General features: G+C 42.7%; 1 protein-coding gene, 1 non-coding gene and 1 pseudogene across 5 annotated transcripts; 1 reads left to right on the top strand and 2 right to left on the bottom strand.

The window, feature by feature from the left end:
- Positions 1-3,586: 3,586 nt before the first annotated feature.
- Positions 3,587-105,356, bottom strand: LOC136114589 (ubiquitin-associated protein 2-like). 4 transcript variants are annotated; one of them, XM_065859967.2, is made up of 27 exons: positions 105,222-105,356; positions 101,127-101,204; positions 98,829-98,939; positions 91,970-92,123; positions 90,124-90,201; positions 77,394-77,448; positions 76,097-76,200; positions 65,990-66,045; positions 57,694-57,761; positions 56,412-56,601; positions 55,524-55,737; positions 52,917-53,191; positions 51,663-51,835; positions 50,370-50,580; positions 49,160-49,199; positions 44,678-44,861; positions 41,700-41,766; positions 39,794-39,989; positions 38,455-38,546; positions 33,646-33,696; positions 19,406-19,484; positions 13,392-13,603; positions 7,454-7,553; positions 7,261-7,368; positions 5,727-5,794; positions 4,818-5,009; positions 3,587-3,767 (listed from the first exon to the last, which is right to left on the bottom strand). In XM_065859967.2, exons 1-27 carry the CDS (start codon positions 105,315-105,317, stop codon positions 3,672-3,674), a joined length of 3,348 nt encoding a protein of 1,115 aa, XP_065716039.1. In that variant the 5' UTR covers positions 105,318-105,356; the 3' UTR covers positions 3,587-3,671. The 4 variants fall into 4 exon arrangements, with proteins under 4 accessions (XP_065716039.1, XP_065716041.1, XP_065716042.1 ...); XM_065859969.2 differs by having other exon boundaries at positions 33,646-33,693; XM_065859970.2 differs by lacking the exons at positions 76,097-76,200; positions 77,394-77,448.
- On the top strand, positions 28,122-28,687 carry LOC136114636 (interferon-like; annotated as a pseudogene).
- LOC136114688 (small nucleolar RNA SNORD121A) lies at positions 52,154-52,240 on the bottom strand. The gene has a single exon (XR_010653133.1). It is a non-coding gene; the product is annotated as a small nucleolar RNA SNORD121A (small nucleolar RNA).
- Positions 105,357-124,719: the final 19,363 nt, after the last annotated feature.

Raw genomic sequence — 124,719 nt, 5'->3', positions numbered from 1 at the left:
ATGGGGAAGAGAGGATGGATGTGTGCTGGGATCTCCCCTGCCTGGCTAAGACAGGGTGAGTGCATGCAGCCCCACAGATTAGGGGTACATAGTGCTTTCAGACTGTGGTAGGCCAGTGGTAGTGTTTGACAGGCACTGTGCTTCAGCTGGTGCACCAAGCTCAGCCTCTTGTGGGTTTTTGGGAGCTCTTGGCAGAGCTTAGGAACCTCCCTTGTGGGCAGGGGGAGATCCTGCATGCTCGTGTCTGTAGAGCCCTCTGCCTCAGCACCCTCACCCTGTTGCAGTGTGCTGCTCTTCTTTGGCTGTGGTGCAATGGCCTCAAGTCACCTTTTGCATGATCCCTTGATCAGCTACCAGCCTTGCCCTCTTATGCTGAGCCCTGGTACCTCCAGGAGCAGTTCTGGTATCCTAGCCCTGCTTGGGTGAGACCCTCCATTCCCACAGGTACAGAGGCAGATAACCAATAAGAGCTGCAGGCTCAGGCATTCCTTTATAACTCCCCTTTGTATTTGTCAGAGTTTTCAATAGTACATCACCAGCTGTGGTCCCTCGAAGGGTGTTTTGGTGGGTGTAAACTTTGTTCCATTATCAGCTCAGGGGCTCTGTCCTGGGGTAAGGAGCGGGATGAGTGAGAAAGCTCAAAGTGTGCTGCCTGGGGGTAGAAGAGGGGAAGGCAGTCATTGGGGAGGGGAGGAAGGTTGGTGGGGCTCTTTTTTGAAGTGAATAAGGCAGATGTGTTTTCACAATGTTGCTTGGCTGGGACTGTTGCAGCAAGATCAGTGCCTGCTTCTCTGTCCCAGGGTGTGCTGGTGGTTCATCCCTCTGCAGAGTAAAGGCAGCCTAAGTAGTGATACCTTTTCCCCCAGTGCTCCCTGTGATGGTCTGCCCTCCTGCGTGCATGTTAGCTGGGGAGGCAGCTGGACATTCCCCAACCCCGAAAGTATCCCACATGAGCTCCTTCAGCTCATCCTTCCAGCAAAAAGACGGACTCAGCCCCTGGTGCTTTTTGGAGTTGACAGTGGGGCTCCCCTGCATCCAATGATAGTGTGGGGCACCCTCCAGCTTTGCAGCAACCCTATGAGAGCAGTGACAGTGTTGGCAAATGGGCCCTGGCACTCCTGGCTGCAGGGCTGGTCTTAGGGTCACACTGGGACAAGGACACCAACCTCCAGCTTCTGGGGTTGGGCTGTTGGGGCGTGAAGGAGCAGAGCTGTGCTGATGGTTTGAATTGCTATTGCATCTGTCAGGATTTCCCTTGTACTTTTCACAGTCTTTATTGTATACTCTGCAATAACTTTTTTCAAGCTTGTTGCTGTAAAACAAACACTTTATGATGACTGTTCTGTTACTCTTTTTTTTTTTTTTAAAAAAAAAAAAAAGTAGAAAAGCACTCTATTTTGAGAGCTCCTACATTAACCAGGCCCCATGACTTTTTTGAGATACAAACTGAAATATGAAAGTTTTTTTTTTTTTTTTTTTTTTGGGGGTGATGTTTGTTTTGTTTTTTTAAACTATTTGAGAAATTGAGGCAAACTAGTTACCTGAGCTGTGTATTCTGTGTTTTTTGTTTGTGTGTTTTTTTTTTTTTTTTTTTTTTTTTCTCTTAACCTTTTTCTCCTGTCTCAGCCAATACTGGTATCTATATTTGCAACTACATGACCCTCCAAATGCAGTTGTCAACCATTCAGAAACCAGGAGGGTGCACTAGATTTCTTAGTAGTTTTATTAGCTGAAATCCTGTTTTCTTTTTTTTTTCCTTCAGCATAATTTACCAGAAAGAATTAACTGGGTGTTGTGTTTTTTTTTGTTTGTTTGTTTTTGTTGTTGTTGTTGTTATCTTCCCTTTCAGTAGTTACATTGTCTTTTTTGCACATCTGTCTACCACTAAAAATGTGAAATGAAAGTATCTCTATACTGTTACATTCCCTGTTAGTTGAGCTGGTTTATTTGCATGGGTTATTTAAAGCTTCAAATAACAGCTATTCAAGAGTTCAGTGCTGCTCCAGTATCATTGCCTATATATAAATATCTATTGGTTAACTGGAAAAATAAAGCTGTTGGTTGATAGTTCCCTGCTTGAACCAGTTTAGAGAACTACTTGGCACAAAGGCCATGGGATTTGCTGCTATATTTAGTTTTCCTGTCAGCAAAGGGGAGATAGTTCATGGTGTCATATAATTGCAACAGGGATACAGGACTTGGGGTAAAGTTGCTGCTGCCAGAGGGCTGAGAGGGATGGTGCTGTCTAGGCCTTCTGACTGGGATCAGTCTTGCTTTTATTGCTTGCCTATCTATCTCCTATAGCACCGGGCTGCCCAGAACCACCAGTACCTTTGTCATCCAGCAGAAGGTGTGGTATGTGGTACCAAATTCTCCAGTCTGCCCTCCACTGTATAAGCCCAGCTGCCACTTGTGCAGGTGTGGGGGGGGTTTGTTTGTGGTGTGATTTTGTTTGCTTGTTTGTGGTTTTTTTGGTGGTGTGTGTGGGTTTTTTTTTTTTTTGTGCTTGTGTATGGGTGTGGTGTGTGTTTTTGTTTTTTTTTTTTTTCTTCCTTTTCTCCTTGATGACCCATCTGGTGCTCTTACCCTCCCAGAAGGAGCAGGGGGAAAGGGACAGGTTGTAAAAACAAAACTGCTCCTGGAGCCTTTGAAAATGCAGACAAACACCAGTAACATGTTTAGCTCTTTATTAGGTGGAGGAAGGACTAAAAGTAAACTTTTAAAACATTCACCACAGTGGTGCAGGCACAAGGACCAGGAGTTGCCTCTAGGGTCTTGTTTTAAACTAAGTGGGAAGGGACAGGTAAAGTTGCCATCCAGCAACTCTGGCTTTCCTGGGCAGGTTGGCTCAGAGAAAAAAAAAAAAAAAAAAGAGAGAGAGAGGAAAAAGATACAGCTTATATTTTCATTTAAGAAACTGCTACACAGTTTTTGCCTCTAGTGATGAAAAGGAGGTTCCAGGACACACCGAGCCACCCAAAGTCTTTTGCTAGAGAAGCAAACAAAAAAACCCAAAACAACCAAACAAAAAAGAAAAGCCTTTCTGTTTTATTACTATTCAAAAACTGAAAAGTAAAACGGTGAGGCTGCAGCTCAGGGCCACAGTGACCAAACTGCCCCTGGGAGTTCATATTCCACAGCAGGAGGGAGGAGACAAAAGAAAGGGGAAGGGCCATAAAAGATTTTTTTTTTCCTCCTCTTTAAAATAACAGCTATATTGGGGGTAGGGGGCAGGCTTCCTTATTTGTCTGAATTTATAACTGCATTAAATAAATGGGCTCCAGCTTGAAAAAAGGGCGCAGTTTGTCTTTGACAGAGTTATAAAGCTTAAAAAACAAGAAAGGATGCCCTGTTGCAGATGGGAAATGAATAATTTGTTTTCCTACAAAGAAAAAAAAGCGGCTGCAAGATGCAGAAAACCACATTTAGGCTCTATTACATTTACAAATACATACATAAATATATTACATACAACAGCAACTCAAAGAGGAAGCAGGTGAGTCACACAGAGGATGGCTGACTGGCCGCAGTTTTCCCCGCATAGACATTTGGCTGAGCAGTTACTTCTAATAATTCCAGTAATGGGCTTCAGCTTTTTTTTTTTTCCCTGTTCTCTTTTCTTTTGTTGTTTTCTCTTCCTCTCATTCTCTCCCTCCTCCCTTGTTTTGGATTTAGTTTGTCCAATATGGAGAAGTGCCATAGGTGGTTTTGGTAGCCTGAGACTTTTGCTGCATGGTGCTGGGTTGGTTGCGTTGGCCAGATCCACCCTAGAAATTGGAAAGAAAGGAGACACAAGCATCAGCTGCCATAGCACCAGCACTCCCAGGAAGACAAACCTGTCCATATATCAGCAGAAGAGCTGCCACACCCAGGGACAGCCCTGATACCTCCCAATGCAGTGATGCTGCCCCCTGAGTGGATCAATTTCTGCTTTGCAACTTCTCCACATCTCGCAATCCAGGACAAGTGGCCACAGAGAGGGAGGAGTGCAGGATGCACCATCCCACCACTCCCCACCCAAGACAGGCTCAAGCACAGGAAAGGAGAGGAACAGGACTGGGGACAGCAAAGGAGCTCTCTCAAGGTAAACTGAGGTGGTGCACCAGCCAAGGATGTCACACATTCAGAGAGAGAAGTCATTTCCTATTTCTGGACTCCAAGCTTCCTCTGTTTCAGTCTGTGCCCATTGTCTCTGGTCCTGACACTGGGCACCACTGACAAGAGCCTGGTTCCATCCCCTTTACACTCTCCCTTCAGGTATTCACATTAAGATTCCCTCCTGAGCCTTCTCCAGGCTGAACAGTCCCATCTCTCTCAGCCTTTCCTCATATGAGAGATGATCTATTCCCTTCATCTTCCTTGGGGCTGAACTCTCCAATACATCAATGTCTCTCTTGTACTAGGGAGCCCAGAACTGGACACAGTACTTCATGTGTGGCCTCACCAGTGCTGAGCAGAGGGGAAGAATCATCTCCCTTGACCTATTGGCAGTACTTTGCCTAATGCAGCCCAGAAGATTGCCGCCTTTGCAGCAGGGGCACATTGTTGGCTCATGGTCAACTTGGTGTCTACCAGGATGCCCAGGGCCTTTTCTGCCAAGCTGCTTTGGCCCCCAGCATATACTGGAACATAGGGTTGTTTCTCCCCAGGTGCAGGACTTCGCACTTGCTTGTCACTCTGCAATCATTGTCAAGGCCCTTTCCCAATGAGCAAAGCAAAAAAACAGAAGGAAACAAAAATCCCCAAGACCCTGCTGGGATGTGGATGTGAGCAATCTCCCCTCAGGCATTCTGTAGATGTGGAAGGGGACAACTCACCTGCCCATCTTGCTGAAGATGGTGATGCAGCATCTGAGAATGAGGCTGCTGATGCGCTGGCAGGATATGAAGAAATGGGGCTGGAGCATAACCCGGGGCAGCACCAGGGTTCAGGGGCCCAGTCGATCCAAGAGCAGAGGGCAGGCTGAAAGGAGGCGGTGTGCCAGCATGGAATCCCTGCTTGTCAAATGTCTGCACGGGAGGTGAGGCAGACAGCATAAGAGACTGGTATCAGTAGCCCCACGGTGACCAGACAAGAACAAAAGTGGCCCAAACACACATAACCTGAACCTTTTACCAACCCCATGAGCGAGCCAAGTCACACTTGAGAGCATTTCAACAGGTGAGTTTCAGCTCCTGTTCTCATCCATACTTCTGCACAAATGCCTCCAACATTTTATTTCCACAGCTACTGTGCTCCTTTTTACCCTGACCTTTTTACTCAGTGGGACATGGGATGGCAGCAGCTACCTGAAATCAGTCCATCACACATTGTGAGGGCTCAGGCTAGAATTACTCAACCTACCCACTGAGGCCCAACAAGAACACAATAAGAACTTGCAATAAGATTTTCCTCCCCCTGGCCAAAGCTTGACTGGGCCTCTTGACTCACCTGCTTTGGGGGCTATTTTGACTGTGCTGTCAACACTTCATTTGCACCCAGGACACAGCATGAGTGGGTCAGTGGCATAGAGTGTGATGCCTATGCCAGCAGCTGCTGTTCAGGAGCTGACATGGCAGAAGTGGTGGGACAGTGGACAAGGCTCTTCTCAAACAAAGCCAGCATAAGAAATGCCACAGCCTGCTGAGACTGACTGGCCTGGGAATGGCCCTAGCAGCCAGCACTCCGCAGGGGGAGCCATCAGCCTGGCCTCAGGACATGGATGAGGAGAGTCCAGCATTGCTTACCTGAGTCTTGTTATAGACTGAGCCACTGATATCAGGCACACCTGTGTTACTTGAGGTCACAGAAATACCTGGAAAACAAAAAAAAGCCATTGACAATGAGAAAGTAAGTCAACCACTACCCAGCATGAGCCTTGTGCTTTGCTGCCAGCACCTCTGGCAGCCTTGGTGGATGTACCTTTGTCCTCAGTCACTGTACCACATGCCCTGCTGCTGCTGCCAGCCAGCCTGGTGGGGTTCTCTGTGCTGTCAGACCCTCACATGGGAACAGAAGAAAGGGCTCAGTTCCTCACTCCTGCTGCAAAGCGGGAAACCAGCCCACTGGGATAAATCACTCACATCCATGACCTAGCAGTTATTGCTTGGATTCAAATACACTTCACCAGGCAGCATCTGGCTGCACCATCTCACGAAAAGCCAGCTTTGCCCTAAGCTTAGGGATGCATTTGGCTCTACTGCAGCATTCAAGTGCTTTCCAGTAATGAACTGAGCAATGAGACTCAGCATCTGCTACACATTTGAGCCCTTGTCCTTTTACATCCAGGTCTGCAGTGTTACTCTGTCCTGAGAGAATTAATATCACTGAATCAGCCTGGCTTTCACCTGGACCAGCTCGTGCCACAACAGGCTCAGAAACACTCACCAGCGAGGTGACTCTCAAACCAGCTAATTATTCAGTTTTATAAGGACTGGCTCTAATAATTTCACTTGGATCAGAATAAAACCAGCAGTTCCTTTGGCCAGTGAATCAGAGGACTGGACTCAAGAGGGTGTGCACTGCTCTGAGGTTGTACCCTTCCTAGGACATTGCTTTTTTTTTTGGATTGCGCCTCCACAGAGGAAAGCATGACCAGCTCTTGGCTGAAGACAGTCCAGTTGGAGTTTCAAATGCATGGCAAAGACTTGGTATTTGCTTAAGTTCAAGGATGAACTATAATAGTGCTAAGCAATTCAGTATACGTTTCTCAGGTCTAATCAGCATGTGCAGAATTAGGCTTTTATATAAGCTGTATAAATTCTTCAGCCTTTACAGTCACAAAGGAAACATTTCCAGGCATGAAACAATGTGATGAGTTACAAGGTATACGGACAGCAGCTGAAACAACAGCCCAGAGATGTGCCAACTACCCTGCTTGCTTCTAACACAGGTCTATCTCAGGTGCCTACCGAGAAACTCAAAATCTAGTCTTCATTTGGCAGAGGACCATTTCAGCAGCAGCATACAACTGCTTAGGCTTCAAAAACATGGCACTGCTGCAGGACCACCATACACTTCAGCAAAGAAAACTTTGGCAGAGGAAACAGCTCATAATTTCTCCCATGTATAATTGTGAACAAAGCAGTGTATCAGCCATGCAAATCCTTATTCAAAGGAACATGTGGGCCATTAAAAAATGCATTTTGTATACAGGAGATGGAGAAACAACTTGGATCTTGACCCTATTTAGAACTAGCTGCTGTGTTGACTGCGCAGCACTGGGAGTTTGCCCTACTAAATCCTACTCACTCAAGAGCAACCTCAAGTCTCATGTGTTACCTTTCCCAGGTCCAGTGCCAGCAGATTTGCTTTGTACTTGAGATGACCCACTGTAGCCTCCTTTGCTGTAATCTCCAGCTGCTGTTCCCTGCATTAAGTCATCATAGCCTGCCGGTGTGGTACAAGACAAGGTGTTAACAGTATGCAAGCAGCTCTGCAGATGCTCACATGAAAAGCGCAGTGGTAAGCATACCTGCTCCGTAGCTGTGCTGCCCATAGCCACTAGCTTGCTGGAAAGGAGCCGAGGCAGTGTTCAGGTTGACTCCATGCTGTTTAGCAGATGCTGGAGGTACCTGGACAAAGGAACAAAAGGTGCTGTAACTGGGGAATAGCACGCAAAACACAAGCTCCCTCTGGGGAAGGCACCTCCACCTCACATGGGAAATTTAATCTGGAGTTGGGAGAACCAAGATGACATGGGACATGGCATTCACACTTCCAGCAGTAACTTGCTGCAGTGGCTTTGTGCAAGGCTCAAATTTTCTGCTAGAACCACCCCTCTGATTGCAGTGCAACCTTGTCTCAGAACAGGCTGTGTATTTCTTTCATACACTGACTATAAACGGCAAATTCTCACCCACAAAACCAAGAAGGAGCAACCATAGTGCTCTCCCTCCAGAATCAAAAGAAACACCAACTGCTGCCTGAGGCTGTTTCAAAAAACACAGTTGTACAGGGCCTTAAAATACTCATCTACCCTTCTACCTGGAGCATGTCTTCTTCCCAAATTACAGTCTCCCTCATGAAACTAACAGCCTTGCTCTCTGACTTAATGGGGTCTCCTCCATTCTTGAAATGATTGCTGACTCAGCTTTGGGTTTCCCTTTGACTCTCCAGAGGATGCTATGGGCTTTCAGGAACAAAGTCCATGAGCTGTAGCTGTCTGTTCTTTACAATAACCTGTGCAGGAGTCCATGACTTGGGACATTTTAAATTTCACATTTTCCTGGGGAAGAGAGAGCAGTTATTTTCTCATGCTTGCATGTGTTTGGAGATCCCTTGCAGACTGGGGAAGATGACTCTGCTGTCATGAGACTCCACCTGGAGCACCATATTCAGTTCTGGGGCCCTCAGCACAAAAAAAAAAAAAAAAAAAAAAAAACATGGACCTGTTAGAGCAAGGCCACAAAAATGATCAGAGGGAAGGAACACCTCTGCTATGAAGAAAGGCTGAGAGAATAGGGGTTATTCAGCCTGGAGAAAGCTCTGGGGAGATCTTATTGCAGCCTTTCAGTACTTAAAGGGGGCTTATAAGAAGGACAGAGAGATGTTTTAGTAGGGCCTGTAGTGACAGGACAAGGGGCAATGGTTTTAAACTGAAAGAGGGTAGATTTAGATGGAACATAAGGAAGAAATGCCCTCTACATCAAGAGATCGATAGAGTGTGAAGAGCTGTCTCTGAAGAACAGCCACAAGCAGGTTGAAAGCTTATGGGTAAGAATCAGAGACCAGGGCAACAAAGGAAACCTCATGGTTGGTGTCTACTACAGGCCATCCAATCAGGGGAAACTACTGATGAAGCCTTCTTACTCCAGCTACAGGAGGCATTGTGCTTGCAGGCTCTTCTGCTGGGGGACTTCAACCACCCTGACATCTGCTGGAAAAGTGGCACGGTGAGTTGTAGGCAACCCGGGAGACTCCCGGAGTGCATTGAGGATAACTTCCTCAGCCAGGTAACAGACAGCCCTACCAAGGGGATGCAATACTTGACCTCATGGTCACCCATGCAAGTGAGCTAATTGGTGACATCAAGATTGGAGGCAGCCTGGGCTGCAGTGATCACATGCTCATGGAGTTTGCAGTCCTGAGGGATGTGGGTCAGGCGAAAAGTCAGGACCCTGAATTTTAGGAAAGCCAACTTCCAGCTCTTCAAGGAGTTAGTCGACAGGACCCCTGGGAAACTGCCCTCAGGGACAAGGGAGCAGAACAGAGCTGGCAGATTTTAAGGATGCTTTCCATAGAATACAAGAGGTCATGATCCCTAGGTGTAAGAAATCAGGTAAGGAAGGACAGAGCCTGGCATGGCTGAGTCGAGACCTGCTGGTCAAACTAAAGGTCAAGAAGGGAATGCCCAGGCAGTGGAAGCAGGGACGGGTATCCTGGGAAGAGCATAGGGACGCTGCCCAGTTGTGCAGAGATGGGGTCAGGAAGGCTAAGGTGCAGCTGGAGCTGAACTTGGCAAGGGACACAAAGAATAACAAGAAGGGATTCTACAGGTATGTCAACCAGAAAAGGAAGGTCAGAGGAAGCATGCCCCCCGATGAGGAAGACTGGTAAACTGGTAACAAGGGACAAGGAGAAGGCTGAGGTTCTCAACAACTTCTTTTCCTCAGGCTTCACTGGCAAACTCTCTTCTCACACCTCTCGAGTGGATGAACTACAAGATGGGGACTGGGAAAGCAAAGTCTCTCACACTGTAAGAGAAGATCAGGTTTGTGATCACTTGAGGAACCTGAACATATATAAATCTATGGGCCCTGAAAAGATGCATCCCAGAGTCCTGAGAGAATTGGCTGCTGTAGGTGCCAAGCCACTCTCCATGATATTTGAGATGTCATGGCAGTCAGATGAAGTCCCTGGTCACTGGAAAAAGGGAAACATCACACCCATTTTTAAAAAGGGTAGAAAGGAGGACCCTGGGAACTACCGACCTGTCAGTCCTCACCTCTATGTCTGGGAAGATCATGGAACAGATCCTCCTAGAAGTTATACTAAGGCACATGGAGGACAGGGACTTGATTCCAGGGAGCCAGCATGTCTTCACCAAGGGCAAGGCCTGCTTGATCAACCTAGTGGCCTTCTATGATGGAGTAATTACATCAGTGGGCAAAGGCAGGGCTATGGATGTCATCTATCCGGACTTGTGCAAAGCCTTTGACACAATCCTGCACAACACCCTTATCACTAAAATAGAGAGATGTAGGAAGGCAGCTAGGGTAGCCAAGGCCTCCTTAGAATTACAGCTGGCAAGAGGGGTCAAGGACAGCAAAAAGAACTTTTTCAAATACATAGCAGATAAAACTAATACCAGAAGCAATGTAGGCCCACTGATGAATGCGGTGGGTGCCCTGGTGGCAGAAGACACAGAGAAGGCAGAATTGCTGAATGCCTTCTTTGTCTCTGTCTACTCTCCTGGGGAACCCTGTACCCCTGAGACCCCGGATGAAGCCAGGTCAATGGAGGAGTTTGCTTTAGTCGATGAGGACTGGGTTAGGGAGCAATTAAATAGTCTGGACATACATAAGTCCATGGGTCCAGATGGGATGCATCCACGGGTGCTGAGGGAGCTGGCTGAAGTCATTGCTGGACCGCTATCCATCATTTTTGCCAAGTCTTGGGAAACGGGAAAGATGCCCGAGGACTGGAGGAAAGCAAATGTCACTCCAGTCTTCAAAAAGCGCAAGAAGGAGGACCCGGGTAATTATAGACCGGTCAGCCTCACCTCTGTCCCTGGGAAAGTAATGGAACAGCTTATCCTTGGTGTCATCTCAAGGCACATCAGGGATAAGAGGGTCATTAGGGGCAGTCAGCATGGCTTCACCAAGGGGAAGTCATGCTTGACCAACCTCATAGCCTTTTATGAGAATGTAACAAGGTGGATGGATGATGGCAGAGTGGTGGATGTGGTCTACCTAGACTTCAGTAAAGCCTTTGACACAGTCTCTCACAGCATCCTCACAGCTAAATTGAGAAGGTGTGGTCTAGACAATAGAGTAGTGAGGTGGGTTGCAAACTGGCTTAAAGAGAGAAGCCAGAGAGTGGTGGTCAATGGTGCGGAGTCCAGTTGGAGGCCAGTATCTAGTGGAGTGCCTCAGGGGTCAGTACTGGGGCCAATATTACTCAATATATTCATTAACTATTTGGACGAGGGAATTGAGTGTACTATCAGCAAGTTTGCTGATGACACTAAGCTGGGAGGAGTGGCTGACACGCCAGAAGGCTGTGCTGCCATCCAGCGGGACCTGGACAGGCTGGAGAGTTGGGCGGGAAATAACCTGATGAAATTTAACAGGGGCAAGTGTAGAGTCCTGCATCTGGGCAGGAACAACCCCAGGTTCCAGTATAGGTTGGGAAATTACATATTAGAGAGCAGTGTAGGGGAAAGGGACCTGGGGGTCCTGGTGGACAACAGGATGACCATGAGCCAGCACTGTGCCCTTGTGGCCAGGAAGGCCAATGGCATCCTTGGGTGTATTACAAAGGGGGTGGTCAGTAGATCGAGAGAGGTCCTCCTTCCCCTCTACTCCGCCCTGGTGAGACCCCATCTGAAATATTGTGTCCAGTTCTGGGCCCCTCAGTTCAAGAAGGACAGGGAACTGCTGGAGAGGGTCCAGCGTAGGGCAACAAAGATGATTAAGGGAGTGGAGCACCTCCCTTATGAAGAAAGGCTGAGGGAGCTGGGGCTCTTTAGTTTGGAGAAGAGGAGACTGAGGGGTGACCTTATTAATGTTTATAAATATATAAAGGGTGAGTGCCATGAGAATGGAGCCAAGCTCTTCTCAGTGGCAAACAATGATAGGACAAGGGGCAATGGGATCAAGCTGGAACACAAGAAGTTCCACTTAAATTTGAGAAAGAACTTCTTCTCAGTGAGGGTGACAGAGCACTGGAACAGGCTGCCCAGGGAGGTTGTGGAGTCTCCTTCCCTGGAGACATTCAAAGCCTGCCTGTACACATTCCTGTGCAACCTCTCCTAGGCGTTCCTGCTCCAGCAGGGGGATTGGATTGGATGATCTTCTGAGGTCCCTTCCAATCCCAAACATACTGTGATACTGTGTGATACTGTGATATGGATTTGATGAGTGGACTGTTGTGTGGAAGTGGAACTGGCTGGATGGTCACACCCAGAGAGTAGTGGTCAATGACTCAATGTCTGGATGGACACCAGTGACAAGTGGTGTCCCTCAGGGATCTGTACTCAGACAAATACTGTTCATTATATTCAGCAATTACATAGACCATGGGATCGAGTGCACCCTCAGCAGGTTTGTGGATACCACCAAGCTGAGTGGTGCAGTTGACACACCTAAGGGACAGGATGCCATCCAGAGGGACCTGGACGAGCTCAAGAAGTGGGCCCATGTGAACCTCATGAGGTTTAACAAGGCCAAGTGCAAGGTCCTGCACCTGTGTTGGGGCAATCCCTGGTATCAATACAGGCTGGGGGATGAAGGGATTGAGAGCAGCCCTGCAGAGAAGGACTTGGGGGTACTGGTGGATGAAAGATTGGACATGAGCCAGCAATGTATGACTGCAGCCCAGAAGGTAAATCTTATCTTGGGATGCATCAAAAGAAGCATGGCCAGCAGGTCAAGGTAGGTGATTCTGCCCCTCTACTCTGCTCTGGTGAGACCCCACTTGGAGTACTGTGTCCACCCCTGGAGCCCTTAGTACAGGACAGACATGGACCTGTTGGAGAGGGCCCAGAGGAGGGCCACCAAAATGATCAGAGGGCTGGAACTCCTCTCCTCTCCAGGCTGAGAGAGTTGGGGTTGTTCAGCCTGGAGAAAGAACACTCTGGGGAGACCTTATTGCGGCCTTTCAGTACTTAAAAAGGGGCGCAGACTTTTTTAGCAGGGCCTGTTATGATAGGACAAGGGGTGATGGTTTTAAACTAAAGGAGGGGAGAGTCAGGCTAGACGTGAGGAAGAAATTTTTTACGAGTGGCGAAACACTGGCACAGGTTGCCCAGAGAGGTGATAGATACCCCATCCCTGGAAACATTCAAGGCCAGGCTGTATGGGGCTCTGAGGAACCTGATCTAGCTGAAGATGTCCCTGCTCATTACAGGGGGGGTTGGACTAGATGACCTTTGAAGGTCCCTTCCAACCCAAACTATTCTATGATTCTATTAATTTTTTTTTACGATGAAGGTGGTGAGATACTGGCTGCCTAGAGAAGTTGTGGATGCCCTGTCATTGGAAGTGTTCAAAGTCAGTTTGGATGGGGCTCTGAGCAGCCTGATTTAGTGAAAGATGTCCTTGCTCATCACAGGGGGTTGGACTAGGTGATCTTTAAAGGTCTCTTCCAACCCAAACCATCCTATAATTCCAAGATGTAGAAGGTTTGGGCTGGAGAAGAAAACTAGAGAGGCAAGAAGGAAGTGTTACGGATTAGGCTGTCGCACTTACAAACATGGTTGGCCCATACTGGAATGCACTGGGTACACCAGGCACACCAGTATAATAAGGTAACCCAGTGTAGCTGTACCCTGGGGGCAGGGTGGGGTTAAGGAAGGGCTGCTGAGTTGTATGGTGAGTCTGCGTCTGGTTCTGCTGTGGCTGGGCGAGCGTGGTAGCAGGAGTAGGAGAGGCAGAATCCCCACGGCCAAATTTTATGTCACCTGTGAAAGAAAAAAAAATGATCAGAAAAGCTATCAAAGCTACTCCAAAAGTAGGGGATTCAAAGCATTCAAATCCTCTGAATACAAGTAGACAACTACAGAAGAGAGGACATCCTGCACTTGAAAGGCTGCAGTTGTTCACAGGAAGAACTCTCCCAGTCTCTGTTCCTGATAGCCATGGGGACATTGCTTGTGCATGGCACGGAACTCTGAGCCATGGCTAAATCCACTGATAAAATGGAGATACCAATACTTCCCTATCTCACATGGTCTGACCAGATTAATTACTATCAGATCATTGCAATCAAACTTGCTAAAAGCAGAAGTATGGTAAATAGCCAAAGAGCAAATGGTTTTTGGGTTAAAGTGTGACTCTCCTAGAGGTTAAACTGATTAGCTAAGCTTCATGGGCTGAAAGCAAGTTAGGATTTATAGGCGGTGATAGGCATATTTTTGGCAATGTCTGTTTATTTGTCAAGCATGACTAGTTAGATGTCCATTTCCTCACATCACCAAAGTTCTGGAGACAGTAACTGAAGGCCAGGAAAGCAAGGCTTGCATCGCAGGCCCCGAGAGAAGCGGTTATGTAGCAGGAAACTCCCAAACACTTGCATTTTCTGGCAGCCTACAGAGCAGCTTTTTCACGTGTTTTTGGGAGGTGAAATATATCAGTCTCATTCCCAACTAGTATTCCTTTATGTTGGTTACCAAAAAGTATGACAACACTTAATAACAGTTTTATAGGAATTATAACACCTACGGCTACAGTTTTAAGCTGTAATCAGATGTCAGTGAAATAAAACCAGTGGCTAAAAATCCATTAATGTAATGTTTATAGGCTGATAAAAAAAAGAGCAAGAGAAGGAATGAGGAAGGGCTTCTTAGATGACACGCTTCTGGGAATGAAGTCCATTAGATTTGGGGACGGTGAGGGAGAGCCTGCCAGATGCAGCTCCTGCTGGGAACACAGAATAATCAAATCATTTTGGTTGGAAGAGACCCTCAAGATCATCAAGTCCAACCATTAACCTAACACTGGCTCTAAACCATATCTCTAAAAATATAATCTATGCATCTTTTAAACACCTCCAGGGATGGTGACACAACCATTTCCCTGGGCAGCCTGTTCCAATGCCTGACAACCCTGTCTGTGAACAAATTTTTGCTAATATCCAATCTAAACCTCCCCTGGCGCACCTTGAGGCCATTTCCTCTTGTCCCATCACTTGCTACTTGGGAAAAGAGACCAACATCCTCCATGCTCCAACCTCCTTTCAGGTAGTTGAACTTGCAGGTAGAAAACTGAACCTCCTCTTCTCCAGACTAAATGAACCCACTACTCATAAAACTTGTTCTCCAGAGCCTTAGCCAGCTTCATTGCCTTTCTCTGAACTCCCTCCAGCACGTCAAGGTCTTTCTTGTAGTAAGGGGCCCAAAATGGAACACAGTATTCGAGGGGCGGCCTCACCAGTGCCAAGTACACAGTGATGATCACTTCCCTTAGTCCTGTTGGCCACCTGGGCACACTGCTGGCTCATATTCAGCTGGATGTCAACCAACACACCCAGGCCCTTTTCTGCCAGGCAGCTTTCCAGCCACTCTTCCCCAACCCTGTAGCATTGCATGGGGTTGTTGTGACCCAAGTGCAGGACATGGCACTTGGCCTTGTTAAACCTCATACAATTGGCCTCAGCCCAACAATCCAGCCGGTCCAGATCCCTCTGTATAGCCTTCCTACTCTCCAGCAGATCAACATTCCCACCCAATTTGGTGTCATCTGCAAACTTACTGAGTGTGAACTCAATCCCCTCATCCGGATCATTGATAAAGAGATTAAACAGAACTGGCCCCAATACTGAGTCCTGGGGAACATCACTCATGGCCGGCCACCAACTGGATTTGACTCCATTCACCACAAGTCTTTGGGCCCAGCCATCCAGCCAGTTCTTTATCCATCACAGAGTACACCCATCCTGGCCATGAGCTGCCAGCTTCTCCAGGACAATGCTGTGGGAAAGTGTCAAAGGTTTTACTGAAATGCAAGTATACAACATTGACACCCTTTCCATCATCCACTAAGTGGGTCACTTTTTCATAGAAGGAGATCAGGTTGGTCAAGCAGGACCTGCCTTTCATAACCCATGATGACTGGGCCTGATCACTTGGTTGTCCTGTATGTGCCGCATGATGGCACTCAGGATGATCTGTTCCATGACTTTGCCTGGCACCAAGGTCAGACCAACAGGCCTGTTATTCCCTGGATCCTCCTTCCTTGTTTGTAGACGGGTGTCACATCTGCGTACTTCCAGTCAACTAGGACCTCTCTGCTTATCCAGGACTGCTGATAAATAATTGAAAGTGGCTTGGTGAGCACCTCCGCCAGCTCCCTCAGAATGCTTGGAAGTATTCCATCTGGCCCCATAGACTTGTGCGTGCCTAAGTGGTGTAGCAGGTCACTAACTATTTCCCTTATTGGGGCTTCATTTTGCTCTCCATGTCTGTGTTCTGGCTCATGGGGCTGTGTACCTGGAGCACAACTGGCCTTAGTATTAGAGACTGAGGCAAACAAGGCATTTAGTAACTCAGCCTTTCCCTCATCTTCTGTCACAATGTTTCCCCCCGCATCCACCAGAGAGTGAAGATTCTCCTTTTGTTGCCAATGTATTTATATAATCATTTTTTGTTCCCTTTTACAGCAGTAGCCAGGCCCAACTCTAGTTGGGCTTTGACCCTTCTAATTTTCTCCCTGCATAACTTCACGGCATCCTTGTTGTTCTCCTGAGTTGCCTGCCCCTTCTTCCAAAAGTTATAAATTCTCCTTTTATTCCTGAGTTCCAGACGAAGCTCTCTGTCCAGCCAGGCTGGTCTTCTTCCCTGCCGGCTCATCTTTCAGCATATGTGGACAGCCTGCTCCTATGCCTCTAAGATTTCCTTCTTAAAGAATATCCAGCCTTCCTGAACTCCTTTGTCCTTCAGGACTGCCTCCCAAGGAACTCTTTCATCCAGCCTCCTAATCAGGTCAAAGTGTGCCCTTCAGAAGTCCAAGGTAGCAGTTCTGCTGATCCCCCTCCTTCTCCAAAAATAGAAAACTTGATCATTTCATGATCGCTATGCGTAAGGTGACTTCTGACCGTCACATCACCCACAAGTTTTCCTCTGTTTGCAAACAACAGGTGCAATGGGGCACCTTCCCTAGTAGGCTCACTAACCAGCTGTGTCAGGAAGTTGTCTTCCATACACTCCAGGAGCCTCCTAGACTGCTGTGTTGTATTTCCAGCAGACATCTAGTAAGTTGAAGCCCTCCACAAGAACAAGGGCTAGCAATTGTGAGACTTCTCCCAGGTGCCTGCAGAATATTTCATCTGTTTCTTCATCCTGGTTGGATGGTCTGTAACAGACTCCCACTAGGATACCTGCCTTGTTGGCCTTCCCCCCCTTCTTACTCATAAACACTCAACCTCACCCTCATCAAGCTCCAGACAATCAAAACATTCCCTAACACACAAGGCTACCCCACCTCCTCTCCATCCTTGCCTATCCCTTCTGAAGAGTTTATAGCCATCCATTGCAGCACTCCAGTTGTGTGATGTTCCTGTGATGTCAACTATATAATAGGTTTTCTGCTGCACAATGGCTTCCAGCTCCTCCTTTTTGTTGCTCATGCTGCATACATTGTTATAGGTACACTTCCACTGAGCTATTGATCCCTTCACCTTTTTGTGGGGAGAAGCCCTAATTCCTTCGTGGCCATTCTCAGATGCTTCCCTGGTTTCTAACACATCAATAACCCTTGTGTCTTTGCTGCCATATGGTTCTTCATCCCCTACCTCCACTGAGACAGCAGACCAAAGGGCCTTGCTAGCACCCCATCCTTCTACCATTGGCACACCACGCTTGGGTTTGTCTCTGCTGTGCTTGGTTTTCTCCCCTTCCCCCTTCAAATCTAGTTTAAAGCTCTTTCAGTGAGCTCTGCTAACTCCTGTCCAAGGATCCTTTTCCCCCTTTCAGACAGGTGTATCCCATTTGTCGCCAGCAGGCCAGATGTCATGTAAACTGACCCATGATCAAAAAACCTGAAATTCTGCCAGTGACACCAGTCCTGTAGCCAAGTATTGATCTGGTGGGTCTTCCTGTATCTTCTCTCATCATACCCTGCAACTGGAAGGACAGAGGAGAACACTACTTGTGCTCCTAATCTTTTAACTAGTCATCCCAAGGCCCTGAAGTCCCTCTTGATTGCCTTCGGATTTCCCACTGCAACCTCATCACTTCCTACTTGAAAATCCATAATGGATAATAATCTGAGGGCCTTACCAGGGCAGGAAGTTCTCTCTTCACATCTTTAACCTGGCCCCAAAGAGGCAGCAGTCTTCCCTAGGAAGTGGGTTCAGTCTGCATATAGAACCTTCTGTTCCCTTCAGAAGGCAGTCTCCTATGATAACAATCTGTCTTTTTTTCTTTATAGCAGGAGTTTTGATGGCAGGTGCAGACCAACTTAACCTCTGCAGCACCTCCAACTTAGTTGTACCATCTTCCTTAATAATGTCGTTTGGTTCCACTTGCAGAGCCTCATACCTGTTGTGCAAGGGAACCTGGGTAGGTGGGGTAGCCACAGCAGAGACTTTTCTGTGCAGAGCAGGAACATAGTGCCATTACCCCCTATCCCTTGAGTCACTATGTTCTGCCATGCAGAGAGGGTGTCCTTGGTACCGTGCACCCTGCCTACCTGCTGGGCCTGCCTCAGGGAAAGTAGGGTGTGACTCCAGTGGTCTATCTCCCTCCTGTGCTCCCTGATACTCCTCAACCTATTCACCACCTCCAGCAGCTCTGTCACTAAGCAGAGGAGTTCCTCTCCCTGGGCACACCTTCCACAGCTGTGCTCACTGCTGCTATCCAGTATTGGTTTAAGAGCAAGGCACACCCTGCAGCCTGACACCTGAGTGGCAGCATCTTCCCACCAGGTCTCAGTTTGAGTAGTTGCATCATTAGTCACAGGTGCTGATCTTACAGATGCAATGGCTTTCTGCCAGGTGGATACCATTACTCCCTGGTTGAGCTGGCAGACCTTCTCCACCCTCTCTGCGTGCCCTTCTGTGTAAACTGCCATGCCATGCTCTGCCCGCTCTGTTCGTAGCACTCCTGGTCGCTAGCACTCCCTAGGCAGCCCTTTATAGGTATGGTGTTTCCCTGGCAATGCCCAGGTCTCATCAGTGACTCCCATGATAGAACTGCAGTCTCCTGGCGGGTCTTGCTGCTGCCCTGGCATTCCCCTGCCTCAGGAAAACCCTCCCTGCACAGAGAGCTGCTGCTTCACTGCAGACTGGGTCAGCTCCAGAGCAGCTCCCCTCAGCGACTGATGAGTCGCTAAAGTACTACAAGTGCTAAAATAGCAGTAACAAAGTATGAGGAGCTGCTGGGGGGGGGGGTCTATTCCAGAGCCAAAAAAAGGAAAGCAAGCCAGCTGAATTTCAAGAAGAATGACTAAGCTACGGAATATTTTTCAAGGACCTGTATGTGCTTGGGAAGGGCACTAGATGACACTGCCATTTACATTCGTAACAATTTTGCACTTATTCTCAAAGGCTATCCAACTTACTCCCAGAAGAAATCACATCTGAATTACTGACCAAAACCATGAAGTTAAAAAAAAAAAAAAGCATCAGGGTTGAAAGGGAATTGCTTGCTTTTGTTTAGTTTGGACTGATGGGTTTAACTGCTTACGGAAGGGAAAAATGACTCTTCTTTCAGCAATGGCAGGATAACCAGTACATCTTACCATCCTCATCTTTAAAAAACACTCACCTGAGTATGGATTGTTAGCAAGGCTCCCATCTCTGCCTGTCAAGGCTGCAGGAGCAGGGAATGTAATTCCATAGTAATCCTTAGAAAGAGAAAAAATCGTTTATTAATAGTTGAAACTATAACAGAGCTGGACAACTCTTATGAACCCTGTATTATATACATGAGAAAATTTAAAAAGTGAGAACTAAAGGAAGCTTGGGCAGAAGCTGACCCTATAGCTTACAGCAGAACTAAAGATTTACTTAGATCCTCAACTTCAAAATAAACCTATTTTATAGACATTTTAAATATCATATGCAAATACTTAAATCTCTTAATAGACGTTAAAGTTGACTAAATGCTTTGCCGTCCCAACTCTCAGCTCTAAGCTGTCATATTCCAGCGAGACTGTGCCTGGAAGAGCAACAGACCATCAGGGGCCAAAGACCTGGGGTCAGGCTAGGACCATAATCACAATGTGGATGTAGTCTAAAGGTACCCTTGTACCATGCCCTGTTTTCTAAAAGTAAAAATGCCAGCTAGGAAAATAGCACAAACATTAAAAAAATACTGGAGAAAGAGAGTTACCACCTGATGACTGTAAAACTTATTTAAACTGCATTAAAGGAGACCTCAAATCAGTAGTCTCTGAAGTGGGGTGCGCAAGACAATCCACTAGGGTGCATGAAGAAAATGGTTTTGGTACCATTAATAAATATATATATTTTTTAAATAGTGTTTGTTTAACCTCTCATCCTTTAAAATTTATTTTTGTGTATTTTTTGTAACATACATATTAGTACAATAGTATAGGTATATAAATTATAAATAAAAATATATTTGGAGTGCTCACAAACATTACTGATGGGGTGTGTGACCAAAAAAGGTGGAGACCACCGCCTTAGATCATTCTTCTAGGTCATCTACAGGAAGGCAAGACAATCCTCACCCTAGAAAGCTTGCACTCAGAGATGACAGGACATGCAACCAAAACTAAAGCAGCATTTTGTCTTCAGTTTGGGAGAAAAATAGAAAAGTTTGCCTTTCCCTCTCTGGGTGAACTCCACATGTGGGGCTGGTACTCTAATAAGCGGTTTTCCTCCTAATTCTCATGGTTTACTCCTCACCACTTCCAATCCATTAAGACTTAATGCTTTAACTATTAACATGTCCATTTCCACAGAGTCTTCAAGACTGGAAAAGCATCCTTCTTCATACCTGCCTCTGTGAACTCCCCTGCATCTCAAATGCTTTCTCAGAGTTGACAGTACCTTCCACTTCGTTGCATTTCTGAGCATCACCACTCTGTGTCCTACACCCAGTCCTTCATCACTGAACATGAAATAATCCAGCAAAGATTTAGTATTGCAGGTGTTTTCTGTGACTTGAAATGGTGACATACTTCATCACCCTATCCTTCCCAGGTAATCCCACCTCACCAACTCTGGCATGAATCACTTAAAAAAACACAATGAAATTCCTATTAAAAGTTTTTGCAGGTTACTCAAAAGCAGCGCTTCCATCTTCTTCCAAGGAAAATGACACAAAAAGCAGATTTGGAGAAGAGATCTGAACAGGATTTGGTGCGATGGTTTAGCTGGGATTGAGTTAATTTCCTTCATAGTAGTTAGAATAATTTATTTTTAGTAGCTAGCACAGTCTTTTGTTTTGGATTTAGTGTGAGAATAATGTGATAACACTCTGCTGGGATAGAGTTAATGTTTTCTTTCCAGTAGCTGGACTGTGTTTTGGAATTGGTATGAAAAGAGTGTGAGAACTCACTGATGTTTTGGCTGTTGCCAAGGAGACCAAGGTGTTTCTCAACTTTTCAGCTGTAGGTGCATAGCAGCTGGGAGGGGGCACAGACAGGACAACACCTGGATTGACATCCAGGCAGGTCAATGAACTTTCCCTACCATTAGCATCAAGTTCCATATATATCTGGAGCTGACTTTGCTGGCTCAGTAATTGTGTCCAGATTTCCACCTTTCTAGGATGAGCTGCATGGGACCAGTATTCGTGAGCAATTGCATCACTTATTTTTATATATATATTTGCTATTATTAGGAGTATATATATTTTTTTTTTTTTTTTTTTTGTGCGGGTGTGTTATCTTATTAAATTGCTCTTATCTCAACCCATGAGTTTCTCCCTTCCCTTTTGATTCTCTCTCCCATCCCACTTGGATGGGTGAGTGAGTGGCTACCACAGTCATAGTTGCCAGCTGGGGTTAAACCATGACAGTTGGTGGATATAAACTGGAACTGACACACCAGTGTTTTCCTCTATATAAACCAGACAAAACATAACCAAATCCACATGAAATCAGGGTGTAAGGATTGCAATTATTCCCACTGCCCCTCAGGTGGGGGAAAACCACATCAGCACTGCATATCCCTATCCCACACACCTGTGCATACACACATTCAAAACAAAAATCATTAAAAAATATGAGTGCAAGCCAGTTATCTTCATACTTCATGTCCACCCATAGTAAAACATCAAGAGATACTCTGCTCTTCAAACTACACAGGTATTTCCTGACCTACAGAAGGCATACAGTAGAAAGTGCCTAAAGTCAAAACTGAAATATCAAGAATAGACTCAAAAGGTGAGACAGAAAAGGACTGAAAAATGATAAGTGATCTGATGTAACATATTTAAGTTCCACCAAGCAGCTTTCTAGATACCACACTGTACTGTTTCTGTTGGGATTGAATTAATTTTCTTCATGGTCCTTAGAATCTTTTCTTTTTAGTAGCTAGCATGGACTTTTGTTTTGGATTTAGTATGAGAAAAATGGGATAACACACTGAACTTCCCATGCTCTTCTTTCCAGTAGCTAGACTGTGTTTTGGAGTTAGTATGACAAGAATGTGAGAACTCACTGATGTTTTGGCTGTTGCCATACTTGGGGAGCCCTCCAGTGGAAATGAAAGAAAATCACACCTTTTGTGTTTCGTGGATAATTTTTTTTGTTTTTAATTCAGAAGAGCCAACCTATAGAAGAGCTAAGTACACCTTCCTTTTTTTTTTTTTTTTTTTAGGGCAAATTACAGCTGTTTTTGAGAATTTTGAATATCCTTGGGATGTTGAACGTAACATGTTGGCATTGCTAGGTCTTCTTAATGTGTGTCAGGTTTTGTTCAGGGTGATAAAACTATTTAGGAGGACTGCAGCTACTCCAAATCCCACAACAGGCTTTGAGGCTACTCGAACTCAGCAACACACACTTCAGCTACTGCAACCCCCGCAACAGCCACTGTGGCCACTCAAACCCCTGCAGCACACACTGTGGCTACTCAGACTCCGGTTATGCAGACTACCAACCCGTGTCGGTATCAGTCACCCCCGTACAGAAGAAATACACAAAAAAAATCAGCTTGCATGGGGGAGGAGGAAGGAGAAACTGGGGCCTCATCATGACAAGAGGTGGAGCAAGAGCTAATCACCCAATCCATTTCCCAGAGTGAGCTGCAAGATATATGAACAGATTTTGGCCATCTTGAAGGCAAGAACATCGTCACATGGCTGCTCCAATGATGGGATAATGGAGCTAGTGGCCCAAAACAAGAGGGTAGAGAAGCCAGGCAGCTGGGATCTCTGTCTAGGGAAGCGGTCCTTGACAGGGCAATTGCAAGAGAGGCACAATCCCATAACTTCTGGAGGTGACTACTGTGAGCCATGAGGGCAAGGTACCCCTTCTTCAAGGACAATGTTGTAGGTCACCCAGACAAGTGGACCACCATGGAGAGAGGTATCCAGTACCTGAGGGAATTAGCTGTGTGGGAAATTATTTATTCTGACCTGGAAGACCTGCAGGCATCCACAGATCCAGACGAAGTCAAATGTAGACGACCCACGTGGAGGAAATTTGCACAGAGCGCACCACTGTCATATGCCAGATCATGACCCAACAGTGAATTGTGTGGCTGGCCAACTCCAGAACTACGAGGACAATCTCACTTCCTACCTATGGGCCTGCATCTTGGATGTGGAGAGATTGTCAAAGAAATCCAAAGACCGTTTCAAAAAACTGTTACAGGAAATCAAGCAACTCAAAGAGGACAGAGCCTACTCTCCACCTATATGAATCAATATCTCAGCAATTAGGAACAGACTTCCCCTGCTCAAGAGAGGATGTAAAAGGTACACAAAATGGGACACCCTGTGTTTTTTCCTGTTTGGCCATGCAGAAGACATGAGGAAGTGGGATGGAAAATCTACCTCAGTACTAGAGGAAGGAGTATGTGAGTTGCAAGGAAAAACTGGGGGTTCTCCCAGAATTGCTGCTCTAGTCTCCAGTGGGCATTTACCCAGAGGGGGTAGGAGGGCTTCTGATCCTCTTGTAGGAACTTCTAATCTATACTCACAAGAAGTAAATACCACGAACCCATTCATTGATGCCTATTAGAGAGGCCCTGCCTCCAGCCAGGCAGAGGGAAAGGGACAACTGAGTTTACTGGACTGTATGGATTCGATGGCCTGGCACATCACACCCCCAGAAGTATAAAGATCTAGTAGACACCGGTGCACAGTGTACCTGTCCTGGTTTTGTTAAAAAAAAAAACAACAAACAACAGTTTCTCTTTTAGTGAATTTTCCTTTCAGCTAAGTTCTTCTAAGTAACTACACTTTTCTGAATTTGGCTGCATGTTTTTGCAGACACTCTTTGCTCCAGAGCTGATAATGGTAGCAATGGTATGCAGAAGAGGCCCAGGTTTAGACTTATTGCTATGACAGCCAAGGTTACTGATAAATTTTGCACGTCCCATAAGTGAGAGAGGTGTATTTGCAAGGAGGGGCAAACAGAACAGGTGACTAAAATTGACCAAGTATTCCATCCCATCCACGTCATACACCCTATAAAAGTGGGAAATCATGAGGGTCTTGCTCTCTTTGACCATGGCTGGCATCTGAAGAGGACTCTGCCTGTCATGCCTGTGATCCAAGGCCTGATTACAGACCCTGCATCCCTGAATCCAGTTCTGGTTTACTGCGGAGTCCAGCCCAGGACTTCCGGGTGCCTGCCCTGAAGCCGCCAGAGCAGCACCTGCTCCGCCAGGCAGCGCTGCCCCGGGAAATTCAAGATTGTTTTTGTATATTTTGTATTATTTTCTCTATTTATTAGTAGCATTAGTAAAGCATTTTTAACTTTTTCCAACTTGCAAGTCTTTCTCCCTTTTCCTCCTATTGCCTTTCCTTGGTGGGGAGGGCAGGGGGTTAACAGAGAGCATCTGCCATGGTTTATTGTCACCCTGCAGTAAACGGTGACAGAACCCTAATCCCATCAAACTATAAAGGGGCAGAACCCATGAGTATTTCTGGAGTGACTGGGGGATCCCAACAGTTGTTTGTATTGGAAGCCTAAGTGGAAAAGAATGTCAAAAGCAACCCCAGTGTGACTGGCCCAGATGCTCCGTGCATCCATGGCATAGACTATCTCAGGAGATACCCAAAAGGGTATCGGTGGGCATTTGGCATTGCAGCTATGGAGACAGAGGACATTTAACAGCTATCATCCACCTTGCCTGGTCTCTTGGAGAATCCTTCTGTTGTAGGATTGCTGAGAGTCAAAGAAAAGCAGATGCAGATTCCTACCACTATGGTGCACTGGAGGCAATATCACACTGAGACTCTCTGATTCCCTCCCATAAATTGATTTGTCAACTGGAGAGCCAAGGAGTGATTAGTAAGACTCATTCACCCTTTAACAGTCCCATATGGCCAGTGTGGAAGTCCAGTGGAGGGTGCAGGCTAACAGTAGACTATCATGGCCTGAATGGAGTCATGCCAGCACTAAGTGTTGCCATGCTGGACATGCTAGAACTGCAATATGAACTGGAATTCAAGGCAGCCACGTGGTATCCCACAACTGGCATTGCTAATGCATTTTTTTTCACTGTCTTTGGCAGTAGAGTGCAGGCCACAGTTTGCTTTCACTTGGAGGGGCATCCAGTACACCTGGAATCAAGTGTCACAGGGGTGGAAACACAGCTCCACCTCCAGATGATGATGACAGGAAAGCCGTGGTACCACATAAAGCCACCCACCCAGCAGCACCCCAGGCATAGTGCCTACCCACACCACCACCAAGCCTGACCAGGCTCCTGCTCAGCACCACCCACACAGAACCCACAGACCCACCATGGTAGCACCTGCAACCCTACAGTTCCACCTGTGGTAAGGTACTCTGGTGCTCCTCCTACCAGCTCTCACCGTTGCCCTGTCCTCTCTTCTCTTTGGCACCTCTCCAAGGATGAACTTTCCTCAACTTATTTGGAAAACCTCTGCCAGGTTTTAGCCATCATAATCAGAATAATCTCTTCGGTCCTTATCTCCTCAACATTTTCTACCTTCCATCCTGGTTCAGACCAACTGATGATCAGCACTGGAGCCCTCAGTACAAGGAAGATATGGACCTGTTGGGGCAGGTCTAGAGGAGGGCCACAAAAATGATCAGAGGGATGGAACACCTCTCCTATGAGGAAAGGCTGAGAGAGTTAGGGTACTTTAGCCTGGAGAAGAGAAGGCTCCAGGATAGACCTTATTGCAGCCTTTCAATACTTAAAGGGAGCTTATAAGAAAGAGACAGACTTTTAAATAGAGCCTGTAGCAATAGGATAAGGGGTGATGGTTTTAAACTAAAAGAGGGTAGATATAAGGAAGAAATTTTTTTCTATGAGGGTGGTGAAACACTGGAACAAGTTTCCCAGAGAGGTGTATGGGAATTGCGCAAGAATGGCAAGGAGGTTAAATGTAAATACACTCAAGTGATTTGCAGCTGTGGTGTAGAAAAAGCACATACATCACACTAATTGTTTTACTGACCTTGTGTGCTTGACAAATAGAACCTCTCTGTTAGATAACATAGGCCTGTGAGAAACTCTAGGCACCTTTATCACTATGTTTGAGATTCCTGCTTTGTTGTGAGAAAGAGCGGGCGGCTGCATCTGCTTGAAGCCTTGAAATACAGGCAAACGCAGCAAGCCCAGTGATCTTCTACCAGGGCTGAATTCTGCAGCGCCTGCATCCCCGCTTGTGTCACCTCTGCCTGGGAGCTTAGGTGTGGCTTCAGAGATTCCCCAGTAGAGAGGTAACTAAAATAAAACTTGCTCTTTGCAAATGCATTTGTGGCCTCTGGCTCTTGTGACGTGCCTGTGTTGGTTTACACAAGAGGTGGTAGATGCCCCATCCCTGGAGACATTCAAGGCCAGGCTGGATGGGGCTCTGAACAACCTGATCTAGTTGAAGATGTTCCTGCTCATTGCAGAGGGGTTGAACTAGATGACCTTTAAAAGGTCCCTTCCAACCCAAACCATTCTATGAAGGAAAAGCACAGCAGAGATTGCTTTGATTGGGCTGAATCTGGCTACTCTTTCCACTTCAGGCATTTGCCATGACAACTGCCTCATTGCACTGCTTGAAAACACCTTGCAGCACAAACTATTCTAGGGCAACACAAACAAGGTCCAGCCATGGACCTCCAACATGAGCCTACCTCCTGCAGCGATGGCACCTAGGTATGGGAAACATCATGCATGTGCCAGCACCCCAAACACAGCATCTCTCAATACAATGCTGTCTGACAAGGCCATGGCTCCCAGCTTGTCACTGCCTTGCCATTACCCCCACAAACACATTTCCCCTGCTCCAAAAGCTCTGATAAAACATGTGGCAGTGGCTCTCATACAAGCAGAACATGATATCCTTGCTGTTGGAGGGGACCTTAAAGCCTTAACAAGTGCAACCTCTACCTCCTCTTCCCACTAGAGCTCTATAACCAGATTAGCTGGCTCAGCTTCACCTCCAGAGGACTCTTGAACACCCCTCCTCTAGAGGCACAGACCATCCCAAACACAAGACTCTTCACTTAAAAATAGCCGCATGGGGGGCATTTTCTTGTTTGCTCTCAGGCAAGGAGGTAGAGAAAACACAAGACTCCTGCTACAGGGGCACACACATGGGACTGCCACCAGGGACCCAATGCAGCAGGAGGAGGAGCAAAATGCTTCCTTTTTCCTGAAGGAAAAGTCCTTTTTTGTCAGTCTCAGGAGTTTCAAACAAAGGAGCTTGGAAAACTCCATCCAGGAACACATCCAACCATCAAGTACCTACAACCAGAGCCACCTCCTCAGAAGCTGCCACCACCACCCCAAGGTCCTCACTCCAGGAGGGATCTTCTCCAGGTTCTTTCAAGCAACATAATTTCACAATCCTTCCAAATGTGAAAAGACTAGATAATATGAAAACAAAGGTGACACACAAGTGAAAGGAAAACAGATCACAACCAACACCAAGGCATTACAAATGGAAAAGAGACTTGGGCAGGAAGGGAAAATCCAGTTGCAGAAAAGCGATACCACGGCTTGCCCTGCAGGCAACAAGGAAACCCTAATACACCTCCCCAGCACAGCTGTCCCCAAGGGCTCTCTGCCCTAGTGCTTTCGCATCCCCCACTAAACCACTACAGCCAAGCTCCCTCCAACACGCCATCACCACCGCCCTCTCCAAGCACGGCCACCCCACCAACGCACTTCCCCAAGACCACCACAGACACCAGCCAAAACTGAAAAACACAGCTGGAAACTTGCTGCAATCAGAAAGTGAGGAAGGGAAAGCCATGGCACCACATAAAGCTGCCCACCCGCGAGGACCCCAAGCACAGCACCCACCTGCGCCACAACCAAGCCTGACCAGGCTTCTGCCCAGCACCACCCATGCAGCACCCACAACCATGGCTACACCTGCAACCCCACAGCCCTGCCTGCAGCATGGTGCCCTGGTGCTCCTGCTTCTCCTGCTGGCTCTCGCCACTGCCCTGGCCTGCCACGACCTGCGTCCCCACCACACCTCCAGCTTCTCCAGACCATGAATCCCAGCCCACCACAACCCTGCCACCACCAGCACACGCCCTTGCCCTTCCCCTTCCCTGACACCCTCCTCCACACCAACCACTCACAGCAAGCTGCTGCTACCACCCTCTGTATCCTCCAGCACCTCTTTGCCACCCTCAGCAGCCCAAGAACCCTCCACCACTGGGACACCCAGGCGCAACATCAACTCCTCAATCAGCTCCGGCATCACATCCAGCAGCTTGAGCAATGCGTGCCAGCCAACAGCATGCTCTTCAAAGGCCAAGGGGCCTGCAACCTGCTGCTCAGCATCAAGAAATACTTGGGGCACATCCAGGACTTCCTCTGCACCCACCATCACAGGCCCTGCACCTGAGACCACGACCACCTAGAAGCTTGCACGTGCTTCCAATGCCTCCACGACCTCACTTGCATCATGCACAATTAGCTCAATAACACCAAATAACCTGCATGGTCCCACCCACGTCACCACCACCACTTCTGGAGCACCGCTCTATCCCCACCTCTGTCCTCCCATCTCCCCTGATCTGCAAGAGCTGCTGCAAGAATAGCCACGGACCCTTAGCCTCCACTGACTACTCATCTATTTATATTACTTATCTATTTAATTTAGCCATGTTTTTTATCTATTCATTCACCTATTTATTGAACGGAAAATAAAGACCTGTTGCAAGAAGCTTGCCAGTGCCTCTTGTCTTAGAAGCACAGGAATGAGTCTTTGGGGTGGTGGGAACTGACCTCCACTCAACACCTACTCCAAGCCCTGCTCCAAACTTGGCTCTGCAGAGCCCATGCCCCACAGCCCTGTCCTCTCTTCTCTTTGGCTTCTCCCCAAGGATGCACTTTTCTCAACCTCTTTGGAAAATCTCTGTCAGGTTTTAGCCACTGTCATCAGAATAATCTCTATGGTTCTTATCTCCTCAACATTTTCCAACTTCCATCACAATTGTGCTGGTTTGACTGAAAATGAGTTAATTTTCTTCATGCAGTTAAAAACCTGTCTTTTCCATAGCTGGCCTGCTCATTATTTGTACTTAGTTTGAGAAGAAGAAATAACACCCTGGGACAGAGTTAATGCTTTTTATTGCTCTGGTCTGAGAGCCAAGGACATTCTGAGTGCTCTGCCCACAGGTGTGAGGCATCAAGGAAGGGGGGAATAGATGGGGCAGAGCTTGACTGACATCCAGACTGATCAATAAGAGTATTCCATCTCATTAGTGTCATGTTTCATATTTAAGGAGAGTCGGGATCTTCTGCTCTCTCTCTCGGGTGCTCTCTCTCGTGTTCTTCGCTCTTCTTGTCAGAGCCAGGGAGAGTTTGGTTCAGGATGTTTAGTTCAGCCTGTTGCCATTTTGTAGAGGCCTCTGGGCCTTTTTGCCTTTTTCCTCTCTTTGAAATCAGCTGTTCAGGACCAGGTGCTGCTTCCTGGGACTGGCTGCTCAGTGTGGAAGGAGTTTGTGAGGAATTGCCTTGAAAACCTTTTATTTTATATTCTATTTCTATTTTATATATATATTTACTAGGGGTGTATTAGTATTTTGTTATTTTATTAAACTGTGTTTATCTCAATCCAAGTTTCTCCCTTCCCATTTGATTCTCTCCCCTATTTGTGTGTGTGTGGGGAGGAGAATGAGCAGCTATGATGGTTTTATTGCTAGCTTGCGTTAAACCACAAAACTGGTTTAGACCAGCTGATGAAGGAGAGGCAAGGCAGAGATCACTTCGATTAGGCTGAGTTTGGCTACTCTTGCCACTTCAGACATTTTTCACATGTCATTATGCTGCTTGAAAACACCTTACAGCACAAACTATTCAAGGGCAACACAGACTAGGTATGCATCCTTACATTTTCTCTTCTTCAGCATTACTCTTGGACTGAATGGACAGGATAATAATCACAGAATCACAGAATATTAGGGACTGAAAAGGACCTCAAAAGATCATCTAGTCCAACCCCCCTGCCAGAGCAGGAACACCTAGATGAGGCTACACAGGAATGTGTCCAGGAGGGTTTTAAATGTCTCCAGAGTAGGAGACTCCACAACCTCCCTGGGCAGCCTGTTCCAGTGTTCTGTTACCCTCACCGAGAAGAAGTTTCTTCTCAAATTTAAGTGGAACCTCTTGTGTTCCAGTTTGCATCCATTACCCCTTGTCTTACCATTGCTTGTCACCGAGAAGAGCCTGGCTCCATCCTCGTGACACTCACCCTTTATATATTCATAAACATTAATGAGGTCACCCCTCAGTCTCCTCCAAGCTAAAGAGACCCAGCTCCCTCAGCCTTTCCTCACATGGGAGATGCTCCACTCCCTTAATCATCTTTGTTGCCCTGCGCTGGACTCTCTCCAGCAGTTCCCTGTCCTTCTTGAACTGAGGGGCCCAGAACTGGGCACAATATTCCAGGTGTGGTCTCACCAGGGCAGAGCAGAGGGGAAGGAGAACCTCTCTTGACCGACTGACCACCCCCCTTCTAATATACCCCACGATGCCATTGGCCTTCCTGCCCAACTCTCCAGCCTGTCCAGGACTTGCTGAATGGCAGCACAGCCTTCTGGAGTGTCAGCTACTCCTCCCAGCTTCGTGTCATCAGCAAACTTGCTGACAGTGCACTCTATTCCCTCATCCAAATCACTGATGAATATACTGAATAATACTGGTCCCAGTACTGACCCTTGAGACACTCCACTAGATACAGGCCTCCAACTGGACCCTGCCCCATTGACCACAACTCTCTGGCTTCTTTCCTTCAGCCAGTTCCCAGTCCACCTCACTACCTGATCGTCCAGATCACATTTCCTCAGTTTAGCTGTGAGAGACTGTGTCAAATGCTTTACAGAAGTTAAGGTAGACCACATCCACCGCTCTGCCATCATCTATCCACATCGTTATGTCTTCATAAAAGGCGATGAGGTTGGTCAAGCACGACTTCCCCTTGGTGAAGCCATGCTGACTGCCCCTATTGACTCTCTTATCCCTGATATGCATTGAGATGGCACCAAGGAGAAGTTGTTCCATCACCTTCCCAGGGATGGAAGTGAGGCTGACCAGTCTATAGTCACCTGGGTGCTCCTTCTTGCCCTTTTTGAGGACTGGAGTGACATTTGCTTTCCTCCAGTCCTTAGGCAGCTCTCCTGTTTCCCAAGACTTGGCAAAGATGATAGAGACTGGCCTAGCAATGCCCTCAGCCAGCTCCCTCAGCACCCGTGGGTGCATCACATCTGGACCCATGGATTTACGGATGTCCAGATTGCTTAATTGCTCCCTAACCCAGTCCTTATCAACCAAGGCAAACTCCTCCATTTTCCTGACTTCCTCTGGGGCCTCAGGGGTATGGGGCTCCTCAAGACAGCCTCCAGCAGAGTAGACAGAGACAAAGAAGGCATTCAGTAACTCTGCCTTCTCTGTATCTTCTGCCACCAGGGCACCCACCTCATTCATCAGTGGGCCTACATTGCCTCCGGTGTTAGTTTTATTTGGCATGTATTTGAAGAAGTTCTTCCTGTTGTCCTTGACCCCTCTTGCAAGGTTTAATTCTAAGGAGGCCTTAGCTTTCCTAGTTGCCTCCCTGCATCCTCTGACAACAGCCTTATATTCTTCCCAAGTGGCCAGCCCCTCCTTCCATGATCTATAAACTCTACTCTTCCTCTTGAGCTTACCCAGCAGTTCCCTGTTTAACCACGCAGGTCTCCTGGCTCCCTTCCTTGACTTCCTACCTGTCAGGATGCTCTGATCTTGAGCCTGGTAGAAGCAATCCCTGAATGCTAACCAACTATCTTGGGCCCCTTTACCTTCAAGCAGCCTTGCCCATGGGATTTCCCCTAGCAATTGTTTGAAGAGGCCAAAGTTTACCCTGCTGAAGTCCAGGGTTACAATTCTGCTTGCTATTCTTTTTCTGCCACACAAGATCCTGAACTCCACCATCTCATGGTCCCTGCAACCAAGGCAGCCCTTTACTGCTTCAACCAGACCCTCCTTGTTAGTGAGGATGAGGTCCAGCAGTGTTCCTCTCCTAGTCAGCTCCTCCACCATTTGCATCAGGATGTTATCATCAATGCACTGGAGGAACCTCCTAGACTGTGGCTGGCTGGCTGAGTAAATATATTTTTTTTTCTCCATGTGCTTTACTGCATTTAATTTAGATTAAGTATTACCCACTCATTTTTTCTCTCCATTTGGTCTCGCTACATGTAAATAATGTCAATAATTCTCAGCTCCTGGACCCTCAGAACCAAACCTTCCCCACCAAGAGGCATGCTCTGCTCCAGCCCTTGCATGGCTCTGTGGTACAGGTACATGGAAGAAGCACTCCTGCCCAGAGAGCAACAAAAAACTGGGCAAACAGATGAGAAGCGCAGGCTGAGAAATGTTGAATAGCACTCCTAGGCAACATTTTGTCTCCTACCAATGTAACCATGTCTCTCCTGGTTCCAGAACTGCAAACAGTTTGCCATTTTGCTGCTCTGAAAATAATCCCATTCAATTCAGTTGACAGTTCTTCCAAGGATCATGCCTTCATTAATGCGCTCAACTTTATTTTTTAAATTCAGGACGTGCAGCTGAACAGGGTTTTGTCTGGGACACCCCTGTACTCACCTTTGACTATCTGACTCTGGCTGTCCCCAGACTCCACATAGAAGACCTGGTACTGGCTTGGACCTTTAACTATGGCATTTATCCAGTGATACTTCTTTTCCAGATCACTGCTCAGTACTCCATTTCTGCCTCTACAGATACACTTCATCACTTAATCCTGTGACTTTTCTCAGTTACATACTAGCAAACTTTCTCTCCAAGTTCTTTATCCTAGTTTTCTGAAAACAAAATTCTTTACCTTTCTACAATCTAGGCTAAGGCTCCTTGTGAATCTAACTCTCAGCTTCTCTCAAACACCATTTATGTTCTGGATCAAGGTAAGGAAGAAAACTTCATATAATTTCCCTCCTGCAGCTCACCTGCATTTGTTGCCATGATGCATATGCAAAGACCTCTGCCTCCAAAACCAGCACCTACTGGCTGCCAATTTGTATACTTGCTGTTCAACCCTACCTCTTGGTAAAAGAAAACATCATTCACGCTCAGATTTCAACTAGTTTTGACAAGATATCATACTGTTGCTACAAGAATTAAAAATTTTTCCACTCAAAAGCACAAAGTGCACTTGCTTCTATTTACAGAATTTGCAGATGGACAAATGCATGATGCAACAGTTGCTCTATATCAATTTATGCCACCTAGAGAAACTGTTTGTGGATATTTAAAAAAAACATAATATAGAACATAAGGATAAGCTCTTAATCACCATCAAATGAACTAATTTGTGTTGCATAAATGATCAACACTGAAGACAACTTGTTTAAAATTAAATAAACCAAGCCATTGACTTACCATTGGCAGCCTGGATTGAAGCATCTGGAGATCATCATAACCATAAATCTGCTTAAAGACAGATAAAAATAAAACATAATTATAACACTTTTCTCTCATACTGACCAATTTGGGGCTTTAAACAGAGTTTGACCTAGGCCCAGTCTATTTTAAATGTGTACAGCTATATGTTGCATTGTGATATCATGGCACACTGTAGCATTTCAAGGCTAGTAGATCTAAGCTTAAAATGGCTTGTCACTCTGATGTTATTTCTTCATGACAGCAGTCCTCTGAGAAGAGTATGACTGTCCAGTCTTCAATAATGTTTTCACAGATACATCATTCATCAACTTGTGAAAAATCTACAGGACATTCAGATTTGGGAGTAAGAGCAACAGCCTTCTTTGCTTCAATCATTACTTTTGAGAATAGCAGCATTTAAGATCTAATGACTACACCATAAAATGACCTATGGTATCCCCTTGCATTCAGTGTGATACAGAAAAATGATTAAAGTTTTTGATTCAAAAAACAGATAATCAAAAATACGTTGATCCTGGCCAGACATCAAAAAGCTATGTACAGTCTTTCAAAGTATGACAGACATGATGCATTTCAACCATTACTGTAGTACACTGGTTGGATCAATCTCTGACCAACTGGGGGCAGGTAGGACCAGCAACAAGAAATGAAGATCAAGGGATTCCTGTATCCCCCCCTTGTTTGACTGAAGAAGGAAGGTCAAGGGGAAAGGGATGAACAGAAGAAAGTCCACACACAGGGTGGCAGGAGAAACATCCCCCTACCCAGCCCACCTTCCCAGGTGCCTCTGTCCAACAAGCAAGAGGTTCAGGATGTGGAATGCAGCAACTTCAGGAATGAGGGGAAATGGCAGCAAGTTCCTGCCCGGTGCAGAAAGAGGAGGATTCCTACTCTGACCACCCCACCCTTCCAGGTTCCCTTGCAAAACAGGTATGAGGCCTTGTAAGTGGAAGCAAACAACAACATTGAGGGAGGCAGTTCCACTGAGTTGGAGGTGCTGCAGGGATAAGTCATCCTGCACCCTCCATCAAAACAGCTCTCACCAAGAAAAAAAAGTAGGCTGTGGTTGTAGGAGACTCCCTTCTAAAGGGAACAGGAGGCCCTAAATGCAGGCCAGACCCACTTCTTAGGGAAGTCTGCTGTCTCCCTGGGGCCAGGGTTAAAGATGTTAGAAGGAAACTTCCTGCCCTGGTTAGGCCCTCAGACTACTACCCACTAATAATTTTTCAGGTGGGCAGTGATGAAACTGAAAAGGGAAAACTGAAGATGATCAAGAGAGACTTCAGGGTCTTGGGATGACTGGTCAAGGGATCAGGAGCACAAGTAGTATTCTCCTCTATCCCCACAGTTGCAGGGTATGATGAGGAAAGATACAGGAAGACCCACCAGATCAATAACAGGCTGCGGGACTGGTGTCACTGGCAGAATTTCAGGTTTTTTGATCATGGGTCAGCTTACATGGCACCTGATCTGCTAGCAACAAATGGGATGGACCTGTCTCAAAAGGAGAAAAAGATCCTGGGGCAGGAGTTAGCAGGACTTATTGAGAGGGCTTTAAACTAGATTTGAAGGGGGAGGGGGAGGAAGCCAGATATGGCAGAGGAACACCCAAGGGTGACAGGCTGGCATCTGAGGGTAGTGCTAACGAGGCCCTTGGGTCTGCCAACCAGGTAGAATCATTGGCTCAGCTGAAGTGCATTTATACTAATGCAAGCAGCATGGGCAACAAACAGGAGGAGCTGGAAGCCCTTGTGAGGCAGAAAAACTACAATATAATTGCCATCATAGAAAATCAGTGGGATGACTCTCATAACTGGAGCACTGCAGTGGATGGCTATAAACTCTTCGGAAAGGATAGGTGAAGAAAAAGAGGAGGTGGGGCAGCCATGTATGTTAGGAAGGGTTTTGATTGTCTGGAACTTGAGGAGGGTGATGATAGGGTTGAGTGGCTATGGGTAAGAATCAAGGGGAAGGGCAACAAGGCAGATATCCTGGTGGGGGTCTGTTACAGACCACCCAACCAGGATGAAGAGCCAGTTGAAATATTTTGCAGGCAGCTGGGAGAAGTCTCATGATTGCTAGTCCTTGTTCTTGTGGGGGACTTCAACCTACCAGATGTCTGCTGGAAGTACAACACAGCAGAGAGGAAGCAGTCTAGGAAGCTCCTGCAGTGCATGGAAGACAACTTCCTGACACAGCTGGTTAGTGAGCCTACCAGGGAAGGAACCCCACTGGATCTGTTGTTTGTAAACAGAGAAGGGCTCGTGGGCAATGTGTCAGTTGGAGGTTGCCTTGGGTATAGCGTTCATGAAATGAATGAGTTTACTATCCTTGGAGAAGTTAGAAGGGTGGTCAGTAGAACTGTTACTTTGGACTTCTGAACAGGTCAAAGTCTGCCCTTTGAAGGCTGGTTGGCAGAGTCCCTTGGGAGACAGTCCTGAAGGACAAAGGAGTCCAGGAAGGCTGGTCTCTCTTAAATAAGGTAATCTTAGAGGCACAGGAGCAGGCTGTCCCTGTGTGCCGGAAGGTGAGCCGGTGGGGAAGAAGGCCGGCCTGGCTGAATAGAGCTGCGTCTGGAACTTAGGAATAAAAAGAGAATTTACAACCTTTGGAAGGAGGGGCAGGCCACTCAAGAGGAATACAAGAACTCTGTGAGGCTATGCAGGGAGAAAATCAGAAGGGCCAAAGCCCAACTAGAGCTGAGTCTGGCCACTGCTGTGAAAGGCAACAAGAAATGTTTCTATAAATATATTAGCAACAAGAGGAGGGCTAAGGAGAATCTCCATCCCCTGATGGATGCAGAGGGAAACAGTGACAGAGGATGAGTGAAAGGCTGAGGTACTAAATGCTGTGTTTGCCTCAGTCTTTAATAGTCAGAACAGTTGTGCTCCAGGTACCCAGCCCCCTGAGCCAGAAGACAGGGATGGGGAGCAGAATGAAGCTCCAATAATCCAAGGGGAAATAGTTAGCGACCTGCTACAACACTTGGACACCCACAAGTCTATGGGGCCAGATGGGATACACCCAAGGGTGCTGAGGGAGCTGGCAGAGGTGATCACTGAGCCACTTTGCATTATCTACAAGCAATCCTGGCTAACTAGGGAGGACCCAGTTGACTGGAAGTTGGCTAACATGACACCCATCTACAAGAAGGGCAGGAAGGATGATCTGGGGAACTACAGGCACTTACAAGAGAATCATATAATCAGGCCCAGTCAACATGGGTTATGAAAGGCAGGTCCTGCTTGACCAACCTGATCTCCTTCTGTGAGAACGTGACCCAACTAGTAGATGAGGGAAAGGCTGTGGATGTTGTGTACTTAGACTTCAGTAAGGCCTTTGACACCATATCCCACAGCATTCTCCTGGAGGAGCTGGCAGCTCATGGCCTGGATGGGTGTACTCTGTGATGGATAAAGAATTGGCTGGATGGCTGGGCCCAAGGAGTTGTGGTGAATGGAGCTAAATCCAGTTGGTGGCTGGTCACGAGTGGTGTTCCCCAGGGCTCAGTATTGGGGCCAGTCCTGTTTAATCTCCTTATCAGCGATCTGGATGAGGGGATTGAGTGCACCCTCAGTAAGTTTGGAGATGACACCAAATTGGGTGGGAGTCTTGATCTGTTGGAGGGTAGGAAGGCTCTACAGAGGGATCTGGACCAGCTGGATCATTGGGCTGAGGCCAATTGGATGAGGTTTAACAAGGCCAAGTACTGAGTCCTGCACTTGGGTCATAACAAGCCCATGAACGCCACAGGCTCGGGGAAGAGTGGCTGGAAAGCTGCCTGGCAGAGAGGGATCTGGGGGTGTTGAATGACAGCCAGCTGAGTATGAGCCAGCAGTGTGCCCAGGTGGCCAAAAAGGCCAACAGCATCCTGGCTTGTATCAGGAATAGTGTGGCCAGCAGGATTTGAGAAGTGAATGTGCTCCTGTACTCGGCACTGGTGAGGCCCCACCTTGAATACTGTGTTCAGTTTTGGGCCCCTCATCATAAGAAGGACATTGAAGTACTAGAGAGAGTTCAGAGAGGACAATGAAGCTGGTGAGGGGCCTGGAGCACAAGTCTTATGAGGAGCAGCTGAGGGAACTGGGGCTGTTTAGCCTGGAGAAAAGGAGGCTGAAGGGAGACCTTATCACTGTCTGCAACTACCTGAAAGGAGGTTGGAGCGTGGAGGGTGTTGGTCTCTTCTTCCAAGTAGCAAGTGATAAGACAAGAGGAAATGGCCTCAAGTTGTGCCAGGGGAGGTTTAGACTGGATATTAGGAAAAAAAATCTTCACGAAAAAGGTTGTCAGGCATTGGAAGAGGCTGCCCAGGGAAGTGGTGGAGTCACCATCCCTGGAGGTGTTTAAAAGGTATTTAGACGAGGTTCTTAGGGACATGGTTTAGTGCTAGAGTTGAGTTATGTTAGGTTATGGTTGGACTTGATCTTGTGAGTCTCTTCCCACCAAAATGATTCTATGATTCTATGAAATCTATTCCAGTAACACAAACCTGATGAATAATTTTGCTCAAAGAGCCTAAAACCTGATACCACTGAAAACCATAGCAGCACACATTTAGCTTCAGCAGCAGCCAAATCAGGTCTGTACCACACAGTTCTGCAGTTTACTATCAACATTAAACCCTCACTGAATACATTTTGCATATTCTTCAGCATTTGGAACAAGAATTCCAGGTGCAACATGTGCCAACAGAAATGCCTTGGCATAGACAGCAGCAACAGCACTAGAGGGCCCACTTGCACCAAGGATTAAGCAGTTAAGGACAGGAACAATTAAATTGCTTACTGGGTAGGCAGGCAGAAGTCCTCCAGGTCCCACAATATACTGGTTATGCAACAAGGGTGGTACACCTTGAGGCAGGTTTGGGGGAGCTTTGCCTGTAGAATCAAAATATAGACACTTTAACAAGCCTTTGGAAAAGGCTTCAGCATTGAGACAAGATAGCTCACAAGCCCTGGTGACTGCGCTGTCATAGCTTGTAAGGAGCAGAACTGCACAAAAGAATTTTGTGCTGGTTGATGAAAATACTCAAAATAGCCTGAAGAGTTTAACCATGCCTCAAGGAAGGGAAAGCACAGAGTATCCAAGACTGAAAACAGTCCCATCAGAGAACAGTCTGACTTTGTCATTTACTTTGTCCAAGAGGATTACAAGAATTACAGGAACTTCTCCTTTCCTCAGTCCTCTCCTGAAGGCAAAATTCAGGCATTGTTCTCAATCAAAGAGAGGAAATTCTCTCCTTTCATTTTTTGGTCTGTTAACACATTCTCCCTTATCATCAGCAATAGACTGGAAAACATGAAATGTTGCCAACATACTTTTTGTGGGTGACTTACTGCAGCTGGGAATAGCAAAGAGAAGAAGATTGAAAGTTTCAGTTGCCTCCATGAAGCAGTTCTAGGAAGCAGAAGAGTAAAAAAAAAAAATGCACTTTGGCCAGTCATCAGACACTTAATTTACAAGGTATTGGAATAAGAAAAGACAAATCCTTCTGTAACTAAGTTTGATCTTAATATTTAAATCATTCACTTCCCTTCATAGGATTTCCTTTTAATAGTTCAGGTTGATTAGAGAAGCAAGAGAGAATTTAGCATTGCTTCCACTTCAGTGCAAGAAGCCTTCCCACCTTCTCTCTTTGTGGGCCCTTTTTCTAAAGTGCTATTTGTTGTGGAATGACCCAGACATCTTTTTCTTTCTGTAGATGTGGCGGTAGGGACATGGCATATGATGATGAGGACACTGAAGTATATTTTGATACTGCCAAATGAATTCAAGTCACAGAGAAGACCGAAATTAAAGCTAATGTGAACTCACAGCCAAGAACTGATCACAACCTGGAATATAAACTGGGCGAATCTCCTAGCTCAAAACTTATCAAATGCTCTGGTGTCTGTCTATAAAGCTCTTTGGGGATGGAATGTGCTATATAAATGCCACATAACACCCTAACAAATATAACAAATATTTCAAATACACAAAACCAGGAAACTTTAGTTAGCAAATAAAGTACGATAGTCAAGAGTGTGGATTTCTTAGTGCAGTTAATGGCTAATGAGATGTTCAACTGACAGCCCTGCTGACTGAAGTTCTCTGTCTATCCATGTGATATGTTAATATTGCAAACCTGAAGACACTAAGGGAGCTGCCCGTGTGGTAGCAGCTGGTATAGACACACTGGTAACACTCAGGCCGAGGCTGTTTGTAGTGTTGATATTGCTTGCCATGTTGACAACTGAAGAAGTGGTGCTAGTGGCTGGGGTTGAAATAGTTGAAAAGGCTGTTGAAGGCTGGAGCGAAGTTGTGTTCTCGACACTAGTGTGCTAGAAAGGAGACAAAAAAAAATAGGATCACATAGCAAATAAACCGCAGTGGAAGATGCTGGGGAAAAAGAAAAAAACAACAACAACAAAAAAATCCACACCAAAACCAACCCCAAAAACAACAAAAAAAAACACACAAAAAACCACCACAAACAAAAAACAACAGCAGCAAAACAACACACACCACACCAAAACAAAACGACAAAACCACAACCAAAATCAAAAATCTTTTAACTAACAGTAGCACGTGGAAAAGAAAAAGATATGCATTATCTATGTACCAATCAAGTAACTAAGTTGCATGCTTGTGATTTTTAAGTACTCAAAGAAAATGATTACATGAGAGTTAAATTCAAACCACTATATCAGCACAAAATTATACCACAGTAACTCAAATATCACTCAATTGCATTATTTCATGCCCTTTGCTTGTATACTCCTTTAAGCTAGTACTTGTTATGTTAAATAAACTCCCATATTCTTCCAAAAGACAATATTTGTTTTCAAAACACAGTACACTGCTATTGTGATTTCCTCAAGGCACTTGTGAAATTTAAAAGATTACAACTGCAGTGCCTCACAACAGAGTCAATGTGGTAAACTGAAATGCAGATCAGATGTATTACAGGAACACATGAGGATAAAGGAGTCCCTGGTTCGAATCCAGCACAATACAGTGCCTTAGCTGTAAGCTGATCACACCTGCAAAACAGTGTCATCAACACACAGAAGCCAAAACAACTCTGACAACAGAAAAGAAAGACATTTGGTAAGTGCTAGAGTTAGGTTAGGTTATGGTTGGACTCGATGATCCTGAGAATTATCCTAGAACTATCTTATTCCAACTGAAATGATTCTATGACAAGATGGCCAGCATACAGCTGGGTAAACACACAGTGCACTGGGTGAGCAATTGGCTGATGGGCCAGGCTCAAAGGGTTCTAGTAAATGGGGTTATGTTGGGCTGGCGACCTCTCACTAGCGGGGTTCTACAGGGATCCATCCTAGGGCCAGTGCTCATTAACGTCTTAATAAATTACTTGGATGCAGTGACATTTGGTAAGTGTGAATTTTTAAGTTACATATTCAATAGGGATAGAACATTACAAACCAAAATACAGGCATAAAGAAAAGCAGTAACTGATCTGAACACCCCAACTGGGACTGTACACAGAACAAGGCAGCATCTCTCTGACTTTTGTTTGTGCAACCTCATCTAGAGCACTGGTTTCACTACCGTTTGCCTTATTACCTCGAATGCATTAAATACACAGGTGACAACAATGCCACATGGTAAACTCTAAAATCATCTGTCATGAGGCATCGCCTGTGTTTTGCCAGCTAACCTCTCCAGCAGAGACTGCTAACAGTCCACATTTTGGAGAAGTTTCAGACAGTTGCTTCTAAAGATCTTTTTTTTAATAAGTTTTTACAAGAATTTTTTTCTTTATTCCATTCCTCCTTGTTGGCACAAAAATTTCCTCTACAGTTGTGTGACTGGCAAGTCTCTGTAATAGCTATTCCTGATCTAGTACAAATCACAAGTGGTAAAGACTTTTTTTACTACTAGAGGGCTGGCAGTCCTTCCCTGAGAGAAGGTTCTTGTTTTGGTTCTTCGCATACTGGGACACAATGAACTTTAAGAGAGGGTCTTAATCATCAGATAAACTGACTATATGCCAAACGTGTTGAAATGCAAATAGAACTTACTGCATGTGATGTGTCTGAAGACAACACTGAGGCAGGGGAGAGGCCGCTCTGATGATTGGAAAGGGAGCTAGAAAGAAATTGCAAAGAATTAATAAAAATAATTTGTACTAGAACATTTTTAATACATATATGTATGTGTATATACACACATATATTTATACAAACACAGAGTAGGTAACAGGATATTAGTTTAAGAATAAAAATTGTAGATATGTGTATACACATATACACACAGTAGGATATTAAAGAAAGAATTGTCAGTAGGGGTGTGTATATATATATATACACATATATATGTGTGTATATACGCGCACCCCTACAGACATTTTTTCCTTTAACTAATATCCTACTATTTGATGAAAAAAAATGAAGTACAGAGACAACTATTACTAACAAGAAACATCTAAAACACCATTCATTCATATTTATCGATTTACTATATTTTTAGAAAAACAATAGCTGCTTCAGGAAGGAGGACAAGGAATTACTGGAGGGAGTCCAGTATAGAGCTACAAAGATTATGAGGGGTCTGGAGCATCTTTCTTATGAGGAAAGACTGAGAGAGCTGGGTCTGTTCAGCCTGGAGAAGAGAAGGCTGAGATGGAGATGGGCTCTTATCAATGTTTATAAATATCTCCAGGGTGGGTGTCAAGAGGATGGACCAGACTCCTTTCAGTGGTGCCCAATGACAGGATGAGGGGCAAAGGGCACAGACTGAAGCATAGGAGGTTCCATCTGAATATGAGGAGAAACTTCTTTACTTTGAGGGTACCAGAGCCCTGGAACAGGCTGCCCAGAGAGGATGTGGAGTCTCCTTCTCTGGAGGCATTCAAACCCGCCTGGACACATTCCTGTGTCATCTGCTCTGGTGAACCTGCTTTAGCAGGTGGTTTGGACTGGATGATCTCCAGAGGTCACTTCCAACCCCAACCAGTCTGTGATTCTATGAATTATGTAGCAACAACTCCAAAATATGCCAAGTCCAAAACCAGAAGAAGGTTCACACAACACATGGCTTCTTTCTCATTCTTTCCCTGAGCAACTACTGCTGCCTGCCACGGGGTACAGGTATCAATTAGATGAGACAGTACTTTGTTTTGACTTACTATGGTATTTCTCACATAACCTACATAACATTAGTTCAACAGATTAGAACTGCAAGGTATTTGCCCCATAACTCTGCCAAAAGCCCCACCACACTCTCAAAAGACAGGGGTCAAAAAAAAAAGTAAATGAAGAGCATCTGTGAAAACCCAAAAAAACAGCCATACTACTACAGAACTACAGAACCTGTCAATTTAATCAAGGCCAGTTCATACCACTACACCCCACCAAAAGCCATTTACTCTTTCTAAAGATGAATCAGAACTATCAGTTCAGTTTTATACATAAACTGCAAAATATGCAAATAAAGAAACCCCTGATGAAAAACATCTGCAGATAACTTCATTTTAGGAAGCAACTCTGCTTTAGCACCATCTTTTTTCCCTGGATAACCAGGCCTGTGAACTTTTGGCAGTAACAGCAGCACCAACATTCATCTGTAATCCAAAGATCTTTATATGTCTCCCTGAAAGGTGACTGAAACTGGTTCTTAAACATTTACACTGACGGAAGTTATACCTTACATTCGAAATCAAGAACATAACTTATAGTACCATATGAAATAAACAAAATGAACACTGAACAAAGGCAAACGAAACAAAAATATGTATGGTTTGTTGCTCAAAAAGCCCCTCCTCATGTGAAATCAGAAGCAAGAGAGATCCTAACCATAACAAACATTTTAGTGTTCTCTGGAAACAGTCACAAGAAAATACAGCAGTTTTCATAACAAAGCTGCAGGCTAAATTATATGCCCTAATTTAAGGGCAAACACTTACTGCAGCTCTTCAAGGTATGGGACCAGAATAAATCTTTGCAGTTTCACAGATTAATTTTACTTCAACTCATTAAAACTGTTTCCCATCTGCAGGAATTAGAATGATACCACTTCAGACAGCAAGGAAAGAAATGGTTCAGTCCAACATATGATTTTAAACCACTCCCTCACCCACTCTGCCTGGCTCTTATAATATACCTTAATTGACCATCTGGCCTACAGTAAAGATGCAGACAAGATCTGCCAGCACAACCAAGTCAGATATGCTTGGAATTCTGGAATCATCTTTTCATGGTGCTTGGTATCTGTCCAACAGCATCAATCCTCCAACTAAAATTTCTACCAATGTACACAGCTTTTCAACAAACAAATGTAGGGAGAAGATGTTTCTAATGGGAATGGAGTAATTCTTGTTATTTGACACATTTACCATTTCTTCCAACAGAAAACACTAATGTATTAAAAGAAAATCAACCACATCCTAAATGTGAAACAGAAAAAATCCTATGATAGCCCATCAAATTAGTTTCTTATATTAACAAATACAGTACAAAGGTGAGTATTAAAATATAACTCAACCAGTATAGCCTCAGATGTCACCTGCCTGAGGATGAAGCTCAAGTAACAGGCACTGAAAAATCAGACATTATTTCCGTGTTGTTTTTTTGTGGTGTTTTGTTTGTTTGTTTGTTTAAGAAATACAAATATAAATGAAACTATAATATTTCAAAAATAGCCAAGAAGTAAACTGTTATGGAATTATTTCAAACATATGACACTAAACAAACAGCAGGCACTGTGGACAAAGTAGGAAAAACAAAGTGGTGGAATCAATTTAACTGGCATGACTGAAGCAAGAGCCCCTTGAAATAAAGTTGTTTATATACCATGAAAACTTGAGGGCAGCAGCTGCTGTCATTAAGAGGCATCCCAGAGCTCATACTTTGCAACCAGAAACATCCTGGTCTCTCTCCTAACTCTAGTTAATGTTAGAAAAGGGGACCCTGGTGTCTGACAGTCCCATATGCAATAACCCTCATGTTTGCCCTTTCCCCAAAATTGAACTCCTTTCACTTTATCACAATTCCTACTGTACCTGCTTAACTGGGAAAGCGAGCTGCTGGCTGAATCACTGGACTGAGGCAAGCTGGGCAATGTTGCTGCATGCTGCGATGCTGAAGGCAGAAGTGAAGCAGTGGTGGATATAACACTAGGCAGAGAACCAACAGAAGGCAACGAAGGAGAAGGCTCTCTCTTGGGCACTAGAACTGATGAAGTAGCTGCAACGAGTTAAAAAGAGGCATTCAAAAAACAAATTCCAACGTACCTGACAGACCAGTCTGGATCCAGGAACATAACAGTATTCTCCCCTTGGTTTACAAAAACTTGACTATTAAGAACCAGTAACAATATCAAGCAATCTGGCTATTAAGGAAAATTCAAACAGCAACAGATAATTTTTTCCCTTTAAGCTCTTCACCTACAAGAGATTTATAATTTTCACTGCTACACATGTAATAAACTAGAGTCTTCTGCACTTCATCTCCCACTATCTGGATTACTAGCTTTTGCTCACAAGTCAATCCTCATTTTAAAATTCTTTGCATTGGGTTCTGCAAACAAAAGTCATTTGCACTTTTCAAGGCACTGTACAAATCCGCTTTTACCTACAGCTCTGATTCTTCAGTCCAACCTACTCAGCACCTTTGATTTTTGAGACTCAGATCACTGGAGTACAAGGCTACACACAACTTACCAGTTTGAAGAACTGCATCAAATGTGTAATGCAGTAGAATTAAAAAAAGCTACAATAAAAGGTCACAATTGAGCACAGCATTAAGCACTTTTAATGGCTAAAGAGTTGTCAAATATTGTCTTACTTTGTTTGACCTAGACAAAAAAAAAAAAAAGCATTTAGCATTAATATTACTTTTGAGTCTACACAGAGTAGAACTTGTTTACCACAGATGTGCCTTTCCAAAGCATTACTATACTGTAATAAACCACTGAACAACTCTACTGCCCAACATACCAAGCTGTTTCTACACTTTTTTTTTGTCAGTGACAAACAGAAACATAGTTATGAAGAAGGCAACTATATCACCTGATACCTCCTGGCAAGATACATATAAAAATAAGCAAATAACATTTACGACTCAATACATTTAGAGCAGGGTTTCCTTCGTGAAGTAGATGCCCTCAATACAAGGGACAGAATCACCATATTCAATAAGACCCCTTACAAGATGTCTGAACTCAGTGTGCAAAACAAAGAAAACCAGAAGACAAGTAGGATGGTCAGAATTATAACACACCAGTCACACTTTGAACTAAGGGGTGAGGAAGCATGAGATCTGGATATTAAAGGACAACAGCAGCAAAGATGAGAGATGAACAACTAAGAACATTATCAGCACATACAGAAGGGAAAAGGTCAGTACTTTCAAATGTTAAGAAGAGAGAATTTCAAAATAGTTTGGATGCATGAACTAGATACATGGAAGAAAACTGATTCCAGTTTCACAGTATCACAGTATGTTTGGGATTGGAAGGGACCTCAAAAGATCATCTAGTCCAATCCCCCTGCTAGGGCAGGAACGCCTAGGTGAGGTCGCACAGGAAGGTGTCCAGGCGGGCTTTGAATGTCTCCAGGGAAGGAGACTCCACAACCTCCCTGGGTAGCCTGTTCCAGTGCTCTGTTACCCTCACTGAGAAGAAGTTCTTTCTCAAATTTAAGTGGAACCTCTTGTGTTCCAGCTTGATCCCATTGCCCCTTGTCCTATCATTGTTTGCCACTGAGAAGAGCCTGGCTCCATCCTCGTGGCACTCACCCTTTATATATTTATAAACATTAATAAGGTCACCCCTCAGTCTCCTCTTCTCCAAACTAAAGAGCCCCAGCTCCCTCAGCCTTTCTTCATAAGGGAGGTGCTCCACTCCCTTAATCATCTTTGTTGCCCTACGCTGGACCCTCTCCAGCAGTTCCCTGTCCTTCTTGAACTGAGGGGCCCAGAACTGGACACAATATTCCAGATGGGGTCTCACCAGGGCGGAGTAGAGGGGAAGGAGGACCTCTCTCGATCTACTGACCACCCCCCTTGTAATACACCCAAGGATGCCATTAGCCTTCCTGGCCACAAGAGCACAGTGCTGGCTCATGGTCATCCTGTTGTCCACCAGGACCCCCAGGTCCCTTTCCCCTACACTGCTCTCTAATAGGTCATTCCCCAACCTATACTGGAACCTGGGGTTGTTCCTGCCCAGATGCAGGACTCTACACTTTCCCTTGTTAAATTCCATCAGGTTATCCCCCGCCCAACTCTCCAGCCTGTCCAGGTCCCGTTGGATGGCAGCACAGCCTTCTGGCGTGTCAGCCACTCCTCCCAGCTTAGTGTCATCAGCAAACTTGCTGATAGTACACTCAATTCCCTCGTCTAAATCCTTAATGAATATATTGAATAATATTGGCCCCAGTACTGACCCCTGAGGCACTCCACTAGATACTGGCCTCCAACTGGACTCCGCACCATTGACCACCACTCTCTGGCTTCTCTCTTTAAGCCAGTTTGCAACCCACCTCACTACTCTATTGTCTAGACCACACCTCCTCAATTTAGCTGTGAGGATGCTGTGAGGGACTGTGTCAAAGGCTTTACTGAAGTCAAGGTAGACCACATCCACCGCTCTGCCATCATCCATCCACCTTGTTACATTCTCATAAAAGGCTATGAGGTTGGTCAAGCATGACTTACCCTTGGTAAAGCCATGCTGACTGCCCCTAATGACCCTCTTATCCCTGATATGCCTTGAGATGACACCAAGGATAAGCTGTTCCATTACTTTCCCAGGGACAGAGGTGAGGCTGACCGGTCTATAATTACCCGGGTTCCTCCTTCTTGCCCTTTTTGAAGACTGGAGTGACATTTGCTTTCCTCCAACCCTCGGGCACCTCTCCCGTTTCCCAAGACTTGGCAAAAATGATGGAGAGCGGTCCAGCAATGACTTCAGCCAGCTCCCTCAGCACCCGCGGATGCATCCCATCTGGACCCATGGATTTATGGATGTCCAGACTATTTAATTGCTCCCTAACCCAGTCCTCATCGACTAAAGCAAACTCCTCCATTAACCTGGCTTCATCCGGGGTCTCAGGGGTACAGGGTTCCCCAGGAGAGTAGACAGAGACAAAGAAGGCATTCAGCAATTCTGCCTTCTCTGTGTCTTCTGCCACCAGGGCACCCACCTCATTCATCAGTGGGCCTACATTGCCTCTGCTATTAGTTTTATCTGCTATGTATTTCAAAAAGTTCTTCTTGCTGTCCTTGACCCCTCTCGCCAGCTGTAATTCTAAGGAGGCCTTGGCTACCCTAGCTGCCTTCCTACATCCTCTAGCAGCAGCCTTATATTCCTCCCAAGTGGCCAGCCCCTGCTTCCATGACCTGTAAACTCGCCTCTTCTGCTTGAGCATACCCAACAGATCCCTATTCAACCACGCAGGCCTTCTGGCTCCCTTCCTCAACTTCCTACGTGTGGGGATGCTCTGATCCTGAGCATGGAAGAAGCAATCTCTGAATGCAATCCAGTTCTCTTGGGCCCCTTTTCCTTCAAGCAGTCTTGCCCATGGGATTTCCCCCAGCAATGTGCTTGAGATACAGAAAAAAAACCAAAGTGTTCTCAAAAGAGAACTGGCATAGAAAAAAGACTAATAAAGCCGTTAAAGAATAATTACAGAAATATTAGGAATTCTCAGATCTTTGTTTTCTATAGCAAAAATACAAGTCCTGTAGTGAATTTTAGAAATTGTTTATTAATACTGTACATGAATAAGAAAGTTTTCCACTTGAAAAGTTGTTTTTATATATAACAGTCTTTTAAGTGGCAACTCTTTGGGCATATACACTCCTCCTGCTCATTTAAATTGAACTTGGCACTAACAAAACACTGTTTACAGGTCTGAATACTCTACTTCTTTCTACTTAGAAGTATAAAAAAAAGGCTGCCCCACTAATGACATTAGAAACAGGCCAAGATGAAGATAACAGTAATACCTGTATCAGAGCCAGTACTGTTAATGTTACTCCACTGTAAAGCAGCAAGCTACCCGGCAGAGGGAGCAGGTTAGTCACCCTTATTCCCCACGGGCTTGTAAACAGAGCATAAGTAGCATACCCAGTGAGAGGTGCATTCAAAGAATGTGACTTTGTTTCATTCCAGGTAAATGCTCCTCACAGCTTCCCAATTGAGAATTGGAAGAACTGCTAAGAAATTTTCTATAAATTTTTATTTTTATATTAATTTTTGGCAGATAAATTCAAAAGAAAAAGCAGTAGCAAAGCAGCTTCTCTAATTCTAAGACTGCTTAGGTTTATAGATTTAATAGGGCTGCTTTCATATTTGAGTTTTAGTCAAAAACAAGCAGTATATCCTATGCAAGTACAAAATAAACTCAAACAGGTCAGACAAAAATTAGCCAGTGAGAACAATATAAAACCTTAAACCAGATGTCACTGCTACAGTTGTGTGCACAGTAAGTAGAGAAAGACCAGAAAGTCCTATGCACAACCAAGCTTTGTAAACTTACTGTCAAGAGTTGCCTGTGTTCTAACACCACTGTGCCCGTTCTGTAAACAAAGGAGAAATGAATAAATCACTTTAGAGGTATATTAAATTTTCAGACTGAATCACACATTGAACATGCTTCATGCAAAATTCTATATTCATTCTAAACTGAAAGACAAGAAAAGGCAGAAAATTAACTTGTTACTGCCTTTAAAAACAACACATAAAATTCTCTCAAGTGCAAGATGTTCTGAACATACAGAATCCCATACACTGCCCATACTATACCCATCAACAGGAGACCTTACCATCTACTGTATATAACATTAACTTCAGGTTCACACCAATATGAAAGAAAGAATTGCATTAACATACAGAAAATGGTTCTGCTTTTGTTGTAATGCAACTCACAATTTTAACTAAGTTACAGAGACGCCATTTTATTTCCATTGTAAGATAAGACTTGAGAAGCACCAGTTGTTTTTTGGATAATGCTGGAGTACAGAAGTGGATAGTCTACACTTGATCCTCACCAGTACGTACGAGCTAGTGCAGAAGACAAGTGTGACTGAGCCATTACATAATAAAGGCCAGAAGTAAACAAACTTACTCTCACAAGTTCCTTAAACATTTAATAAATTATCTTAAAACAAACCTACGTTCCATATACAAAGAGAGTAGGTACTTTTGAATATCTCCCGAGAGAGATCCTCTCTGTCCTAGATTAGACTTCTCCCTATGCTTTTTAAAATAAAACACGAAACTAATTCCCACTGCTGTTTAAATCCAACAAAAGAGTAATGCTGGAGGGGCCACAAATAGTTTGGGATCCATTTGCTAGGTGCCATATATATTTAATAAATACTATACCTTTGGATAGAAACTGTCAAGTTATGGCAAAATACCATGATTAAAATTTACACACAGAGATAGTTCATTTTTTAAAAGCTAAGCTTCAGGAAAGGAAACTCAACTAGAATGTTAAGTGTTACTAAGAAAAAAGGTCAAACAGCAATTTAAGAAGTCAAAACCCATAAAATCAGAGGCTCTTATATCCCAAATACAAAATATGACTACACGATAGGAAAAGAAAAAACAAATAACAGAGTGGACTTGGGAATCAAAAATACCACTTGGCTTGGTTAAAATATTAACATAGCAGGGTAATACAAGTCTAACATGGATAAGAATATTTTACCTTTTCCAAGGTCTTAATTTTGAAATTCGCTCACCGTAACTGCAACAGGGGTTGATTCAGGTGGAGCCATGGAGCTTTGGTATGCTATCCTACTATGCACAGATGTCTGCTCATAGGAGGAAGTTGTTGTTACTGGGCTAGTGATCTGGGATGAGCAGGTCAAACTGGAAGAGGTGATGGCAGAGGTCGTATAAGTGGACTCCTGTACTGTATTGGATACTGGCAAAGAGGTATTCAAAGGATCACTGGAAAAAGTAAAAATTATTTATCAACTTGGCAAATGACATCTCAAACACCTTAATGAACATATTGGCTCCTGTACAGTCATCTAGAACTACCTTAAACTATAAAATCTAATCATGAAAAAATATATAATTTTGCTTTGGTCCCCAGTAATCACTGCTTCAAAACCATCAGCTACACTAAGCACCATTCACCTTCCTCCTGCCAGCCCAACCAAAACAAGAGTTTACACACAAGCACTTTTCAGTCATGTTACTTCCACCTTCTCAAAGGATAAATTAATTATCATAATCTCTCTTTTTTAAACAACTAGATACATAAAGCCTGGTATATGATGAGAAACAGTCTCTTTTTACAACAGAATTCTAACGTTACAGTAGTAGTCTAATGGAATGAACTATGCAAAGAGGAAAAAATACTTTAAAACATGCAGGAGTGTTTTACTTTCTAAACAGCTTAAATAATTTATAGAACTAGAAATGAATGAGAAAGTTAATTTTTACTAGTATTTCTAAATTAACTTCAGGAAGCTTTTTACTGAAGCCAATTTTTGAATTAATAAGGAAGAAAAAAAAAATGTGTTACTGGTACACTGGCATTTATCATTGACTATTTTAGCACTTCAGTAAGAGCTTCTGCATATCTAAAGCCTGGCTTGTTTTCTCATCCCATTGGAGTATCAGATCTGTGATCTGGTACCAATCTACTGACACACCTATATGGTACAAGGGTAATCTCTCCTGGATCAAAAGCAGAAAAAATTGGGTATGAGGAACAAACCCTCAAACAAATTTGAAAATCAGGACAATTAAACATGAGAAAGCAATTTGATAAAGGATAGTTTATTATAAGGTTATTTATATTCATGTAATCTCCAGCTTCTCATTGACCCATCCAGGGAGATTTTGACTGTCATTAGAAAATCAATTTCTCCTTTAATTTGCCATCCACAGAAAACACTTTGCCTTACAAGTCTTCCTGTTTCCCCCTCTCGTTACATGGTAACTGTGCCTTGATATTTTTGGCACAAACTTGAACCCTTAAAGAAGACATGTAAGAATGCACAAGGGGAACTCACACGTACTTTACAGATTTTGAGTACAAACTATTGTTGGTCACTTGGCTGGTATTCTCACTGCTTGAAGTTGATCCAAACTCTGGGAGCACAGGCTCTGATCCAAACTCCAGAGCTCCAAACTGAACATTTAACCCTGTCACATCTGCTGATCCAGGCATCTCCACCGCAGAGACAGGAATCTTAAAGGAGGAAAAAAAAGCCATAATTCCTTTGCATGCACTATCTGTATAAAGATATCAGTAACTGACACCCTCTCCTTCCTTAACTACAGGCTTCTTCAGTTACTACCTCAGCCTTTGCTGCTAACTAGATCTGTGACAACCCCCCTCTTTACATCACATAAATTAACTATATTCTTGTAACCTGAAATTAGTTCATTGATTCTGTGCCCTACTCTGGAGCAGAAAGAGTAAGCCATACTATTCTACAATATCAAAGTGTCATCCCTGTCCACCCCCCCCGCTTCAGCCAATATTCATCTTGTGGCTACTAAGTCAGTCCAAAAATTTCAGTCAGCAACCATAATTTTCCACACAGAGAAATCGGATATGTGCTTGAAAAAGACACATCACTGTATTTTGGACCTAAATCTATCCAGTTTACAATTTCCTGCTTTATAAAAAAAGAAATAGACAATGATCTTTGCTCTCCTTCTCCCTAGCAACTTATATATAGAATAGAGTCATAGAATCATTTAGATTGGAAAAGACATACTGTAAACCAAGACTATCTCTAAACCATGCCCCTAAGTGCCATGTCTACACCTCCAGGGATGGTGACTCAACCACTTTTCTGGGCAGTCTGTTTCAATGTCTGACAACCCTTCCAGTGAAGAATTTTTTCCTAATGTCCAATCTAAACCTACTCTGGTGCAACTTGAGGCCATTTCCTCACTTGCTACTTGGGAGAAGAGATGACACCCTCCTTGCTACAACCAGGCAGTTGTAGACAGTGATAAGTTCTCCCCTCAGCCTCCTTTTCTCCAGTCTAAACAGCCCCAGTTCCCTCAGCCGCTCCTCATAAGACTTGTGCTCCAAACCCTTCACCGGCTTCATTGCTCTTCTTTGGACATGCTCCAGCATCTCAATGTCTGTCTTGTAGTGAGGCCCAATACTGAACACAGTATTCAAGGTGGGGCCTCACCAGTGTCGAGTACAGGGGGATGATCACTGCCCTAGTCCTGCTGGCCACACTATTTCTGATACAAGCTTTTGTATGTCTATATGTTTACCAAGGACAGGCCACCACTCCATTACCCACCTTGGATGCTGAAGTTATCCTTCGTTTTGGTGGTTTTATTTGTTTCTGCTGGGTTTGATGGGCAGTCACTGTCTGGTTATCCATAGAGATAGCGGGGAGCTGTAACATTTTGCTAACAGCTGTAGACGTGTCTACTGGTGATGTCTCTCGGAGTTTAACCTGGGAGGAGGAGGACTCCAGCCCAGAAGGAGGAACAGGAACTGACTGCATTTGTTGTTGCTGTCGCTGGGTCAGCTGGCTCAGAACTGGGGATGGTTCAGGCTGGGATTTTAAGTCTGGTCAGCATTGAGAATAAGAAATACCAAAATTAAAGCATTAAACTCTGTCCTTCATGCTTCTACTCTTTATGAAAGAATCTGGGTGACATGACACACTCAACAGCTATGATTTTATAGAGTGTGCAAGTCTCTTTCAGACATTAGACAAGTTTCACATTGAACATTACCACTGCAATTATAAAGCAAACATTTTATATTCTCTACTTTAAATAAACAACTGTGAGCAAGCATTAATTAGCTTTCTTCAAAAATATGAAAACAAACCCATCTATACAGTCACATAATATTATCACACATTAGGCCTCAAAAACTGTTATGGATTATTTCAATCAAACACTGCAAGTTTCACTGCAGTTAACTCTACCAATAAATTGTGAATACTTCCAAGGGGTCTGGAGATGCAATGTAGAGGTATTCCTGCCCCTACAAAAAAGATTATTTTCAACACAAATAGGAAGTCATCTACAGAATCACAGAATGTTAGGGAGTGGAAGGGACCTCGAAAGATCATCTAGTCCAATCCCCCCGCCAGAGCAGGAACACCCAGATGAGGCTACACAGGAAGGTGTCCAGGCAGGTCTTGAATGTCTCCAGAGAAGGAGACTCCACAACCTCCCTGGGCAGCCTGGTCCAGTGCTCTGTCACCCTCACTGAGAAGAAGTTTCTTCTCAAATTTAAGTGGAACCTCTTGTGTTCCAGCTTGATCCCATTGCCCCTTGTCCTACCGCTGGTTGTCACCGAGAAGAGCCTGGCTCCATCCTCGTGACATTCACCCTTTACATCTTTATAAACATTAATGAGGTCACCCCTCCGTCTCCTCTTCTCCAAACTGAAGAGCCCCAGCTCCCTCAGCCTTTCCTCACACGGGAGATGCTCCACTCCCTTCATCATCTTTGTTGCCCTGCACTGGACTCTCTCCAGCAGTTCCCTGTCCTTCTTGAACTGAGGGGCCCAGAACTGGACACAATATTCCAGATGGGGTCTCACCAGGGCAGAGTAGAGGGGAAGGAGAACCTCTCTCGACCTACTAACCACCCCCCTTCTAATCCACCCCAGGATGCCATTGGCCTTCCTGGCCACAAGGGCACACTGCTGGCTCATGCTCATCCTGCTATCCACCAGGACCCCGCAGGTCCCTTTCCCCTACACTGATCTCTAATGGATCATTCCCCAACTTACACTGGAACCTGGAGTTGTTCTTGCACAGATGCAAGACTCTACACTTGCCCTTGTTATATTTCATTAAATTTTTCCCAGCCCAACTCTCCAGCCTGTCCAGGTCTCACTGGATGGCAGCACAGCCTTCTGGCGTGTCAGCCACTCCTCCCAGCCACTCCTACCATCTCAATGTGGCTGAAAGTCAAGAGACACTGGACACTAACAGGTTTTTTCCCCAAATCCTTTTTTCCCCCTTTCATATTTTTCAGATGCTGAAAGCCAAGCAGTGGATCAAAGCACTGGACAACAACCATAAGAGATCCACAGCATTTGCAATGTGAAGATATTTTTATTCAGTTGGTGAAGTGCATTAGATAGCAACTTAAAAGTGTACGCAAACATTTTTTTTCAGAATTGCTGTGTGTAAAAGATTATAACTGCTACCAAAGTGGCTGCTTATCTATCTGGAAACAGATACACATATGAGACAGATACAAGAGCTATCACTCTTCATGGTGAGAATACTGCTAGGAACTACACTGCAAAAAACAAGTTTGTGTCATTTTCATTGTTTTGACTAATTTTACTCAATTAAATGAAAAATCCATGCAATTATAAATAGACAAAATGGGTAACCTGCATCATTCTCAGCACACACAGACTTCACACTAGGGAAAGAACACTGAGATGTGATGCACATTATGAAGAAATTATATATTACTCATTCAAAATTAATGTAATGGTTAGAAGAGAAGAAATTGGGGAAAAAAGACAAAATACAGTACAATCCTATACCCAGGTAGAAGCAGCATAGGTACAATGAAAATAAGTATTTTCCAGGACCTTGTTGAGAAATGAAGTCACATCAAAGTTCCACTTAAATATTCAAGCACATTAAATCAAAGATGTCATTACATGAAGGCTCAACAACTTCTAAAGATGCAATGACATTTATAGATAGGCTTAAGCCTATCAAACCTTAGTTTTTGATATACTCATAACGTTTATTACCAGCAAGTAAGTGTAACACAATGCTGTAACTGGTTATATTATTAGGATTACATTTTTTAGAAAAAGCTTTTCGTTTAAGGCCATTTTAAATTGTCATTGGCATTAAGAAATCTTACAGAGTAACAGAGAGAGAGAGAGAAAACTATGTCAAAGCACTCACCAAACTGAGTCAGGACTGAGGACTGAGTAATGGGCAGTTTTAGATCCCAGGATGATGTGGTAGTTGTGGTAGTGGTGGTAGAGCTACTGTTGTTTTGTTGACAGGTAAACTGACCCAAACCTGGAGATTTCAATTGGTCCAAGATTTGGGATCCAGTAGAGTTTTCCAATTTAGAGGATCCAAGTTTTCCAAAGCCAGAACAAATAACTGCAGACTACAAAAAGACAAAAAGAAGAGGAGAAGGAGTGAAGTATTTAATAAATAATTTGAATATCACCTATGGCTGTTATTTGGCAGCAAGCAAAACCTCTTAAGTCCTAGATTACTAATAAATGACCAATAAAAAATTCAGCAGTTGTAGCATATGGCCAGATCATCTCTGGTTATCACTGATACAACTTCCACCACTGATCACAACAATACTGATTTACTTGAATCTGTGCATCTCATAATAGCATGTATTTACCAATAGCTGAACTGATTTTCAGAGAATAAATACAAGTGCCCAATTTAGAGCCCTCACAATTGACTCTCAAATAACCAGGTTTCCACAAAAAGCAGTCAGATGTGTGCTTGGAAATCATAGTTTTCTGGCATAGAACTCTTCACTATAAACAAGTGATTTAATCCTAAATCAGTATGCAGTAAACACTTCTGTTCTCTAGTAAAAAATTAACACAAGTACTTAATGTAAACTGAGAAACAGCTACTCAGCAAAACCAAGAAAAAAAAAAAAGTAATCCTTTTTATGTGTGTGAATGGAATTTTTAATTTCATTCCTTCAACATTTGCAACCTGAATTTTACAAATACTGAAACATCTCATGAAATTACAAGTACTGAAATATTTACTCGTGAAGAATATTTAGAAAGCATAAGATAATTTTACCAGACTTTGAGGAGAATAAGAGTTTACAGCACTGGAGCTGCCAGTTCCTGATGCCATCTGGGTGCTGTGCTGAGAATTTGTGAAGACTAGGGCTTGGCCAAAGGTCTGCTGCTGGGGAGCCTCAAATGAGTTGCCTTCTGTCTCTTGGGTAGAAGTGACAGGCTTTTGAAGCAGTGTTCCCAAATCAATGCTGTAAGAAAAAGCAAAGTTTGGCTGGAATAAACACAATGATTAGGCTGCATTGAAACTGAAGAAAGCACTAACAATACTAAAGCTGCCATACTGGCAACAGAAATATTATTGATTAACAGTCAAATATTGTTTGTCTGCCATACAAAAAGAGGTAGAATAGAGGTTTTTGCCAGAAAGTAAAATTCTGCTAGCTGAAACCTTCCACTACAGTTAGAATATAAATTATCTTTGCTCTCTTTTCAAACACTATCAAATTTATAACACCATGCATCACATAAGTATATAACCAAAAAACCCACAAAAAACCAAAACAAACAAAAACCCAAACCAAACAAACACAAAAACCCCAAAAATCAACAAACAACAACAAAAACCCCCACAAACCCAAAAAACAAAACACCAGAATTTGAGATGTTTAGGACCATTAGGCCATCTAGTTTTCAGATCTCATGCTATCGAACTAAAGTCTTCATCACACAACTTTAACCTGCTCTCCTGGGACCTGAGGTTTATGCAGGCAACTGGATTCTACAACATCATCGGCCAGGCATTTGATGAAGACAAATGCAAGCAAAGGAAGGCACTAACTACCATATTTTTAGTTCTCTATCTGAACTCTATACCATCAGTTAAAGTAAGTAATTGTGATGTTTACCAGAAAATTTACCTTGCCAATGCAAGCTTTTCTGTTAACATATTTGTCAAAGCACTACATTCTGAACACTTTCTGCATCTACAGGGCAGGCTTTCCATTTTCTGGACAGCAAAGTTAGAGCTTCCTTTTCAACAACAGAAAACCTTTCTTCCCAGATACTTTTGTTCCTGCCTGTAAGCGGTCTTTGTGCAGAAGACAGGGTCTTCTCAGTATTATGCTTGTGGATTTGTTAAATTTGGCTCCACTTCCACAGTCAATACAGAGGAACCCACAAAACTAACGATTTGCAAGCAAGACTTTCACAATTTTGAAATTAGCTTGACCAGTCTCTGATTAGGGCTGCCCTGTGTTTTAGTCAACATTTTATATGTGCAAGCTAATATTGCTTCACCAAGCAGAAAGTTTTTAAGGTATAGGGAAACTGTGGGAGCTTACCTTTGCCCAGGAGTCACATGATTCTCAGCTGGAACACAGGAAGCAGTGAAGACTTTTGTTTCAGAAAGCTGAAAAAGAAGGAGGGAAGAGAAGGTATTTTAACCATATACATGCTCACTCTTCAGCACTGTGAGATCTGCAGAAATTCCATCTTGGTCATGTACTTTCAGATAAAAGTGAAGTCAAGCTACCGTTACAATCAGTTATGCTGTAGCTCTGCTTACAAAGACAAAAACACATAGTCAAACTTCATCAAAGTCTTCTCCACAGAATCAAGTACCAATTTAACTAAAGTGTTAGGAAACTTGAGCCACTGAACACACACAATGGTATACCAATATAACCATCAGTCTGAGCAATAGTTTAACTGAAAAATATACCAGTAGAAAGCAATTAATGTGACAGCTGGTATATCATCAGTGTAAAGATACCTTGTGCAGACATAATTTAGAACTCCATAGAGCAGCTCTGATAAATCTTGTTGCAGAAGTCTAACACACTGCACCATTCCCACTCATTTCATGTATCCCTGTGTTTTACATTCCAGCTCACATCAGCAGTGGAGGCAGGTTTGCACTCAGGTATGTACAGCGAACTAGCATTCGTGGACCATCTTGGCATTTCTGCTAGGGGCAGCAATAACACCTTAAACCGATTGTTCTCTTCAAGTGAACCAACATGTAAAGCACAAGTCTCCAGCTACCAGCTTGGCTACACTGAAGTTTACACTACACCCTGTGGCAAACTCGCTGCCACAAGCTCAAATCAAAGCACCTAATTCAAAAGTCTGCTGGGATTATGGCATTTGTCAAAACACACACTTCATGCAGCAGCAGCTGAAAAGTTTTGTTATGCAGATGCATTTAGTATTTCTTAGAAGTAGTATTATTGGCTCCTAACAAAGTTACTTATGTTTCACATACACTAGACTTGCTAATCTTTCATTGAGGCTCTGGCATTTTCCCAGCACTCAATGAACAGTCATGAACCATTTGCAAGCATCAGCCTCACAAAGTTATTTCCTCCATCTGCAGTGAAATGCCTGTGTTTTTCAGCTCCTGTTCCTATGATGAAAATCATTCTCCAATCACCAAACAGACAATATATTAAACAACTAGCTACCAGCTCCTATGGCCAGTTGATAGGTGAGGAGAACAAGAAAATACACTCCAGCATTCTCATAAAAACTCAACATCAACAAATTGGACATAACAAAACCTTATTACTGTTTAGATATAATGCACTTAAGTTAAAGAAATTAAAACAAGTTATCATGCTGCTTCCTGGTAAAGAAAACACTCCCACTAAAATACTTTTTTTTTTTAATTAAAGCATTGCTGTTGTTTCAAATAAAAACTAAGACTACCAATATTGTACAGAAAATGTTTGCCTTCATCCACTTTCCAGCAATTTGTATGTATTCTACTTCTCCCATTTCGATAGTTTCTATAGTTAAACTTTATTTTCTTTAGTCAGGAGAATGATCACAGTTTTCAGAGGAAAACTCAGAGCCATCTACAGTACCTCAACGTTTGCCTGGTCCTTCATTGTTCATGCTCTGAATATCCCTTTAACAAAATACAACCTCCTATTTTCACTGCAAGTAGTTTCCACTCTACTTAAGAGCATGATAACAGCCTACTAACTCAATATTCACTAGTAAAGATAAATACCGGACAGGACTATTAGAACACAAAACTCTAATCCAGGGGTGTCAAACTAATTTTCACCTACTTTTTTACTCCTACATTTATACAGTCCTAAACTTATATTTGGCCCTTTGAAGGCAAATGTGAGGCTGATGTAGCCCCTGGTGAAAATGAGTTTGACACCCCTGCTCTAATCCTTCTCTGGTGAAACAACATCAAATTTCACCCACCTGCTCCCAACTTGTATGTGACTAGAGAACACCACATTTAAACAAAAATACTATTCAGAAAAATACCTGGTCTTTTTCTGCAGACAGCAAATACATCAGCTTCCTTGGTTGTGTTAATCATTAGTCATGCTACTAGATTTTTTTATTATAAATTTAAATGCATGTTGCCATTTTCCAGCTACAGGTTAAAATTATGTCTTTTTCTGCTAGACTAAAACCAGCACCCATTATATGCTAATAAAGTAACCTTTTCGGATTCAATAAAAATCTCACTCTCAAGCTCCAATTTCATCAGTAAATAATTTTCAGCAATTTTCCACAACTTTTGTTTTGTAAAAGAAATTAATAACTGGATGCAGTACTTCAGAATCGAGTTCAGGAGAGTCCACATACAAAAATATAAATCAAGAATGACTAAGAGACAGGGAAGAGTGCCTACATGCAAAAAGACTGCAATAGCTTTTTCTTGGCCACAGCATCAGCCCTTCAGGAGATTAAGCTGACCTGTTCTTTTTTCATCAGCCACTACAATCCTGAAAACTTTTCAGTTGCTGACACCCAGAAAACAGCCCCTTGTTCTAGAGATATGCCTTTAGTCCTAAAAAACAAATGGGCACTTGGCTATATTAAATCATTTGTCATTTGAACAGGTTAAGTCTAGCAGAGGTCCAGTTTTCTGTGCATGACTGGCTCCTGTGATTTAGACCCAGCTGTTCACTCACTCCTCCCTTCCCCTGCCACCAATGGGATGGGAAGGAGAACTGAGGCAAAAAAAGTAAAACTCAAAGGTTGGGATAAAAACAGTTTAACAGGAGAGCAAAGGAAGAAATAACAATAATAACAATAAAAGAATATACAAAGCCAGGGTTACACAATGCAATCGCTCACCACCCAGAAAACCAATGCCCAGCCCGCTCCCAAGCAGCGATTCCCTCCCCCAACCGGCTCCCTCAGTTTATATACTGAGCATGACTTCATATAATATCAAATATCCCTTTGGCTAGTTTGAGTCATCTGTCTTGGTTATGTCCCTTCCCAGCTTCCTGTGAAAATTAACCCTATCCCACCTGAACTCAGGACATTATTCACCCCTTATTCTACATCATCTATGTCAAGTCCAAATCCTACACTTTCCAATTGATCATCACCACTTTTCCCGTTATTTATATATACATATATATATATATACACACACATACATAAAATTCCCTTAGTCTATGGACCATTCCTCTAAAATGCCTGTTGAGTTCATTTAATCCATGACTTTGGGCTCCATTTAAAATTCTTCTTCATCTGGGTCACGTGATAGAGTGCTTACAATTAGACTGTAATTTGGTATATGCATCCTCCAAAAATTCACAATGCCTAAGAAAGCTTGTCTTTCCTTTTTGCTAGCCAGTGGACACAGCTGCTATTTTGTTGAACACATCCATTAGGATATGATGACTACCATCTTGCCATTTTATTCCTAAGAACTGGATCTGACACGCAGGTCCCCTGACCTTACTTTGTTTCATGGCAAAACTGGCTTTCAGGAGGTTTTAAACTATTTTCTTCCCTTTCTCAAAAACAACTTCTGCTGTGTTGACCCATATGATGATATTGTCAATGTAATGCAGGTGTTCCAGAGCTTTACCCTCTCTTCCGGTGCAGTCTGAATCCATGGGAACTGGTGGAGCTGTGCTTCCACCCCTGGGACACTTGATTCCAGGTGTACTGGATGCCCCTCCAAGTGAAAGCAAACTGTGGCCTGCACTCTACTGCCAAAGACAGTGAAAAAAAATGCATTAGCAATGCCAGTTGTGGGATACCACGTGGCTGCCTTGAATTCCAGTTCATATTGCAGTTCTAGCATGTCCAGCATGGCAACACTTAGTGCTGGCATGACTCCATTCAGGCCATGATAGTCTACTGTTAGCCTGCACCCTCCACTGGACTTCCACACTGGCCATATGGGACTGTTAAAGGGTGAATGAGTCTTACTAATCACTCCTTGGCTCTCCAGTTGACAAATCAATTTATGGGAGGGAATCAGAGAGTCTCAGTGTGATATTGCCTCCAGTGCACCATAGTGGTAGGAATCTGCATCTGCTTTTCTTTGACTCTCAGCAATCCTACAACAGAAGGGTCCTCCAGGAGACCAGGCAAGGTAGATGATAGCTGTTAAACGTCCTCTGTCTCCATAGCTGCAATGCCAAATGCCCACCGATACCCTTTTGGGTCCTTAAAATATCCTCTCCTGAGATAGTCTATGCCAAGGACGCACAGAACATCTGGGCCAGTCACAATGGGGTTCCTTTTGCCATTCTTTTCCACTTAGGCTTCCAATACAGTCAACTCTAGGTGAAAGCAAACTGTGGCCTGCACTCTACTGCCAAAGAAATTGAGAAAATGCATTAGTTATGTCAATTTTGGAATATAATTTGGCTGACTTTGACTCCAGTTCATATCAAGGTTCTATCATATCCAGCATGACAGGACTCAATAGCAGCGTGACCTAATTCAGACCACGATAGCCTACTGTTAGACTCCACTCTCCACTAGATTTTTGCACTAACCATATGTGAATGTTAAAGGGTGAGCGAGTCTTGCTGGTCACTCCTTGGTTCTCCAGTTGACAAATCAACTTATGGGTGGGAATCAGAGAGTCACAGTTGGTGCGATATTGCCACCAGAGCACTGTCGTGGTAGCAATTGGCACCTGTTGCTTTTTGACCTGCAGCAACCCCACAACAGAAGAGTCCTCTGAAAGACCAGGTAAGGCAGACATCTGTTTAATGTCCTCTGTCTCCAAGGTCGCTATACCAAAAGCCCACCAATACCCATTTGTGTCCTAGAAATACTGTCTCCTGAGGTAGTCTGTGCCAAGGATGCACAGAGCATCTGGGTCAGTCACAATGGGGTGCTTCTGCCAGTCTTTTCCATTTAGGCTCACTTTGGCTTCTAATAAAGTCAACTGTTGGGATACCCCAGAAACACAGATGGATTCTGCCTGATTAGAGCTTGATGGCATTAGGGTACACTGTGCACTGGTGTCCACTAGAGCCTTATACACTTGTGGGTCTGATGTTCTAGGTCATAGAGTCCACACAGTCCAATAAACTTGGTTGTCCCTCTCCTCCTACTAGCTAGACAGGGCCCCTCTAATCATGGTCATAGTATTCATTAATCGCTTCTTGCAAAAACAAATCAAAAGTCCCTTCAAGAGGATCAGAGGTAACATCAGCCCTTTTATTTTGTCTGGGGAACTGCCCTCTGGAAACTGAAGCAGCATTTTTCCTGGCAGAATTTGCTTTTGTGATTGCTTTTCCTTGCAACTCTCATATACCCATACCTCTAGGAGTGATGTAGGTTTTCCACCCCACTTCCTCATGTCCTCTCCACGATCATGCAAGTAAAAGCACAGGGTGCCTCGTGGTGCATACCTTCTATATCCTCTCTCTTGAGCCGAGAATGGTTTATATTGAAGGGAACCTTTAAAGGTCATCTAATCCAACCCCTCTGCAATGAGCTACCAGATCAGGTTGCTCAGAGCCCTGTCCAGCCTGGCCTTGAATGTTTCCAGGGATGGGGCATCTACCACTTCTCTGAGCAACCTGGGCCAGTGTTTTACCACCTTCATTATAAAAAATTGCTTCCTCATGTCCAACCTGAATCACCCCTCCTTTAGTTTAAAACCATTACCCCTTGTCCTATCGTAACAGGTCCTGCTAAAAAGTCTGTCCACATCTTATAGGCCCCTTTTAAGTGCTGAAGAGTCACAATAAGGTCTCCCTGGAGCCTTCTTTTCTGCAGGCTGAACAACCCCAACTCTTTTGGCATTTCCTCACAGGAGAGGTATTTCATCCCTCTGATCATTTTTGTGGCCCTCCTCTGGACCCACTCCAATGGGTCCATGTCTTTCCTGTACTGAGGGCTCCAGAGTTGGATGCAGTACTGCAGGTGGGGCTTCACCAGAGCAGAGGGGCAGAATCACCTCCTTCAACCTGCTGTGCTTACTCCTAATAGCTGAGATACTAGTCCGTACAGGTGGGGAGTGGAACTTATGCTGGAATCACTGGAACTCTCAGGACAGTTTCTCAGCTAGCATATCTGGCAGTTTCTCCACAGCTGAGATGCAGGACCATAGGGAAGAAGAGAGACTTGCTTTTGTATTGATGGAGTTGGGTGGCCAATTCATCCACTGTTTGTCCCTTGCCTTCTTTCCAGGACATTACTATCAATGAGTTCCATACAATGATGGTGCACTCTGTAGAAATTGCTGCCACATGGGTGTGATGACCTTGAGGCCCCCCCTATTCTTTGCAAAACAGAGGCCTCATTAACGGTATATGTTATGCCTTAAACAGCTGGTTTTTGCAACTTCTGACCAGAACAGATTAAGTGCTGTGGAGACAGAACTTGTGTCTGTTCTTGAAGGTCCTTGCAAAACGAAGACATAAATTTTTGAGATAAAAGCATGAACAGTGTTTCTTCCTTGAGGCCTATCAAGGCTTTAGTCCTCTTTCTTGATTAATTGGGCTGGAACCAAGGCAGGGTCATTCAGCAATCACTGACCAGCTACCCCTAGAGGACAAAACAACTCACTTCTAGGCACTTTTGAGACCACCAACCTATTTTCCAAGACTACCAACCTATTTCTGGAACAATCTCCTTAATTAGCATGAGGAGCAAGCAGAGGGAGGAGACGAGCTGCCCTCTCCTACCTTGCATGCAAATGGACATAAGCATAAAAACTCCTCACTCAGAAAACCTGTGCTGTGTACGTGGCATTAATGAAGTCTCATCACACCCACCACCAAGAGAACATCACTGGACTGACTGACCTTTGGAGTGGTGAAATCTTACCTTTCTTCTGATATATCAATCTCTCTCTCTTTTCTCTCTTTCTAACCTTACTCTGAGCACATAAAGGAAATATCATTGAGAGTTTTGTTGTTGAAGTCTTGATAAGTTTTATGATATAGTTACAAACTTTTGCCAAACCACTATTTGCTGTAATTCCACCAAGTTTTTAGTAAATTTGTGATTTAACTGAACCTCTCCAGTAATTGTTGCTACTCTGGGTTACTGCACAGAGTATTCAAAAGTTAACTCTGCCCTCACCCCACTGAGTGGGACGGGACAATGGGTTGTGTGCATTGGACTTCATCTGGAACTGTGGGTAACTGCTCATTATAAAACTCATGGGTTGGGATAAAAACAGTTTGACAAGACAACAAAGGAAGAGATAAACAACAACAATAATAACAATAAAAGAATACACAAAGCGAGGGATACACAATGCAATTATTCACCACCTGGAAAGCTGATGTCCAGGCTGCTCCCAAGCAGCAATTCTTCCCCCGGCCAGCTCCTACAGTTTATATACCGAGCATGATGTCATATGGTATCGAATATCTCTTTGGCTAGTTTGGGTCATCTGTTCTGGCTGTGTCTCCTCCCAGCTTTTTTAGAGTTTCTTTTAATTTTCTTGAAAGACACAGCCCTCTCATTAGGTAAGGACAGAGTTTTCATATCTGTTATATGACACATTCACACATTTCTAGGGATAACACTGACATGCCACCCTACAGGAGGAGGCAAAAGGGATGACTTCTGAGACAATCTCTTACTCTTCTAAAAATAAACTTGAAATAATGAATGTTCCTATAAAAGACGAAAAACTTCTTAAAAATTAAGTTTTCCTTTCCATATTTCTTGCTACCTAGTTTGTTTTCTGAACTGCTTAAGCTTTAATATAACTGAAAACTTAAAATCACAAATGCAAATTTCACAAGTGATGATTACAAATGCCAAATATTTTGCAGACATTAAGACATGTCTTGCCTCATAAAGAATGAGAACCAAAATTGCTGTAGTACTTTAGATAATACATCATGATGAAACAACAAGAATGAAGCAATTAAGTGCTAACTTCAGCATGCTACTACCTTCTTATTCTTCTTTTCATGAACATAAAGTGGACTAAGTGGAACAATTATGCTGATTTCAAACAAAAAGCATCAAATGAGGAGTCTAAAGTTAACAGTAAGCTTCAGTACTTAATTACATAAAAGTCTTGTGATAATATTGTTTTAAATCTCTACGCAATAGTAGGGGGAAGTATGCATTTAACACCCATCAGCATTGAGCAATGGAGAACTATAACTCAATTAATTTGGGATAAAACTTAAATTTTTATTATCTAAGTATTGTCCATCCAGCAAAATAAATTATTTCTTGATTCAATTTTATTTAAAAAATAAGCTTATCTAAATATATGTATTTTAAACAGGAATTACAGCAAGAAACAGAACGAAATATCATTGCATGCATACAGCAAAGTATTACTTCAAATATATAGTTTTTGAAGACAACAAAGAAACTCTGAAAAGGGTAAATAATCAATCAGTCAATCCAACAAGGTACACTTACATCTTCATTCCAGTCTTCTGCTGTCCACTCTTCTATTGAGTTTTTCCATGGCCCTACTGTAATTTGGGGATGGAAAGAAAACAGTTACAAGCTAAAAGCACAATGTCATATTTCAACCCTTCTGCTTTCTAAGCAATCTTGTTTTCAATGTTAGTGAAAAACAAAGCAAGGAGATGGTGGTGGGAAACATGGAAACTCTAGAAAATTGGTCTGTAGATTTAAAATTCTGGGAGGGTTTTTTCTGATTTCAGAAACCCACTATGGTTCCATACATAATTTGCATGAATGCATGTCTGTAACCAGTGATTAATCCCAAACACTGGAAGAATTTCCTTCTATGTCCCCAATGACAGTGAGAGGTTACTCAACCCTCCCACAGGACCTCCCAGTTTCATTCATAAATTCATATAGAGCCTGAACAAAATACAGCCACAACACCTACTCTACCATCCATAATCCTACTTTTAACATACTCAAATTCAAGATGTAAGATATGCCTCTGAAGGCTCCTTTCCAACCTGTTAACTTTCTCCTTGGGGCAGAACAATCCAACAACTCCCACCAACTGTTACAATCTAACTATGCACTATATCAAGATTTACTGCCTGCACCCACTGGAATGAATCTCACATCAGCGAGGAAATTATTCCTGCATCATGAGCTACACCAAGTGCTGAAACAAGTAAAAGAAAGTGGACAGAATGCTTTGATCACTGTCTACCATGACACAAAAGAAATACACAGTATACTCAAAAGACTTAAAGATGGAGAGCACCGCTGGTAGGAAACCCTTTTTGGGTGGTCACCCACAGCAAACTGGAATATACAACCACATGTTGCATCCTGTAGTAATTTTACTAGGTTTAGGCTTACTGTACCTCTTGCTAATAATCATTTTGTATATAAAACTTAGGAAGATGATCACACATTTAGAAAAACTTTGTGAACTCCACATATTAACAGTGATGCTTAACAAAAGAAAAGGGAGGACTGATAGGGAGCAGACTGCCTTAGCTTATTCAATTATTGAGTATACTGTTTCTTACAGAACTTAGAAACTTCTTTTATAGCATTCACTTAGCATAAGTAAGTTTGCTTAGCATAACTTTTGCAAGCTGTAAACCTTTGAACTTTCTGTTTCTTTAAGTAAAAAAGGTCTGAGAGTCTTCAAGTGAGAAGGGGAGCTGCATTCCCTGGAGATAAGTAAAGAAACAGAATGGCATTTAACAGAAGAATGTTTGAGCGATTACCAAGAACTTATTTTCTCCAGCTGCAGGTGCAAAATAGCAACTGAATGTCAGGACTTGAACTGACAGCACATCTGACGAAAATGAAGAGATCCAATGAAGAACAGGGAGACACCAGACTCTAATTTTGCAATTGGCCCACGGGGGGGTGGGGGCTTGGATTGTGGGGGTTATAATTGTCTAAGTTTTTTCCTGCTGAGGGTCCCTCTTCAGGAGGCACCCAGCTTGAGCTGCTCTACACTATACCTTGTAAATTATTTATTTTAGAATAGTTTCCGGAATCCATGCCTGAGTCTCTGCTACGGGAAACCTAGGGAAAAGAAACTTCCTTAACACTTAACCAGGCACACCAGATGGGACCCTAGGCCACCACCTTCAGAGCCTCTCATCTTCAAACATCCAACTGCTGGCAATGGGTGAGACCACCTGGGACCTTTGAAGAGCAGGAGGCACCGAAGGGTGAGTGTTAAAATTCCCAGAGCAGATTTAGTGAAAGTGCTGCTACAGTATGTTCACAGGTGCGTGGTAAAGTGCACACATTCAAAAGAGGGAGCACATGGCCTGATCAGCATAATGCATGCAAATTAAAGGGGTGGTATGTGGCCTGATCAGCATAACATGTACATAGCACAGAGTTAAAGGCAATGGAGAATATACTTGGCACAGAGAAAGGGACGCCCTTAGCCAAGGTATTGCAAAATTGGGAGAAAACTTATGGTACAGTGAATTTGTCAAAAAAGCATGCAACAACCTTATGTTGAGAAGATTGGCCATCTATAACCAAAAACAGAAGTCCAGCAAAGATCCTTTGATCAGCAGAAACATACCTTTTTGCAACATCACCTAGAAAACAGATTCCTGGGATAAATGGATTACTGGTATGTTTGGGACAATTGGGTGTGCGGGAGAAAGCACCCAAGTGGGGGAATCGGGACAAAAGAAGCAATGCTTGCCATAGCTGTAGTGCTCCAAATGACAGAGTTCAGACTGTGTCTGCCCTGCCTTTTCTTCTTCTCTGTGCTCTGATACTACTCTGCCAACTGCTGGACTCTATATCCTATGATTTCTAATGTGCTGCCTAATCCTGCTGCTATACAACTGGGGGGAGCGGGGCCTCTGGCTATATTAAACATATATACTGAACAGCCTTGAAATCCTAGTGATCTAGCCATATGGGGAGGCAAAATGCCAATATTCAAAGATGATGCTGAAATATGTGCTCAGTTGTTTTCCAATATATGTATCGAATATGACCCAAATTGGAAAAATATTCAAATACTCTCAAAATAATTATTTTGGCCTGATAAGAGAAAATAATTAACAAGGTTGCAGAACTAGCTCAGTGAGTTGGAGGGAATAGGAATCCCTGGTCATCTATTGATCCAAATTGGGATTATAATATTAATGGGGACAGAGCCGCTTGCCAAACAGCACTTCAAAATCTAGCAGAAGCAATTAGACTGTATGGTGAGTTATGGGTTAATTGGACTAAAGTACAAGAACATAGGCAGAGATTAGATGAACACCCAAGTGATTTTTGGGGGTGGCTCTGAAAAGCCTTGTTGAAATATGGGGAAATGAGCCAACAGAATTTTAAGGAAGCACTTGCAAACAGTGTGTTTGTGAATTAAGTGTCCCCTGACATCCAGAAGTATTTTTAAGAGCATATGCCTGGCTGGCAAGGGGAAAACCTGCAAAAATTCTGAGCGTGGCTGGTTTGTCTATGATGGAAGGGAGGAGTTCCTCCTGCTGTGAAATGGTATCCTATACCCCAAGAAGCAGAAAAAAGCATTCAAAAACAAATTTACAGATATCTAGCTCAAATAATTTTAAATGTATTTGAGTCACTCTACAATACTCCTATACTCCCAGTAAAGAAAAACAGATGAGATGAAGATGTAAACCCAGAATATTGCTTTGTACAAGATTTATGGGCAATTAACCAGCATGCAGTGGTTCCTCACCCAGTAGTACCTGATCTCTCCACTATACACCTAAAAACACCGTATTGGGCAAAATGTTTTACTGTAATTGATCTAACCACTGCCTTTTTTTAGTATCCTGCTAGATGAAAAGAGCCAACTTTTGTTTGCTTTCATGTGGAAAGGACAGCGGCTGACCTGGACACATCTCCCACAAGGGCTTGCAGGGTGTCCTACAATGTTTTTCACGAATACTAGGAAATTATTTAAGAGATATAAAACTGCTGTGTGAGTCCGGTTTCATGCAATATGTAGATGATTTGCTAGTAGACAGTAAAGATGAAAGCACCTGTACAATAGATACTGTGCATTTACGTACTTCCTTAGTGGAGAAAGGGCACCTTGCATCTCTGTCCAAACTTCAGCTGTGTCAGAAAGAAGTTAAATACTTGGGTATTATTTTAAGGGAAGGGCAGTGAGAAACACACCCAAGAAAGAGTGGACACTGTAGTTGAACTTCCATGTTTGGTGACAAAGAAACAGGTAGAGAGATTCTGGTCACAGCAGGAGTACCAGCCTGCATTAAATCAGCGGCGGCAGCAGCAATGATACTAGAAGAAAACCCGTCCACTTCTTCTGGGACATCCTGTGACAGTTTATGTCCCACATGAAGTACAGATAGCGCTTGAGTTGCATATTATTTTAGCAGTGTCTCCACAACAGACACACGAATATGAACTGATCCTCCAAACAGCAGATGATGTAATCTTAAAAAGATGCAATACTCTAAATCCAGCTAGTCTAATACTTTTGCCTGATGATGAAGAACATCACCAGTGTGATCAGGTGATGCATACTTGTGGCAAACAACAAGCTGATTTAACTGATTTAACTTGCAGAACCCAGATTTAGCTCTTTTCATAGGTGGCTTGTCTCACTGTCTACATGGACAACAATGGCCTGGGTGTGCCATGGTCAGCCAGGAACAAGTGATGGAAGTTGAACTGCTCCTGACAGGACTGAGCGCACAAGGAGCGGAGCTGGTAACCTTAATGTGTGCAGCACATCTGGGAAAAAAAGTCAACATCTATACAGACTCAAAGTAAGCCTTCAAGGTATGCCATGCAACAAGTATGTTATGGAAAAAGCGGGGGGGGTTTTCACATCATCAGGGCTAGCAAATATGGAAGAAATATACAATTTACTGGAATCAGTCCAACTGCCAAAAGAAATCGCTGTAATACACTGCACCGCTCATACTAAAGTCACTATGGAAATCAAAAAAGACCTTAGCCGATGCAGCTGTGAAGGCTGCAGCCAGAAAACCTGTGAGACAGTGCACGATCACAATTCTGTTAGCAAACCAGAGTGAATGGACAAGCTTGACAGACCCCAAAATTGTTTATGAGAAAGACTGTTCAATGGAAGAAAAGAGACAATGGGAGAAGTGGTGAAACAAAACAAGATGACAACAAAATATAGACAATTGGGGGGAAAACCAATACTGATACTACCAAAGAAATATTTAATTGCTGTGACTAGGCAGTTTCATGATGAAACTCATGGATGAGCACAGGCCGTATCTGACCAGATACAGGAAGTGTAGACAGCACTGGGGGTTTACACTGCCACAAAAAGAATCACCAGTAGTTGCCCAACCTGCCAAAAGTTGTCAAATCCCAAACCAAACTTAGCATTAGGAGAACAACCATGGGCCTATTTTCCTTTTCAGCTACTGCAAATAGATTATGCAGATATGCTGGCTACAAATGTATACAAACATCTGTTAGTAATAACAAATCAGTTATCAGGGTGGGTAGAAGCCTTCCCAACGAGAAAAGCAGATAGAGGAGGAGTAATTAAATCATAAAATCACAGAACAGTTTAGGTTGGAAGGGACCTTTGAAAAGGTAATCTAGTCCAGCTCCCCTGCAATGAGCAGGAACATCTTCACCCAGAGCAGGTTGCTCACAGCCCCCATCCAGCCTGGCCTTGAATGTTTCCAGGGATGGGGCATCCACCACCTCTCTGGGCAACCTGGGCCAGTGTTTTACTACTCTGATTGGAAAAAAAAATTCTTCCTCAGGTCCAGCCTGAATCTCCCCTCCTTTAGTTACAACCACTACTTCTTATCCTGTCATAACAGGCCCTGCTAAAAAGTCTGTCTGCATCTTTCTTATAGGCCCCTTTTAAGTACTGAAAGGCTGCAATAAGGTCTCCCCAGAGCCTTCTCCAGGCTGAACAACCCCAACTCTCTCAACCTTTCCTCATAGGAGAGGAGTTCCAGCCCTCTGATCATTTTGGTGGCCCTCCTCTGGACCCTCTCCAACAGGTCCAAATCTTTCTTGTACTGAGGACTCCAGAGCTGGATGCAGGACTCCAGGTGGGGTCTCACCGGGGCAGAATCACCTCCCTCGACCTGCTGGCCAAACTCCTTTTGATGCAGCCCAAGATACAATTGGCCTCCTGGGCTGCAAGTGCACATCATTGGCTCATGTCCAATCTTTGATCCACCAGTACCCCCAAGTCCTCCTCTGCAGGGCTGCTCTCAATCCCTTCATCCCCCAGCCTGTATTGATACCAGGGATTGCCCCAACACAGGTGCAGGACCTTGCACTTGGTCTTGTTAAACCTCATGAGGTTCACATGGGCCCACTTCTTGAGCTCGTCCAGGTCCCTCTGGATGGCATCCTGTCCCTTAGGTGTGTCAACTGCACCACTTAGCTTGGTGTCATCTGCAAACTTGGTGAGGGTGCACTCGATCCCATAATCTATGTCACTGCTAAAGATAATAAACAGTACTGGTACCCAAACAGTCCCCTGAGGGACACCACTTGTCACCAGTGTCCATCCAGACATTGTGCCATTGACCACTACCCTCTGGGTGCAACCATCCAGCCAGTTCCTCATTCACCAAACAGTCCATCCATCTAACCCATATCTGCCACAAAATATCAAGGCACTTGAAAAACAACTAATAATCATATCTGAGCACAGCAAAATTGCTACAACACCTCAAATTTCTAGACTAAACCACACATTTCCACAGAAATTTTGTAAAGGAGGAAGAGCCCAATGCACAGCAGTTTTTAGAGAAACAGTTGATTTTCTTTCAATTCTCCTGACCAGCACAGGATCCCTTTGATATTTATTCTTTAAATAAATTCATCCTGATATTTGCCCTGCTTATCTCCCATCAGTCAGAGCAAGGCCTACCTCTGTAGAAGACAAACCTCACGTTGGTGTCAGAACTCTAACAAGAGAGTTCAGAGTCTGCTAAAACAAGCAGAAAAATAACTCAGACAAATCAAGCCCAACTCTTAAATATCCCCCATCACCTTTTGGAAAACTGAATCTATTTATTAGGATGGTACAAACATAATTGCAGTTTTGGCTGGTAAAATTTAAATCATTATAACTAGGCCATAAAACATATTTATTAATCAAAATACGAACCATCACAATCAACACAGTTTGCTAACAAGAAATAAGTTTGTTTATTCCTGTAGCATAAAAATCCATGCTTCAGGATTCAACAAACTCTTGGAAAGCATTTTCTGCATCCTGCTGGTTGTGTTTTCCCTGCAAAAAGTTGTCAAGATGCTTGAAGAAGTGGTAGTCAGTTGATGAGATGTCAGGTGAATACGGCAGTTGAGGCAAAATTTCTTAGCCCAATTCATGCAACTTTTGAAGCGTTGGTTGTGCAATGTGCAGTTGGGTGTTGTTGTGAAGAAGAATTGGGCCCTTTCTGTTGACCAATGCAGCTGCAAGTGTTGCAGTTGTCAGTGCATCTCATGGATTTGCTGAGCATCCTTCTCAGATGGAATGGTTTTGCCGGGATTCAGAAAGCTGTAGTGGATCAGACCGGCAGCAGACCACCAAACAGTGACCATGACCTTTTTTTGGTGCAAGTTTGGCTATGGGAAATGCTTTGGAGGTTCTTCTTGTCGTATATAATCCACTTTTCATCACACATCACAATCCAATCAAGAAATAGTTCATTGCTCTTGCATAGAATAAGAGAAGACAGCACTTCAAAATGACATTTATTTTTATTTTCAGTCAGCTCATGAGGCACCCACTTATCAAGCTTTTCCATCTTTCCAATGTGCTTCAAACACCGAATGACCGTAGAATGGTCAACGTTGATTTCTTCAGCAAGTTCTCATGTAGTTGTAAGAGAATCAGCTTCGGTGATTGCTCTCAATTAGTTGTTGTCAACTTCTGATGGCCGGCCACTTTGCTCCTCATCCTCAAGGCTCTTGTCTCCTTTGCGAAACTTCTTGAACCACCACTGCACCGTACATTCATTAGCAGCTCCTGGGCCAAATGCGTTGTTGATGTTGCAAGCTGTCTCCACTGCTCCAAGTGTTTTCCACTTGGACAAAACTAAATTATTCCATTTCAAAGCCTACTGTTTAAAAAGAGATCTTTTTGACTCAGGGACTTATTTCTGACATTCCTATGGCTTGTCTAAACACTAAAATAAAACACTCTTCCTACAGTCATATATATAGAGACATTTTTGTTTTGTCAATTATGCTGCCTTTTCCACTTGCACTGAAAGTAAATTAAGATTAGCAACAAAAAGGTACTTAGCATCCAAAAAGAACATTTACACTTAACTAGTTTACTTTAAATTTCCACCAACCAAATGATTTTGTAGGTACTCCCCACACTGACACTCACTCATTCATACCCCTAAGAACCATTAATCTGACAAGGCCAGGGAATATTCCCAAATGCCTTCTCACACCTTCTCCATACCATGCTTCCCAACTTTCCATACATGTCTTAAGTTGCATTACTGAAGTTCACTGCAGTTCTCAGTGACGTGGACAGCCTAACAGCAAATATGCACTTGGCATCCAAAAAGTTCCACATGTCAACTTTGAATTTCCACCAATCTGTTTTCTCAGCAGCAAACCCCCATGTAGACACAATGGTACTCTTACAGGGATCTGTTTAGCCACACCAAGCTACTCTTATTCCTAGGCAGAATTCTTCCATTCCTGAAGACTGAGGAGATGCCTACAAGAAGGAACAGAGGTTGCCACGGGGGAGGCACATGAAGACTACCCAGAGTTAGCAGGGACAGTCATGAAACATTTGAGCTCACTTGGGAAGTGGAGCACAAGTCAAAGTCATTTGTAAGGCACAGTCTTACAGTTGCATTAATTAATAACTAACAAGTGAATTTTCTACCTCTGGTCCAGTCTCCTCATGCCTTTCTTGTATGCCTCCTTTCTTTAGTTAGTTAACCTTATTGCTTCTGCAATACTTGTGACAAAATACACTGCCCTCCACTTCCATATAGCAAACAACAGTATCAGTATTCCTAGGGGAATTTTCAAGTGATTAGGTGTCCTTCTAACTCATTATCTCATAAACTTATTTCAAAAACTAACATGAGTGAAAGTAAAAGGTGCATTTCAGTTTGTGCTATAGAACCAAGTAATTTCAAAAGTAATTCCTTGGAAAGATGCCATAATTTGGCAAAAGAGCTCCCTTTCAATAACCATTAATATACTCAGCACCACCCTCCCCACACTGGACTAGAGAGCACTCCAAATGACAAGACAGCTGCCTAATGAGCCCTCCTAAACTCTGAACCTGTTATGGTCTCCTCTGGTTAAGAGGAAAATGGCTTGTATGAAGTTTAGAAAGCTGCATCTCAAAAGGCTCACAGCAGAGCTCAATGGAGTACACCCTGGCCTCCAGTATCAGCCTTTTCCTTTCACCCTTGACACAGGGGTTGATGAAAAAATCAACCAAGTAGGCTCCAGCAATGAAGACATCAGAAAAGTTACCTTTTTGCTGGGGTTAAAAAAAAAAAAAAAACCACAAACAAACCCAAACAAACAAACAAAAAAACCTATCACTTGGTGGTTCCCAAGTGTGAACAATAATGTACATTAATTTCTCCATCATGATGACACAGTGTTTCCTTTGTCTACATCTCCTGTTTTAGAATATGGGAAGCAACAACATATCCTTTTTTCCCAATCACAGACAAGCAGGTCACATTCTTCATTTCTGAATCACCACAAAACCACTGCTATGCAGTTCCTTTCCAAAAGATGCCTTTCTCATGCCTTTAGCTGCAAGCGTATACTTCACACTTGAAACTTCATACAGAAACACAAAGCTGCCTCTGTCTTCAGACATGCAAACTGCTCTTTTGGCTTCCACTCAAGAGCCTACTCATGCTTTAGTTAATAATTCTCTTCAAAGGTGGCAGATCTTGGAACTCTCCTCTATCCCAGAGACTCACATTCTTACATTCCTGTGTTGTACAGGTGGGGCTGCCAAAGCCATCCTAGTGTCACTGAGTGGAGTAATATTTGTAAATGGTTTTTCTTTTCTTTTTCTTCTTCTACTTATATATTCACACCTTACTGCCCAATGCCTGCAGATCAATCACTTTTAGTAGGACTTATACTCCGTAACTACATTAGGTGAGCTCTTAAGCAGTACTTAAGATATCTAAACAATTCTTCACATATAAGGTTCTTCCAATAACTCTTCAAATCTCTTGGTCCCTCAAGGGATTGTTAGTATGAAAACAAACAAAAAAACCCTAACAAAACACACACACACAAAAACAACACACCAACAAAAAACAACAAAACAAAACAAAAAAAACCCACACCACCCACAAAACAAAAACAAAAAACAAACAAACAAAACAAAAAAAACCAAACAACAACAAAAAAAGGCAAATTGCCTTCCCTTCATTCTAACCAGAGTGTCCCTCAGGCTACAGCATGTGCTCTGCACATGAGCAGCAGTTAAGCTATAAAAATGAACTAATATTTGTGGCATGCAAGATGTATTCACATTTTCAGAAGTTAACTGAACACTAACAGAATAGTTATTTGAACTGCAATTTGCTATAGGTCTTCATTCCAATCCTTCCACTTCTTGAAGCATCTTACCAGTTCCATCATCTGCATCATCCTGACCAGCCTCCCAAATCTCTGATTTTGTCCCAAAGCCATCAGTGGCAGAAGACTCTGTATAGTCTGCAGGGTTAAATGTCCTAGAGTTTTAAAAGTTAAGAAATGGAAGAGAACACATGGGTCATTCAATGAACACAAGTGTCATCATTTTTAGCTGAAGTTGTATTAGACTTAACATCTCAATTTCGACATAATTTGTCTTGATAGTTTTGGTTTCAAAAGAAATGTTTCCTCTATGAGCAGACACAGATAAAAATGGGAGAAACAATAAACTAAATAAGAGGAGAAAAAAGTGGAGACTGAAAAAAAAAATTACTGTAGAGAAACTGAACGAAAACAGCAATTCCTGAAAATGCAGTTAACAGCATACCTACTCCTCCCAGTCTTATAAAGTATTAGTTTATATGCACAACTATAAGCCCCTCTCAGCTGACAGTTTCTCAGCAGGTGGCTGACTGATGAGAAACCAGTATCTTATCCTTTCAGAGCACCAGACCTGTGCAGGACAGGAGTTGGAACATCAGTAAGACTATTTCAGAATACACTCCGGACACCAATGCCAAAACACACAGATGCAGATAAAAGGTAAAAAAGGATTACTGAAGAAAAACCTATTTTTATTTTATCATCTAGAAGCATGAACAAGAAGGATTATTAGAGAAGTAGAATGAGCCTTCTGTTCATCATGATATCACTGATATTACATGAAATGTCAATAAAGGCAAACACCAAGTGAAAGTAGTGGAGGCTACACTTCTCTGAAGCTAGTTATTCCATCAAAAGTGAGAACAAACTTCAGAGCTGCTGAGTAACTTCTTTTGATTCTGTTTTAGGGTGGATGTACATCCAAACAGCTAAAGCATGAAACTTCAAAAACAGGAAAAAGTTTATAATTGCTAGTCTTTCTGGTTTTTCATAAAACTTGGAACTTTTTTTTTTTTTTAAATTGACCTAGGACTATACACACCACACAGAACTTTCAGCCTCTTAGGCACTATGTGGCTGCTATTGATAGGTACAAACGGGTTCTCCAAGTTTGAGATAACATTGAGTGAACTTACATTAGGTTTGTATAGGTGTGTCTAGTTAGAAATACTGGTTTAAGACAAAAACAATCCATTAATCATCTAACAGATCTGTGAAATTTTGCATCCACATTGGTTTATCAAACATACAGCAATATTAATACATACAGTGGCAATATTAATATTGTCAATTATTATTGCCACTGAGTTTGATCCTTGCCAAAATCTGTGCTCTGCATGTTTCTTACCCCATGCCTTGGGCTGAAAACCTCCCCGCTCCTCTCCCTCTGCCACGTCCAAACCCTAGGAGAGAAAACACCATTTAACAGCAATGGCAGAGGAGCCGCCAATTGCTAGTCTGTCACATTAGAAAATACTATGGTTGAAGAAGAAAACTACTGTAGTTAAATATAATTTACTTCCCAAATTTCCTCACAAGATAATTTGTTTCCCTAACACACACAAGTAAACCATTGTTCATTTAAGAGTAGGTGTTTCAGCAGGACTTGCAATTCTTTGCTATCTTTTCTGTATCTAGCGAAGTAGCTCCAAATGCCAAGAAAAGGACTTAGCTAGATATGCATCCCACATGAGACTGCTATTGCCAAATTAGATATGTTTCGAAATTTTGTCTCTACTTTCTCACTCTTGCTTAAGATGCTCTAGAATCCCAGCCTCCCTGATCTCTCAAGAAATTCCCTGTCACTTCTTGTCTGTGAGGAGAAGGTTTAAATACTCCATTTGTTTCCTTCTCTGACTCAGCTCACCTGTCCAACACTATCCTCATGTGCTTTTGCCAACCTGCAACCACATATTCTTTCTGCTTCCTCCTTAGTTAGTCATAGTTACTGACATGAAAATTTCCCAATTCAAATTACTCAAACTTCCTTGTTATCACCCACAAGAATATTAATTTCAATTTTAACAAGAAATATGTGTTGCCTCCAATTTTGATTACCAGCCTCAGTTTACAAGCTTCTTGATACAGTGAATGACTTTAGTTTTGCATGTTGCATGGTGCCAACAAGGCATGAAAATTTTTTATTTCTTAATAATCCATAAAGAGCATGTCTAAATAAACTGTTAGAAACTATTTCTTACATGCAACATATTTCTACATAGTTTTTGTTTTGTTTTTTGTTGTTGTTTGGTTTTTTTTTTTGGGGGGGGGGGTGATTTTTTGTTGTTTGGGTTTTTTTGTTTGTGGGTTGTTGTTTGTTTTTGTTTTTTTTTTTTTTTTTTTTTGAGGAAGACTATGAATATTATTTTGTATTACAAGAACAGGAGGAGGTCAAGAGCTGCAGACTGAGAACAAAACAATGTTTAATGACAAAATTATGTGGTAAATCACCAAGCAACTGCAAGTTTACCAGAGCACAAAAGTTGTAATCCTAAATCACCAATACACTGGTTGTACAAACATCAGAATCATCCATGAAAGGCTATATGAATTTGGATCAAAATTACCCCTTGTTTTCAGGGGACCCCCTAAACTGAATAAGAACAGTAGCTCCACCAACATGGTAAAACCAGTTTAGGAAGTCCTTATTTAAATGAATTTCCTTTCCCTCCCCTCACAACTTGTTCTTTCCCTTGCCCTAGTTCACTGTCCAAGTTTTAAGAGACATTTCTGGACCTCTAAAATGTCTACTACCTACATTTTCAAGGACTTCTTAGAAGCATCAAAATAGCAGGACAGCTTTACTGATATCCTATACAAGATGACAACTGCTATCTAAGAAAGTTACTTCTCTCGGGGAAAAAAAAAAAAACATGGCATTAAAAACAATTAGAAAGCACGATCTTCTAACACAGAAGTTATTCACAAAGCAACTATGAATTCCCCATCAGGTATTTGCAAACTTTTGATGCTTTTTAACAGTGACTAAAAGGTCAGTGAGCAAATGGGGCTTCACACTGCAATTCAGACCAGGGACCCAAATTCTGAGCGTGCAATCCCACAATAGCTTAAACCCACTTAAACCTGTAATAGACTTAACAATACATTTGTTAATCAAACCGGTCTAAGTGGATATGTTATCAGTGGCTGTGAAACCTGAGCATATAACATGATATTAGTACATGCTGCCATTAAACAATGCAACCTGTATGTAGTCTTTGTAAAAAAGCAACTTGTTCCACAGATATGTGTAAAAACCTAATTTAGTGTACCCTGCAGAACATTCAGGAAGAGACTGACAGAGATAAGGGCCCAGTTGCATCCTTGTGTGAACGGGATAACGGGGGTCTTCAGCACAAAGTGGAAGGAAAACCAGCTCAAGCTGTTGGAGCCTTGGCCAAACCCAGCGTGCTAGGCCAAAGATGAGAAGTGCACGACAAGATAGACTGCAGCCTTCATTCAAAAGACCCCCACCCGTGACCACCTGGAGACACTGTGCAGGCACAACAGGAAAGAGCCAAAGCTGAAGACTATAGATATAATTCCTTGGAACTCATTTTAATAAGAACGGCCTTTTCAAGGAAAAGTTATGAATATTTATAGGCATTTCTGGAATAACCATGAATACGTAATCCTTTACCACATTTAAGCAAGCTTGCTGCTACTGGAAAGGCGTGCCGTGGTGGAGCACAGACTCCCCAGTTGCCCAGTGCTGTTTTGCCCGCTTGCTGTAATAAATTCTAAGCAATTTATTCCGATGAGTGCATGCTATTTATTGTGATCATCTATAACAAACCCACACTACTACAACTGAGGTCTTTCTCACCAGTGATCACAAACTCTGCTCTCTTTCTTGCACTGACAGTTTTCCACATATTAGTGAGTGAGCACAAAACCACCATCAGAAAACAAAATTATTAGTTCAAAGTTCATTATAAGCTCTCCAAACCAGTTTCCCTACTTGCTAAATGCCAGAAAAACCAGTCACCTTTACACTAGGTATAGCCACCAAAGAAACCTGTTGTCCCCAGCTACCATGCTGCCTGCTGCACTTTTTTCTTTTTTGGCTTGGTTAATTTTAAACTGAGATCAATAAGCTTCAAATGCACCAGGAGACAGACAAGACCAATTCCTCACAACAGTAATATCAGTTTATGCTTGTAACATAAAATTATAGCTTTAACACTATTCAAAAGAGATGCGTGTATATATGGTTTAGATCACAATGGTCAATGTTTACAAAAAAAAATTCTTGTGGTAATTCATAATCAGTGAGTCTTCTATGAACATTTACATCTACCTACAAAAAGAAAACAAGTGACTTGGCAGTAGTTCATTAAATCTTCTAGTGAGTCTAAAGGAACGGACTTTCTTACAATCAATCAACATATTGAGTACAAAAGCAAATGATGGACATCAGGCAAACAAAATTACTGCCCTGCCTCATCAAACCTCATAACATTTCTTCACATTATTTTACACTTGGATCTACAAACAACAGCCTAAAATATATCAAGGCAGCATTGCTTACTCATTTCTGTTCCAGGAAACCAGGACTGGGGAACTATGTTTAAAGTTGATTCTGATCAACATTCCTGCTACTACCTCTTATCCAATGTCACTTTAAACGATGAACTATTTAAAACATGGTTTTACTTCCTTTAACATTGTAACTCTGTTCAACTGTGTTTTGTTGGTGTTTTTTTTCCTACTCTCCAGCACACCTCCTTCAGTTGACTAAGTTCACATTAGCCATCACTTATTCAATTTACATTTTTCTTTTCTGGAATGAATTCTATAGAAGTCAACACTTATACACAGGCAGGTGGCAAGATTTTCTGTTTCCATTAAAACCCATTGGGAGTCCAAAACACTCAAACACATGATTAAGTCTTCACTCTGGTACTGTCCACTCATGGAAATAATCGTTCATCTCATTCATGTTTCTTCCCCCAAAACAAACGCACACTACTTGGGAGCATGAGAAAAGTGTGTAGTACCACAGCTCAGATGGGACTAGCCCATTAATTTAATAGCCTATTCTGTAGAAAATCCAGTTTGCAGACCTAAATCTTTCCACTGCAAGACAGGTACTTCATTTCAAAACTCAGATTTTCACACTGACAGGTTTAAATTAGAGAAAGATACTTTAAGGTTAAGAAAGAAGCCTAAGAACAGCTGAAAGGAAAAGGAAATGCAGACTGGAAGGGCAGGCAACACCCTAGATTTGTGCTTATCTCTGACTACACAGTAACTGAACAGCCCTGGTCTCTGCTCTGGAAATGCAGAGCCAGCCATATTCCCAGCACACGCTGAGGTAACAGAGGCTTAAGCCTTATGAAGAGATAAGGGAACTAAGTATAGGCTGTTTGTATTCTAGGTATTCCATACTACCAAAACAAACAATGAAATTATATTTAATAATTCAAATAATTTTTGTCTTATTAGTCATACAGCTAGAAGCGTTGTATCAGTTTTACATACTGCATGTACTCTAATAACCATTTTTAGAAGTACATGCAGAAAACTTTCAATTCTAAAGTTACGTTTAAAAGAAAAAAAATAATTTATGTTAAAGTTAAATTCTGGTTAATCTCAAAAAAAAAAAAAAAAAACCACCAAAAACACAACACCAAAAAAACATGACACACAGAGCTTCCTAACTAATGCAGAACCAACTACAGCAAAACTAAATGGACTTCGGATTACAACCTCCAGAAGGTCTGCTCTACATTCTATGCTTTAGAAAAAGCAACATCCTTACTAGTTCTGACAAAGGAAATCAAAAATATATCCTATACCAACTGTGTTAAGCTTTTAAAACAAGAAAATGCAATTCTGGTTACAGAAACTCTTCTTTTTTTTTCAAGGATAGCATACTACTTATTTAAAAATGTTTAAAAAAAAATCTAAAATACAAGCTGGACTATAGTCATGTATTTACAAAACAGATAAGCTGTTTTACTTTCTTATACAGCCAACAGAAAAACCAAAAGTTTGAAAGGCTACTTGTCATGCTGATTAAGTCCAAAATTAAAACATAATTTTTTTCCCTTTGATTTTTATTTCTGTTTTGCTAGAAAAAAATTCCCTGTCAGCATCCATATTTATGGCATGCTCACGTTACTCTGGAAAAACTAAGAGAGGAAGGGAATCATGTAATAGAAGTAAAAGCAACAAATCCATTTTCACTTTGCAAACCAGGAGAATTACTACACATGAATCTGTAACACTTTATATGCTGAACCAAGTTCAAAGGTTCATCTACCAGCTATGGTCAATTAGATATCTAAGGAAGAGTACAAGAACTGAAACCACAGTACAATTTCTCAGGTCTCCTGGTCTTCAACCATTTGTGGCTCAGACTTCCTCAATGGTTTTCCCTCTTGCTGCTGTGGTTCTTTTTTAGGATGAAATTGTCAAGTCTCTCTGTAAATTTTCAGCACCCACAACATCTTATTGAAAGGAGTTGTTCAGGTTAACTACATGTATGAAAGAACCACCTTTGGAAGTTCATTTTAAACCTGTAACCTACTGATTTCATTTAATATTCCCTCATTTGCATACTTGCTTGGAGTGATCAATTGATTTCCCCACAAAACCTTCTGCGTGGAAATTTTACAGATCTCTACCATACACCCACTCAGCTCTCTCTTTTGCAGGTAAAGTCCTAGTCTGCTTGTTCCTCAAATCCCTTAAATGCAGTCTTCCCAGTACCTTCAAAAGCCTTTTCTAGCTCTACCAGATCCTTTTCAACATGGAGGAGAGCGGGAGAACCAGACCTGCACTTAAAACTGAGAACAGTACAAAACAGCAGCATAAAAAAAATGTGCCTGTAAAGTTTGCCAATTTGTATAAAACACTGCAGCTGATTAAAAAATACAAATGAGGAATGTTTCTGGAGCTGACAATCCTAAAGACATAACCATCTTTCTCCACAATTCCTTCAAGAGGTTCCATTCCAGACAGTTATAAATCCTTGCAATACTGACACACAAATATGATCACTTTGATGAAATTACTATCCATCACCATTATAGTATTTTTTACATCTAAATTCAGCTCATTCAAGAAATACAGTTCTGAAAAGATAGATGGGAAGACCATCTTAAAAAAATAAATTACTTCACTCCTTTCCAAGCCAAAGTTTACATCCTCAGTTTAGCAAGCAAAGATTAAGGGCAGAGCAATTTCAGCTAGGACATGTCCTGAAACACATCCTGTGATGCATTATTGCTTTCTGTTAATCAGTCAATAACATGTATCTACTTCAAATCCTTGATCTCCTGCATATCAGCAACCAGTGGTGTTTGTACGCCACAACCTCCTACCCTATGAAGTTGCAAGGTATGTTGCACAGTCATTAACAGAAGATCCACTGCACAACAAAGCTAGTGCCTACAGCACCAAGGCTGAAATACTGGGTTATCAGGGCTTTTCCCCCTCAGTAAACAGCACATTATCACCCCAGTGTCAATCCCATTTCTACTATTTTCAGTGTTTATCATTTCTTAAAATTAGGTTGTTCTACAGTGAGGCAGTAATACGATGGCCCAACCAATCTTCCCCTATAAAGCAGCCAGTAAGATAACTCCAGCCTGAGAAGGTAGCTTAAAATAGAGACAATGCATTGCTCAGATATTAGCTGACCCCTAATTTTGTATCCAGTGCCTGTATTTCTACACACACTCTGCATGAAACATTTATAAAAAAGGGTTCTGTGATGATTACCAGCAATCTATTTACTTTCAGCTGAAATACTTCATCCCATATTTGACTATTCTGTGTAACAGAAATGAAAGACTACTGAATTAAATGGCAGGAAGCTTCTTTTTATTATTATTTCTACTAATATCCAACGAAAGAAGGTCATGCATCCCTGAAACACCAAGAAGTGAATTACACAGTTTTATACAACTCCCTGCAGATTTCAAGGGCTTGCATTATAAAAATTAAATTAAGTATTTCCTGCCACTGAATACATACACTTGTTATGTAATGATCCTGAAGTCATTCAATGGGTTTATCACAGACAGAGTTGAGAACACTTCATTAAGATACTTTGCTCACATGAAGGTACAGTCTAAAATATTTGGTAGAGAAATACATTAATACTACGTACACTAAGACAGTGAACATAAATTGGCTGAAGTTGTTCCTATTTCTTCAGTCTGCTATGTCAGTTTGATCTTATGATTAACTGCTTTGGCTTGAGACATGATATTCGTCTAAAACCTAGTGTTGACAACAAAAGCAGTGTATTGTTCCATAAAGTTACAAAGCAAAAAAACAAACTGCATTTGAAATTAACCTCTAAGACTCACCCAACAATTTAAAAAATTCCTACCTTTATTTTCATAATTTGAGTATAAAGGATTATTTCACAAACAAATAACCAAAAGACTTATGTTCCAACTATTAACAGTGCTAACATATCAAAAAACGTAGTTGTGAACTGTACCACAACCTCCCCTGCAAAGCTACCTCTCTGCACACACTGTCAGCTGATCGGAGCCAGCCCAGCGAGAGGCCAGAGCCAGCGAGGTTCTGCCGACCACGAGGTTCAGCCGAGATTAGGAAGCTCAGAGGGAAAAATACAGGGACAGCGTGATTCCCGGCGTGTCCCGAACCCCGAAGCCCCGGCAGCCATTGCGAGAGAGCGGCTGACGTGGCGGGGGGCGTTCCCATGGTAACAGCGACCACACCTCCTCCCCTTGCCTTGAAAAAGCCTTTGGGAGGGCAGCAACTACCACCAGGTGCAGAGAGGAGCAATCAGCTTGTGCAGCGGGTAAGTCCCACCCGCACTGTGCCGTAGCAGTGGGTGTGGTAGCTTGTGCAGCGGGGTGCAGAGAGCACCTGTTGCTTGTCAGCCCCTCTAACTTATTGCCAGTGTCCCAGACTGCTGACAACCGTGGTTGCCTCCAGAAGGAGAGCTTGTCTCAAAAAGACTGTGGCAATGCAGACTGACGTTCTGTCCTGAACAGGGGCTGTTCAAGTCTCCAGCTGCAGGGAGTGCCAGAGCCTGCTGCTGCCAGAGGAGGGAGACCAGCACTCTACCTGTGTGAGGTGTGAGCAGGTGCAAGATCTGCTCGACATGGTTGTGAAACTTAAGTAGGAGGTTGAGATGCTGAGGTCCATCAGGGACTGTAAAAGGGAGATCAACTGGTGGAGTAACACCCTGATGTGCCAGTTGGAAAGGCCCCAGGGAGGTACCCCCCAAAAGGACATGGACCTCCTGCCCTCTTGGACAGAGGCGGAAGTCTTGAGACAGCCCCACCCTTGTCGCTGTCGGACAGAGATAGGGGACCTAAAAGATGACAAGGGTCGGAAGCGTATTCCAGTTCGGCATCACAGGCAGCCCCCCTCCCTGCCTGATTTGCCTCTCCAGGTGCCTCTCTGTAATAGGTTTGAGGCACTGGATCTCAAAGAAGAGGTAGGTGAGGAGGTGGTGCTGGCAGGGGTGACGCTGTTGTAGGTTACTATTACAGGCCACCAGATCAGGATGAGGAAGTTAATGAGACCTTCTATGCGCAGCTGAGAGTGGCCTCACAGTCACAGGCCCTGGTTGTTGTGGGTGATTTTAACTTCCCTGATGTTTGCTGGAAGGACCATTCAGCCAGCCAGCCACAGTCCAGGAGGTTCCTCCAGTGCATTGATGATAACTTCCTCATGCAGATGGTGGAGGAGCCCACCAGGAGAGGTGCACTGCTGGATCTCATCCTCACTAACAAGGAGGGTCTGGTCAAAGCAATAAAGGTTGAGGGCTGCCTGGGTTGCAGTGACCACAAGATGGTGGAGTTCAGCATCTCGTGTGGCAGGAACAGAATAGCAAGTAGAATTGCAACCCTGGACTTTGGCAGGGCTAACTTCGGCCTTTTCAAGCAATTGCTGGGGGAAATCCCATTGGCAAGACTCCTTGCAGGAAAGGGGGCCCAAGAGAGCTGGATTGCATTCAGAGATTGCTTCTTCCATGCTCAGGATCAGAGCATCCCCACACATAGGAAGTTGAGGAAGGGAGCCAGGAGGCCTGTGTGGTTGAATAGGGATCTGTTGAGTATGCTCAAGCAGAAGAGGAGAGTTTACAGGTCATGGAAGCAGGGACTGGCCACTTGGGAGGAATATAAAGGCTGCTGTTAGAGGATGTAGGAAGGCAGCTAGGGTAGCCAAGGCCTCCTTAGAATTACAGCTGGCGAGAGGGGTCAAGGACAGCAAGAACTTTTTCAAATACATAGCAGATAAAACTAATACCAGAGGCAATGTAGGCCCACTGATGAATGAGGTGGGTGCCCTGGTGACAGAAGACACAGAGAAGGCAGAATTGCTGAACGCCTTCTTGTCTCTGTCTACTCTGCTGGAGGCTGTCCTGGGGAGCCCTGTACCCCTGAGACCCCGGATGAAGCCAGGTCAATGGAGGAGTTTGCTTTAGTCGATGAGGACTGGGTTAGGGAGCAATTAAATAGTCTGGACATCCATAAATCCATGGGTCCAGATGGGATGCATCCGCAGGTGCTGAGGGAGCTGGCTGAAGTCATTGCTAGGCCGCTCTCCATCATCTTTGCCAAGTCTTGGGAAACGGGAGAGGTGCCTGAGGACTAGAGGAAAGCAAATGTCACTCCAGTCTTCAAAAAGGGCAAGAAGGAGGACCCGGGTAATTATAGACCGGTCAGCCTCACCTCTGTCCCTGGGAAAGTAATGGAACAGCTTATCCTTGGTGCCATCTCAAGGCACATCAGGGATAAGAGGGTCATTAGGGGCAGTCAGCATGGCTTCACCAAGGGTAAGTCATGCTTGACCAACCTCATAGCCTTTTATGAGAATGTAACAAGGTGGATGGATGATGGCAGAGCGGTGGATGTGGTCTACCTTGACTTCAGTAAAGCCTTTGACACAGTCCCTCACAGCATCCTCACAGCTAAATTGAGGAGGTGTGGTCTAGACAATAGAGTAGTGAGGTGGGTTGCAAACTGGCTTAAAGAGAGAAGCCAGAGAGTGGTGGTCAATGGTGCGGAGTCCAGTTGGAGGCCAGTATCTAGTGGAGTGCCTCAGGGGTCAGTACTGGGGCCAATATTATTCAATATATTCATTAACGATTTAGACGAGGGAATTGAGTGTACTATCAGCAAGTTTGCTGATGACACTAAGCTGGGAGGAGTGGCTGACACGCCAGAAGGCTGTGTTGCCATCCAGCGGGACTTGGACAGGCTGGAGAGTTGGGCAGGGAATAACCTGATGAAATTTAACAAGGGCAAGTGTAGAGTCCTGCATCTGGGCAGGAACAACCCCAGGTTCCAGTATAGGTTGGGAAATTACATATTAGAGAGCAGTGCAGGGGAAAGGGACCTGGGGGTCCTGGTGAACAACAGGATGACCATGAGCCAGCACTGGGCCCTTGTGGCCAGGAAGGCCAATGGCATCCTCGGGTGTATTAGAAGGGGGGTGGTCAGTAGATCAAGAGAGGTCCTCCTTCCCCTCTACTCCACACCTGGAATATTGTGTCCAGTTCTGGGCCCCTCAGTTCAAGCACAGGGAACTGCTGGAGAGAATCTAGCGCAGGGCAACAAAGATGATTAAGGGAGTGGAGCACCTCCCTTATGAAGAAAGGCTGAGGGAGCTGGGGCTCTTTAGTTTGGAGGAGACTGAGGTGTGACCTTATTAATGTCTATAAGTATATAAAGGGTGAGTGCCATGATAATGGAGCCAGGCTCTTCTCAGTGGCAAACAATGATAGGACAAGGAGTAATGGGATCATGCTGGAACACAAGAGGTTCCACTTAAATTTGAGAAAAAACTTCTCAGTGAGGGTGACAGAGCACTGGAACAGGCTGCCCAGGGAGGTTGTGGAGTCTCCTACTCTGGAGACATTCAAACCCACCTGGACATGTTCCTGTGCGACCTCACCTAAGCGTTCCTGCTCCAGCAGGGGGATTGGACTAGATGATCTTTTGAGGTCCCTTCCAATCCCAAACATACTGTGATACTGTGATTTGGTATTTCATAGAATCATAGAACAGTTAGAGTTGGAAGGGACCTTGAAGTGTCATCTAGTCCAACCCCCCTTCAATGAGCTGGGACATCTTCAACTAGATCAGGTGTCCTGGTTTTGGTTAAAAAAAGACCAATTCTCTTTTAGTGAATTTTTCCTTTCAGTTATGTTCTTCTAAGTAACTGCATTTTTCTGAAGTTGGCTGCATGTTTTTTCAGACAGCATTTTCTCCGGAGCTGTTAACACCCAATATTTACAGTTTTACTGAGCTAACATGGTATGCACAAAAGGCCTTAGGTTTATTTTTTTTATTGCTATAGCAGCCAAGGTCACTGATAAATTTTTTTGTATTCCATAAGTGAGAGGGTTGTACTTGCAGGGAGAGGTGGACAGAGCAGGTGACTCAAATTGACCAACGAGATATTCCATGCCATCCATGTCATACACAGTTTAAAGTTAGCAGATCACAAGGGTCTCGCACTCCTCACCCATGGCCAGTGTCTGAAGAGGACCCTGCCTGCAATCTTGATCCCAGTTTACAGTCCATGCATCCCTGAATGCAGTTCCTATCTAATGCTGAGTCCAGTCCAGGACTTCCTAGTGCCTGTCCTGCAGCTGCTGGCACAATTCCAGCCCCTGCACATGCAGTCCCTCCACTACTCCAGGAAATTCAATATTGGTTTTGTATATTTTGCTTTATTTTCTCTTATTATCAGTATCATTAGAAATTGGAAAGTGAAAAAAGCTTTACTAAGTCTCTCTCCCTTTTCCTCTGATTCCCTTTTCTTAGCAGGGAGGGCAGGGGTTAATAGAGAGCATCTGCCACACTTTATTGTTGCCCTGCAATAAATGGTGACATCAGGTTGCTCAGTCCCGTCCAGCCTGGCCTTGAGTATCTCCAGAGATGGGGCATCTACCACCTCTCTGGGCAACCTGGGCCAGTGTTTCACCACCCTCATTGTAAAAAAAAATTTCCTCCTCACATCTAATCTGAATCTCCCCTCTTAGGTTAGGCCCTGCTAAAAAGTCTGTCCCTATCTTTCTTATAGGCCCCTTTTAAGTACTGAAATGCTGCAATAAGGTCTCCCCCGAGCCTTCTATTCTCCAAGCTGATTCACAGGCATGACCAAGTCATTCTTGCAACCCTCTGGAAGCTACATGTCTTTGCATCTTTCCATTCCTTCAAGATGCAGATCTGGAGACAATGAAGTTGGCTAAGCCTGTCTTTGAATGCCTCGTAACTAGATATTCCAAAGAGGAGAGCATTTGAAAGCAGAATTTTTCACAAGTTAGACATTACCTATTAGGTACATTAGCTCTGCTGTGCACTTTATCATTTTAACTCATTTAATACCCACTTCCCTACATATTCTGTGCTGTACCTAGGTTATTCATTTTCATTCCTCCTGCCCTAAGGAAAAAAAAAAGCCTCTTTCCACTCCAACTATGAAACTTCTAACCAACTCCACACCCCTTTATTCCACATGAAATCCATTTTCAACACATTTCCTCTCTCTTCTACAGGATAGGATTGGATCTGTACCTAAGATTCTGCAGTATTCTTTTTCCACAGTTCTCTTCATCAACTCTTCCATGCCAAATTCCTTCTCTTACTAAAAAGCCTCTAAGTTGGCTTGTACTTCCTCTAATTGGCTACCAAAAACAGAAGGCAAGCCTGACAACCAGATCCACCTCAAAGAAACAGCACAAGTGCACATCCAATCCCTCCCTGAGAGCCCTACAGATGGAATTTTTTACTCTCTTGCTGCCAAGGTATGTCCTGAGGAGCCCAGTGCACTCCCACTCACAGGAGGCTGGCTTGAGTTGATCTGGGAAAACAGCTCTCCATTGCCTGTTACATAGGAAATTACCCTAAAGGTGATGTTTGCCAATTACTAACAACTCTTGTTCTGAGACCAAGACATGACAAGGGGTAAGGGAGGGGATGTACCTAAATTAAAGGTGGCTGAAGTTTTTGGGGAATCAAAGGATAACCAACAAATGCTTAAAAAGAAGCATTTAAAGAAATAAATGGGGGAATTCCATTTCATTACACGAAATCCATGCTAGTCCCACACCAATACCACCATCTCACCTCTCCCATGGCCACGTTTCCCACGGTCTGAAGGCTTGTGTCCTTGATTGTTGTCCACTCCATTTTCTTCAGCTCTAACTGTGGAGAGAGGACAGCTTAAGAGAATCTTTAGAGACTTGCTTGAGACAATATAGCCATCTGCTTAACCTGAACCCCAAAAGAAAAGGCAAGATTTTGAAGTGGGCTGATCAACACAACTCAGTCACCCCTCTTCTTTGGGGGCCTAACTACAAGCAATTTATGTTTACTTTGCACTGGACAATTAGGAAGCAAAATATCTAATAAGATGTGTCAGCAGACACTTTTGTTTCTTGAAACAAAAAGAAAAAATTGCAGTGTTTTGCAGCCTACACTATTAAATTAATTATGGCCTCACCTCTTTAACAAGGCAGGAAATAAAGCTGCCTCATTCTATTGCTTCCTTGATAATGTGCTGGGTGGCAACAGTGAAAGAGTAAGGGATAAACAAGAACACCAGCTCTTTTCCTGTCTACCCATATCACATCCCTGTACAGACAGGGAAACTTAATAGAACTCTCCTCTCTATTTAAATCAGAGGGATGACAACTGGGTGAAGGTGAGGCATTAGAAAAGCACTGCAACTTCACTATTTTGTGGAAAACTCCTGAGGAGGTACTCTGAAAGATGGCTGGCTCTTTGGAGGAGAAGAAGGGAAAAAAAAAAAAAAAAAAAAAAAAAAAAGAGACAACTGGCCACTTAAAACACTGCTGAGATTTTGTACTGCACAACTTTTCCTAATGGCAGCAACAAAATCACTAGTGTTTGGACTGAGAAGCTGGGAAGAGGATATCAATATTTGGTAACCATCTCAAAAAATTTTAGTTCCAGTTTACAAAAAAAGACAAGCAGCATCTGTGATCTAGCTCTGGCAAAAATTTTGCCCCTCACTTTCATTTTGATGGATCTGATTTCAATTTTTTCTAAGCAGAGCTGCAGGTTTTATTAATATTTTTTCCTATCTTGACTCTATTCTAAAAAGATCCTCAGTGTCTTCACAGCACGACATTTGAATATATTCCAATAATGAATTGGAAGCGTTGGCTAATATTGTAAATATTTTTCCTGCTTTTAAGTGAAAAGCTAAACATTTTTTTAATTCTAGTTTCTCTGCTCATCTATCAGTGTTGTGTATGGCCTTTACAGGCAATGTATACAGCTTTGATACTGCTGATAAAACTTAGAGAAAAAAGCAACGTGTATCCAATGGTCATCTAACATGATGCTATGTGGAAACATCGGTTTGCTTTTGTACAATATATATGATTGCACCTGTATAAACTGTAGCAAATTTTAAAATGTTTCAATTCACAAATAATTTTCTTGGTTGTAGAAACTCACCTTTGTTTGGCTTATGTGAGTAATATATGCTAAAGATTAATAGCGATCCCAGTCTTTTCATTCCCCTTATGAGGAGAACATCTTCAGGTTCTCCCACTCATAAAAGGAGATGGAATCAAAGCTGGATAATTTTTTTCATTTAAAAAAACCAAAAAAGTGTATCAGCTGTGCAGCAACATACTCTCAAGCAGTCTTACAAAGACTAACTTCTAAAGTTTACATAAAGAACATCAATTTGTATAAGATCAATTAATCAAAAAAGGACAGAAATTTAAATTAAATTGAGTGTCTCCGAACAAGCACAGACCATCCCAAAACCAATTCACATAGGCAGATCAAGCATATCTGCTGCACAAACAAGTTATGATACCTTCAGTACTGAGCTGTAGTTTGGATGGACTTTTTCTATTAAGCATTTGCTCTCAACTCAGCCAGTTTCAGCTGCAAGAAAAACATCTGAATCTTTAAAAATGAACCCCATACATACATTCTCGGCCACGGCTGCCTCCTCTTCCCCGTCTGTTGGAATTTCCCCGTCCGCGACTCACTTCTCTGTCCCCTCGTTTTTCTCTGTTCTCTTTGTTTTCTGAACTTTCCTTTCCAAGGCTTTTCTTCTTTCCCCCTACAGTCTCCCAGGAAGTCTATTTGGGTAGAATAGAATTAGATACAAAAGTCAAAAAGGAAAAGACAGCGCTCAATGCATACTTCTACCTCACACCCCTCCAGTTCATGGAAAAAAAACAGGTATTTGCATAACATCACATATGTAACACCCTGCAAACTACACTGATACAAATGGAAACACAGGCTGTATTTCTGGGAAGAGATCAGAAAGAACCAAGTTTTACAAGTTGGATTTTCTTATGCAATGTGAGAATCTCAAATATTTCTGGCTATAATAGACTTCTACTAGTTCAAGGAAGCCTAGATACAACCACAACACAGAAAATATGCAAAGCAAGCAACAGTTTCCCTCTCAACTACCTTGATAAATCTAGTAAGGGAACATGACACAAAATTATCTTTTTCTCCCAAGGAACTAAAAAAATGCTTATAAGCATCATTGAACAATAGAATGATGAGAATAAGTATGTGGCCTAAGGGGGGAAAAACAAAAAAAAAAAACCCACCACACAAAAAACCCACAAAACACCCCCCCCACACACAAAAAGCCCCACCCCAAAACAACCAACCAACCACCAAAAAAAAAACCACACAACACAAAAAAAACCACCCAAACCCTCAGATGTACTAGAGTTCAAGGACCAAGAGACAGAAGGGCAGAACAACATCATTAGAAAACTGGGTCTACAATAAACCAGACCATCCATTCTTAACAGCTACAGCTCATCATATACAGCTAAATACAGGAAAAACTATGTCTAAACAAGACAAGGTACCAAGGTCCAAAAGTTAAGCTTCAACCTTAAAATTAAACTCATCTTTAAAATAAATTCAGGGATAGCATCAGCTCTGTAAGAGTTGAAAATAAAATCATTAGAACACTTGCTAAGAATAGTACAGCACCTCATATATTATACAATTGCATGGTTAGTTTACTGAGTCATAGTTGCAAAGCAAAGAAGAAGAAAGGTATTATTTGCAAGCCATTAAAATGGCAGATAGGTTTATACATATATATCCCCATCTGTAGGAAGCTTATAGTCTAGGTAAGGCATTTAAGTGGGAAATTTACAAATGCAAATAAGGTGCCATCAACAGTGAAGCACTGCATAAAGCCAGGAACTGACAGGCACCTGCATCAAACAAAAAAGGTTGGCTATCAGTACTTTTAGGTCCTGTCCTATCTCCTCTCAATTCGGACAACAGCAACTCAGAAGCCCTCATGAGGTAGGCAATGACCAGCTAGTCCAAGCTACCTAGAATTAAGAAAACTAATGCTATTGAGAAAGCAGGTAACAAAGTAGTTTACAAGTATAAACTCAATGTTTCACAATGTTTCATTGTCTCTTTTGAGAGAATAAGTACTAAAATAATGGTTACTCCAATTTTTTTATATGTATAGGTGAGAAAGATGGCTGAAATCACTTTTCAATTTCATGTCCAGTAGAAAGGACTATACTGCCATAAGCCAACTTAGTTGAAGTGCAGACAGTGCAGACTGGAACTACAAAACTACGTGTTTGAGCAACACCATCTTATTTGTGCAACAGAAAACTCTTTCCCTCCAGTAACCATTATACGGCTTGACGTGCCTTAGCCTGTGTAACTGCATCACACGTTAAAACACGCCTAGAATTTTAGAGACACTTCACAGGAGAAAAAAAAAATAACTGCACAGTCAAATGAAGAACCAGAATGCACTACTTTTTCACTGATGGGCATGGTACCAAAAGATCTTTAACCATTTTAAGAAACACCCAAACCTGGATGATCCTGCAAAGCTTAAGAGGAAACAACCTCTCCTTAAGTAAGGTTTTATATGACTTGTGAAGGATCAGTAAGAGAATGACTATGAAAGCATCAGATTCATGCTTTCTCACAATATAATTTTGAAAGGAGTCTTGAGAAGTCAGGCATGTCCTTTAAGATGCTACCTCTGGGCATGGGAATCCATCACAGACTACCAAAGCTGCCTGTTTTTGTAAGGGAGCTAACTAATGACAATTTCAGCTGAGGATACCTGAGGCAACCCAAATGACAGTTGTGGGCCTGAGCTTCGAAATACATAACAGAAGCCTTCTTACTGGCCCGACCTTAGATGGAAAGAAAAATAATCTGAAAGGTCCCCTTTATTATGTCTCCAAACGTTTAGGAAGTAAAACATGGTTGGGCATAAAATCCATACATCCATAAATCCATGGGTCCAGATGGGATCCACCCACGGGCGCTGAGGGAGCTGGCTGAAGTCATTGCTGGACCGCTCTCCATCATCTTTGCCAAGTCTTGGGAAACGGGAGAGGTGCCTGAGGACTGGAGGAAAGCAAACGTCACTCCAGTCTTCAAAAAGGACAAGGAGGACCCGGGTAACTATAGACCAGTCAGCCTCACCTCCATCTCTGGGAAAGTGATGGAACAACTTCTCCTTGGTGCCATCTCAAGGGATATCAAGGATAAGAGGGTCATTAGGGGCAGTCAACATGGCTTCACCAAGGGGAAGTCGTGCTTGACCAACCTCATAGACTTCTATGAAGACATAACAAGGTGGCTAGATGATGGCAAAGCAGTGGATGTGGTCTGTCTTGATTTCAGTAAAGCATTTGACACAGTCTCCCACAGCATCCTCACAGCTAAACTGAGGAAGTGTGGTCTGGATGATCGGGTAGTAAGGTGGACTGGGAACTGGCTGAAGGAAAGAAGCCAGAGAGTTGTGGTCAATGGGGCGGAGTCCAGTTGGAGGCCAGTATCTAGTGGAGTGCCTCAGGGGTCAGTACTGGGAACAATATTATTCAATATATTCATCAGTGATTTGGATGAGGGAATAGAGTGCACTGTCAGCAAGTTTGCTGATGACACCAAGCTGGGAGGAGTGGCTCACACACCAGAAGGCTGTGCTGCCATCCAGCAAGACCTGGACAGGCTGGAGAGTTGGGCAGGGAATAACCTGATGAAATTTAACAAGGGCAAGTGTAGAGTCTTGTATCTGGGCAGGAACAACCCCAGGTTGAGTATAGGTTGGGGAACGACCTGTTAGAGAGCAGTGTAGGGGAAAGGGACCTGAGGGGTCCTGGTGGACAGCAGGATGACCATGAGCCAGCACTGTGCCCTTGTGGCCAGGAAGGCCAATGGCATCCTGAGGTGGATTAGAAGAGGGGTGGTCAGTAGGTCAAGAGACGTTCTCCTTCCCCTCTACTCTGCCCTGGTGAGACCACACCCGGAATATTGTGCCCAGTTCTGGGCCCCTCAGTTCAAGAAGGACAGGGAACTGCTGGAGAGAGTCCAGCACAGGGCAACAAAGATGATTAAGGGAGTGGAGCATCTCCCTTATGAGGAAAGGCTGAGGGAGCTGGGTCTCTTTAGCTTGAAGGAGACCGAGGGGTGACCTCATTCATGTTTATACCTATGTAAAGTGTGAGTGGCAGGAGGATGGAGCCAGGCTCTTCTCTGTGACAACCAAGGATAAGACAAGGGGCAAGATGTATAAACTTGAACACAGGAGGTTCCATTTAAATTTGAGAAGAAACTTCTTCACCATGAGGGTGACAGAGCACTGGACCAGGCTGCCCAGGGGGGTTGTGGAGTCTCCTTCTCTGCAGACATTCAAACCCGCCTGAACACCTTCCTGTGTAACCTCATCTGGGTGTTCCTGCTCCGGCAGGGGGATTGGACTACATGATCTTTTGAGGTCCCTTCCAATCCCTGACATTCTGTGATTCTGTGAAAATTGATCTTATCATCATACAGGGAACTAACTAACTAAAACTTAAAGAGTTAACCCACATAGCAATTGCTTAGCTTAGAGCTTTGTGTAACTTATTGTATGAGAAACAGGAGTTCGCTGATGACTTCACAGGCCTTGCAAAGATAAAAACCCAGCTGCATCCTTGGGTGAACAAGATAACAAGAATCTTGGGCACAGGACAGGAAATAAGCCAGTTCTAACCAGCTCATCAGTTTGATCCCCGGACAACTCAGCACACCAGACCAAAGGTAAAAGTGTACAGAGAGGAAGCTGAGCAGCCTTCATCCACAGACTCTGGCCCATGACCACCAAGAGGCACTGCACAGGCACAACCAGGAGGGTCTGGAAGTGGAAACTATGGAAATGATTTCCCAGAACTCACAGTACTAAGAACTGCCTTCTCGGGGACAGGTTATGAATATGTATAGGCGTTCCTATAATTTTCGTGAATATGTAATACTTTACAGCATGTAACCAAGTTCGCAGCTGCTGGAAATTTGCACACATCTTGGGCGGAATTATCCCCTGTGTGCCCAGTACTAAATAAACGTACTTTCTTTATAACCTCACAGGTTGTAAAGTAATTTCCACACCTCAGTCATAGAATCATTTTGGTTGCAAAAGACCTTTAAAATCATTGAGTCCAACTGTTAACCTAACACTACCAAGTCAACCTCTAAACTATGTCTCTAAAACCTCATCTACACGCCTTTTAAATACCCCCCAGAGACAGTGACTCCACCGCTTCCCTGGGCAGCCTATTTCAATGCCTGACAACCCTTTCCGTTAAGAAATTTTTCCTAATATTCAATCTAAACCTCCCCTGGCACAACTTGAGGTCATTTCTTCTCGTCCTATCACTTGCTACTTGGGAGAAGAAACCAACACCCTCCATGCTCCCACCTCCTTTCAGGCAGTTGTAGACAGTGATAAGGTCTCCCCTCAGCCTCCTTTTCTCCAGGCTGAACAGCCCCAGGTCCCTCAGCTGCTCCTCAGACTTGTGCTCCAGACCCCTCACCAGCTTTGTTGCCCTTCTCTGAACTCACTCCAGCACCTCAATGAGGGGGCCCAACACTGAACACAGTATTCAATTTGGGGCCTCTCACCAGTGCCAAGTACAGGGGAATGATTACTTCCCCTAGTCCTGCTGGCCACACTATTCCTGATACAAGCCAGGATGCTGTTGGCCTTTTTTGCCTTACAGCTGTAGGAAGTTAAATGAATACAAGTCTTGGGCAGAGAAACGTGCCCTTCTCTACTCTCATCCAGAAGCCTCTGTCTATCCAAATCCATAGTGACACAACTCTTGCAAGTGAAAAGTTTTCATAAAGACTAACAAGACTAACAGTCACACAGCATAAAGACTTAAAGATCACAGCATTAAAAAAAAAAAAAGGACAAAACTGGCATAGTACCAAAGAAATTATAAATAGACATTCTAGCTAGCACTCCTTGTTCTTTCAATTCCCCAAATTGGACAGACACAACCAAACTTCTAGTGCATCAAAGCAGAGTGAAACTAGAACATGAGATTTGGGAATCTGCATTCATAACTAGCAGCACTTCTGTTTCCAACTTTACATCAAATCCACAGTTATACTGCTTTGGAGTATAATGGCCTTAAAACAACCCCTTCAAGTTGGAGGCCCACAAACTTCCATAAAGAAGAATACATTTCTTCACACTCTGATGAGGACCCCTTCTAATTAATACTCCTTCCTCCTTGAGCCCTTTAATTTCTCTGCATTTGTTCCTGAGTTGCATTTTTTCTACAGAAATACAGTGGGTTCAGAGGGACTTGTCAAAAGACCAGAACATATGGATATGTTGCTTCTAATTGATAAATGAGTTCAGAAAATTTCTTCCATGTCATGATCACTTATAACAATTTGCTAAAGTAAGAAAGCATTTAATATTCTCTATCAACAAGAAAACTATTTTTAGCTAGAAAATGGCAAATACAAGAAGTACAAGATAACACAAAACCAACATATTACCAAGACAGATTTAATCAACATGAGATGCTCTCTTCTACTCCCAACTTACCAGCTCACTCAGTATTATATACTTCTGTGTTTTAGATGACTTCAACTCTTATAAATGAAAACGGGATAGAAAAGTCAGAATGGTGTGTCCTAGATTTAGGGTGTGTGTGGGTTGAGTTTCCTCATTAACAATAAGCCAGAGTACACATCCTGACAAATCACAGGAAATACTGAATGTTCAGCATTAAGAAAGGAAGTTCAGGTTTCTTTCACAATTTAGATGAGATGGAATCTAGTTTACTGCCTCGGATAAACCCTAAGAAGTCCCTCCAGCAAAAAATTCAACTGCAGCAAGACATATTTTCCTGATATCTCTTGGGATAAACAACTGCTCTGTGCAACTTTAAAAACAAACTTTGTTGTTGTTATAAATACATTGTTTAGTCTCCACTTTCTGTTTTTCAGCAGTCAACCAAATGAGCAGCTACTTGCTGTATCCTCTTCTGCCATTAGTAGTGTTGTCAATGCAACTTGCAGATGTGGACAGCTCCTCCAACTTTAATACTAGCAATGCACATCTACAGAAGCTGCATGATTAAAATATCTGCCTGCCCTTTAGGTTTATAAAGATTGCCCTTAGACTCAGGTCTCAGGGTTGTGGAAGTGCTACAGAGTAACTACAAACACTGCAGCAAAAAACAGACCTGTGTCTGACAGAGCACTGAGTTCAGCTGCAGAGTTAAAATTGCTGTGTGTAAATTAAAGCCAAAGGACTATGTAAGAGACCAGCTGAACACCCACAAGATTTTTCAAGGTTCAGCCTACTCTAAGGCATGCAAGCAGTAGAGAATGTGCCCCAGTCTCCATTTCCTTTAAAAGAAATGGAATGGAGACAGGGAAATCGAAAGCTTCCAAAAGATGACTTTCCTAATCAGTTCTAAGAAGTAGAAAGGTGCAGCAAACAGAAAGAGCAGTTTAATATGAAAGTAAAACCTTACCGTGTCTGAACTTCCTTCCAGCAGTAAGTTGATTGCTCTGTTCATGTCCCCATTACAATCATGTAGTGCCACTATGCACTCATCCTGATTTTTCCCCGTCACTTCCATAAGCTGTCAGTAAGAGTCAGACATGTTAAAATATCCAAATTATCATCATAAGAAAATAAGAGTTAGTACCATCACAGATTCCAAGAAATTGCATAGCTACTATGTCAGAGAACACTAAAATCCTAAATAAAGGTATCTGCATTTTACAGATCTGCTTGGGATTCAGACAAGAGACAGAATGAAACACAAATTAAACAGTAATCAAGAAAGCACTCTTTCACGCATTTTTTTTTTCCTTTAACTTTATGCTTGCAGCAAATACTGTCACTACCATCATATACTGCTGCCTCTGGAAAGGCCAGGATAGCTCCAGTATCAGTCTCTCTCCTTCCCCAAACATCCCCCTCTTTATCCTGCTGTGTGAGAACAGACATAATGTAAGCCATGGCAGAGAACGTATCCATCTGGAAAAACATCCAGACTAAGAAAAAGTATTTTTTTTTTCAGCCAGATCAGTTCCCTTGATCCATTTCAGCATAAGGCCACACAAAAGGCATAAACAATGGCTACTTAAGGAGACCTAGTACTGAATTATGCCCTGTGGATCCTGAGGAGTGTAGAATGGAAATAATCAGAGTCTATCATGAGACATCCAGCAACTTCACCCCCAAAAAAACCCCTACATGAGCTAGAAAGATATATGCACAATATAAAACATTAGAAATTTCCTATGCAGAACTTAATTCTTATCCTTCCCACCAGCAGAGATACAGGCACTATTGATGAGGGTCCTTTGGCTTCAGGAAGTACAAGACTTCATTTCTGGCATGGCAATAGAACAAGTTTATAACAAGAACAACAAACAACGGAAAAGAAATCTGCTCCTCTGCTGCATTGATGCATTCTTCTCTCCTTCTTGGTATACTCCTAGGTTCTAGTTGTGATGTATTCACTAGGATAAAATCACTGATACCCACAGCAGAACAGGGACCCAGATTCTCAGTACTACTTGAATTAATGGTCTCAGCTATAATTCGGTAATGGAAGCTCAAGCATCTACACTCAAAACTCAGCATGGTAAAGTAAATGGTGTGAGATTTCATTTTCACAGTGTAATTCTATCATTTTAATGCATACACAAATCTGGGAAGTCAGATTATTTTTTTTAAATAACACTTCAATTCACCTTTAGGCTTGTCCTGGTTTTGTTAAAAACAAGTTTCTCTTTTAGTGAATTTTCCTGCCAGCTAAAACCTTCTTACTAACTGCACTTTTCTGAAAGTTAGATACATGTTTTGGTAGACATAGAAATGGAATGCAAGGATAAGGATTCACATCCTGCAAGAGGGGCAAGAAGTGAACTGAACAGGTGACTGAAACTGACCAACTAAGTACTCCATCCCATTCACATGAATACTTCATATAAAACTGGGAGATCATGAGGATCTCGTCCCTTCTCCCTGTGGCCGACATTAGGAGAGGATCTTGTGAGTCGTCCCTGTGAACTGAGGCCTAGTGACAGACTGAATCCAGCTCCACTTGGCTGCAGAGTCCTATCCAGGACTTCTGGGCGCAGGCTCTGCTGCTGCTGGAGCAGTGCTGATCTTTGCCAGGCAATTCAAGATTGGTTTTATATATTTTGTATTATATTATCTATTTTATTAGTAGCATTAGTAAAACATTTTAAATATTTTCCAGTTCTCTTCTCTCTGTCCTCCTTTCCCTTCCAATCGTCTGTATTTAGTGGGGAGAGGGGTAAAAGGGGGGGCTGGGGGGAAGAGGGGGTTAATTAAACATCTGCCACGGTTTATTGTCACCCTGCAATCAAACCTTGACAAAGCTATGATTAGATTTTTACTTTTCCTGAAAAACAGCCAAGATACTAGCAAACTCAGTTTACACAAGTGACATATTTTTCCCATGTGCATGTACATGCGGACCATCATTAAGCATCAGGACCATACTGAAGAGATAAAATCTGGAAGAGACATCAGCACAGATGAGTTTTGGCTTAAAGGCTTGTCTACAAAGGAAAATACACCGGGGTAACTATACAGCCAGAGCTATATTGCCACACAATTTCTCGTAAACAGACTTTACAGTAAAATAAGAGCATCTTATCCTAGTTAAAGTCATGTTCTTCTGAAAAAAGTTTCATCTAAATCAGAAACAGACGCTCTAGCTCCAAAATGTAAGCCGGCTTTGGAGCACCTTATTGCAGGGCATAAAACTTTACCATAAGAAACATACTTGTTTCACTTCATCTTCAAAATCTGCATCGTTCTTATCGTAGATCATCTGAGCAAGGCGAATCTGTTCTGCTGTTGCCTGAAAAATGTAAACATCCAATAAAGCAAACAAAAGGTAACAATATATTTTTTAAAAATATCTCCTAGTGTCACTATATTTTTTTCTCCAGATTCTCAAAAAGAACGTACACAACAAGCACAGAGGTGCTATGGGGAAGGGATTAACATCTCCTCTATGCCCATTTTATAGTCAAAATTTAGCTGGGACAGAAGCAATTTCAACATGTTCTAAAGTGTCTGAACCACAGTTAAAGGTCACCACATAGACAAGACAACCATATAATAAAACAGAATTTACCACAGAAGCCTACGCTTTGATATTATTACTTTTATTTACTACCTACCACTCCAGAGTTAGAGTTTTATCATAAGAAACTGACAATGGTATTTCTAAATTAACCACATCTCTGATGATTCCTGCTCACATCACCTTCCACAACTCTCCCAACAACAACCTGACTGTAGTTTTATGAGCACTTAAAAAGAGACTGAGCCATGCCTCAAGATTTTGCCCATGAAAAGTTGGACTTATTTTCTTTATAAGTAAATACTGGTCTCTGAAAACTGTTAAAGGACCTTGCTATTGATGAAATGTTTGGTGCTTCTGTAATGTTTCTGGACAACAAATCCATGCTGGCAACTTCTCCAAAAGCTGAAGGACTAAAATGGATGTATGCAGTAAAGTGCCATAAATCCAAATAGGCTATGGCTGCCCCAGAGAGAACGCAACTCAAGAACACTAATGTCTCATCATACAGGCTGCTCTTCATAGTGTGGCATTTGCAGTCTCCTTGAACCGCACTCCCATAAAAACACCAAAGATAACCGTATGCTACACGATCCTGGACCTAATTTGATTTCTGCTCAAACAGAAGAGGTTACCGTCTCATGCTAGAGAAGGCTGATACTGAAGAAAGCCAGGACCCGAAATGCGAGTTGATATGCTGCAGAAGACTTCTTCATTGAGAAGGAGACCACTTCATCCACTGAAATTCTTGACGGAAAGGATTCTTCCTGGGAAGCTGGTTGAATCCCACCTTTCGCAGTCTCACTTCACCGGCATTCCCACATGAAATTCTGTGCCTCACAAGTTAAGACTTAATCAGCCTCAAACTGCTTCGCCTTTGGAGCTTACCACAAATACAAGTTCTAGAGAAGGTCGCCAAGTGTAAATACTAAGAAGAGTCTAAAAATTACTCCACTGTACACCACCAGCTGCTTATTTGCTGAGAAGTTACTGCAGCTGTCCCAATTCCTCGAGGGAAGCGACATTTGCTGCACTCAGAGACAAAGTTCCAAGACAATTAGTGTTTGTAACAGAGTTAAGTACTCTGCACTACTTCACATTTTCAAAGTGTCATGCTGACAGCTTCATAATTCAGTCAATAACAAAGAGGAGAGCCTGCTCTGGAATTCCCTGCACCAGCCCTGGTGCCACCCTCCACAAAAGCCTCCTGGCCAGTGTGGTGCTCTGCGCGAAGGAGCTCGCTCTTGGTGTCTGCTGAGAGCTCAGCAGAGAGCAAAAACAAAAGGTCTGCTGGTTTCAGGATTTAAGCTCTGTTGATCCATCTTCTCACTCTGACTTCAGCTTCCTCAGGTCCACTGCAACTTTTAAGCTAGTGAGATTTCCTTTAAAGATATCCAGATTAAAAACATTCAGAGAATATAATTTCTGTAGAGACATGACGGTTATATTTGACCAGAAACAGGAAACCATTAAGATTCATTTTTTCCGTAAACCAACTTTCTTTTCAAGTCCATGTTAAAAGACAAAAATATACCAATTTTATAACAATATCGAATGTGTGATGTGTGACAGTATCTCCAGTTTTCCTGTGTAAGGAGAGAACTTAGAAACACAAGTAGGTGCAATATCACTAATATTTATGCCAGTGGATTACACCCAGATGGAATTGAAGTTTCATAAGAAAAAACAAACAAACAAAAAAACAACAACAAAACCCCACAAGATGTGTTTATTATACACAAAACACCAAAACATTGTCACAAAAAGTTAGAGTGTTGTTTGTTTGTTTTCCCCCAGCAATTGGTGGTTCTTTATTTTTAAGGCATCATTGTACTAGGTAACATTGTAGTATCCTATGAAAGAGTATAATTAAGTTTTAATTGCAACTAAGAAAATAGTAGCATCTTAAGACAGCTAAAACTTAACTCAACCTTACAAGATATATTATCTTTGCAGCGCAACAGAGTGAAGGAAATTTTTCACAACTTCAAACTACCAGAAAACAGAAGCGTGCAAAACACAAAATGAAGTGATGTCAATAGGTCCAGATCTTACAATAAAACGGCATATTTATTATCCAGAAGCAATGCAAAAGAACTGCAATGTAATTTCTTAAATAACTTAAATGATGATCAATGTGATATTATGACAATGAAATCTCCATTTGGAAAAGCCAATATTATTCTACCTTCAGAAAAAATGAATCAGTGGTAACTGAACAGTAAAATCCCACACATTTCTGTTGATCTGTAAAGCTTGACTAATGAGGAAGGTCCATCTGATATCTAAACAATAAAAAATACGGTGCACTGAAACATCATTGCTGTATATTAAATAGCCATCTTTTCCACTGAATTGACCAAACCAGTATCTATTATGCAAGAAGTAGAATAAGTGGGCAAAACACAAAAAAGTCAGTAAGATCTTAATGCTTAAAATCAATGAAACACATAGGTTGGAAAGGTCCTCCAGTGATACTCAGTGCAACCTCCCACTGACAGCATGTCCCATCAGAGGAGCTGCTTGGGGCCAGACAGAGATCCCACAACCATGTTCACTGTAAACAATTTCCTTTTAACAGCTGGAATTTCCAATGTTCCAACTTGTGCCATTGTCTCTCTGAGAAAAGTCTGGCTTCACCTTTTCTATACCCTTTCACATGGTATCTGAATAGAAGATATGACCTTGCCTTGCCTTTTTAGGGCTGAAAAAAATCTAGTTCCCTCAGCCACCACTCATTCATCCCGCACTCCAGCCTCTCAGCTATCTTTGCAGCTCTTGACTGGACTTGCTTCAGGCAGAGTACTGCTGTCTTGCAAATGTCAAAAAAGAGGAAACCACCACTTCTGTCAATCTGCTCACTATATTCCTGCAGCCTTACTTGTTATAAGAGATATTCAATTTAATCTATTAAAAGTCACTTTCTAAATCCACACATTAGTATGAATCACCACTATACAAAGCACTGTAACGCAAAGAGATGAAAAGGGCTTGAGCTCACATAATTAATACTGTACAAAGCAGAACAGGAGCCCCTCCGTGTTAAAAATCAGTCTAAAAACCAATAGGACAATTTCCCATGGGAACACCTCTAGACTGATGCACTCTCTGCCAGCAGAGAACTGAAGCAATTCTTGAATTGAGTCCAATTTTGAGAAGTACCTGACAAGAGAATAATGAGTTGCCAGGAGCAGAGACATTTTGCACTCTCTGCAACCCAGACAAGCACAGAACTTAACTACTCTGCTGCAGAGAATCAAGACAATTGGTTAAGAGCTTAATTTCAATCTCATAGATATTCAAAATAATTTTAGTCTGCTGGTAGACAACCATCTTCATTTCACTTTGTGAAGACACAGCACAAGAAGTTTAGGATTTTGTGACTTGCAGATAAGTTGAATCATGCTGCAGAACGCAGCATGCATCTAAAGGAAGCTTCTCCCATGCACCCAAATTCCTCTATTGACCAGAAATCTAGCATGATGAGCCTGTCGTACAGAAGAGCTGAGATCTGAGGACACTGAGGTCACAGGACAGAAATCTTGACACAGGTATAGGCACAGAATTCCTTGCTAATAGGAAATGTTGCTGAAGAACACAAAGCTCCTTTAGAGACAAGAATACAGGAACAAATTAACGCTGTGATGGATTACTGAGCAATTAAAGTGAGATATCAAACATACTCTTCTAAAATAAACTGTGATTTTCCCCAGTCTTTTCTCAGTTTTTACTGAATTAGGGAAGAAACACTCAGCTTCAACTCAAAGATGATTATATGGTAGCACATACCTGTACTATGTGTTTCTGTGGTTGCGTTGGCTGTGTGGTTGAAATTTGCGTTTTTTTCCGAGTACCCCGGGTACGTTCACTACCCACCGAAGTCATCGCACACAGTATATACAAAACAATGTATGTACAAAATAGAAAACCTGAAAAAAAAAAAAAAAAAAAAAACCACAAAAAAACAACAACACAAGTTAAAGCAGGGTACTGGTTCAAGACCCACATAATATACAAATGCAGTAGCTTGAACTCCTCCTGCCTTTACTACAAACTCTATACAGAGACTCCTGAGAAAACAGCTTTAATACACTATTAATGCATTTATCGCAGTCTTCACAATAAAGGGGAAAATGAAAAAAAAAAGCACTTTTGTCAGCTGACTAGGATCTGTCTTGATCTGTGCTTCCAGACAATATCTAAATCTCACAGCTTTTCCCAGTTATTTAGCATATAGAGTTTCCTGTCTGCTACCCTGCTGAAATTCAAGCTGTATCACTTCTTAAATTTCTGTAATACCTACTGTTTTGTTTTGATGCCTGGAATTAAACTACTGCCATACCCACTCAGAACACTAAGACACTGTGTGGTGCTTAGTTGTCAGCTGGGGTTAAACCACCACAGCTAATTAAAACATTCAATAAAGTCTTAGGAGAAAGCATATTTCCATGAACAGGCCATGGGCAGGGTCTCTGTAAGCTCAGCACCAATCATGACCAACACAGCTACCCAGACAGAGATCCGGTGGGAAGATGCTGCCACCCAGGTGTCAGGCTGCAGGGTGTGCCTTGCTCTTAAACCAATACTGGATAGCAGCAGTGAGCACAGCTGTGGGAGGTGTGCCCAGGGAGAGGAACTCCTCTGCTTAGTGACAGAGCTGCTGGAGGAGGTGGATAGGTTGAGGAGTATCAGGGAGCACAGGAGAGAGATAGACCACTGGAGTCACACCCTACCTTCCCTGAGGCAGGCCCAGCAGGTAGGCAGGGCACATGACAAAGACTCCCTATCCTCTCTGCATGGCCGAATGTGGTGACTTAAGGGATAGGGTGCAACAGCAACACGTTCCTGCCTGGCACAGCAGGTGGATCTCTGCTGTGACTACCTGACCTTACAAGTTCCCTCACACAACAGGTATGAGGCTGGATCATTGGGCTGAGGCCAACTGTATGAGGTTTAACAAGGCCAAGTGCTGGGTCCTTCACTTGGGTCATAACAAGCCCAGGCAATGCTACAGGCTTGGGAAAGAGTGGCTGGAAAGCTGCCTGGCAGAAAAGGATTTGGGGGTGTTGATTTACAGCTGGCTGAATATGACCCAGCAGTGTGGCCAAAAAGGCCACCAGCATCCTGGCTTATATCAGGAATAGTGTGGCCAGCAGGATTTGAGAAGTGAATGTGCTCCTGTATTCGGCACTGGTGAGGCCCCACCTTGAATACTGTGTTCAGTTTTGGGCCCCTCATCATAAGAAGGACATTGAAGTACTAGAGAGAGTTCAGAGAGGGCAATGAAGCAGGTGAGGGGCCTGGAGCACAAGTCTTATGAGGAGCAGCTGAGGGAACTGGGGCTGTTTAGCCTGGAGAAAAGGAGGCTGAAGGGAGACCTTATTGCTGTCTGCAACTACCTGAAAGGAGGTTGGTCTCTTCTTCCAAGTAGCAAGTGACAGGACAAGAGGAAATGGCCTCAGTTGCACCAGGTGAGGTTTAGATTGGATATTAGGAAAAACTTCTTCATGGAAAAGGTTGTCAGGCATTGGAAGAGGCTGCCCAGCGAAGCAGTGGAGTCACCATCCCTGGAGGTGTTTAAAAGGCATTTAGACGAGGTTCTTAGGGACATGGTTTAGTGCTAGAGTTAGGTTAGGTTATGGTTGGACTCGATGATCCTGAGGGTCTCTTCCAACTGAGACGATTCTATAGTTCTGTGATTATAATCTATTATTGCTTTTTCAAGTAGGCAGCTATGAAGTTTCAACAGGAAGCTCAAGGGCAATCAAGAGGGACGTCAGAGCCTTGGGTTGACTGGTTAAAGTATCAGAAGCACAAGTAGTGTTCTCCTCTGTCCTTCCAGTTTCGAGGTATGGTGAGGGGAGATACAGGAAGACCCACCAGATCAATACCTGGCTGCAGGACTGGTGTCAATGGCAGAATTTTGAGTTTTTTGATCATGGGTGGGTTTACCTGACATCTGGCCTGCTGGTGACAAATGGGATGCACCTGTCTGAAAGGGGGAAAAGGATCCTTGGGCAGGAGTTAGCAGAGCTCATTGAAAGAGCTTTAAACTAGATTTGAAGGGGGAAGGGGAAAAAATCAGGCTCATTAGAGATAAGCCTGGGGGTGGCACGCCAACATTTGGGGGATGCAGCGCAAGCAAGGTACTTCAGTCTGCTATCTCAGTGGAGGTAGGGGATGGAGAGCTGTGCAGCGGCAAAGACGCTAGGGTTAATAATGAGTCAGAAACCAGAGAAGCGCCTGAGAATGGTCAGATAGGAATTATGGCTTCTCACCCCAAAAAGATGGCGGGATCAGTGGCCCAGGTGAAGTGCGTCTATACCAATGCACGCAGCATGGGCAACAAACAAGAAGAGCTGGAAGCCATTGTGAAGTAGAAAAACTATGATGTAGTTGCCATCATGGAAACATGCTGGGATGACTCGCACAACTGGAGTGCTGCAATGGATGGCTATAAACTCTTCAGAAAGGATAGGCAAGGAAGGAGAGGAGGTGGGGTAGCCCTGCATGTTAGGAGGGTTTTGATTGTCTGGAACTTGAGAAGGGTGATGATAGGGTTGAGTGTCTATGGGTGAGAATCAAGGTGGAGGGCAACAAGGCAGATATCCTGGTGGGAGTCTGTTACAGACCACCCAACCAGGATGAAGAGACATGAAATATTCTGCAGGCAGCTGGGAGAAGTCTCATGATTGCTAGTCCTTGTTCTTGTGGGGGACTTCAACCTACCAGATGTCTGCTGGAAGTACAACACAGCAGAGAGGAAGCAGTCTAGGAGGCTCCTGCAGTGCATGGAAGACAACTTCCTGACACAGCTGGTTAGTGAGCCAACTGGGGAAGGAGCCCCACTTGTTATTTGTGAACAGAGAAGGACTCATGGGTCACATGTTGGTTGGCGGTTGCCTTGGGCATAGTGATCATGAAATGATTGAGTTTTCTGTTCTTGGAGAAGTAAGGAAGGTGGTCAGCAGAACTGTTACTTTGGACTTCTGAAGGGCACACTTTGACCTGATTAGGAGGCTGGATGGCAGAGTCCCTTGGGAGGCAGTCCTGAAGGACAAAGGAGTCCAGGAAGGCTGGATATTCTTCAAGAAGGAAATCTTAGAGGCAAAAGAAGCAGAGTGTCCCTGTGTACTAGAAGATGAGCCCATATGGAAGACAATCAACCTGGCTGAACAGGGAGCTTTGGCTGGAACTCAAGAATGAAAGGAGAATTTATGACCATCCAAGGGTTCTCACCAAGCCCCTCACTACAAGAAACACTCTGAGGTACCAGAGCGAGTTCAGAGAAGGGCAATGAAGCTGGTGAATAGTCTGGAGAACAAGTCTGATGAGAAGCAGCTAAAGGAACTGGGGCTGTTTAGCCTGGAGGAAAGGAGGCTGAGGGGAGACCTTATCACTGTCTACAACTATCTGAAAGGAGGTTGGAGCATGGAGGCCTTCAGTCTCTTCCCAAGTAACAAGTGATAGGATGAGAGGAAATGGCCTCAAGTTGTACCAGGAGAGGTTTAGATTGGATATTAGGAAAAACCTCTTCATTGTAAGGGTTGTCAGGCATTGGAACAGGCTGCCCAGGGAAGCAGTTGAGTTGAGTTACCATCCCTGGAGATGTTTAAAAGACATGTACATGAGGTTCTTAGAGATATGGTTTAGTGCCAGAGTTAGGTTATGGTTGGACTCGATGATCTTAAGGGTCTCTTCCAACCAAAATGATTCTATGATTAGGTTCTTAGGGACATGGTTTAGAGGTGGACTTGACAGTGCTAGGTTAACGGTTGGACTCGATGATCTTAAAGGTCTTTTCCAACCAAAACAATTATATGATTCTATATATAACAAGATAAGTCCTGCCTTTACCAAGAACTGACTTTAATATGTGCTGAACTGGAACACTGTGTTTCTCCAGCTTTATGAATATATTTACCAAAGCAAATCTGTCAGCCTCTTAAAGTAGTCTTTGTTGTGTTCTCAGCCCCAGAACACACAGACCTTCAGAGCACTGTGCTTGACACCCTAAAAGCCAGATATAGTCAGAGCCAAGGTTATTCAAGCTTGTGACAGCATGTTCTATGGCAAGCAAAATATTAAGTTGATGTGGAGATGTTTTGAATGGCAAGGCACTTATCACTGAGTACCTGGTCATGGGTATCCACTGATGTTTTAAACACAACTAAGTTGAGTTTACAGTAGAAATTACTTTTGCTCTTTGTGTTAAAATCTGCTTTATAAGCCTTGCTGACCAGACTACCAACATCTGAAAACTAACTTCAATTTATTTACATAAATAATGTCCTTTAGGTTTGTTGTTGTGGTTGTTTTTTTGGCCTTTTTTTTGTAAGCATTGGTCAGCTCATCAAAATTTTAATCTAGCACAATAAGCAAGGAAGAAAAAATATTTAACAGAGAACATGCCAGAGAGCACTAACCTCTCTGAAATACGAGCTAATAGTTTCAAATATGATTGTCTGGAATTAGCCCACCTTCATTTAAGATATGCTGAGAAACTATAACTCCATTAGGTCTCAATTTGTTTACCATTTCTGAATTAATATCATGTTTACAGATTCTGGCAACTAGAAATTCTGACATACATTTCAATGCTATTTTCTCCAATTTCACCCAAGTTACTGAAAATATTGCGATCCACGTTTTGGACATGATGACAGCACACATACATTAAAACAAAGAGTTTTATATTTGTTTGTAAAACAGACACTGAACTATAGCCTACACTTCTGATAGCCAGGCAACCTATGGTTCCTGAGGAGGACTATGTCTTTTTTCCCCTCTCCTAACATATATTTTACAGTGCCTCTGTGTCACAGCTGTTTAAGTAATGTTTGTCTGTCAGGATGAAAGGATACTTTAAGGAAAAAAGCAAGCACACAAGCATTTGCAACACTCCCGGGATGAAGTGGCACAGGCAAGATGAGCCTGCTGATGGGAACAGAGCCAAACAACCTAAAAAGTATAATGGGATCTTTAAAGATCCTCATCTTGCTAATCATGCAGCCCATGAGCAGCACAATTTGGCAACAGATGCAAAACAGAAAACCAGCAAAGGTGAGAGCTTCTTCCTGGCAGCAGTATGGACTTGCACTTGCTTCAGACAAGCGTGGAAACACACCTTCTGTTTGACATTCCCCATCAAGCCAACAGACACGTTACAATCCATTTCAGACACAATCTAGTCTTCTTAAAAACACAAGTGGCAGTTTGATATAAAGGGAGCTTTAAAAATAAAGCTATTTTATTCCCCCTTAGTTGGTTCCCACTATCTACAAGCAGTGTCCAGACACAGCAACCAGCCCAGCCCCAGTATGCACGAGGAGCAGCTGATCAGCCCTGCTCCACTGCCAACAGTGCACTAACCAGGGAAACATCCCACCTCCCTAGCACCGGCCTATCTTCACCAAGCTGGGCTGAGCCTTCACACTTACTCCTTAAGAGTATAGAAACAACAGGCAGAAGGGAGGCATTTAGCCACTACCTTCAAATTAGCATAGTGATTACAATTTTGGGCATTAAGTGTATTACTTGATTATTATTTGGGCATTAGTAATTACTAAGATGGGGTTGAATAAGAACATTTAGTCGCTCACAAAGCAGCTTCTTATTCTCCTCAATTCCTCATATTAAAGTCTATTTGGCAGGCTGTTGTCATAGGAATGAGTAGGATATCACAATCTGATGAACTTAATTTTAACTGCAGATCAAATGAGGAAAGATTTGAGAATGGAAGACAACTCTTAATTTAAATCTGTTTAATAAAGATAAAAAAAAATATGCAGACAAGCAGATGTTTCAGTTTCCATGTCAGGGTCTGGCTCAGTACAAGAGCCCCTCATCAGCAGTTAATATTTGACCTTGTAGACACATTGCAACTCTAGTATGCAGCCAAAACAGCTTTATTTTGAAGAAATAGATACATGTTCAACAAAACAGACTCTCAGAGCACTATCAGAAAAGGAGGAAAAAGCATGAAAGAAAGAGACTGGACTTCCCAAAACTGCTGTGTAAAGATGTAATGATGTAATCTAGTACCTCCACAGGAAGGTTGTTTTTACTTCTACTGATCAGTAGCTAAGAAAATTGTTCATTTCAAGTATGTTTAGTTTGTCAAGAGCTAAGGAACTCAAATTTCAGTACTTCCTCATAAAAGCAAATAACTGGACTTAAAAATGGAAAGCAGAGGCATTTAAGAGGAAAATAATCCCAAATCTCAAGGTTTTATCTGTTTTAGTGTTTCTGTTTGTACAGTAAGTTTAGCCCAAGGACCTACACAACAGCAGATATAGTACTGTATAATAAGCCATCACCAGACTGGTGATGTAATGGCGACAATTATTCTAGTTTCCAAAAGTGGTACCTAAGTATTGGTATCTCAACACCCAACTTTCCTGAAGAGACCAAATCCCATCCCCTCCCAAAGTCTCTATACCATAAGTCTTATTCAACGCATTTAGTTGGGGTTTTGCTTTGGATTTTAGAAGGAAAAAAGGAAGGCAAAGAATCAAAAAGTAATTGAATGCCCACCAACACAAAAAGCAGGTTTTTAAAGCTATCATAATGCTTTCTTTGATCTTTTGTTCAGTTTTCCTTCAGCAAGAAATCTAGTCCTTTTAAACTCAAAGAAGTCAGAAAAGCTAGAGATATACAGAATACAAATTTATTTGACAGGGTGGCAAGCCCTGCAAGACACAGTAAATGTATTGCTGAACTTCCAGAGACAGACCACGAACTGCAATACCATCTGACTTTTAAGAATCCTTCTGAAGTTAAATATTTGCTTTTATCAGCTGAATAAAACATTTGCAGTTTAAATTCTTTTCCTGAAGCAGCCTCAAGAAAGTTATTTTCTTGACTTTCTGGACAATAAGCTATGATCCAGAACACTGTGCAGAAATCTCTGTGAACACCTTAAAAGTGTGATTGCTTTTTTATACTCTAATGAAAAAGCTACTCAGTCAAGGATTTGTCACAATGACAGGGTTGAGAAAAGGCTGCAGGACACAGCCTCCTGATGGTATAACTACTGTACATGTACAACGAGCCTAGATTTTACTGCTATGGCAGTAGTGGGACATGAGCATGAGGAAAAAAGAGTGGAGGAAAACAAACATGTCTGCATAGATGGAATGCATTCCCCTCTAAAGAACTTCACCACCTTTATTGCTGCTTGAAAGGGGAAAAGAGTTTGCAAGTCAGATATTCCTCAGGAACAGTGCTGTTTACTCAATACTGAACCTGAGCTTACAGATCCTGGGAGGATTCTTGTCTCATCTTAGAGTCTTCTACAGTAAACAGGAAGAGCACTGATGGCTAGGAGTAGGTCTGCATCACTGACAGCACACCACAGAAGAGAGAAATTGTACTATCTGTATGCTCTCATATTTTACCAAGAAAGGAGGATTGCATTACTGCACAGAAATACCCAGAGTTAACTCACACCTGATCTCACCTGGTGAGACAGGGCATGTGTCGTGTTGAGAGTTAACGCATCCCTATTCCCATCTGGTGGGACGGGACACTCTTACCCACCTTTCTTAAAACCCACTGAGTTGTTAGTTGAAATTATTATTCTGGCAAATCAATCTATAATTGGCTAAGAACACACCTCAATCTACAGAAATCAATAAATCTCATTACCACCACCACCAAAAAAAAAGGTTCATTTCAAGGATTAGTATTTCCAAGCAGATGTCATATAAAGGAAAACAAAGAAATATACAAATAGGTCTTACAAATAAAAGACAGCACTGTTTTGGAAGAGGAAAAAAGTGCTGATCTTCAAAAGACTGGAGTTCGGCTGGTCACATATTCAGAGCCCCTCTCAAAAGTATGATGTGGAAGTGGGACTGAACAGTGCATGTTTTCCACTAGTAAAGGAAGTTTCAATCATGAAAGTTAAGTAATACCATTAACATTATTTAAAAAAAAATATCTTCTAATCTCACAGTATCTATCTTTGCTATTATCCCAATGTCTCTACCTAAAAGACATGTTTTATATTTTAGTATATACTAGTAATTATCCTAGCTTTAATCAAAACCTGCCAACACCCAAAAAACATCCAGTGGACATGCCCTCATGATTTCTTTATAAATATTCAAACTTCAGAGGCAACAAGTGCCCTTAATCATAGAGAAACTTCTGAAGGAGGAATCTAAATTTCCCCAAATTCAACTTTCACTGGTATTAAACAAAAAAGACAATTGCACTAAAATCAGAGAAGTCTAACCAACTTCAACCTAGGTCTTTATCTTTCACACAACCAAGGCAATCTTCAGACTGCTAAAAACCTGGTTAGCAAAACCCACCCAGCTCTGCTGCTGTCAGAAGACAACATTCCTGATTGATTCTAGAAAGTCAAAAAGCAGTGAATGTCTTGGAAGATTCAGATAACTTGATCTTATGTTTTGTGGCAGATGCACTCGACACCCCACCCCCCGCCAGCCAAACCAGCAGCAGTTTGGTCCAGGCTCCAGTGGATGTAAGGGCCTGAGCCGTAGCCAGGCCAAGAACTCCTTCCAGGAGATCCACAAGGAAGCAGAACAGCACACTGAATGCTGGTAACTTGTGGGCGCAGGGAATCTCATACATACTTCTCCTACTGTATGCAATTTGACTATGAATCAACCACTTCATTCTGTAAATACAACAGCCTGGATGAGCCCACTTTGAGCTCCCCCTGCTAAATAAGTGAGCTGTATGGCAATGGTTTTACTACTCACAGGTCAGTGGATGAGCCCAATTTAAGTTCCATATTAGCCATTTAGCTTAAGTAGATGCATACTAAATGTAATGAATTATTTAGAGATATAAGGTTGTTTTATGTTACTTGGTAAGCTGGATTTGCTAAAATTTTAAGCTGTAAAGTTCTGTTCATATTTACCAAAAGCAACTACAAGCTACACTGAACATTTGCAAGATAAGGCCTATTTTGCATTTCACTAAGAAGAAAGGATGTTTTTAGACAAAACAGTATCTGCAAGGTTATGGACAATAAACAATGTCTATAGCTGAACAAAACAAAAGCCCACATAGAATCAGAGAAAAAGATCCAATGAGAAGCAAGAAGATCCCAAAGTGAAATATTGCTATTGGACTGAATCATGGTGTGAATGGTCTATAAAGATATAAAAGTTTGTAGTTTTCTGTGCTCAGTTGGACCTCTGCGCAGGTACCCAGCTTGAGCCAGCCCTCCTGCTATCCTAATCCATTAATTTTTTTTTCCTAAGAATTTTGTCTCCTGAAAGTCTGCTCTGCATACAGTTATCAGGCCTTGCCTGAAAGTTTGCCTCTGGAGTTCTAAAATACAAACTCCAGAGTGAACGGTTATCAAGGAGGGAATGCCTGAAAGTTCGCTTTTGCAAGTGGGTACAGGCCTCCACTGAAAGTTTGCCTTTGAAGCTCTAAATACAGACTCTGGAGTGAACCATTATCAGGGAGAGAAGAATCCTGAAAGTTTGCACTGCGATGGATACAGGCCTCACCTTGATATTTATCTCCAGAGCTCCAGGACACAGACTCCTGAGTGAATGGCTATCAGAGGGGGAAGACACCTGAAAGTTCGCTTTGTGAAGGGGTACAGGCTCCTGGAGAGAAGGTAAGCAGCATTTGGCTTGGCGTATTTCCCCCATGCACTAAGTAATAGAGTAAAACCGCCCCCAAACTCTTTTAAGTCGCACTTCTCTTTAAGAAATCTAAACATTGCTCTGCAGTAAGCAGAATCCTAAATTACTCCCCGGAAACATGTTTCAAACATTAATATCTATGAAGTCATTATTCTCATCTTTTGCTGCCTTTCTGCAAGAACATCATCATTCTAGATAGCAACTGACTGGATTTCCACATGCAAAAAGTTCTACTCCCTGTCCTAACTAATTATAAGCCACATGTTTGCAAGAATCTACAAGAAGCACTTAGTTGCCAGTACTTACCCCTGACTAATAAAACTTTAATTAACAAAGACCCAGTTAGCCTAACTACATTATTTTCTATATAAGCACCACCCTCAGAACTAGAGGATCTTACTAGACCACCACACAGACCAGACCACAGTTGTTGCCACGAACTAAACAAAAAAAGAGGTTGCACTGCTCCAAATAGAAATATAATATATAGAAAACAGGAATTCTCTTTGAAAAGCAGCGATCATGGGGATCCTGTGAAAAAGGGGCAACAGCATGTTCACTTATGAAGTATGTTTCTCTGCTGAGAAATATTTTATGAAAAGCTCTGGCCTGGCCTGATATTCTAAGACCTGAAGGAAAAATTAAATACATGTTCCTGTCATCATTGATGGAAGGACCTCGTTTCTTCCCCTCTGTCATAAAAAAGGATTTTATTATGCGAACTCTCTCTAAAAGCTACCAAAGTAAAAAAGAAAATGTATTCCTATCACTGACCACATTGCATACTGTCCTGAACTGTCAACTGACTTGGTATACCGAGTTAGAAAACAAAGAATCATAGAATCATTTTGGTTAGAAGAGACCCTCAAGATCACTCAGTCCAACCATAACCTAAATCTAGCACTAAACCATGTTCCTGAGAACCTCATCTATACATCTTTGTATAGATGTATAGCATGGAGGGCGTTGGTCTCTTCTTCCAAGTAGCAAGTGATAGGACAAGAGGAAATGGCCTCAAATTGCACCAATGAACATTCAGATTGGATATTAGGAAAAAATTCTTCACGGAAAGGGTTGTCAGGCATTGGAACAGGCTGCCCAGGGAAGTGGTGGAGTCACCACCCCTGGAACTGTTTAAAAGGCATTTAGACGAGGTTCTTAGGGACATGGTTTAGTGGTAGAGTTGGGTTAGGTTATGGTTGGAGTCTATGATCCTGAGGGTCCCTTCCAACTGAAATGATTCTATGGCACTCAGGATGATCTGTTCCATGACCTTCCTTGGCATCGAGGTCAGACTGACAGGCCTGCAATTACCTGGAATCTCCTTACAACCCTTCTTGTAGAAGGTTGTTACTTTTGCCAACTTCCAGTCAGCTGGGACCTCCCCACTTATCCAGGACTGCTGATAGATAATTTCAAGTGCTGAAGTGATCATCTCTGTCAGCTCCCTCAATATCCTTGGATGTATTCCTTCTGGGCCCATAAACTTTGTGTGTCTAAGTGGTGTATTAGGTCACTAATGATCTCCCCTTGGATTGTTGGGGCTTCATTCTGCTACCCATTGCTGTCTTCCAGCTCAGGGGGCTGTGTACCCAGAGCACAACTGTTCTAACTATTAAAGACTGAGGCAAAGATGGCATTTAGTAACTCAGCCTTTCCCTCATCCTCTGTCACTATGTCTCCCCCCGCATCCACCAGAGAGTGGAGATTGTCCTTAGCCCTCCTTTTGTTGCAGATGTATTTATAAAATCATTTTTTGTTCCTTTTTAAAGCAGTAGCCAGGCTCAGCCGTAGTTGGGCTTTGGCCTTTGTAATTTTCTCCCTGCACAACTTCACAGCATCCTTGTAATCTGCCAGAGTTGCCTGCCCCTTCTTCCAAAGGTTATAAACTCTCCTTTTATTCCTAAATTCCAGCCAAAGCTCTCTGTCCAGTCAGGCCAGCCTTCTTCCAGCATGGCTCGTCTCTCTGCACACAGGGACAGCCTGCTCCATGCTCCAACCTCCTTTCAGATAGTTGTAGACAGTGATAAGGTCTCCCCTCAGCCTCCTTTCCTCCAGGCTAAACAGCCCCAGTTCCTTCAGCTGCTTCTCATCAGACTTGTTCTCCAGACTATTCACCAGCTTCATTGCCCTTCTCTGAACTCGCTCTGGTACCTCAGAGTGTTTCTTGTAGTGAGGGGCTTGGTGAGAACCCTTGGATGGTCATAAATTCTCCTTTCATTCTTGAGTTCCAGCCAAAGCTCCCTGTTCAGCCAGGTTGATTGTCTTCCATATGGGCTCATCTTCTAGTACACAGGGACACTCTGCTTCTTTTGCCTCTAAGATTTCCTTCTTGAAGAATATCCAGCCTTCCTGGACTCCTTTGTCCTTCAGGACTGCCTCCCAAGGGACTCTGCCATCCAGCCTCCTAATCAGGTCAAAGTGTGCCCTTCAGAAGTCCAAAGTAACAGTTCTGCTGACCACCTTCCTTACTTCTCCAAGAACAGAAAACTCAATCATTTCATGATCACTATGCCCAAGGCAACCGCCAACCAACATGTGACCCATGAGTCCTTCTCTGTTCACAAATAACAAGTGGGGCTCCTTCCCCAGTTGGCTCACTAACCAGCTGTGTCAGGAAGTTGTCTTCCATGCACTGCAGGAGCCTCCTAGACTGCTTCCTCTCTGCTGTGTTGTACTTCCAGCAGACATCTGGTAGGTTGAAGTCCCCCACAAGAACAAGGACTAGCAATCATGAGACTTCTCCCAGCTGCCTGCAGAATATTTCATGTCTCTTCATCCTGGTTGGGTGGTCTGTAACAGACTCCCACCAGGATATCTGCCTTGTTGCCCTCCACCTTGATTCTCACCCATAGACACTCAACCCTATCATCACCCTTCTCAAGTTCCAGACAATCAAAACCCTCCTAACATGCAGGGCTACCCCACCTCCTCTCCTTCCTTGCCTATCCTTTCTGAAGAGTTTATAGCCATCCATTGCAGCACTCCAGTTGTGCGAGTCATCCCAGCATGTTTCCATGATGGCAACTACATCATAGTTTTTCTACTTCACAATGGCTTCCAGCTCTTCTTGTTTGTTGCCCATGCTGCGTGCATTGGTATAGACGCACTTCACCTGGGCCACTGATCCCGCCATCTTTTTGGGGTGAGAAGCCATAATTCCTATCTGACCATTCTCAGGCGCTTCTCTGGTTTCTGACTCATTATTAACCCTAGCGTCTTTGCCGCTGCACAGCTCTCCATCCCCTACCTCCACTGAGATAGCAGACTGAAGTACCTTGCTTGCGCTGCATCCCCCAAATGTTGGCGTGCCACCCCCAGGCTTATCTCTAATGAGCCTGATTTTTTCCCCTTCCCCCTTCAAATCTAGTTTAAAGCTCTTTCAATGAGCTCTGCTAACTCCTGCCCAAGGATCCTTTTCCCCCTTTCAGACAGGTGCATCCCATTTGTCACCAGCAGGCCAGATGTCAGGTAAACCCACCCATGATCAAAAAACTCAAAATTCTGCCATTGACACCAGTCCTGCAGCCAGGTATTGATCTGGTGGGTCTTCCTGTATCTCCCCTCACCATACCTCGAAACTGGAAGGACAGAGGAGAACACTACTTGTGCTTCTGATACTTTAACCAGTCAACCCAAGGCCCTGACTTCCCTCTTGATGGCTTTTGGATTTCCCTTTTTTAATCTCATCACTGCCTACATGAAAAATTTGTAGAGGATAATAATCTGAGGGCCTTACCAGGGCAGGAAGTTTTCTCTTCACATCTTTAACCCCGGCCCCAGGGCAGCAGCAGACTTCCCTAGGAAGTAGGTCTGGTCTGCACATAGCACCTTCTGTTCCCTTTGGAAGGGAGTCTCCTATGACCACAACCTGCCTTCTGTTCTTTACAGCAGCTGTTTTGATGTAGAGTGCAGGCCTACTTCTCTGCAGCACCTCCAACTTAGTTGAACCACCTTCCTCAACACTGATGTCTAGTTCCACTTGCAAAGCCTCATACCTGAGGTGCTTCTATCCAAACAAGAGGAGGCTATAATCAACCAACATTAGGACAGCCTGACTAACACAGTTTATGGTAAGCTAGAATACAGTCCTTTCCCCAGCCACAGAAGTATCTGTCTACATTTAGTTTCAGTCATTAAACTCAAACTACCCTAAAGCAATTTAGCCACCAGCAGCAATCTTTAATGATTTTGTACACACAACTAAATATTTTATGCTTTTGCTGGTCATCTTTGAATTTCACAGGAATAATAACATTTATATGTCCATCCTTTCCCTATCAAAAGCCCCACCTTGAGAAGGCTTGCTCCATCTGCCAGCTCACTGAAACTTATAGCAGCCCCTCTGAGGGGAAAAGGAGGAAATCCAGACCACCTCATCTAGGAAGACAAGGTTGGGTGACTTGGAAGTCTGTCAGATGGCTCCCTTCCACACACACACACAAAAAAAAAAAACCCACAAACCAATCACAAGGCAAAGCTTCTGCAGACTGTAATAATTTGCACAGCTTTCCAGTCTATCTGAGATGAACTCAGGGGTCAGAGCACAAACACACACACACACACATATATATATATAGGCAAGGAAACAGCTGAAGAATACAAATTAAACAAGTTATAGATGTTCTCTTCAAAGAATACATGGAAGAACACATGATCTCAGGTCACACTCTGGTTAAGCTATCATTACCACAAGGAAAAAAAAATATTTAAGTAGCCAAAGCATCTCAGATAAGACTGAAGTACACTGCACAGGACATATGACCTTCCTGTATTAACTGTGACTGACTTGTCTCAAAACCACTGTTCCCCATACCTCTAGTGACAATGTCAGCAGGACACTTTTGAAATAGTTTAAGCTTGAGCAAAGTCAGTACATAGAACATGAGCTACAAGCATATATCAAGGATTCTTCAGGCTTGCCGTTTGTCAATAGTACCAACTGTAAAACACAACAGTTAAAAAAAAACACCACCACAATCCACACACCAAAAACTTTCAGTAGACTGCCCCCATCAATCATTACCATTAATTCATGCAACAGAAAAAAAAAAAAAAAAAAAAAAGGAAAAATAGTAACTGTTAAATAACAAAAAAAAAAAACTTCAAAAAAACACAACTTATTAGGAAAGCTAATCCAGATTAAATTGGTACCAGAACAAAAAAAGATGATGAATTGTAACAGGAGCAGGGAAAAACACAAGTACTGGGAACTGTCAGCTTTGGCTATTAAACTACAGAAATGCCTTTTTTCAGCTATTCACTCTGATGTAACACCCCATATCTAAACAATCCCTAAAATTGTTGTTTACACAGAAAACCAAACCCAATAAGAAGATTCAAGTTAAAACCCAGGTGTTCCAAATGGCAGAAAGAAATAGCTAACACAAGGTGGGAGCCACACAGCCAGGACAATATCCAGATGGGGGAATTCACTTTGAATGGGGTTCCTGTAAACAAGGTGACACACAGGAAGCAGCACTCAATGTTGAACACCTTGCTGCCAGATCACGAATACACTCGCTGTCTGTGCTCTCCCTGCCCCCTCCAGCTCCCTCCCATGTCCCCAAACTGCGTTCTCCTGGAACAACTTCCAAAGGAATTATTTAAACAGAAACAGATACAAGCAACAGGATGACTAAAAATAGCTGAGCAAGAGCAGACATTTGTGATGTTCTTAAACTGGCAGAAACACACTCAACTGCATCAAAAAAGGAGCACCTAGTTAACTCACACTATAATTGACAACAAGGAACAAAGTAGAAAGTGCCACCGTAAAAATAAGTTTTGGAAGGGAGTATTAATTCAGACTTGCAACACTTATCAGATCACATTACAACACAACAAAAAGCAAGGGTTAAATTACAAGCCACAAATAATATAAAAACAAATGCACTAAGTAATCAGTAAGGCTATATCTATAAAGTGTGCTAAAAACATCATGATATCAGATTTTTGATTCCAGCTTCCGAGTTTTAGTAGAAACACCAAAGAGCTCAGGTATCATTCCTGCACATGTACAGAGCCCTACTCCTTGAACTAGATACTGAGGGAAGATCACCAGTACAGATCACTGCTTGTAATATGCTCACATATTCAGAAAACCCAAAGAAAAACAGGAGTCTTGCTAAAAAAAACCTGTAAGGAACATTTAACGAAGAACTGTTGTTTTTATATAACTGAGGACCTGGTGCCTGACCCCAGCAGGGGGGAATGGCCAAGAGACATCAGACTATGAATCCTTAATGTAAAACACAGTCTCTTCCCGGAATATATACTGATACCTGTATACATACTGATACCTGTATTTACAAGTTAATTTAGGGGGGAAGGACTGAGAGAAATTGGACTATGAATTCTTAATGTAATACACAGTCTCTTCCCAGAATATGTACTGACACCTGTATACATACCGATACCTGTATTGATAAGTTAAATTAGGGGGAAGTGTAGCCCAAGTACCAGAAATCCATATCTTAAATAGATTGATAAGGGGCAGGGTATTGTGTGCATTGGGATAGTCTGTAAACCCTGAAGCACCCAACCAATGGGGAACAGGGGAGGGAAATTGCAGCCGGGATGTTGGGGGGATATAAGCAGGGGCTTTTTGCCCTATTTGGTGTGCCTGCCTTTAGGTAGAACACCTGATCTTGCAAAATCGTTATTAAAATATGCTTTGCCAAGAGATCCTGCCTGGGCCTATTATATTTGCAAAATAATTGTTTCCTACAGAAACTCTTTTAAAATAAAGCAAGATATTCTAGAATATCTCTCTATAATTTTCCCCTAGATTATGACATTCCTCAAGGTTCATCTTAGGCAAGAGGAGAATCCACCAAAACAAAAAACTTAATTTTTTCACAGTGACATATATGACTAAATACAAAGTTCCAAAAGAAGGAAAAAGAACAATAATTTATAAGGCAGTATATTAAAGGTTTCCTTCACAATCTTATGCTTTTACTGTGCATAAAATCTTGATGAAAACTCACAGCCATTTGGTTCAGTTTAATTTTCCAAAGTGAAACCATGCAAGAAGCTGAGTCCTTTTTCAAACTTTTTGTCAGGTGCTCAGAGAAGAGCAGCCACAGAAACAGTACCAAGAACTGAAAGCCATAAGAGATAATTTTTATTTCTCTACCAACTCCGGATTGCTCCGTCTGTGGTCATGACCAGTGTTAGCATTTTGTCTAGCTTGAAACAAGGTGTTTTTTATTAGTTTCCTTTGATACTAAACCTCATCTTGACCTGCTTCAGTCAGAAAACTTGATTTTACCCCAGGTTTTTCTACTTTATTTTGAGCATTATTTTTTCTCATGATTACAACTTCTCAACTTGGTGTCAGGTGTAAATTCACTTATTCTTATTCCATTATTCTAGAATTTTCCACAAAGCCAGTTCTATCCAACCTACACCTAAACAATACCAAACTATCCAAAGAGATGAAGGATTAACAATCTTCACAACCCCAAACATACAACAACACTAGAAAGGAGCAGGTAAAGTGCCCTCCACACAATTCATCACAAAGTCATCCAGGCTGTTCCTGCATGTTTAACATTAAAAAAGTAAAACGAAGTTTATTTCCTGCTTCCTAGTTTCCTTATCTTTTTAAAGAAGATACCAAATAGACGAGTTACTCACATATCATGTCAAATTACCCACATTTTTATAGCACTTCAGTATTTTTTTTTTCTCTCCAACATAACTGGGGGAAAACCACCCTTAGGCTTCTTCTAGACCCACAGTCACTGTTCCAGCTGCCCATCTTTATCTTTTTCTGTAAGCCTGGACTGACTGAAGTGTTGTTTGGCTGCCATGCATTTTCTGTCTCTGGTAGGAGGTTCTCACTCTCCTCCACCATTTCTTTCCAAGCAAGACTACCTTATAGTTAAACTGAAGAATATGCAAAAAAATTTTTTTTAAGTTTACAAAATCTGAATTAGCAAATAAAGTTTTTCTTCAAAACTTCTTTCCTATTGATAGACCATTAAGAAATTCCTTTTCACAGAAATTTATTCACTCATTTTCTTAAAGCTTACATTCATTTTAAAATTTATTTTTGTATTCTGCAGGGTCATTCATTACTATGCTGGACTAAACTAACAGCCCCTGATTCCACAGACATATCCCAGCTTTATATACTGTGCAACACAACATTAAAATGCCTAAGTAGAAAGCCTGTTTTCTAAAACATCCAAACAAGATATTAGTTACCTGTCTATTTTACCATCAGTCTAAAAGACCGAGCACTCTGCTGCAAGATCAAGTTATTCATTTCAAAAGAAAAGGGACTTGCACATCTTAGTTTCTGAAACAGCTTATTCATACTAATTCCAGCACCTTACTCTCGTTATACATATGAATTCTGAGATTGCATCTGGAATACACGTTTTGCTACCTATGGTGTTCAATTCTAGCAATAGCATTAAAATACTACAGGTATCACCTTTACAGATCATACTGCACCTATAAAAACTTCACTGAACAAATGCTTTGGCAATGACCATCTTTAAAACCATTTCAGCAGATGTGTTGTAAACATCAATTTTCTCCAAGCAAACCAAAAAGCTGTATCTACACAGAAATGGAGCAAAGAGCAAGCAAGGGATAACCAAGATAAAATATTACAAGTTTTTAAAAAGCTGTTACTTAAGTTTGTAATGCAATTTTTATCACAAAAATAATTTTCAGTCATTTACAGAAATTTATGTAAAAATTCTAGCACAACAGGGGACCGTTAAACATATTTGCTGTAAAAGCTGAGATGACACCATAAATAAACTGAGAAAGCAACAGTGGTCAAGTTTAAAATTAAGAACACATTTAAATCATCGTACCGTTCCCAATTTAAAAACAGAAAGACTGTTTTTCAAGTTCAATGAATACACTGCCCAAAACATGGCTTTCTGAAAACTAGTAAGAACTTGATTCACTAGAATAAGGTCAACATAAATTTTTAGAAGGAAAAATGCAACTTGTCATTCTACATGCTTTCTCTGATAAGAGCAATAAGTCTGAGACACATACATGGTTAAGATGACAGCATTCACCCAAAGCTCTAATCAGCAGAAAGTGCTAAAAGGCTGTTCAGTGCCTCACCTTCAGGACACTGAAACTTGCAGTTCTGCAGGGGCTCAGGGGTATTTTGTTGTAAGCATACAAACCTCATATAAGTGGATACTGCCCTTCTGGTCTCTCCAATTTCCCATGTCTAAAATTTGAAAACAATACTTACCAACCCTGTTGCTTTGCTCTAAAACTCTAAGGCAGAAGGTGTTAGCATGACCTTAGTTTTGATATCCCAAAAGAAACTTGCCATGAAGTCTGGGTTTTTGAGATTTGTTGTCATGAAAGTTATTGTGCAATCACAACTACATCACAGGAATTTCTTTGCAGGATAAAATGCAAGAGACTAACAGAATGGTATAAAACAGCTCTCAATACACTGCATTTAAACATGGCTGAGTATACATGCAGCTGCTGAGAACAGTAACTTTAAGGAGTAGAATTTTTACTTCAATTTATTCATGAAAGTCCATTTGAAGAGTTATGAATCCATCCAAGAAAAAGATTTTGTGCTCTTTTCAGAATTTTTTGCCAGAGGAAGAAGAAAGGGAAGGAAGAAGCACATTTAAATAGATAATCTC

The sequence above is a fragment of the Patagioenas fasciata genome, chromosome W, assembly GCF_037038585.1.
Source record: "Patagioenas fasciata isolate bPatFas1 chromosome W, bPatFas1.hap1, whole genome shotgun sequence".
In the NCBI taxonomy this organism is placed as follows: Eukaryota; Metazoa; Chordata; class Aves; order Columbiformes; family Columbidae; genus Patagioenas; species Patagioenas fasciata.
Note: the sequence above shows the minus strand (reverse complement) of the source record. Positions and strands in the feature narration are given on the sequence as shown.

Bases quoted from the DNA above. Each gene is read 5' to 3' on its own strand.
- LOC136114589 (XM_065859967.2), bottom strand. From the start codon at position 105,317: ATGACTTCGGTGGGTAGTGAACGTACCCGGGGTACTCGGAAAAAAACG. The intron at 39,990-41,699 runs GTAAGTTCTATT...TCTCCTTTCTAG, and splicing joins CTTCAGACACATCACATGCA to CACACTAGTGTCGAGAACAC. The intron at 33,697-38,454 runs GTAAGCAATTTA...TCTGTCTTTAAG, and splicing joins GACTTCTGCCTGCCTACCCA to CAGATTTATGGTTATGATGA.